Raw genomic sequence first — 115000 nt, forward strand, 5'->3', positions numbered from 1 at the left:
GAGCTGTAGTTGCTGAGGCGAACACATATTTCTTTTGCTCGTTTGACATTGTGACATCAATACAGCATATTTGACCAGTTCTTTTGTGGATGACATTCCGAAACGGTTGGTCGAGAATCCCAGCATCTTTCAGCTCTTCGTTTTTCTTTTTAAGTCTAGCTCGAGTTTCGTTGAACGCTTCTTGCTGAGCCGGAGTTCTGTCTTCTCGTGCGAAAACTTCGTTAAATTGTTGTAGTTGATGGCGATTGCAAAGATTTAAAACAGCGGTTTGTTCCATTTCGTTTGCAAGAGAGACTTGAATAATATTAGAGTTTTGAACAGTTTGTTTTTTACTTGAGTTTAGGCGTCGTGCTTGTTTGATTGTAAAGTCATCAAGACCACAAGCCTTGATGAACTCCGTGACGCTTGTCTTGTCGTCTTTGTTCTCGGTTTTGGGTAGACCAACCACAATGACATTCATGGAACGATCCTGCCTGTCTTTGTTTTCGGCAGCGACAATATTTATTATTTCGTTTCTGTGTTTGACTGTTTCAGGTGCGTTTCCTTTGAGTTTCGAGGCGTAGGTAATAGATTTCTTGTCTTCGAGTTTCTTGTTGAGATCGTAAATTTGGGCAGTTAGTTTTGCCTCGGTTTCTTTATTCAATTTAATTATCGGTGTGAGCGCAGAGATTAATGCCACCTTGAGCATTTCGGCGACGCGGTTTTTGTAGTTTTCGTTGAATGTTTTGTTTGTGAATGTTGTTGCCATGGTATCTCTTATCGCTGCGTCGACTATTGATACGCAAGTTGTGTCGAGAGCTGCCGCAGCAGCCACTATTGATGTCATTTGATAATTGTCAATTTTAATAATTTAAAATTATTAAAATAATAATAATAAAAATTTTAATAATAATGATAATAATAATAAAGATATTAAAATAATATTAATAATAATAATATATTTCAAGTTTTAACAAACTTTAAACAAACTTAATTGCTGATTAGAACAGAACTTAGTGTTTATAGCACAATCAATATATATTACGTCGTTTAGCAAATAATGTAATTTAATGGCCTATACAAAATTATACCAAAGGAATTACGTCAATTAGCAAGCTAGAAAAATGTAAATATACTAAGAAATTTATTTTAGTTTAGAACAAAATTAACAATTAATAAAATAAAATAAAAGTTAGGAAGATTTTTCACAAATCACAATATAGTAGATAAACAAAATAAAACCAAAAATATTCAAATATATTATAGCAGTCAAATATAATATAGCAGTCAAGATAATATAGCAGTCAAAAATATGTACAATTCCGAATAATTATAAACAAGGAAAAATTGAAGCAATATATATATATATATTGCTTCATTTTTACTTTGAATTCGTAAAGAGTTTCAAGACTTATAATTTCATTAGATAGAATTTTATTTCATTCCACTAGTCCTCTAATAGATATTAAAAACTCAGATAAGGCAAAAAAACATTTGAGCCTAATATGATGTTGTTTAAGTATCTGGTTAAGTATCTGTGCTTGTTTATTATGAATAACGAATTAATGTTAAGTGTTATTTTTGTATTAACTTTAAACATAAAAATTAAAAGATGATTAATGCTTCGTTGGTAGACTTTGAGTATATTCAGCTCTATAAATAGTTCTTTTGAGTGTGTAAAACGGCCTACTTTAGATAATATTCTAACTGCATGTTTTTGTTTATTAAAGTGTTATTTAATTTTGCTTTGATGTGCGCTACACCAAGCTATGTTTGCATAGTTTAGATAACAATTAATAGAATAGAAATATAGCAATTTTAAACAGCTTTGTTTTAATAAAGGTCTCGCTTTATAAAGTAGGTCGATATATCTTGAGATTTTACCTTCAAAGTAATGTATATGATCTGTTTAAGTTACGTTTTCGTCAAAGAGTACGCATAGAAATACTAATAAAAATAACTTCTAGTAAATTACAAGATTTGCGTAAACAATTAATATAATTTAAAAATAAGAGTGGTTCTAAAATTGACTCTTAGGGAACCTCGCAGTGTTTATTCATACCATTAGTTTCTCCGTAGCTAAAAGCAATATATTGTTTCCTATTTGACAAATAGCTTTAAAACTATTTAATATTCATATGTTTATTCCCGTAGTTTTCTAGGTTATTTAAGAGAATATAATAATCTACAGTGTCAAATGCTTTGCTAAGATCAATAAATAACGTATATTTATATTCTAACGTTTATTTATATTCATGAAATGCCTGAAAAATATTTTGACTAAGATGAACAATTGCTTGATATGTGGATTATTTTATTTTACGATAAATCATTTATCACTAGTCTCGCTGTAGTTTCATAGAGTATTTACTAAAACATTTAGAGTTTAACTTATAACCAGAGTAAGCTGATCTTAGAGTTTTCTTTAACCTGACAATTAAATCTACATTTACTTTTGTGTGTTTTCCTTAACTTAACTCAAAATTATATAATATAATAAAAATACAGATATTTATCTAAGCCCTAAAAAAAGATTTATTATAAATATTTATGCTAGCCTTCCCCTAAAGACACTTAAAGTAATCCGTTTTGGTCATGTTTGGGTCCTTTTTTTCCGGAACATGTGGTTTGAGGGCAAGGAAAAAGTGGTTCAATGGCGCTGAAATTTTTTATGAGTAAGTTTAAACATCAATGCTTCAAATCTAGACGGTTTGGTTTTTCAAAATCTAAAATTTTTTTTTTCTAAACACCCCTTGTGCCCATTATAGAAATGTGACGATGTGATAATGGTTGGAGGTTGGCTGCAAGAGCAAGTTTAACTAAGTTTACAATTTGTTTTTGCACCTTGTCTAAAAGAGAAAGGGCATCATTAGAAGATCCGCCCCAGATATGGCAACAGTATTCCATACAAGGCCGGATTTGAGATTTATAGAGATAGAGAATCCGAAGTAAGAAAGTGTCGAGCTCGATAAAGAGATGCAACCTTAGCAGATGCTAATTTTGCAACAGATTCGATATATGGTTTCCAAAAAAGATTGAAAGTAAGAGTTAATCCTAGAAGATGAAGAGTAGATGAATTATCGAGTACATCACCGTTCATAAATATAGGAAGATCTAAATTATTACGATAACAATTGGCTGAAAAAAATTGAGTTTTATCTGTGTTGAAGTTCACCAGCTAATGTGAGCCCCATGCTGTAGCAGAAGTGAGATCCTTTTCAAGCTCAAATGCCCCCTCCAAGCAATCAGAGAGTGCTGGCTTCTTATCACGACAAGAGTAAATGGTAGTATCATCAGCAAACAATGCCACCTTAGATGTCAGAATATCTGGAAGATCGTTATTGTAAATTAAAAAGAGTATAGGGCCAAGGATAGAACCTTGAGGAACCCCTGATGTTACTGAATAAGAAGAAGAATGCTGTCCATGGAGGACAACTTTTACACTACGATTTGAAAGGAAGGATTCAATAATCTTAAGGATGTTGCTAGATACACCGTAAGAAGAAAGCTTATGGAGAAGACCAGAATGCCAAACTTTATCAAAAGCTTTTGAAATGTCAAGAGCAATGGCCTTAACCTCTCCACCTTGATCTAATGCACAATAAAATCTATCAGTTATTACTGTTAGCAAATCAACTGTAGAATGAGAAGATCAAAATCCATATTGATGATCACAAAGTAAGGACAAGAAAGTAAGTTATTAGATTCAAGATGAGAAACTAAGTGTTTGTTAATTAAAGATTCAGAAACTTTGCTTACGATAGGAAGAAGACTAATAAAACGGTAGTTAGACGAATCAGATTGCTCTCCAGAATTTTTAAAAATAGGAATAACGGATGCCGCTTTCCAGCAGGCTGGAAAACAAGACTCAGATAAACACTTGTTGAATAGTTTTGAGAACTTCTCTCAGGCTATTACGGCTCAAAGTGTTCCAACCAGTACACGAACCCTGTTCGTGTACGAAATTATACAAAAAATTCTCGTTCCTCTTTTAGGGGAACTGCTTTTTCACTGAGCAACGACTTCTTCCTACACTAATCCTACGGCATTAAAGCTTTCCGACCAATTGTTACCTTATTGATCTATTTATTGATTTACATATATTATTATTACTATTATGTGTTCTGTCTTTGTTCGCTCTGCTTAACTTCTAGTTTCTTCCTTACTTTATTTGTCCTAGATATTTTACTTAGACATACTACTTTAGTTAGATTACTAGTGCACACTTGTTACTGGATGCACTAGTCTAGGTTGGACAGTTTTCAACTTACCGTGGTCTTTATTACAAATACGATTAGGCGCAAATTAAATATTAATCAAATTGAGAACTTTAGTAGAAACCTTTACACCTATTCCAAGCAACTAATCATATGGTAATAAGTTCTGGTTGGAGAATGAACAAATCCACGGAAAAATCCATGGAAAATTCATGGAAAATTAAGGGCAACGATAATCACTAGTTGGATTACCGCAACATTATAACACTTCATTAAAACTCAAAACTGATTACCCAGGAAAAAAAGTTCTATAGAATTTCTATAAACTTTTGGAACATATGGTCTGTAGAAATTCTATAGAATTCTATAAAATTTCTCTAGAATGTCTATTAATTTCTATAGAAATTGCTATAAAACTTTTTATAAAATAAAAAGTAGAAAAAAAAAATCTATTGGAATTTCTAAAGAAATTAACAGAGGTTCTATAGAAATTTTATAGAATTCTATAGATCATATGTTCCAAAAGTTTATAGAAGTTCTATAAAACTTTTTTTCCTGGGTAGATCTCGATACTTAGCAAGACATTATTTCACTTGATCATGTTTATATACTATACGGATGATTGTTTTCCATTCATGATGGTTGTTTGTTGATACCAGCATACATAGGAAAGCTCTTATGTATGTACACGCATGAGTATATATATATATGTGTATGTATGTGTATATATATATATATAGACACTGGTGTTATATAAAATTAGGGAAATGATAAGGAATTGGCTTTTCTAGTGGTGTAGATATAACTATCGCGATAGAACTAGCATGACGTAAATCATGGGTAGTAGTATTAAAAACGATGATATGTCTTTGACAATTGGCGTTATGCTTATGATACTACTGCTGCCCGAAAGGTCATCTGTGACTCATGCATGGTTCTGAGGAGGGCGTCACAGGTAATACCACTACTTAATTATGATTTAAATCTTAAACACCAGAGCCCTGACTCGCACAAACCACACCTCACTTGTGTATTTATAATTATTATAATTTTACTATTTTACGATAATTGTTTTATCATTTTAAGATATTTGTTTTATGATTGTATGATATGTATTTGTGTACTAGGTTTACACTAATTTTTCTCTTCCTCTACCATCTTACATAATATAATGTGATTATGATATATATATTTTAAAAGTTGAGCATCATCGCCAAGTTGTATAGCGCAAACGGTTAGCAATATGCATTCCCACCGACATATTTTTATAGTGCGGACTTCAACTCCCACCTACGACTAAGACATTTTTCTCTTTTTCCTCGTATTTTATAAAAAACGGCAAATTTCTAGGGATTGGAATTCTTAACGCAAAATGACGATTTTAAAAGTTATATTTATAAGTTAAAGTTATGGCGAGATAACTACGGAGAGGTCTTAAATAAAACGACAAATTCCAATAGGCTAGATTTCTTAACCCAGGATTATAATGTCAAGAGGGGTAGCGCTTGAATAAAACGACAAATTCCTACCGGTTAGACTTTTTTAACGCAAAATCGCAATCTCAAAAGAGAAATCTTTCAGGCTAGATCGCAATGGAATAACTATAAATAAAACGACACATTCCAATTGGGTAGATTTCTTAACCCATAATCACGGTGTTAAAAATAAAAATGATAATTTTTAGGCAAGGTTACCAAGGAGAAGTCTTAAATAAAACGACAAATTCCAGTGGACTAGATTCCTTCACCCAAGATTAGACTTTTTAACGCAAAATTACAATGTCAGAAATTAAATCTCTCAGGCCAGATCGCTATAGAATAACATGAACAAAACGACAAATTCCAACTGGCTGGATTTCTTAACCCAAGATCATGATGTCAAGTAGGGTGATTTTTGAATAGAACGACAAATTCCTACTGGTTAGACTTTTTAACGCAAATTCACAATGCTAAAAACTTAATCTCTCAGGCTAGATCGCAATAGAATAATTGTGAACAAAACGACAAATTCCAATTGGCTAGATTTCTTAACCCATTTATCATGATATAAAAGTGAAATCTCACAGGCGATATATCTACGGAGAAGTCTAAAATAAAGTGACAAATTCCTATTGGTTAGATTTTATAACATAAAATTATGATATCAAGAGTGGAACCGATTAGGCGAGATGACTATGAAGAAGTCGTAAATAAAACGACAAATTCTTATGGGATAGGTACTACTTTGATATACGTTTCAACTCCAATAGGTATCTCAACTTGCAACCCCACATACGGAATGATGATAACGACGACAACTGCAATGATATACCTTTCTAAACTTTATAGTCAACACTAGTTCTTTCATATAATAAATTATTACTTACTCGTGGGATTTTACTTTAGAAAGACTATTCTTTGACAGTTGTAGACAGATGTACAATAGAAAGTAATATGTGGACCTACTTCTTCTACGTAAGCTTTAATTTTTTACTGGACATCTGTCCAATTTTATTAATCTCATACTAATACTTAATCTTACTAGTTAAATCTTCCTTACTTCTCTAAGGCTATTACGGCTCAAAGTGTACAGTACACGAACCCTGTTCCTGTACAAAATTATACAAAAAACAGAATTAGAAATGTTTTATTATTCTCTAACTCGCTAAGAAAACAATCAACTGTTTTCCTGACAACTAAGTAAATTCTCTGATTTTTCCTGATCCAGTTAAAAAAGATTCTTTTTCCCTGACTTTCCTTAAAGGTATAAATCCTGATCATAACTTTATGTTTAGTATGGTTAAAACAGAGCACAAATTTAGCTCACCCAGTGTAACAACTAGTTAAAAACGAGAGCAAAAATAGAAATTTCAAGTAAATTTAAAGAATAACTTTAATTTATCATGAAACTTAATAACAAACAGCAAAAAATTAAATTTAAAAAATAAGAAGAAACTTTATCTACAGAATCTTTCTTTTTTAAATAACACTAAAATGAGACAAGATAACATAACACCAAAATGGTATAAGATATATAGCATATATATCTTATATCATATCTTATATCATTTTTGACATATTTTTTGTTGGGAACACTCTTTTCTATAAAAATGTTTACTTCACATACAGTAAATTAATAAGCTAGTAGTGTAAAAAAATGTATATCATTATTTAACATTGCAAACCTTCAATGCACTGTGTGCAACAATTCGTGGTCTTTTTTTTTCCATCTGCGTATGTGGCTACCCAACGGGCATTTTTTTTTAAAAGTTACGTTCTAAATGTCTTTTATGGTGAATTTCCACTCATCCGTTTTTTCATGTGGGCATGCGTATTTTAAGTTATAATTTGTGTGAAGTAAAACTACGCATGCTCACGTGATTATTTTTCCTTTTCCTATCCCATTCCCGTAGAAAAATGGATGAGTGGAAACTCACCTTTAAACACTTTTTAAACGTCTTTTAAACGTTCTTTACGTCAGAATGTTTAGAAGACGTTTAAAAGACATTTCAAATACATTTATGACGTAACTTTTAAAAACATATGTCCGCTGGATAAAATGTGCTTATTTTCTGTCGCATGAATTTTCATTACATTTATACAAATATAAAAATTTCATACAAAAAAACTAAAGTTTACTTTCGTTTTTTTGTATGAAATTTTTGTATAAAAAACTAAAGTTTTCTAAACTTGGTACCTGACAAAACCCTGACTAAACCTGACTAAACCCTGACAGTACATATTTGATTTAAAGAGATAATTGCATACAATTTTTAGTGACACTATTTTACAAATATAAATTTATTTCAAGAGCAATATTCTAAATTTGCATTATTTTACGATAAATTTCCTACATGAAACTTAACAAAACATTCTAAACTTGCTACACGTTTATAATACACTTTTGATTTAATAAAAAATAGAATTAAAAGAAATAAGTATATTCTTATTTTTTATTATCATTTATATTTAACAAAAAAAAAGTAAAGAAAAACTATTATACCTAATAAAAGCTTAAAATTAAATTCATTTAAATCTGAAGAATACTTCAAAACTTTTAGAGAACAAGCTCCATCATAGTATCTTTCTTTAATGGGTTGAAAAAAATACGAGTAGCTATACTGTAGCTCATGACCTACAGTATAGTTCCTCGTACTTTTTTCACAAATTTCTCTTAAAAGTATACCATATCGTAAAATATCTCCGGCTGTTGGAAGCTCAGATGCAGTTATATAGTTACAGATATATAGTTACTAACTGATATCAGTTAGTAACTGATATCAGTTGTACTTGGTCAATGGTTAAAGGCGAATGCACTTTTTGAATATCCAGTTGTAATCCATAAAAAAACAATTTTTAAAGAATTCAAATTTTTATAGAAATTAGCTTTTGATTTTAGTAATGGACGTGGAAAAAAGCTGAAAAAGCAAGATTTTCTTTAAAATTAGACAAACTTGTGGACATTTTACTTTGTAAATATAAATTAATTCTTTGTTTAGAGTACAAATGTACTTCAGAATGTATGAAAAAAATTCAAATAAAATAAAAATGTAAGAGAGAAGAGAAAATACCAATTGCAGAGCTTCAATTCATTCATTCTCTGAGAACTGAAATATGAAGCTTTAGAACTTTTTATATTGATGGTGTAGATAGGAAAGAATCCAAAAAAATTGAAAAAAAAACAACAACAAAAAGTAGCAATGATAAAAAAAAAAAAAAGGCAGCTGGTTAATTAGAAGGCTTCTACTACAATATAATATATACAAGCATTTATTATAATATATACATAAATAAAACGGCTCAAGAAAAATTAGCAAAAGAAAATTAGACAATCAGTTTGAGGTAGAATTAGAAAAAAAACAAATTTAAATGCCTTTTTTTGATGGGAGAGTAGATGCTACAAAAATGTTTATATAGGCCAATAAAAGAAATTTTCCTAGCCTTATTAAAGAACATTACTCTATTGTAAAAGACCCAGGGGGTGACTATCTTTTTCATTTCGTTCCAGATGTGACAGCTGATAAAAAAAGGCAGAATTTATTTAAGATCACTTGGTTAACTTGTTAAAAAGTAAGAACCAAATTCAAAATCTTATGACTGTTGGAGGAGATAGCACAAATGGGAATACAGGTTGGGCAGGTAGCATCATGCAATGGGTGAAAAAAATATAAACAGAAGGTTAGTTTGGATTGTTTGTGATCTACAAACTGGTGAGTTAGGGTTAAGGCATTTAATTGAAAATTTAGATGACGCAACACTTTCTTATAATAAATGGTCTAGACCACTTGGGAAAGTGCTTGACTCAGCAGCTGAAATTAAAATTTATTCAAACTTCACTTTAGTAAATTTAGGTCCTACTTTAAGTAGTCTCTCACTCAGGAGATTATTAAGGTTTTAAACACTGATCAAAGTTATGCCTATCAAATTTGCCAAACAATAAAGACTGAAATTCTGCTTAGCAGGTTAGCAATGCTGGAAATTGGACCAGTCTGTTTCAGTAAATGGCTAACAACAGCACTTCGATTTTACAGAGTTTGGGTGTCAAATCATGGGCTTACTGGTAAAAATCTAGAAAATTTACGAATGATTGTAAATTTTATTGTTAGTGTTTACATATCTAACTAAACATTAAAGTGAAATCAAATTGGATAGAGGGACCTAGACATGTTTTGCATCAACTAGAGCTACTTAGAACACAGAATAAAAATGTTTTAGATATTGTTATGCCAACAATAAGTCGATCAACGTGGTATGCACATTCTGAAGCCATTTTACAAGCCATGTTTTGCAGCAAAAATAAAAAAGAAAGAAAAGAAGCTATAACTAAGATTCTTAAGATTCGAGGAGAAGGAGATAATGTAACTCAAGTCGAAGATAGTAGTATCAGAGTAAGAAAACACCAGAAATAAATCCTAATACTGATCAGCTTTGAGACCTTATAACATGGGATTTTAGTGTAACTGAGCCACTATTTACCTGCACTATTACATCTGCCACCATCAAAGAATTTATAAACTATCCTATGGAAGTTCCTTCTTGGAATTCTCATACACAGTCAGTTAAAAGATGCGTCAAAATGGTAACTGAAGCTGCAGGTTATGTTTACACAAACGAGAGACAAGAATCTTATATACGTGCTCAGCTTGCTAGTAGACATTTAATATCAAGAAATAGAAGCAAAAAGGATATGACAACCTTGTTAAAAGGCAGGTCGAGTAGCTAAAGACTAAAAAGCGATGTCTTAGTTAAAAACTTGTATCTTTAATACTTTCAATAGTTGGAACTGTTGACAAGGTTAATTTTTTGTATTCTATTCGAGGGCAAGAAGAACAAGAGCAATGAAAAACGCTTACATTGTAAAGAAAAATACCTTATTTGAAATAACTTTAGAAAATATTTACTTTTGAAATAGCGACGCTTTCTCGAGAAAAGTCTTCATTAACAAACATATTCGTGCCTTTTAATCGATACGATTCCTTCAATATTCTTACTTTTTCTTTATATTTCTGAAGATTTAGTATTGTAGTCCTTGATTATCCATCGTTTTTTCGTCCTGTGCGGTGAGCTCTCTCAAGGATATATCCTATATAGGACATAAGTATGCTATATAGGTTCTATAGGATTCATAAATGTAACAAATAAATTCTATAGGATTCCAATAGGACTAATATGATACCTATAGGAACGCAATTGCAATACTATAAGTCCTTTAGGGATCAAATAGAAAGAACAAAACTGCTATAGGGTTAATAGTATAATCCTACATAAATAACATAATTCCCACAAGATTCATAGAACTCATATAAGTATTAACAAATTTCCTAACAATTTGTCTATTATAAATTCTATTAGGTTATATAGGTTTTTTAAATGTAAAAAACAGCTTTCTCACTGTAAATTTATCGTCAACTAACATTACAACGAGCATTTGTCCAGACAATTTCAAAGCAAATTAAAACCTATTGCAGCATAATTTATTCCATAAGGTTTTAATTTGCTTAAAATTATTTTGCGTTTGATAATAGAACTTTTAATTAATTACGCACATTTTTTTTTGTTAATAGCCTACATTTTTAATGATGAGGTGGCGTTGCAGTTTAGTTCGATCCTAAATTTAAATGTTTTAAAATAGCCCTTTGATAATCTTAGTCTATTTATGGTTTTAAAAATTGTTAATGGTTAAATTAATTAATTTTGGGACTTTTTAAAATAATATTGCTTTCGCAAAGTATACATAAGATTTAATTATTCAGTTGAAATCAGAGGCACGACATCTGGGGGGAGCCGGGGGAGCTCACCATTTTTTTTTAGAGGACTTTTTATATGTTTTTGTAAGAAAATTCTAGATACAAAGGAATTTTTTAAAAGTTTGATGATTGTGCCCCACCACTTCGAAATTCATTTAGACAGAATCTAAATATATATATATATATATATATATATATATATATATATATATATATATATATATATATATATATATATATATATATATATATATATAAATATATATAACAGGTGATGCGGAAGTTATCGGACAAAATAAAAACGTCAATAACTTATTTATAAATAAAAAAACAAACTACTATTATATTTTTTTTAAATATAGCATTTATCTTTTAATAAAAATATATTATTTTTTATATGAAAAAACACCACCATCTGCAATTGATCTCAATTTTGCTCTGACGTCTTTCATATGCGACTGTAAAAAGTTTAAATCAATTTCTTGTAGTTTTAGTTTAATGCGATCAATCAAAGCTTGCTCTGTTGAAGCTTGCCAATCTCCCTCGTAAACCTTCTGTGCCAAATGTCCCCAACAATTTTCAATTGGTTGTGCTTGAGGCACATTTGGGGGATTGGATTCTTTATCAACGTAATAGACATATTGGTCCATCCAATTTAGAGAATCTTTAGAATAATGAGAACTTGCTAAATCTGGCCAAAATAAATAGTTAAAATCTCCATGATACTTGTGAATAAATGGAAGAAGTCGCTTTTCTAAACATTCATTAATATAGATTGATGAATTGATAGCTACAGCCTTGGAAGTGCGAAGCAATGGCTCGGACATACCACGGTCAGATATGGCTATCCACATTATTAATTTTTTTAGAAATTTCTCTTTTCCTTTAAAACGAACACTTTCTGGGCATGTCTTTTTGTTGTTTGTGTAGTATCCAGAATTTCCAGGCATGTTGTCCCCTGCAAAACAAAAGTATTTTTCGTCATCAATGACTAGAAGCGATTTTGTGTTATAGAGTTGGTTAACTAGTTTCCTGCTTCTTTTTTTTGCTTTTATTTGTTGTTCTATAGTGTATTTTGGAGTCTTTTCACGTTTTCTATATTTAATATTCAATTTTTTTAACTGACGACCAATTGTCGATTGATTTACACCGAATTTAATACCTATTTTTCTCTGACCGACCCCTTTTCGATTGTTGACAAGTCTCGTTAATTCCGCTTTCTTTTCTCTAGTCCAGGATGTCGGACGACCAGGGTGCTTTCTATCAGAAAACGATTGAACAGTTTCAAGTCTTTTTAGGTTATCATATATTGTACTTCGAGCAAATCCTTCTTTTTCAAAATGATTTACGATTTTTTTTTTTTTTATATTAGGTTTATTTACAAAAAACATTTTTAGTCGCTTTCGAAAAGATTCTCGTTACGCTGCATTTAACCTCATTTTAAATAATTGTGTTTCAAATAATAAAGTTTATATTTTATAGAACGTTTATACCTACGTATAAAACCACAAAAACTAATTATTATGCTCAAATAATGAAATTAGGATTTGTCCGATAACTTCCGCATCATCCGTTATATATATATATATATATATATATATATATATATATATATATATATATATATATATATATATATATATATATATATATATATACAGAATCTAAATATATATATGTATATATATATATATATATAGACAGAATCTAAATATATATATATATATATATATATATATATATATATATATATACATATATATATATATATATATATATATATATATATATATATATATAAAAGACAGAGTCTAAATAAAGTTATTAACTCTGTATGTTGCAATTTTTCTTTCACTAGATCAGCATATATACGCAAGGTTGAAAAATTGATTGGAGTAAATTATTTAGCAATAAGAAGTACGATAAATCTACAGAAGAAATAAAGGTAACACAAGGGATTATAGATTTAAGTAAAGATGTAAGTATAAGAGATAAAAGTATCATTGTTTTTGGTATACAAAATTCAACTGATTCGGATGCTGGAAATAGAAAAAAATTTGATGAAAATATTCTTAAAATTTTTTTTTCTGAAATTAAATCTTGACAAAATAAAAAGAATCCAAAAATACAAATGGAAATAACACAAAAATCGAAACAAGTGTTGGTCGAATTACCTGGTAGTTCAGATAAATTTGCAATATTAAAAGCTGCCAAGCAACTAAAAGATTCTGAAAGTTTTTAAAAAGTATCTGTTCATTCAGATCAGAATGAATTAGAAAGAAAATTTACAAAGAGCTTGATCTTAAAAAGAAATAAACTAAATGAAGAGCTAAATTCGAAAGGTCAGTTAAATAATCCCTTTCGATTTGGAATCAGAAATAATGAAGATAAAAAGATCAGATCAAATTAGTCAAAAAATAAACCAAAACAGTTAAGACAAATTTAAATCAATGTATGAATGATAATATTTCTGTTTGCAAACCACTTGGTTCACTGAACATTAATACAATGCTGGTTGATTCAAATATTAATAGTAAAAAAGTACATCTGAGTAGTCATTTTTTAAACTGTTTTTATACAAACGACACATTACTGAATAACAAATTTGATGAGTTAATTTACGAAACAGCTTGTAATCAGATGCAAATTATTATGCTTTATGAAACCTGGTGAACTGATAAATCAGCAACAAATATTGAAGGTTTTAACTCATAGAAAAGATCGTGGACATATTAGAGGAGGAGGAGCTTGTATATACATAAAAAGTACAATAAAATCTTATCCTGTGACTGAAATCTGTTTAGTTGATTATGCCATCGAACGATTATGGTGTTCAGTTGAGATTGTTCTGGAAAATATCTAATGTGGATGTATATATAGAACAGGTGCTAGCGATATATTAAGTCGCCAGAAAATAACTAAATCTATTCGACATGCTTATAAAGCTTTGAAAAATGGTAAATACACTGGGATTCTAATCTGTGGAGATTTTTTTATTAGACTTGGTCCTCACAGAAAATAGAAATTGGTTTTTTTTTGAATCACTTACCTCCCTTAGGTGGAATTAAAAATGGACACCATATATTGAATTTCAAATATTTTTATAAAAACAACAATATGGATCAAAAAGCAAAAATAAAAACAAAATTATTATATATTAATGGAAGTTATAAAGAACTTTCAAAATATTTTACAAGTTTTGATTGGGAAAATGAGTTTAAAGATTTAAATGCTAGTCAAGTTTATAAAAAATGGCTAAATATATATCCTACTGAATGTGGTAAATTTATTCCAATTATAAGTTACAATACCAGTAAAAAATATGCTCCATTGATGACTAAAGAACTTCGAAAAATGGTTAAGTTAAAGAAAAGGTTATGGTATATTATTACAAATGCAGGCATTCAAGATTTTAACAAACTGACATGGTAAATAGCTATAAAACATTGAATAAAAATGTAAAAAAAGTCAATAAAGATATAAGAGCTTTTGAATTAAATCTGGCTAAAAACTCAAAGAACAACCCTAAAAGTGTTTATGCATATTTAAATAGTAAAATAGTTATAAAAGATTTAACTAAAGCACTCAAAACCTTTGATAGTTCAATTATAACAAATGAATTCTCTTTATCTATCAAATTGTTTAAATGAGTAATTGTTTGAACCAGTATTTTTTAAAAATGAGGTATTAGACCATGTAACTTTTCCTTCAAAATGTAATCTTTATTGTAGCGATTCAAGTTTTAATGACACTGATGTTAAATATCAGTTAGTAAACCTTAATGTTAATAAAGCAATCGATGTTGACAAAGTTCATCCTCGTGTTCTCCAAAAATGTTCAAAATCACTTTCTCATCCATTATCACTGATCTTTAAAGAGTACTTTTATAGTGGTTTTATACCAAACGAATGGTTGACTGCAAACATAACTCCACTATTCAAGAAAGGAGATAAGTTAGATCTTTCAAACTATCGACCAATATCAATAACATCAATAGTATGCAAGGTTATGGAGAAAATTATTCACAATGTTATGATGAACCATTTGGCTTTAGATAAGTTATTAGCAAGTGAACAGCATGGATTTGTTAATGGTAAAAATTTTTGTTCCAATTTATTAGAAACTTTAGATTTTATAACAAACAAAATTGAAACTTGTAATAATATTGGTATAATATTTTTGGACTTTGCAAAAGCCTTTGTTTATCGAAATTATGCTGCAAGCTTTATGGTTATGGTTTTCAATCCTATATCCTACAATGGTGTAAATCATTTCTCAGTAATAGAAAACAACGAGTAGTTCTGGGTGAGTTTGTTTCAGATTGGCAGAAAGTCACAAGTGGAGTTCCCCAAGGTTCTGTCCTCGGTCCACTCCTGTTTATCATATTTATAAATGACTTCAAAGTAAACATACTAAATAAATTAGAATTAAATTTGCAGATGATACAAAAATAATGTCAGTAAATAATAATGAAAGTAACAACAATGCTCAAGACTTGAATAAGTTGTTAGACTGGTCAAATAAATGATCTATTAAATTCAACGGAGAAAAGTGTAAAACAATGCACATTGGTAACTTGAATCCTTAATTTAGTTACAAATTAGAAGATCACATTTTGCAAAAAATAGAAGTTGAAAGAGATTTAGGTGTGATAATATCAAATGACCTCAAATGGGAAAAGCATGTTATCAGTGTAACAAATAAGGCAAATCAAACACTGGGTTTTTTAAAACACGGATTTAAATATGTTGATGTTTCCATATTAAAGTTGTTATACAAGTCAACAATTAGGCCACACCTTGAATATGCAGCATCTGTATGGAGCCAATTTTGTGCTAAAGATTTTAAGAGACTTAAAAATGTACAGCGGAGATCGATAAGGATCAAGAAAGATAAGAACCACTGAAAGGTATCTGTTATGAAGAAAGGAGGAAAATATTAGGTTTACAAACTTTACAAGAAAGGAGAAGAAGAGGCGACTTAATAGAAATGTTTAAAATATTAAATTTAACTGAATATATTAAATTTGAAGAGCCTATGAGTTTTTATAACAGTATGTCCAGATATCGTCATTATAAAAGACTTCATCGACAATATACCAAGAAATTATGCAAGTATCATTATTTAACAAACGGAGTGGTCGACGATTTGAATTTACTGTCACAGAATGCAATCGATTCTGCAAACAAAAACACGTTCAAAAATAGAATAGACAAAATTTTGAACTTTTGATACCAAACTCTATTAACGAATTTTTTTAAATTTTATTTACGAAGTTTTACATATAACGGCTAGTACAGTCAAAACTCTATGTAGTTTTGACTCACCAAACTTAAATAGTTTGTTCAGCAGTTTTTATTTCAAATTATATTATATTATACATATATATATATATATATATATATATATATATATATATATATATATATATATATATATATATATATATATATATATATATATATATTATATATATATATATATATACAACAGCAATATATATATATATATATATATATATATATATATATATATATATATATATATATTGCTGTTGTATGGTTTAGTATTAAAAATACTAAACTCTTGATTGTTGTAAAGTGCTCAATATTTAAGAAAATATATATTTTTTCAAAAGCAGAGCGTTTTATAATTAAATTTTAGAAAAAACAACTTTTAATGGAACTTAAAGGTACTTTTTGGTTGATGATTGCCGATAGGCATGAAACTTTAAGTTCCATTAAAAGTTGCTTTTTCTAAAATTTAATTTTATATATATATATATATATATATATATATATATATATATATATATATATATATATATATATATATATATATGTATATATATATATATATATATATATATATATATATATATATATATATATATATATGTATACATATATATATATGTATACATATATATATATATATATGTATACATATATATACATTTATATATATATATATATATATATATATATATATATATATATATATATATATATATATATAATATATATATATATATATATATATATATATATATATATATATATATATATATATATATTAGGGTGGAGCGATTTTCATAGCAAAAAAAACAGAGTTTAAAAACTAATATTACTGAGACACGAATCAATGTCTATTAATTATAAGATAAAAGTAAAAAAATATTTTTTGATTTTGATGGGATCTTGAGGGTCCTTTTGAGGGTTTAAATTCTTGACAGGTCCTAATATTTTTGAATTTTTTTTTTCCAAACCATATCAACCTTGGACTCAAAAAAAGCAGAAAAAAATGCTTGTTTCATAAATAATAACTTTATTAAAAAAACATTTTAGTGAAAAAAATACTTGCAAAAATATACCTTAAAACCCCCGTTTTGTTGAGGACGGGGGTTTTTAATGAAAAAAACAACTCTACTTTTTTAATTTTAATTTTTTAATAAAAACAAATATTATTTTCAAAATCAGCATATTATTTTGCTTCTTTTAAGTATCAAGTTGATATAGTTTAGAAAAAGAAAATTTAAACAATATTAGGACCCATCAAAAATTTAGAATCCAAAGAGGAACCTCAAGAACTCATCTAAACTAAAAATAAAAAGAGTAAGGTTCTTTTTTCACCAAAAGATATTGATTTGCTGCTCAGGCAAATCAAATTTCAAAAATTTTCAAAATCGCTCCACCCAAATATATATATATATATATATATATATATATATATATATATATATATATATATATATATATATATATATATATATATATATATATATATATATATATATATCCGTTGTAAAACACCCCTGCAAATACATTATTGAATAGATAAAGTCTATCTTTTTTTTCATTTTTTTTTTCAAGTATATCATGATTGCCTTTTCCAATATTGTTTAGTATATCAAGATTTGTTGAATTTTTAATTACAAGATTTTTATTGTCGTGTGATGAATATTTGTAAAACTTCTTCTTTGACCCACGTGCAGCAACTTTGAAACAATCTCAGCCGTTTTAGGCAAGTAGGATAGTTTTGAAGGTCATACTAGTCACTTACGTGTATGTACATACATAACATCATATGTGCATATAGAACATTTGTATTTGCGCGGAGTGTTGCTACATCGACAATCTTTTAGCCTGACTCGCAACAAAGTGCTGCTACATTGACTGACAAATAGCCTGACTCGCAACGGAGTGCTGCTACATCGACTGAGGGTTTGGTTGGGGCAGGCAGTCTATCAATAAATAAATAAAAAATTCCGGTCTTGCGTTTTAATTTTTACTTTTTGTCAACAAAATACTGAAAAACTTTCTGACAATCAGTTAGAGTTCTATATAGATATATATATATATATATATATATATATATATATATATATATATATATATATATATATATATATATATATATATATATATATATATATATATATATATATGTATATATATATATATATTAGGGTGGTCCGTATTTTCGAAAGTTCTTGTTTTTTCAAAATTATTTGTAATTTTGTTCAGTTACACCAAAACATTAAAAATACAAAATTTCAGCTCAATCCGATAATATTAACACGTGTCGCATTGGCCTTAAAATGTCATGCATCTGACTGTCTAACATGCTATGACGATGCTATGCGCAACTAACCACCAAGTGCATTCTGAATTCGCTTCAAGCGCAACTACAAGTCTCTACAAGTCAATTTTGTTTTTACATATTATTTGTTCAATGCTGCATTCGTTTTAGTTTCGTACATGAAGTGCATAAGAAAAGACGTGCTATATAAGTAATTGATAAAAGTGCTAAAATGTCCACTTTTCGGATAAATATTTATCTAGTTGGAGTGATGAAAAATCAAATCTGCGGTAGTAAATTACCATGTAAACGAGATGTTTTGAGTGTACTTTTTTATAACATGAGAGTGGTAAATTTAAATCTTAATGACAGCTGTGCTTTAGTTATTGATGAAGTGGTCGTTTTTTGGAAAAAAGCAAGAATCCCAGTTCAAAACCGTTCAAACTGTATTTCGAAATTAAAATGTACGATAATGTCAGAAATTTAGAAAAATCTAAAAATAGAGATACTGAACGGCAGAGAGAAAAAGAAAATGATTTTAAAGAAGATTTAGACAACCTTTTCGATATTGCCACCTTAAATGCATTAAATGAGATTAAAATCGCCGAAGATAGAGAATTTTTAATTAAGCAAAGGGAAAAAGGTAGAGTAGGTTGTATGTTGGGAGTAGATATCAACTTATTACGTAAGGAAAAGCGGAAAGAAGAACGCACAGCTGCAGAGTTGAAAAGAAAAGAAGATTTGTTGGAAAATTCTAGTTGTTCGATTGCATATTTTGAAATGGAAGATAAGGAAAACGAAGATTCACAGAAAAAAGTGATAAATCAAGACGACAGTGAAGATGACACATATTTAATATCGGAATCTGAACAGGGTCCATCTTCAAACAAGAGAGGACGAAAGACGTTAATGATACCTCGCCTGGCCGTTGCCTTGGACAAATGTAAAGTGAGTGACAGGGATGCAATGCATATTATTTCTGCCGTCCTAGAAGCTCTTAATATAGATATCACCGAGTTTGTTCTCAATAGATCGTCTATCAAAAGAAATAGAGAGATTTTGTGGAAAATAAAATATTCATCAATAAAATCGGTAGGAAATGATGCAAATTTTATTGAAGTGCATTGGGATTCCAAATTATTGCCTGATATCACAAAAAATGAGAAAATTGATCGGCTTCCTGCGATCGCGGTTGGTTTAGATTTTGAACAATTATTAGGAGTACCTGGAGTTGCATCATCAGGAGGATCGGAAGTTTGCTCTGCTGTGTTCCATATCACTGATGAATGGAATTTAACCGAAAAAATTCAAGCCTTTTGTTTTGATACTACAGCATCAAACACTGGACGTATAAAAGGAGCTGCAGTTCTGCTTCAACAAAGGTTAGGGCGAGATATTTTGTGGCTTCCATGCCGACACCATATATTTGAGGTCGTTTTGGCTGGTGTATTCACGAGGACAAAAGCAATTGTAGCATCCGGCCCTGAAATTGCTCAATTCAAAGCACTGCAAGAAAGCTGGAAGAATATTGATAAAATGAAATTTTTAGATTATACCAGCGATGAAGCCGTTTATAATGCACTGAAAGATGTAGCGCCCGAAATTATTTATTTTGTGAAACAGAAACTTGCAGAAGAGCAACCACGTGATGACTACAAAGAGTTTTTGCAACTGACGCTCATTTTTTTGGGAGATAAATCAAATGTGAGTTTTAGGGCCCCCGGTGCATATGTATAATGTCTTATATAAGGGTACATTCTGGCAAATAATTTCAAAACAATTCGAAAAAAAAATTTTTTCCTTATAAATAAGGCCTACCCTAGTGGTCATGTACCCATAACATTCTACCATGTTAAAAACATGTGGATTTTTTAAAGTTTTTTTCCAAAAGTTTTACATATTTTTTTACATCAAAACTCAGATATTGAATAATTAACCTGATTTAAACCTCATCTGAACGTTGATAAATGATCAAATACTGTTTTTAATTTTATGACTAATACTCCACCTGTTCTCCACATTAAATTTAGGTTATTATATTTATACTAATACTTAAACATTGCTTGAACATTTTTTATCATTATTCAACTAGTTATTAACGTTAACTTAAGACGTTAACGTGTTGTGCTAGATATTGTTTGTAGGGTCAGATCTAGAGTGTAACTTAAGTTTGAGTAGGAGATAAATGAAATGGCAAACCATCTATAGCAAAGGACATATTTCATATTGTCATATTTTTAAAAAATCTAAACAAAACCCCGATAATTTGTTTACATTTTATCTATTAAGATAAAATAGATCTTTTTTTATTTATTAACAATATAATCTTAAGTTAAAACTAAAATTTACCATGTGAGAACCTGTAGCAGGTGTAGAAAAAAAATTGTTTTTTTGGATAAAGAGACAATTTAATTTTATATGCTATATTTTACTAAGATTAATGGCGAATACAACTGTTATACATAGGGGATATAATATACAAATTTAAATTGTATGCAAGATTTTGCAATGTTTTATGTTGGATAAGATTCTTATATATATATATATATATATATATATATATATATATATATATATATATATATATATATATATATATATATATTAAAATACTTAATAACATTGCTTAGTTTCAAAATAACTTAACAAATAGAAAACAATATTAATCATATAATGAAGGAAAACCAAAGTTGTGACAATCATATGCAGTGTTTCTCAAAAATCAATACTCAAACAATACTTCTTTCACTTTTATAAAAACAATTTACACAAGCAGCGATGCAGAGTCCCAAACGGACTCCGGCTTTATATCTCTATTTTTTTCAGGTCTGCAGTGTCTAAAAGCTCTAAACATGTTTTTTCCTATTATAAGTTCATAAACTTTTTTATATTTTTAGAGCTTCTGGATACCAAAAATAGGAAGAAGTAATCTTTTTGTGACTAACAAATCCGTAATGCTTTTTGGGACTCTGCATCCCTGCTTTTTATATACTTTTTTAATGATGCTCATAGTGTGTATCAAGGTATTATGTCATGGGTACCTTAAAACAAACTTCTAATTTTACTTTAAATAATCTTACAAGTTTTCTAATATTTTAACTTCAATTTTATTCGATGATGACACAAACTTATTTTACTCTAATAGTAACATCGACCTCTTATTTAAAATAGTCAACGAGGAACTTGTAAATTTAACTGAATAGTTTAAGTTGAAAAAACCATCCTTAAATATAAGTAAAACCAAATGCACACTTTTTAACAAACTAAACAAAAAAAAAATTATTCCATTAAAATTTTTTATTGTATGTATTGATAATTCTAATATAAAAAGAGAGTGCATTTTTAGGTGTATTTCTTGACAAAAATCTTTTCGGGTCATAAGTATAATAAAATATCAAAAAATTGGCATTTTCTATAAAGCTAAACTAAAACAAAACTGTTTAAAAAACATATAATTTTCCTTCATTCACTGCTACTCTTAAGTCTTTAATAAAAAGAAAGGGTGGGTGGAGGGGGATGTTTATTAATTTTTGTAAAATTTTACCACCCACCCCAACCTTATTAAGGCCCTCCCATTTATTAATTTTTACTTGTTATTGACAACAACAAAAAACCAATAAAAATTGGCCTTAAAAATAATTTTTTTGGGCTAAGGATTTCATTTGTTTTTGTTAAAAGTTTTTGTACAACTTTAGCCCTCTTTTTGGGTGATTTTGGTAGTGCTGACTCGGCTCTCCTAACAGCTTTTCCAAGAGTGCTCACAGATTTGTTTGGGGGTGATGTAACAGCTACAGATTTTGATTCTGGTATTTTTTGTCTGCTCTTTCTCTATCATTGCCTTTCTTTTTCTTGCTGAGCCTCCAATTTAGCAAGTCTTCTTTCTTTTCTCCTTTTTGATTTTTTTTCTTTAACTACTTTTTCGCCAAATTTTTCTAACTGACTTTCACAATATTTCTTTTAACGTTCAGCATGAGTAAGAGGCATGTTAAACCCTTGAAAGATTAAAAAAAAGCAACACAGTAGTTATGGAGATGCACATATTACATCTAAGGCTCAATGGATTTACAACTACCCCTTAGAGGCTCTATGTATCCTAAAAGAGAGCCTCAAGGATAGCTGAGCATTCATCCTCCAAATGTTGGCTTTACAAAACATACCTATATCTCGTAGTCTTTGTAGAAAACGTCAAAGAAAGTTGGTCACACGATAATCTCGGTCATTGAAGTTGATAAAAACTCAATTGTGGTTTCAGTTTAGCAAATTTAAATTTTGTTTTAAATTTTGTTTAAAAATTGTCACTCTGTGACAATTTTTTAAAAAAATTCAAAAAATAACTTGAGCTAATTATTTATTAAACATAATTATTATAAAGTATTAAAATATTTATTTAGATGTACTAGATAGAGTTCTTATTGCGCTGGAATTTTGAAATCCTTTTTAATATAAATAAGTTTTACTGGTTGTCTTAGAAATAAAACTATTGGTACCCTAATTGTCACAGCGTGACAATAGTGGTAATAACATTTGATTAAAATAAATGGTTTTCTGAATTTGTCTGGCAATAAATATGTTTTTATCATAAGTAGCAATGATTAGTGCAGCTAAAAACCTGATTGCAATTAGCAAGACAGTTTTTGAATTTTTTATAGGTTCAATTGAACTTTAGCGATTAAAAATGAATTAAATTACTGCAAAAACGCCTATTTTTACCTACTGTTTCAGCCTATATTTTTTTTATGATAGCGGCATACTATAACAAGCTATATATTTTCTGAAAGAGGAGAAGTAGCGCTTTCTACTGATATATAGTGTTATGGATATGGGCTTGGTTTAATTTTTTCATTTTCTGTGAGATGGTTGTGGAATTGCTCCATACATAAATCGAAAGGGGAAAGTAGAAAGACTACTGATGTTTCAGAAAGCCTAATCTTGATGATGAGCTTTTGAAAATCATCCTATATAATCATTATTTAGATTTACCACAAGATGTTTGAGGCTATTTAATAAGTAAAGCACTTATTAAATAGTTTAGAGGGAATAGAAGAGAGTTCTGCAGATTACTTTTGTAAGAATATGACTGAAATGTTATCTGAACCGCATGCTGTTGAAGATTTTCCAAAAGTCTCTAGAGCCTAACTTCGAAGATAAAACACAAGATTTAGTAAACTGGGGAAAATAGAGCTTAACATCAGACAGCACCTTTTAACATTGATTTCTTTCAACAATAAAAAAAAATCCCAGTCAACTTTAGGGTAGTAGTAAGTAGTACAATGATAGGGTGAGTCCAAAGAAAAAATACAAGATGAAAGATTTATAGAGATCATTGCATGGTCGGAACCACCTAAAGGAGAATAAGGAGAAACTAAACATGAGGTAGGGTCAAAGACAAGACACAAATCAAGGAGTAAAGGTAAGTGACTAGGGTTGTTTAGAAAATGTGTCACAACTCTCTGAGTAAGAGATTAAGAAATGCAGAACTTATGGGCTTTAGTGCCAGCAGGGTCAGTGGTGTTAGAGCCAAGCCAGGGACTATTCTAGCAAAAAAATATAGGCGGTAATACCCCTTGTCCTGGAGAAATTTAGCGTAAATATTGCCAATATTTGGTAATTTTTCACAAAAAAAAACAACAATATTTGCCATAAAAAACATTAAAAAAGGTCCTCATTTTGAATTTGAGCAGCGCTAAAATCAGCACCTAAATATGGTTGACGCTGTTGAAAACGGTCTTGAATAGCCCTTGCAAGCTATTCTAGACCATTTTTGATGGTCTAGAATAGCTTGCAGGGGTAATAGGTTGAAGGGGTAAAAAGAAAAGGACATGACCAATTTGATCAGAACAACATTTAAAAGAGTGCAGTCTTGAGAAAGAAAACAATAAAGAACAAAGAGAAAGATGATAGAGTGAAGAGAGTGCTGAGCGGAAGCTTATATAAGAATAGACAAAAAATTCTAACCTGATTACTTAACAAATAAATGAATTGATGTGTAAGTATACCTTAAGCCAAGCATGTGACTAATTTATTTAATGCCGGCAGTAAATAATATTTCATGCATGTCAACAACTCCAATAAATCTTAGTAGGTATGTTTATGAACATATTCATACAAAAAATTCATTTAGAAGAACTCTGCTTTATATTTCTAATAAACTAATTTACAAATCTAGAAATAATTTACTTACATATAAACCCCAGTTCTTAGAGTCTGTTTGTTAAAATCATTTTTCCTAAAAAATTTAATATCATATATAATACACAGTCTACTATAGTAGGTTGTGTTTATCGCCATCCTAACATGGATATTAATGAATTTGATGTTTCACATCTAGCTATTCTATTTGAAAAACTTTCTGTTGAAAAGAGTAAAACTATCTTTATAGTTTGGTAGTTTTGATAAATACTTTGTAAAAACAAACTCAGATAATTCAATCTTGGAGTATTTAAGCATCATTGCTTCAAACAACTTTCTCTTTTTTATATCCTTACTGACAAGTATTACAAATCACTCAAGTACTTCAATTAGTAATATATTTTCTAACTCAATTTCTAAAGACATTTTCTAAGACAATCCAGCAATTATAACATCAAATGATTTGCTGAATGGAAGGGTATTTTATAGTCTTTAAAATACACGTTTGAAAGATATCTCATACCTATCTTGTGTATCTTCTAATAACATCATTATATGTGTTCTAATTAAAATCTCGGAAATTTTGAACTTGTTTATTATATCAATCCCCGAGGAACTGCAAAAAAATAATTATTCCACCCATTTTCAGCAACAAAGGACTGAGCAAGTATTGAGGAAAACACCTAAACTTCTACCAGGCAAGATTTTCAGCAGTCTTGGTGGTCTTTGCAAAGAATTTTGCATGAGATACACATTTTCCAATATAAGATTCAATTGGTTCACGAGTTAAAACCAAATGATGCTCAAATACGCATTCAATTTAGTCAACAATTTCAAGAATTGTGCTTAAAAAACAACGAGTTTTTTTTTTTTTTTTTTTTTTTTTAAACATCTTCGCTTCCAACAAGGCTGCAAGCAGCCACTAATTAAAGTTGGAAGTTACTGAAAAAGAAAAGATGAAGATTGTAGAACAAGATAACAATTGACAGAAGACTTAAAAGATTGCAAATTATATGAGTCAGGAAAGCAAGATGAAGGAAGCGAATTCCAAAGAGCTGATGTTCGAGGAATAAAACTAGATGAATAAGCGTTTTTGGAGCACTAATGAACAGTCACAGAAAAAGGATGACACTTAATTGAATGACGAGTAACACGCGAATGAATTATAGTAGATGGCACAAGAGACGCTAGCTCTTTAGAGCAGTGCCCATTATAGTATTTGTAGAAAAGAGAAAGAGAAGCAACTTTACGACAATGTGATAATGGTTGGAGGTTGGCTGCAAGAGCAGGTCCAACTATGTTTACAACGTGTTTTTGCACCTTGTCTAAAAGAGAAAGGGCATCATTAGAGGATCCGCCCCAGGTATGGCAACAATATTCCATACAAGGCCGGATTTGAGATTTATAGAGATAGAGAATAGAATCCGAAGTAAGAAAGTGACGAGCTCGATAAAGAGATGCAACCTTAGCAGATGCTAATTTTGCAACTGATTTGATATATGGTTTCCAAGCAAGATTGGAAGTAAGAGTTAATCCTAGAAGATGAAGAGTAGGTGACTCATCGAGTACATCACCGTTCATAAATATAGGAAGATCTAAATTATTGCGATAACGATTGGCTGAAAAAAATTGAGTTTTATCTGAATTAAAGTTCACCAGCCACTGTGAGCCCCATGCTGTAGCAGAAGTGAGATCCTTTTCAAGCTCAAATGCCCTCTCCAAGCAACCAGAGGGTGTTGGTTTTTTATCACGACAAGAATAAATGGTAGTGTCATCAGCAAACAATGCCACCTTAGATGAGAGAATATCTGGAAGATCGTTGATGTAAATTAAAAAGAGTATAGGGCCAAGGATAGAACCTTGAGGAACCACTGAAGTTACAGAATAAGAAGAAGAGTGCTGTCCATCAAGGACAACTTTTATACTACGATTGAAAAGGAAGGATTCAATAATCCTAAAGATGTTGCCGGATACACCATAAGAAGAAAGCTTATGGAGAAGACCAGCATGCCAAACTTTATCAAAGTTTGGCATGCTGGTTTTCTTAACCTCTCCACAGAGCCTTCAGGCCTTAACCTCTCCACCTTTATCTAATGCACGATAAAACCTGTCAGTTATTACTGTTAACAAATCAGTTGTAGAACGAGAAGATCGAAATCCGTATTGATGGTCGGAAAGTAAGTGATTAGATTCAAGATGAGAAATTAAGTGTTTGTTAATTAAAAATTCAAAAACCTTGCTTATGATAGGAAGAAGACTTATGGGACGGTAGTTAGACGAATTCGATCGCTCTCCAGAATTTTTGAAGATAGGGATAACAGATGCCGCTTTCCAGCAGGCTGGAAAGCAAGACTCTAATAAGCAATTGTTGAATAAATTCGAGAGTATAGACAACAGTTCCGGAGAACACTTCTGCAAGACAATAACAGGTATGTTGTCCGGGCCACAAGCTGTAGAAGAGTCTAGACAGGAAATCACTTTAGATACAGATGCTGGAGTGATATGAATGTCAAGCAATGGATCAACCTGTTTGTTGGCAATATCAGGTAGAAAGCAACTAGTGGAATCAAGAGATGATATTGATGAAAAGTTTTTAGCAAACAATTCAGCTTTGTCTTGGTGAGGTGACAAAGTCTGAACCATACAAGAGAGGTGGAATTATTGATTTGCCCTTATTATTGATATTATTAAAGATTCTCCAGAAGTCACGAGAGCCTAATTTTTGAGATGAGATACGAGATTTCATGACCTGAGAATATCGGGTTTTGGCATTAGACAAAACCTTTTTACAATTGTTTCTAACAGTAATAAACAGACGTCTGTTTTCTGGAGAATTGTTTTGCTGATAAATATGGAAGTAACGGTTTCGATTGGCAATCGCAGCAGCACAGTGTGAAGAAAACCATGGAGGAGAGTGAGGCTTGACCTGGAATCGTCGAGAGGGAATAAAAGAATCCATGCCAGCCAGAATCCACGAAGTTATGTAAGAAGCACATTTGTCGACAGAAAGACGAAAGATTTCTACCCAAGGGCCATCACCAAGAAAATCACGGAAAGAATCCCAGTCAGCTTTACTGTAGTTGTAAGAGGTTCGATAATAGGGGTATTCAGGTGATAAAGAAGAATGAGATATTAGTTTTAGAGAGATCAAACTGTGATCAGAAGCACCTAAGGGTGAATGTGGAGAAACTGAGCACTGACTAGGATCAGAAACAAGACATATGTCGAGTAGTGAAGCTAAATGATTCGGGTTGTCTGGAAAGCGAGTTGGAAAGTTGACTATTTGAGTTAGGGATTGAGAAAGGCAAAAGTTGTGGGCTTTAATGCCTGCCGAATCACTGATACTAGAGCCAAGCCATTCAGAGTGGTGAGCATATAAGTCACCAACAACAACTATATTAGCAGATGGATAAAGAGAGAGGGCTTGGTCAATATGATCAGAAATAACGTCAAAAAGTGTGCAGTCTTGAGATGAAGGAGAGCGATATAGAACAAAGAGAAAGGCAATAGAGTGAAGTGGTGCTAAACGAAAGCACATAAAAGAATAGTGTGTGGATTTAAACCTAGTTTCACAACAAATGGGTGAATTCTTACAGATGTAAATGCCCAGGCCAAGCATGTGACTATTGGAGTCTTAACGAATTAGAGGAAGATAACTATCAACACTAAGATCACAAGATGAGACAGCTGAACTCAAATTAGTCTCACAAAGAGCAAGTAGGTCTGGTGAACTTTGCAAGAGATAAGGCTCAACAGAAGAAAAGTTACTTCGAAGACCATGAATATTAGTGAATGATAGGTTTAGAGAATTTGGTGATGATGATGATGGTTTTTTGTGTTTTATAGTTTTTGGTACTTTATTCATTTTTAAATTAGATTGAAGAACTTGATTCAAAGTATAGATAGTACTCAGAACACTGTTTAATAGCCCAAGCAATTGTCTCATTACTACTAATAAACTCTAAGCCGTAACAAAGGGCTCCAAATGTGGCCTCCGCAATGCACACCAAAAGTACAAACAGGGACACCATCCCTGCCCAACATGGCACTGTTAATACTTTGATATTTTACAGCTGTTGATGGAATCAGCCTCTCTGAGAGCTACCACAGAGTTCGGGAAACCTGACTACCAGCCGGCCTCAGAACCATAAAACTGAGTTTTAGAGCTGTACCCTCATTAGGAGATAATAGAATGAGTTGCCTAGTCATAAAAACAGAGACACAAGCAAAAACCATGCATTGAGTTTATTCACAAACTCATAATGAGCGATGAAGCCCATTTTCAGCTCAATGGCAACATCAATAAACAGAATTGCAGAATATGGGGCACCCAAAATCCAAGAATAATTATTGAACATCAAATGCACTCAGTTAGATGCACAGTATGGTGTGGAATAAATTCAGAAAGGATTATTAGACCATATTTTTTCGAAAACAACGAACAAGTTGCAGTTAATGTTAATGACATTCACTATCAGGCAATGATTGAAAATTGTTAAGGCAAGAGGTAGAGAACAATCCAGAATTGTGGTTCCAACAAGATGGAGCCACAGCTCACACAGCTCGACTATGGCTCCACTGCGTGAAATCTTTGGCAATCAAATAATATCGCATTTTTCTGATTTTAACTGGCCCCTATGTTTACCCGAATTAATGGCTTTATTTCTTTGGGGCTACCTAAAAGGTAAGGTGTATGGCAATAAGCTAAGCACCATTCAACAGCTTAAGGCCAATAACCAAAAAGAAGTGAGGGCGCTGGGACATTAAATTCTAAGAAAAGTTATGGAAAATGCTCTAGAAAAAGCACATCAGGTCAAAGCAAACAACAGACACCCTTTGAAAGATATTATCTTGAAAACATAATGTGAACATATTTCCAAACAGAAAACTAAATTTTTAAAAATTCCATTATTAAATAAAATCAGATCAAATATTAAAACATGAATTTTTGCCAACTGTATTTACTGAAAAAAAAAATTAATGTCATCAATCTATATACAAAGAGAATCGGCCTCTGGTATTATTGCTAAAAGAAATGATTTAATGATCTCAAATAGTGATCCCTATGACATTTTAAAGTTACGCTACGTCTCAACATGTTACAATTGGTAACAAGGTTACATTTTCTAATTTTCAATTAAATATTAAGTAAATAAACTTGAAAACGCAGTAAATATTTGTTTATCTTTGTCAAATTACTAATTATCATCTTTCATTTTAATTTCATTGTAAAATAGCGTCGTCTCAATTGGTTACTTTTAAAATTAAAGTTTCAATTCACAACCTTATGTCTAAATTGTTTTTTTATTTTCATTTTTCAAAGTGTAACCATTTGAGATGAGACGTAATCTAAAATAATCTCGATTAGAGATGAAACTAAAATATGTCAATAACTAAAAAAAGAGAGATTTATAATCCTAGTTCTTGATGTAATAAAAATTCAGGAAAACCTTATTTAAGACAAACATTTTGGAAAATTCATTAGTTATGGTGATTTGGGTATTCTTAGTATTTTAGAAAGCTGTGAGTATTTTAGAAATCTCTGTTGAGTATCAACAAATAAAAACTTTTTTAAAATACATTTTTACTTGACTGATAAAAAAAATCTTACTGGCAATGTTGATGTGACTTACCGTGCTGATAAATTATTTACTGATGTCATCATCAGCAAATAAATTATCAGTATGGTGTGTCACATAATGATAAAAGGATAATGGACTTTATTTCTGATGTTCCTCATTTAATCACTACAGCAAGGAACAACCTCAATTCTGGAGCTGGTTAAAGCAACTGCTATATGTGGAACCATGGTCAACATATTTCATTTTCTCATATTACTGTTTTGTTTTACGAAGATTTAAAATCTCAGTTGCATGCATGTCTGAAGCAAACTGTTGAGCACATCATACAACCCATTTCAATTCTGAATGTTCATTCAATTGCATAAGTTTTAAGTAATTCATGTAATACTTCATTAAAAATATGCAGATATTGCAAGGACAGCACTTTTTTATGAACCCTTAAATGATTTTTTTAATTGCCTATAAATTTGGAATAAAAATGATTATATATCAAAACACGACTCTTTTTTAAAACCCATTTTTCTGGTTGGCTTTTTTCTATTGTATCAAGACCTTCAAAAACAGTAATGTGTTTTTTACTTGGCCATGAAATTTTAATGATCTCAGTTAAGTTTGTTGTTGAACTCAACTAACTTTAAATTAATAACAACATAAGTTATTAACTGAAAGGTGATTTGACGATCCTTTACAAAATTAACATCAGTCACCAAAAAGATAATCCTTGTTTGATTTTCGTTTCAATTATAAAAACATTCGAAATCAATATCTCAAAAAATCTAATTGCAGACTGTCTGAAAGTCAATCATTCAAACAAAATGTTAAAGGGAAAGTACAACACATATACCACATAGAAGATGGACCAACTCTAAAAAATCAATTGATAAAAAAAGTTTTCTTTTTAAGTGATTTGATATAAAAATTATTTTGTGATTTCTCTTTTCCTGTTGAGGACAACTAAAACAACTTGAAAAAAAAACAGTTATTTTCATGTCCACTAATCTTGTTAAGAATATTATATGACATTAAACATTTTATTAGTTATAACAGATGTTTTATTTATTTATAATAGAAAAAGCTTATTATGTACATTTACTAGTGTTACTATATAAACCAGGGAAGGATCCAAATCAACTAATAAGCGGAATGGCAATTTTTATTTTAGCTATTAACTATTAATTTATAATTTACTAATTAAAACTCTTTTATTACCAACTTAGATATTTAATATTAGATATTAATAATATTATACTTATATTAAAACTAATATGCTTGTAAAGTCACTAAAAAATCACTAAAATATACCTGTACATTGTACAGATATATTTGTAGGTGTAACTTAAGAGATATAATTTTACAAATATGTTGTACACTTTTCCTAAAAAATTTTACTATATAAAAATTTAAATTTATCAAGTCATCAAACATCGTAGGCAATGAAAAAGCCATTTTAAACTGATAGTAACTGTTATAACAGATAGCTTGTACAAAGCTGCCTAGACAAACAGCTTGTGTAATTCACCATGCCAGAGGCAAAATCAATTTCCAGGTATGTAATGCCACAATAGCCTTATCCTTATTTATTTGTTTAGTTATTTTTAGTTTATTCTTTTATATCAATAAGTTTTTTTATTCCTATTATCCTTTAATTTTTAACTAGTCAAAAACAAATTAAATTTTCTCAAAAGAAAAAATCAACTTTAAAATCATTCAATAAAATCTGATAAAATACTTTAAAAAGACTGCATCAAACTTGGAATATTTATTAATTTTTATATTAAGGTTAATAAATCTAACTAATTTATATCTAAAACAGCTCATTTTAAAATCTTATTATTTATTATATCAATATATTATATTATCATATATTAAATAAGATGTGCATATATAAATATATTCTGATAATAAAAAATAAACTTACATTGAGTTTTTTTCTGTAGAAATCCTAAAATATTTATTCTTCTTATACATATTAAAATCTATTTCAGCTCCACGATCCAAAAACTCTTTACACTCATCATTTATATAGAAATAGCTATTTAATTTGGTCCATAGTTGGTCATTTTTATTGCTTACTTTAATTCTCATTGTTTGAACTAAGTTTTCTGACCAAGTATTTAATACATTAATATTATTAATAATTGTAGAAGAACCTAAAACCACAACTGTTAGAGAAAAATTAGATCTTGTCATGGCATCCAAAAAAGTTTGAAAATCAATCTCCTCTGGCCTCAGAAAAAAAACTACAGATTCAGATTCTAATCCAGAAAATCCCTTGGTATCAGTTACAAGAATATTAAAGTTATTTTTAATCGCTTCTGTAACTCCAATTTTTTCTTCTACGAGCGGTGAGTATTTCTGCAAATATGGCGAGTAGTGTACAGCTTTAAAGTTTCCCATAACATCTATTGCATATGCAACTGATTTTACTTCTTCCATGTTGTTACATAAAACAACAGTTTTTCTTTTTATGTCAAAACAAAACATCTCTAAAACAAATGATAAGACTTTTGCAGATTGTATTCCTGACAGATTGTGGAAAGGGAGATAAATCACCTTAGGCTTTTCTGATTTTTCATCTGCAATAATGTTGGGAACATATAAAAAAGTTTTGGATTCAATTAGGATTTCTTGTGCAGAATCTATAAATAGTTTAAGATAATTTGTTCCTCGAATTACATAATTTAGACTTATGGTTTCCATGTCAATTACTTTTTGAGAAAACAATGTATCTAAATAATTTGTTTTACCAGATGGTTTTGTGATCATTACAACTTTACTTTCTTTTAACTCGGAAGAAAATAACTTCTTCAAATGTTTTGCATCTTTTTCATTGACACATTCATCAGAAAGTTCTTCAAGTACAAAACAAATTTTATTATTTTGGATGCTAGCTAAATACTCCAATAATTTAGGAAGAGAAATATTTGTTTCAGCAATATTTTTGTCTTCACACATCTTTTTCCGTAACTTATATAAATTATCACAAACAACAGTAACACTAGGAGGTTTCTCAACTTTGTCAGCAAACTCTTTCATCTCACATTCAAACAAGGAGAAATGGTTGCAACATATATAATATAAGGTCAAGGGATTTTCTGACATATTACTCATAAGACTTTCAACTAACTTTTTTCCAACAACAGATTTTCCTGAACCATATATTCCAGTAATAATTTTTATACGCATATTATTATTTATTGCATTTATTTGTTCACTGTTAAGAGCCCAAGATTTGATCTGCATTTGCGGACTAGGTTCTGAGACCGAGGTTAAGAATAAGCTAGCATCATTAGCATCCAATTTACCCATAAAAAACATAGCTAAACCAAAGTTTTTTAAAAAGGAATTCATTGCATACAGGAAATTTATTTCTCTTGTAGTGAAAATATGCAATAGTTAACCTCCACCAGTTTTCAAATTCCTGCATATCATTTAGTTCATCTTGACATAAAAACAAAATTCTGTCTAAATTAAAATTCTCAGAAAACTGAAAAAACATCTCTTCTAATTAATCTCTTCACTCAACAGGCAAAACAACAGTTCCTAACATATATAACTCTTTGTTTTCAATAAGAGACTTGTTTATATTTTAAAATGATATAATATCATTTAAACAGTTTGCACATTCAGCTTTAATCTGCTCTAATGAAGAAGCAATTCGCACAATAATAAGGCTATATTTCGAAATGAAAACTGATAATTTATTATCATCCCCAAAAATCTTAAATGCTTCGAATTTTCAAGAAAACTTTGTGAAAAACTATATGAATAATAGTTCATTCATTGATCAATACAGCACGAGTATATTCAATCTCATGTAAAATTTGAACAAATCTGTGAAAAACAATAGAAAGGTTGTCTTTTTTACCAAACTGATCATAAGAAAGAATCACATCATTGTTAGGATAATATTTGCTTCCGGCAATGATATAATTAACTGATTATAATTTGTCTCATAGTCCCATATACCCAAAGAAACATAAAATAACAGCAAATAATATATATATATATATATATATATATATATATATATATAAATATATATACACACATATATATATATATATATATATATATATATATATATATATATATATATATATATATATATATATATATATATATATATATATACGTATATGTATATATACATACATATTTTATGAAGAAAAAACACCTTTTTCTATGGTACTTTAAGTTTCATGCCTATATGGCAATCATCAGCCATTGATTACAAAATCAATAAAAAAAAACCCCGCAAAATAATCAATATTTGCGGTATGAAAAAAATAAAATAAAAGCCTCACTTTCTGAACTTGGGCAATTCATTGGCGGAAAAAGAAAAAGTAGCCAAATTTTATTCTCTTTTTTGTCAAATTTTAGCAAATGAATATTAATATAGACACATGAAAGTTTATTTAAAATATACCTCTAGTACTAAAATTAATTTATTTAAGTCAATTTTATGGTTCCGAAAGTTCTTGTAAAATGTGAAAAACGTTATTTTAACCATGAATTTATTTGCATAATCGGATTTAATTTAGCGTGAAAATGGAGCTAACATGTTTAAATTGTTGTTGGTCAGATGCTATACTTTATAAAATATATATACTTTAAGAAAATAACTGAAGAACTTTTGCAATTTTTCTGTAATGTATGCTAACAAAATCATGATAAAGTTTTGTTTTTTCTAAAATTTAGTTAAAAAAGTTTTTTAATAGTATATGCAAACGAATATTAAATATCACATTTTTACATTTAAAGTTTTAAATAACGATGCTTAGTTATAGCCCATTTTTATTTTAAACTTGTGTAACTAAAAACTACATGCATTTACTAAAGTTCTGGTGCTTTTTCATTCAGTTTATGTTTACAAAATGAATTACATCATTATGTTATTCTTATTTCATCATATTGACAAGGATATAACAAAGATTTAACTGAAACTTTTTATATTAGGAGAATTTAGAAAAAAAAAATTTCGATTTTTTTTTTCTAAATTCACAGTATATGTTTAATTTAAATTATTTATATTACTGCTTTTTTATTTGTTTATGTATTCTTATTTTGGTTGACATAAATATAAATATTTTTATTTAGACATTAAAAAAAAAGAAAAAAAGAACTACTTGCTATTCTCCTAATAAAAAAAAATCATTATATTTTAAGCTTTATAATGTCTTCTTTTTTAAACAGTTGGTTTTATGTTGTTATGTAACGTTTTTTTCATTACCTGATGACGCTGACCACAATAGGTCAATGACATATTGTAAATATATTATTATATCTAAAATATATTTAAAAAAATAGTTATACGCTGCCTTTTTTATTAAAATTAATTTATATATATATATATATATATATATATATATATATATATATATATATATATATATATATACATACATTTATCAAACCTTCCCGGTAAGCGTGTGCGGTTGCACGCCTTGTTTGCCCACGATAAAAGTAACTTTTTTAGACTAACTGACCACCGCAAATTGCATCTTTTAACTTATAAAGCATTTCAATAATTCACGGCAAAAAGCTAAATTTATCTACTTACAAAAAAAAAAAAAAAACCTTCAAAAAGGAAACAAAATTGTAACAAAACATTTAATTAAATAAACTAGAAAAGTTTTATACAACTTTTGTATTTTTTTTTTTAGAGTCATTGTTGAAAATAACATTATCTTTAATAATGATTTAACATCAATTGAAAGTTTTGATATGCAATTTATTCACGATTTTTATCAGTCCATATAATTAAAAAACTAATTTGCTATGTACGCTGGAACTATAAGAAATTTTGTTAATTTTTTTCTTACATTTATTTGTTTGTTACGTTTATTCGTTTTAACATCTTTTTGCTTTTAAAAAAGTTTTTGCTATATTTGACGTTTTTTCTCAATACATATTATATAATAGGAAAATAAGAAAATAAATTGTTTTTTATTTGTACAAACTATTATTTGATTAATAAATTTTGTTAACAACAAAATAAGTTAAATAAAGAATAACAGTTTATTTAATAAATGTATTTACCGCATTTGATGCATGTCTGAAAATGTTTCTTTTATATTGCCCAATTTCCAATGTTAATACAAATTACTAGAGATAATGAACATAACGATTGTTCTGCTTAAAAAAATGTATTTAAAATCTTAAAAAGATGTTTTAAATAGGTTCCTAAAAACTTCATTGCGAAAGTTCAGTAAATTAGCAATGCACTAGCTCACTAAATTTTGCAGCATCTTTTTATTTTTTCACATCAAAAAACTTGTTTCAAAAAAAAAAAAATTTCAAATAAATAGCAATTAGTTTTTTTGCTTTCCTACGCATCGATAAAAACAGTAAAGCTTAGCAAAAACATTTGAAAAACGAATATTATAATTGTCCGTGTTTCTCGCGCAATTTATTAAGTATTTCCTTTATATACTGACTGAAAAAATTGTATATCAAATAATATTTTTATTTTCATTATTTTCTTATCTACTTTTTCCTTGACTTGTATCAATTGTGAAAATAAAAATAATAAATGATCTAATAATAAGAAAATAAAAACAAATATTTAGGTATATTATTTTTTTGACAATAAATTTCTTTATTTAATGTTAAATTTTTTTTAGCTTAATTTATTTAGATTTTCTATTTCGTATATTCTTCGCTTCTTTTCTTCGAGTATTGCTGATTTATTCTCTAGTTTTGTTATAGCTTTATTTTGCCGCAAATTCTTAAAACGCTTACTATATAAAAACATGGTCAAATTGTCTAAAAAATTACTTTATGCGTGCGAACGCACGTGCTTCCTGCAAAGGCTTTATATATATATATATATATATATATATATATATATATATATATATATATATATATATATATATATATATATATATATATATATATATATATATATATATATATATATATAAGGGTGTCACAAAAAACAACATTTTTGAAAAATATATGCAGAGACCCCCTTAATGTGTTCTACCTAATACAAAAACACTAGATTTAAAATTTTTTTGAATAAAAAATATTTTAAAGGGTCCCTCAAGACCCTCGAATATTTAATGGGTCCCTAATATTTTCAAAAAAAAAATTTTCAAAAATATGTCAACCTGGTACTCAATTGAAGCGAAATTATATAAAAATTTCAAAAATAATATAGATTTCAAATATAGAATTGTTATTTTTGTTTTTATTACATGAAAAATTACGTTTTTTAACAAAAAACAAAAAAAATGCATTTTTTATGTATTTTTATGACAATTTTGATAATTAAGTTAAAATTTTTCCAAATTAAATATTATTTTTGAAATTTTTATATAATTTTGCTTCATTTGAGTACCAGGTTGACTTTTAAAAAACTTTTTTTGGAAAATATTAGGGACTCATTAAATATTCGAGGGTCTTGAGGGACCCCTTAAAATATTTTTTATTCAAAAAAATTTTAAATCTAGTGTTTTTGTATTAGATAGAACACATTAAGGGGGTCTCTGCATATATATATATATAGTAATTCGGCTGTTTTGCCGGGTACCCAGAATCAGCAATTTTGTTGCAGTACCTGGCACCGGGTATCTTAATAGAAATTTTTAATAAACATGAACCTTATTTGTTGTCACTATTTGTTTTATTCGTACTTAAATTGTGTCAAAATATTAGTAACAGGATTGCTTTTAGTTTAAACTTCAATCAATAAACTTCTTGATAAGTCTTGTTATGAGTGTTATGGAGTCGATAACCACAAAGTCCTATTTACTCAATATATACATGTCGCATTTAAAATACTTTTAATATATATTTTCACAAAATAATCAGAATATAATGCAAAAAGGAAAATTTATTTGGATAAAAAATCAGTGACTCAAAACTAAATAAGAATACAAAAGAAAAAAAAGGGAAAAAAGTATTTATATAGCTTCTTTTTGTGTGAGAGAATTTTTCCACAAGAGAATTTTTCGTAATTACTAATAGTAATACTAATTGTCATAGTGTGTTAATACCACACTCACTGGCTCACACCAGTTACAGCATTTACTAATACTAATACTAATTAAACTTTGAATTAATGAGTTTGATACTTTTCTAATTGAGTTAATATTGCAATAAAATTAAAATTCACTTTTAAACACTGTTTTCGATTAAAATAACTTAATAACTTTAATAACATTTACAATAGCTTAAAGTAAACAACTGTTTAGAATAAACATGTACGATTACTAATAATAAATATACTTACTGTATAAATATATCCAGGCCCAGCACTAGACATTTCAAAGATAGGTGAAAAAAATATTTTGTTGCCTTAACAAAATTAACTTTAAGTTTTGAAATGTGTTTTAATGCAATTTCTTTGAAAGGTTATAAATAGTTTATCTTGAAAATAGTACTTTTCAAAAGCAATACTTCTAAACAATGTCAATGATTGGTTAGCGGAAAAATGCACATGCATAATCAGGGCCAGCGAGAGCTTTTCATGACACCCAGAGCATAGTAGCAATTAGACGCCCCAAAAAGCATGCATATTTGAAAAATAAAATCATGAACAATTACACAAGTTAATGACTGTGTTTTTATTTAAAGTAATGTTAACTTACACCCACATTTTACCTTACATTCATATCTAATCTAGATTGAATAACAAAGATTCTTTGAAATTAATATTGAAAATCCTTTCCTTTTGCTTTTTTTCTAGCTTTTCTAAATATTGTTTTGTCATCTTTCTTATTTCTAAATATTGCTATTATTATTATGTCATCTTATGACAGAGTTGTATCCAATTTCTTTTCAATATTACATATTTTCAATATGTCCAATAGACATTCTTAAATCTTTTTTTTCGTAGTGGCCCAAAACTCATTTTTTAAATCAATTTTGGTTTACTTAAAAGTTGTACACCTTCTGCGACAGGTACTGGCATAGTGTTATAAAAGGTCACAACAATGCTTTGTTAAGCAAAAAAGAAATCCTAAATGAAAAAACTACAGAAAATTGCAATTGCAAACAAAAAAACAATTGTCCAATGAGTGGAAGTTGTTTATAAAAAAAAGTGGTATATAAATGTATTGTTTCCTCTAAGAATGTACTTGATAAACAATATATTGGCTTAACAGAGGGTGAATGGAAAAAATATTTTGCCAACCATAAACAATCCTTTAAATATAAAAAGTATTCAAAAGGCACCATGCTGTCAAAATACATATGGGAATTGAAAAATAAAAATACTGATGATTTTATATTGAATTGGCCCAACCTTAAAACAATACCTGCATATAATTTTATTTCCAAAAAATGCATACTATGCCTACAAGAAAAAATTTAAAACAATTACATATGTGAACCAAGAATGTTTATTAAACAAAAATCTAAATGAAGGCACAAAAATAAATTTTTCCTAAGAAACTACAAAAATATGTGAGCTCAATAAATATTATAATTATATTATAATATTTAATTTGAAAAAAAATTTGTTAAAAATAGCAATATTTAAAAAAAGTATCAGCATATTTCACAAGTGTGAAAATTTACAGTCACTAAGACATTGATGACTTTTTGAAATTTTTTTTTTGATTTAAATTGAAGTTTTATTAATTTGAACATTCATTTCTGATGAGTCTTAATTGATGAAACACAGTGGAAAATGAAAAAAGTTTGACAACTGATTTTTTACAAATTTATATATATTTATATATATATACAGACCCTTTCAGAGACTGAGTGAGGCCCGGGCCATTTACAAATTTTGAGGCCCTTACCATAAAATAACTGCCATTGCATAATAAATAAAAAAACAGCAAATTAGTAATAATTTTTATTTTAAAAAAGCTTTTCTTGCTTTTGCTTTTGCAAATGCACTGACAACTGTTGAAAAATCGAGTTTTCTTGCAATATCACAGTTAATATTCAACATTGCAAGTCCATTCAAGCATTCTTGTCCCATGGTTGAACGGTGATAGTTCTTTACTTGTTTCAACACATTGAAAGACCTTTCTCCTGAAGCCACTGAGACAGGCAAACTGATAAAAATTCGCAAAGCAATTGATATGTTAGGAAAAACACCAGACAGTCCAAGTTCTAATATTTCTTGAAACAATTCTTTTGGTTTGCAATCTGATGTAAAGTTTGTGGAGTAAATTTGTTTCAGAAAGATTATCTCATCAGAAATATCAGACAGTATTTCCTTGTGGTACTTTTTTTGAAAGTTTGTTGTGGCACTGAGTAGTTCTTCATTGCTCATCTTGTTGAAGTGCCAAAGAAATCCAAAAATACTACAAATTTGTTGTTGTGACTCAAATCGACGTTTAAGACCTGCTAGAATAGAGCCAATTATTACAAAAAATACATTGATTTTATAGTGCTGTTCTGAATCAAATTGTGTTTTCAACTTTCGAGTGGTAGAAAATTCTGGTGAAATGTCAATATTCATTGCAATTAATTTTGACTCACTCAGAACAACATCCCATTTTTTACGAATCTGTTGAATGCTGTCCATGAGATTTTTAATGTTTTCCATTTCAACATCTAGAGTTGCATTTCTTGCCTCAATTATAAGATTGGTTTGGTGAATCATTGTGAGGAGCTTCATCCATAAAGATGACATTACAATGCATTCAAATTTTGACAAATACTTTTGAATTGACTGAAGTTCTGACTGAGCTGATACTGTGAGATTGAGAGATTGCAGCTCTTTTAAAGCTGTTCTCAGTGAATTCAAGTGACGGGCAACTGGTTTTACTGCTTCAATCCTTGCTGACCATCGGGTCTTGGAAATACCATGTAGTGAAGCAGGTACATGTTGCTTGAGAATTTTCCACCTTTGTGGACTACTGCTGAAGAAATTGTACATTTGCTGCACAATTCCAAAGTAAAGAATTGCTTCTTTGCATGATTCAGCACAGTCAACACCAACAAGGTTTAAAGTGTGATTTCCACAGCTGGCAAACATACAGTTTGGGTTTTCTTCTAGCAAAACTGCTTGCACACCTTTGTATTTTCCAGCCATGTTTGGACCATTGTCGTATGCCTGACCAGTACACAGTTTAAAATCTATGTTCAACAAAGTTAGAACGTGAAGAATCCTTGCTGCAATTTCTTTTCCAGTTTTTTTTGAGTAATCGTCAAAATAGAGAAACCGTTCTTCAATGGAAAATTTAGATCCATCAATTTTTATATAACAGATAATGAAAGTTGTTTGCTCCTTGTGAGAGCAGTCTGGTGTTGCATCAACAACAATTGAAAAATATTTGGTGTTTTGAATCTCTTCAATAATTTTGGTTTGAACAAAAGATCCACAGAGTTCAATTAATTCATTTTGAATCCGGGTGGACAGATAATGAACTTGTAAGCGCTTTTTGTTCAGTTGAGATTCATGGACCTTTTTCACATGCTCTGATAAAATTGGATCATATTTGCTGAGGAGCTCAATTATTCCGAGAAAGTTTCCATTGTCAGGGTCATAAATGTGTTGACTGGAACCAAATAAAGCAAAGCCCACGTTCAGAAAGAAAAAGAATGACGTTCAAAAGGCGCTCAAGAAGTTTTGTCCAATTACTGGTTTCAGTTGACAATTCTGTTATTAGTAAATTATCAATAGACCTTTTTCTGATGGCTGCTCTACTAGCTGATTTCCATTTGACATTTGTTTGTGTAATACAGACATTTCATGTGCTGGTATTCGGTCTTTCAACTTTCTCCAACCCCGGGTGATATTCCAACCTAACTGTTCTGAAAAGGTGGATACCTTGGAATCACTTTTGTTCAAAAGAAAGCAGGGTCCACAATAGAATGACTGTTGCACATCACTCCAGCAATACCAATCTCTTGTGCATATCTCACCATTGGGAAGAATTTTTGATCTCAGACGAGTAGGAAAGGCGTGATTATAAGAATCTCGTGGAATATTGTTTGGAATTAAAAAGTTTGTTTGGAAACTTTCTTGCATTTGAGTAATATTTCGTTTGTCAACAGTGCCAATGTCAGACACAATCAATTTTGATATATTAGAACAATCTGATTCACATTTTTGGTCCAAATTTTCTGAATAAGAAATTTCAGAATCAGAGATGCAATTATCATTTGAGATGGCTTGCAAATTTGTTTCCCTCTGCTGACTGTTGCTTTGGTGAATCAATGAATTTTCACAATTTGATTCCAAGCTTTCTAAATCTGTAATTCCAGATTCAGAGACACAAGTTGTATTTGAGATGTCTTGCACATTTGTATCTATCTGGGGATTTTTGTTTTGTTGTAACATTGATTTTTCAGAAGATGTAGTTCCGGATATTTCAATATCTGATTTACCGTGTGTTGGGTTGGCTTGATTTTCCAGTGGTCTTAGAAATGATGTTATTGACTTTAGGCTCTTTGTTTCTTCTTCAATTTTTTGTCTTTTTCGCCTTTTGGATGCACCACTTTCAAATTTTCTCTTCATGTTTAAATTTAGCAATGACATTAGTTTTAAAAGTTTTCGATCTTGCTGCAAACAACAATTATTAATGACTGAATTAAAATAAATATCAGAACAAACTTAATACAACACAAATAATTTAATTAAAATAATAATGTGTATTAAAAATCAACTAATTAAGTATATTAAAATATTGTCTCAACATTGATTAAAATTTTATGTAATTGCTCATGTTATCACAATTTAATAAAAATATATTAAATTTCCGAAAAAATTTGGAGGCCCCTATTTAGGTCGAGGCCTAGGCCAAATGGCCCGTGTGGCCCCCCCTCTGATAGGGCCTGTATATATATATATATATATATATATATATATATATATATATATATATATATATATATATATATATATATATGTAGACCTCAGTGGAAAAACCTGCGTTGTCACATTTAAAAAGTATTGAGAAAGTATTTGCTGCTCATTAATAAATGTCTTTATTTAAAGCAAAGAAAAAAAAATTATTGTATAAAAAATTACAAAATGTTTTGTTTTTGAATAAATTTTAAATAAAATAATTATAATATAAATTTTTTTAAATTGCTTACTTTCATTTGCTTTAAATAAAGACTTTTATTAATGATCAATAAATACTTTCTCAATACTTTTTAAATGTGACAACGCCGGTTTTTCCACTGAGGTCTTCATATATATATATATATATATATATATATATATATATATATATATATATATATATATATATATATATATATATATATATATATATATATATATATATATATATATATATATATATATATATATATATATTAATATAACTTGAATGATTAATGTTTTCTTCGGAATTTTAATTTACATTACACATTTTATTTTTATTTAATTGGTTATTTCAAAAGCAATTGGGAATGTCTTTGATTTACCATTTTCATATAAAAATTGTATTTATTTTGAGATCAACAATATAAAAACTGTTTAAAAAACAATTTATCTAGAACTCAGAATATATTCATTTGAAATAATACTAATATATATTTTATTGCATATTTGTAATTAAATAGTTATTTACTTTGTAGAGTAAAATTTTTGATTTTTTTTTCAATTATATTTGATAATAACTTGTTATTTTATTATAACTGATATTAAAATGTTTCCACGGATGATGAATCAAAGTTTCGTTTGACACCTGAACTATTTGATTAATTATTTAAAGCGCGTAAAAATAATTCATTTTTATTATTATAGTTAACTGCTAATGTGTTTTAATTATGAAAACAGGAAATCAGAGAATCAGTGACCTGGGTTATTATATATTATACAATTAGGGGCTGTTTATTTTTTCAGTCAGCCTGGCTAAGTGGGCCCAGCCCACTTAGCCAGGCTGACTGAAAAAATAACTTGGAAATTTCATGTTTACATTGCAATTTTAATTTATATTGGAATTATGGATATTTATTTTTATTTAATTAGTTGTTTTAAAAACAATTGGGAATATTTTTGATTGGATAAAAAAATCAGTGTAATTTATTTTATCTAATCAGCTAAATTCATGAGTAGGGCTGGCTCACTTGTTTGTGTTTATATGGAAAAAAATTTTTATAGGTAAAAATTAAAAATGACAAGGTCTTATTTAAGTGAGCCTGCCCAGCTAACTGGGCTATTGCGACTCATATAAATAGCCTCTTAGTACTACATAATCAGGCATTAACAATTTTAAAAGAAAAGAAAAAAAAAGATTATTAATCATTATGTTTTTGCAAGTGCCTGTAAGGTAAAAAACTTCGTTATTTACTTCATGATCATTATAAGAATTTCATTAAAATCCTGTAAATAAAAAACAACAACAAAAAGCTACATAACATTAATAATTTTTAAGAACTATTTCCACTTTATTATTTAAAATTTTTAGTTTTATATTTTAAATTAAAAACTTTTTAAAAATAAAATAAATAAATAATTCTAAATACAAAAGAACATTTTATTGCACAGTATTTTTATAGTTGCGTTTTTAACTATTGTAAAATATAACTTGAAGCAAAATAAAACAGTAATAAAAATTTGTTTGCTTAAATTAAATAGCATGAAAACAATTTTAAAAGTTTCAAACTAACTCATAAAAGTTTTAATTACAAAAGCCTTATAATCACTTACTCTCTAGCTTGGAGCTATTTCAGAACAATTTTTCAAACTTAACAAATTAGAAAAAAAAATTTGATGAAGAAAAGTAACAAATAAACTTTTGTGTATATAATGAGTAAACGCAAAATTATGCTTATAAAATAATCATTTTAATAAAATAAAGCAAGCTAAATATATACCAAAATAAAGTTTAAAATATCCTTTAAAGTTTATGTGGAGAAAATCAAAGAACAATTTTTTTCACTGACAAAATTAAAAGATTTCAAAATTTGCATAACAGGGTACCTTGATGTGTATGCTATCTTTACATATAAATGGTCTTCTTGGGTCAGCTAGATTGTCATTTGAGGATCCATGATAACCAGGGTTGGCAAAAAACTCAACCCAAAAAAACCTAAAAAAACCCCAATAAAATTCAAATATAATTGGGTTTTTTTAGGTTATTTTAAAAAAGTTTTTTTTTAACTTTACAATTGATTTTAGTTGCTATAATTTCTTTATATTACCAAATACGATTTTTTTACTGCAAATATACTTGCATATACTGCATATATATACAAAATGGTTTTTAAATGTAATTACAATGAAATAATCTTAGTTAGAACTACTTTCAAAACAATCTAGAATCCAATCAATTATTTTTTGTAGCAAGTTGGTAATTTATTAATTTTTAATTCAGATAGCAAGTTGGAAAAATATTACTGTACTAAATATTAAAATGTTAGCGCAAATTAGTTAAATGTTTATAAAAAAAATAAAATTCATTTCATTAACAAAATTTCAAAATACAAGAGATAACTAGTTGATAAATATTTTTCCTCTGCTCTCAAATGTCTGAAAAAGCATTTTAGATATACCATTTGATATTTTAGTATTTGATCTTTATTTCATTATTTCATAATATGCTTACAAAAAACTTCAGTTGCTTTAAATATAATATATAAAAGTTAATTTTTAATTGCACAAAAAATTTTCCTTTTTCAGCTTTTCTCTACCGCATATAAACAGCAAGTTATGTAGCTTGGGTAGTTAAGTGACTTATCAAGCTACATTTCAAGAACCACATATCAAAACATCATAAAAGTTGCTACACATCAAACTAAGATACCTATTGTTCTAATAAAGTAAAAATTATAGGTATAGCTTGTCTGTATCTAATTATTTGCTTATTTAAAATGGCATTTTATTACCAAGAACTTAATTTTTTTCTGCAAAATTTAGGAAATATGTCTCAAAATTAAAAAAGAAGGGATAACAGCCGATGTTATAAAACAAGTACCACTTAAGAAGAACTAGAAGCAGCTATAAGTAAAGTGAAAAAATATGAGTTTATCATAAGGAAGGCTTCTAAAACATTCCATTAGGAACACTACATAAAAAAAATTAAAACTAGGAGATCACAGCATGGTGCACAAACCAGACTTGATAGTTAAACAGAAAGTTAATTTTTCAAACAATTACTTATATGATCACCTGGAGGAACAAAACAGGGGTGATGCCTTCCAGGAAAAATTAATCAAGGCTTAGGTACAAATCCACTTGCAAAAGAAATCTAAAAAATAAAAACATTATGTAGAGTTTAATATCACCCAAAATCAGTTGTTCATTCTTATCTCATTTTAAAATGCAAATATGCTCATATGAAATTAGAAAATTAATTATGCATTTACCGCATAGTGTTGTTTTGGCCAAGGATTTTTCAGGAAGCTGGACAGTATATTGTTCTGTTAGAAAAATTGTAGCAATTAGGCTAACAGTTTTTTTCTATTATGCAAACATGTAGATTACAAGTTGTAAACTTGTGCAAACTAATTTTTGTAACATGGTGAACATTAGTTACATTAGAACATTAGGTTAGTACAAAAACTAGTTTTGCAACATTTATATTGTCTTAACATCTTTGAATAACTCAGTTACCATAATAATTTTTATCAAGATTTCTCTTAGTCAAAAATATTTTGAAATTTAATGCAATTAGATAACACCATTTATGTTTGAAGAAGTCCCTTTGTGCACATTATTACATTATATATAATATTACACTTTGTGTTTAATATAATGTGGTAATAGACTAGTGATAAAACATTTAACTCACAATCAAGAGGTTGAGGTTCAAATCCACGCTGTGCCCTCACTGTGATGATCCCTTGACTGTAATGGACACAAGAGCAATGGGAAGGTGAAGTTATAAAATTAAAAAAAAAAATTACAATATACATACAATAATTAAAATTTGGATTTATGATCAGTTTTTAAAAAAATCCATAATACCTTAAAAATCCCATTTGGGTTAGTTTTTTTTTAAAAACTCTGGGTGTTTCCTAACCCTGACGATAACTGTGTCTATGTAGATTTTCATTATTTTTTACAACTGTATTTTTAAAACAAGCTTAATGCCTATACCAAAGTCCATAGAGAAAATACAAAACAAATTCCAACCTTCACAATTTAAACAAATTCAAGAACGGCTCACACCTATACAATGTCAAAATGATAAAAAAGCACTATTAATAAGAAGAAAGATAATATTAAAAAAGAAAATATTAACAAGTTTTACTCTTTTGTCAAGCAAAAGTCCAAGTGTTATTTACATGATGCACCACTTGTAAATTCCTTTTGTTTAGATGATTATCAAAAAAAAATTTATATTTTAAACAGTTTTTTTGCATCTGTCTTTGTCACAGATAACTGTGTTAGTCTGCTGTTAGATATTCCACTCTGTCAAAACTCTATGAGTAACATATTATTTCCCTATGAACTATGTTGTTTTATTGCTACAAAAACTCAATAGCGACTACTATTGCTATTCCTCATTCAATTTTATTCGAAAAATCAATGACCACAAATGATATACCAAAAATCAGCCATAATTTATCTAAATTTAAAGAAACCCTTCTCTACCAACCAACTTTTGAACTGCATCGTTGACCTGTATACATGACCTGTATCATTTGCAATGTTATGGAATTGATAAAAGCATAAAAAACTATCTATTAGAAAATAACCAATTCATAATTTCATAACATTAATTTTTTTTTTTGAATTACAGATCCACATGCACTAAAATGTTTGCAAAAATTTAATTAGTTTAAAAATAAAAATTTTAAATCCAAATTAAACAGTATTTAATACCAACATGATATGATACTAACTGTAATACGTACATGATTTAATATCAACATGATATAATAAATGATATTAAATGCTAACTGTTTAATTGGATAAAAAATCTTGTAACTTATTACTCTCAATGTGTGTGTTGGTATCTCATACTCCAAACATTCAAAAAAAGCAAAAAGAGTGGAAAACCACAGGGAACTGTACATTGTAAATTGTTCTTAGTTTTTATTAAATATATAATTTATTGCATTGATGGAGATTGTGGCATTAAGCTGTTTGCAGATGATATCAAGTTATACCAATCAAAACCAACAAATGTTTTGGTTTTTACCTTTTCATTCCTATTTATCAAGTTCCAATACCAATATAAAAATTATTCATTTCAGGATATTAAAATCACCTTCTGATACAAAGTTTTCTAATCATTGTTCTGATATCTTAAATACATTTAAAACTATTCATCGTTAACAACTTTCAAATTTTATTAAATTCCTGCAGTTTTTGTGCAGTCTGAACTAGAATCTTCTACTCCAGTTTGGAGCACTCACCTATTGAAAGATATAAGTAGGATACAAAAAGTCCAAAATTATTTTACAAATATTGTCTGCAATAGATTCCATATTGCATATACTGATAAGCTATCAAGACTTGTTTTCCAACTTGAATCTCTTGAGTATAGCAGAGTTAAATTTGAATTTTTTATGATTTAAAAAATGTGCGCAATCTTGTTGATTTACTCTTTTCTAATTTTTTTTTTTTACTTTTTCTAACTGAAAATGTTTTACAAGAAGTCATTCACAACAATTTACTCTGCCTAATAAAAACATTGATAATACAAGAAGTTTGTTTAACAGCAAAGTAACTATCAAAGTATTGAACTCACTTCCTGACCACATAGTGAATTCACCTGGATTCAAATCAAATTGATCTACAATGCCATTATACAGTTCTTCAATTTGTTCTATTAAAAACAAATTTTTATTGACTTGTTTTCTTTACACTTACTCTTATTAAAAATTTTGCAATTACCTGTCTGACCTTTTTGTATTTGTACATTTTTTAAATGCAAATGAACAAAATGCTTGTGGTAGATACAAATGACATAAGTCAAAATAGCAAATGATAAAAAACACATTTAGTAATTTGATTATAATGTATGTATATGTCAAAAAAAGAGTCAAGTTTTTATTTGCAGAAAAGTTTACATTTTATAGATTTTTAAAACACTTCAAAAAGGTTCAAACCCATATCTTTGCTTTCTTTATTACATATTGTTTATTTTAGTTTCATTTATCATGTTTTTTCATATTAAATGAGTTTTATATTGATTCTAAGTATTGTTTAATCACTTAATATAATATTTTAATAAAACAAAAATACAAACTTTATATAGACAGTTAATCTAATATATATATAAAATGTATTCATTAATCATGCAATATGCTAATTTATAACTTTTTAAATGAGATATATAAAATAAAACACATAGATAAAAATGCTCCTTAATGATGTCAATAAAGAAAGAATTATAGCAATAAAGAAGTATAACGAAACAAGAAAAACAGATATTGATCAGGAAGAAAAAAGAAAAACTATAAAAAGATAAATGCATTGTCCTAGCTGCCCTTTAAAATTACCAAATTTCAACAGATAAAAAAAAAGTAGAAATTGAACTACCAACAAATCTGGGAAAACTATAATTCATTGTTTATATGAGTGCAAAATTTTAGATAATCACTGGGCAGTCAGAAAGTCTTTTCTATCAAAGTTCAATATTGTGTAAAGGCTTAAGTCCAATTTAAAACTACACACAATGGCTAAACAGCCTACACGGAAATGTGCAACTGCCAGTCTTTATGTGCAGTGCAAAAAGACCAGAATTGCCTAATGAAGGTGGATTGTTTGATCAAATAAATCTCCATTTAGCTTTCATTACACTTGAAGATTCCATGATTGGAGGAGTAGTTGTGGAATCCATATGATAAGTAAAAGAAACATATATAAATATAACAAGTAATACACATCATAATAAAAATTCTAACAAACATTTAACTTTATTGAACTGTTAATCAGAGTGTAAAGACGAATTTAAATTAATAAAGTAATTTTAAAAATACCTGTAATAACAACAGAAGTGCATTCTACTTGAAAAATACTTTCGGTTGACCTTTGAAATGTAAATTTGAAACAAATTTTGGAATTAACAAGCATGAAATTTTCTGTTTTGACAAACAATTAAGTATTCTTTCTTCTAACAACAACCTAAATTTGATATGCATTTTTTTTCCATATTAATATTTATCCGATTTTGTTTATTTAACTTGTATTCAACTTTAGCACATTTTTCGCCATTGGGTAAAATAAATACAACAATCAAACCATGTAAGATTCTGTATATGACAGTACTATAAGATGAGAAAAAAAATATGGTAACTTCTAAATTTTATAAAGTTCATTATATAAAATTCAATTCTTTAATACTGCCATTCACTCTCAATATTTAATTTTGTTGATGCCTGGTTTCATAAACTTAGCCATGTTTGTTACTAACCGTTTAAGTAAAATATCTTTAATTGAAAAGAAAACAATTATCTTAAAACTTTTGAAACATAATTCAATATGGAATGACAATTGGATGAATAAAGTTTAAAATGGTCTAACTAACCATTATGTAACCATTTTGATTTAAACATGGAATGTGGTCTTGGTTATTATCAAGAAATATTTTATCAAAAATATAAAATAATTCATTTATAGAATTAATAAATAAAAAAATGTTTGAATAGAAGTCCCAAAAATCTCAAATTCAAAGAAGCAAAAAATTCAAAAAACTTCCAACACAAAAAACCGTTATTCCACCTCTGCATAATCTCCTCTGCACTTATCTTTAAAAACAAAATAACAAAAACAGTTTAAATGTATTGAATAAATTCAAACTATCAATTTTTTAAAATTACTATGATGTCATTTTTATGAATTTACATCTATCAAATTATAATTAATTCATGATGTTTGCTGTATTTTCCAGAGTGATCAACAGCTAACAATAAAACTTTAATTATTTTTTACAACTAATTTATTTTAACTAAATTAAATTTCTAGCAGAATTGGCAACACCTGATAAGAAATGCTGTACCATTGATATCTCAAAACACAATGAAAGGTTTATAGCAAGTTTAAACAGACATTAAAATATATTATATAAAATTTTTTGATTTCTCCTGTAATTATAATATACTTTTTTTATTCGATTTACCAATTTAAACATCTTTTTTTTAAGAAAAAGTAGTAATTAAAAAATGACTACTTTAAACATTCAAAATTTATACATATTCAACAAACATGGAATGACGCATAGAGATATTTTAAGTACAATTGGATTCAGAAAAAGTTACCATTACTCGTTTCATTACTCATTTTATGAAAAAGTAAAAGTATGATAAGTTATAACACATCATCAAATTCATTTTCTACAAACTTCTATGTAAAAAAATAATAGAACTTATTATTATGTTTTAAAATTAAATTTAAATAATTCATTTCCTTTCTAACATTCATATTCTAATAAGAGTAAACTTCAGATTTAAAATAAATCTAAAAATTCAATTGGTTAGTAGAGATTTTACACTTTTCTAAAGATCAAGGTAAGTTTTAACCAATTTAAAATAAAGATGAAAACCACAAAAATTTAAATGTAAATGACTTTTTATTAAAATATGGTAAAAAAAAGAAACTCTAAAGTTGAAAAAATTTTTTTTTCAACTCAAGATAAAAATTATTTTAATTATTTTAAAATTATTTTAATTATTTTAAAATTATTTTAACAATTTATTTCTATTCATGACTAAAACATTCTTTTTTGTAACAATTATTTTAAAGCTTGTTTTTTATATATAACATTATTCTATTTAAATTAGATGGCAGATTTTCATTAACTAATAAAACCTTAATAAAGAAGACAAGACTAGCCAGATCAAAATAAGTCAATTTTTATTTAAAATAAAGACCAATGAAACTTTATAGCGTATACTTAATTCTCCCGTAAAGATATATAAAGTTTTATACTTACGTCAAAAAAATTTTATTTTTTTATTTTCATTTAAAAATTCAAGTTTTTAAAAAAACAATGTCTTCTTTATTTTTATATTTACTTCAAATAAATGTGTAAGTTTAGATTTATTTTACTTGGTTTGCAATATCTAAATGCTAATCTATCACATCTTACTTTGAAGAAATCTTTAAATCTTAAAGGAGTCCTTTATATTTTTTTAAATGTCCAAGTTATTTGATGTAACAACTAAACCATTTACAACCAAAAACACTAAAATTTTCTGTAAAAAGACAATTATATGGACCAACTACAGTTTTTGCAATTGCAATTAATTTTACAATGTTAGCTATTAATGGTTTGTGAGAAATACTAAACCTACTTTCAGCAATATCAATTTTCAACTAACACTTAAGCCCAATAAAGTTTATCGGTTAAATTGTTTTTTATACTACATTATTTCAACCTAAATACATCATCTGCAAAAAAAAAACGTAAAAAAAATAAAATTTTATAGAAATTATGAACTATTTCTGAATTTTCTGGAATTTTTAATTCTCAAAAATCTTAATTGTTGTAATTTATAAAGTTCTATTCATATGTAATTTATGAAGTTCTAAGTCAGCCACTATCAACTGTCATCTACTATTATTTATCAAAACAAGATGGTACTTAGCATCAGAGATAGCTATCGATACTAGAGTATTTGTCATTTTATAGATAAAATAGCATGATCCTGATCAAGCTGGAGCAAACATATGAAAACACTTTTCATTTATAGCACCAATAAATCTAAAAAGTGCTGAGTAATTTCAAATTCATGTGCAATTTTTTTCCAACTAATTTGGTGCTTTTAAATACTCTTGTGACAAGTTTTTTAAAATAGTAGTACAAGTTTCATAAACAATATATTTCATAAACCAATTAAGGTAAAATAATAATTAATAATTTTTTAATTAAAACTAGTCATTATCAAATTTATTGAATTACTTATTTTATTTATTGAATCTTGATACTCAACTAAAACCAATATATTACATTAAAATAGTTATGTAATAGTATGATATAAATACTTAAAAAAACAAAAATAGTTACACTTACCATATAAACATTCAGCAAGATCTATTTTTCCAATTAAAAAAAGTTGTTCTTTAAACTTACTTAAACTATTAAACCCAACAAAACTGTACTGTTTCAAAGAATTAATTAATTCCAAAGATGATGTAACATTTTCCAGACCATCAATATGTCAGTTTAAATATTTTATATTTTCAACATCATCTTCAACCAATAGATTTGAAATTGTTGTCATATTATGCCAATATTCATCTTTATTAAACCACTTTGGAGAATCATCCATTTTTAACGCTAGTTGATTGAAATTTTGTTTTTTTACTCTAATAAAACTAAGCTAAACTAAAGAATCATAATTATAAAAAAAAAAGTTACTTAAACAAAAACTTTAAAATTGTTTTAGTGAAGGTAAAAGAAACTTTAAATTTTTTTTATTTATTTTGATTTTATTTTAGTGCCAGCATAAAATGATTTATGATTAATTTTAGAAAAACCCTTATTTCACATTGAGTGAACATAAAAACCATTCCGTCTAGCTACATTAAGTAATCTCAAGCACAAAATTAACATGAATATATTATACTTATATTATTGTTAATTATATTTCTTAAATGATTGATTTTACTCCACATATTGTGTGGATTTCATTTTATAACAACAAAGTGATAGAGTAAAACCGGGTCAAACCGCACACCATATCATTCCGCACACTGATCCAAATTACCAAATAAAAACTAAACAGATATGACTATGAAAAAAACTAAAATAGATTCAAATACAGAACTCTAGTCGAATTGATAAAATTATATACCAATTCAACTCCACTTTTTTCTTTTTATATGCACTTTAACAGGGAGTCAAAACTTTTTGCATAATTTTTATTGTTGCAAACAAAATAGCGCTTGAACCGAAACTGATATAAAAATAGTTTTAGCACTACCTTGTTGGAAATTTAATTTTATTTTTGATAGTATAATTTTTATGCAGCTAGAACAAAAAGTTAAATTAAAAATCAAAAAAGTAAAAAAAACTCTTTTTACTGATAAAACCGCACACTTGATTAATTACTTAGTTTAGTTTTTAGAAAGTGACTAAGCGCCAACCTTTATCTAATTAAGTTAGTGTTAATTCCGGTTTAATCAAAAATGAACTATAATGTTATTTGTTAATATAACGATCTCTTACTCATTAAAAACCAATTATTATATTATTTCTCAATATAATCATCACTCACTCAATTCAATTTACCTCACTCACTTTAACATGTCAACTAAAAAAACAAAAGCATACAAGAAAGATGATATACTAGCCGCATTAACTGATATGAAAAAAAATAAAGCATCACTGAAAAAAACTGAATTCAAACATGGCGTTCCAGTCTCAATGCTCAAAGATCTCAAAAATAACAACAACAAAGACTTCCATGGCTCAGGTACAACAACGGTAATCTTGAATGAAACAGAAAGATTGATGGTACATGCGTTCCAATTACTTAGTGATTGGGGTTATGGTTTAACCCGAAATGAAATCCTAAAATTTGCACGTGGCTACCTTAAACACAAAGATCAATTGCACTTATTCAAAAATGGCAAGCCTGGTATTGACTGGTTTAAAGCCTTTATGAAGAGATGGTCAAAAGAAATTTCAACAAGAAAAGTGGATAACTTAGCATCTAAAAGAGCAGCTTCTTGTACGCCAAAAATAATTGATCAATATATTAAATACGTTGCCAAGCAATATTAACAGACTGATATAACTATTGGGTCGCATATTTGGAGTTGTGATAAAAAAGTTTTTTTGGGTGATCAAAGCAAAGCAACCGTATTGTGTCAAAAAGGGACAAGAAGTGTATTTAAACTTACTGGTAACAATGAAAAAATTCATTATACTGTAAGCAATCGCTGCAACGCTGATGGGCATTTTGCACCACCATTTGCGATATACAAAGCTAAAAGAAACTTTTGTCCTGACTGGGCAAGAGGTCGTCCAGTTGGCACCAAATATCAAATTTCAAAATCAGATTGGTTGGAGCACGATACATATATTGAATGGCTGAAATAAGTATTTATACCCGAAACTGAGCAAATTGGTGGTATTCATATTTTAGTATTAGATGGGCATACAACTCACATATCTTTGGAAGCGGTATTGATGTGCAAAAAACACACAATAATCTTGATTTGTCTACCAGAGCATTCTTTACATATTCTACAACCATTGGATAGAGGTGTCTATTGTCATGCCAAACAAGCATGGAAAGAAATTCTTACAAAGTAATACAAAGACTCAAAATGTAAGAACTTAGATACACAAACTTTTCCACCGTTGCTCAAACTGCTGTACGAGAGTGGTAAATGTTTTACACGCTTGCATGCAATCGCTGGTTTCCAGTACACTGGCTTAGTTCCACTTAACAAAAGCAACATAAATCATAAGGCATTAGCAATCACATAAATGTTTAATCTACCTTCATCAACTTTAGCAACCTCCACAGCACATACATTATCTTGCTCAGACACAGCTTTATCACCTTCAACAGCTGCTGCAGCACCTACTCCACAGTTGTGCAAAGAAACATGTTTACCAAAGAAATATGTAGTTAGAGCCAAATTTTTTTGTTGCAAAAAATGTAAAAACTTAAATATAGTTTTCTAAATATAAGTTGTGTTAAAAAAAATAATAAAAAAAAGTTAAAATTTAAAAAATTCAATGTTTTCTCAAGTGTGCAGTTTTATCAGAATGTCAACTAAAGCCACACAATTTTTTTTTCTTTACATATAATATTTTCGATAATTTTATTATCATTTTTTTAACATATATTAACCTAATCTTATGTTGTCTTTTAATACCTATCTAATAAAAAAAAAACGAAAAAAAAAAAAAAAATTAAAAGAAAAAAAAAAAACATTTAATTTTTATTGTGCAGTTTTACCCGGTTTTACTCTATAACTTGTTAAAATATAAAAAAAAAACTATTTTTTAATATTTAATTTTGTATTTACACTTTTTAACTGTATTTTAATAAATGTATTTATACTTTCTAAACAAGATAAACAAGTTGAACCAATAATAAATAAATTGAACTACTTTGACATATGCTTTCAGATAACAAATATAAATCCATGTTTAAGTATTAATTTATAAACCCATGCATAAGTGTTTAATCCATCATGGTTTTCTGGAGATATGACTGGGCTGGATTGGTGTAGCTAGGAGATAAATCTTTTATGCTGGTTACTAACAACAAGACTCTACTAAATGACAAACAGCACAGACTTACACATTACACCTATACACCCTCATGCACATACAGCCTGTTTACATCGTTTGCATGCTTTTTGTTATTTTTTTAGATACTCTATCTTTGTTTGAACTCATTCTTATTTAGATGATATTTTCTTTTAATAGATAGTGTATGGTTATAATGTAGATATAGATTTGTATGTCATGTATATGAGGTTATCATGTGTGATATATAAATATATATATATATATATATATATATATACACATATATATATATATATATATATATATATATATATATATATATATATATATATATATATATATATATATATATATATACAATAGCGATTGTTTTTAACTAGCGGCTTACGACATGTTTTGTTGATGGACATCTTTTCATTGTTGTTTTGTTATTGCCTCGAAATTATGTTTACTTCGGATCGTACAGATAGCTTTACTTTTTGGAAATTTTGATTTAGATATGGTCTCAAAGTTACTCTCAATTCGGACCATAGAGAAAGCTTTACTTCTAAACTATATTTTTTTCTGCTTCGTACATCATTTTTATATCACGACTTACATTATTGTTATATCACCCGAAAATAATTTTTTAATCACTTATTTGGCTAAAATTTATCTGGTCTTATTTTAGTATTTAGTTAATCTTATTACAATATTTTTTAATATATTATTTATCCGCTGATTTTAATATTATTACCATTATCATGGAACCTTTACGCTATACTATCTTACATTCATTACTCAGCTTTGTTTTAATTTTCACATGCACATATTTTGTCTTTTATTAATAACCAGAGAATTTCTTATATCTTTCACTACATTTTTAAATCTTTACATTTTTGCAGGCGATGTATATATTTTTTCTACTTTTTCATATATTACTTGATTTTTAGTTATGATTTTAAGTTGCGCAGGTTGTTTCATTTTCTTAAACTTTAGATTGGTTAACAAAATTCGAATGAAGTATCTATGACAGCGTTAGAGTTTTTTGAAGACTCTATTGTGTTTTATTCAATTTTAAAAGGGTTTTTAATAAGGTATATTGCCATTTGATTGTTTTTGGTTTATTTGTGCTGGAAGTATCTATGTGGTTTAAATGGTCTTAGGGGAAAATTTATTAGTATTTTCTGTTTGCACACTTTAGTTGTTTTAGTTTTGTTTCTGGCGTTTTTATTTGAATTTTAATTTATTGTGCTTAGTTTTTTCTACCGGTGGTTTAAGTGATTTATTTAATTATTTATATTGTGCAGTAGATCAACACTTTTCTTATCATATCATCAAAAAAATATTAGTGTTTTACAAATTTGGGTGTGGTTGGGTTTTGGCTATTTGTAGTGAATCCTTTTTTACTGCAGTATGGAATAGGCGTAAGTCGCGGGGTAAAGCATAAGTGGCGATGACGTTTGTCTGACGGGATAAACTAGTTATAAATGCTGATCCTCATTGAAATGCAAGTAATAATAGACGTGACTCTGAGGAGATGTTTATTACTTAATCACTACACAAATTATGTTTACACATTGGCATTAATGTTTTTTTTTTCCATTCTGAGGCCTTTCATTGCTGTATGCTTATTTTTTATTTTTGTAATCAATTTTTTGTTTTATTTATTGTTTGTTTGGTGACATATTTTTTGTATATCTTCGTTAATATTAGTGTTCGTAAAACAATTTATTGTTTATTATTATTGTTAGTACTGTTTAGGTGCATTGTCTGTCTTTCACTCATCATTCCTCTGTTAATCTTTATTTTTTGTCTTGACAACTGTCAAAATGTGCTTTGTTCAAAAAAAAATCCTCCTTTATTTTAATGTACTTCATTTCTTCCCTTAGTCTAATGTACTTCATTTCTTCCCTTAGCCGAATGGTCACACACTGCTCGTGTGTGACCATTAGGCTAATTTTATATATGCCAGAATTATATATATGCCAAAGTTTTTAAATAATAAGTTGAACCAATAATAAATAAATTGAACTACTTTGACATATGCTTTCAGATAACAAAAGCATAATAGCAAATAACAAAAATGTCAAAGTAAGTTTTCTTGTTTTGATTTTTGAACATTTGATTTAAAAGACTTCTTAAACAATATTATATATAAAGTATTTCAAAAAAATATTTTTTCTAAACAACTTGCTGACACAGCTCAATAGTTTAAAAACAAAACACTCAGAAGAATTTTGTTTTAACTTATAAAACAAAGCAAAAACTATATTTGTCAAAAACAACAACAACAAACATAAATTAAACCTTGATAGTTTTATATCAGCAAAAACTATTTACACTTTATTTAATTTTTGAAAGTATTTTATTAATCTATTTCTAAATCTTTTATTTTCCTCACTTATCTATCCTCATTTTATAACAATTATACTTGACTTGATCCAGTATAAATTTTTCAATTTCATCATTAATTTTTCATGTTTATACACAATCTTCAGATGGTATGATGAATAAATAGAGATTATAAATAATATTCAATTCTATTTCTATGAAATTATTTATCAAAAAAATATTATTAATCAAAAATACAAATTTAAAAAAGTCTTTAAATGTTTGTAAGTTCAGTCTGACAAATCCAAAACATTATTTTTCAAAAATAAAATGCAAAAATTAAAAGTAAAGTTATAAGAAATAAACTTTGTTTAAATTTCTATATTTGTTAAAATTGTGGTTACTTACTTTGTTTAAACTTCTATATTTGTTAAAATTACTGGTTACTGGTTAAATTATTTGAAACATATAAATTTATTTTAAAACATATTTTAAAATAAACTGGACACATGATGATAACCATGTGATTAGCAAGATGTTAACAATCATTAGGATATAAAATATTTTTTAAAAAAATATGATGATATCAAAACACCATAAATAAATACATAAATAAAAAGATAATTATTTTATTATTGTTAAATTAATCTTAAAATTGTCCTATGATAGTTCTAAGATTAATTTAACAATATAACTTAAAAAAAATATCTGTTATACTCACGAGAAAAAATTTAGAAATAATAACCTAACCCTATCAAGAAATTTTGTTCATTAAAAAATTCAGATTTATTATTTATATATGAAACTAAACAGACATAAAAAAATTATATGAGCAAATAATCAGAATAATTTAGGCTTACAAAAAAATTTAAAAAAAAGTTTTTATAAACTACATAAATTTTATATAAATATATACTGTTAGACAGATTGGGATGTTTTAAAAGAGTATTATATATAAAATGTATATGCTAAAAACTCAATAAAATCATGGTAATTCTGTAAAAAAAAAAAAAGAGGAGTCATTATCAGCAAATTGTTTAAAGTGAATGAGCACTTATCATCAACAATAAAAAACAGAACTTTTATAATACAGTTACTGTAAACATATTAAATAACCCATAATTTGCTGAATGGGTGTTCAGATCGAACTTTCAGAAGGATTCAGATGCTTGATACTCTCTGCAAACCTATTTCCAGATTACTAATTTAAGTCTTACGTTACAGATATACTTCAAAATAACCTTCAAACTACTTTATCAGATAAAGGTGTGCACTGTCTAGTATATTTTGCCCACATTGAACTTTAAAATGCTGCATTTTTTATTAAGTGTGTTTAATTTAAAACATCTTTTAACCTAAAACCATAAAAATTGTAAACCATAAAAAAACTAAACAATACCAATCATTCATATCAAAAAATTATTTATATTAATTCACTCATTATATCAAGTTCATTTTATTTCAAAATTAGTTAAAAAATCTTTAGTCTTTCAATGCCTAATTTACATGTAAAAAAAAAAATTCCGAAAAAATTTTTTTTATATGATAACACCTTTTCTGTAAAAATTTAGGGTTAAAGTTCAATTTAATGAATTATTAATCATTATATATTTTTTATTCACAAATTTTAACTAATCAAATGATTATTAACCTCTATAACATTTTTAAATTACGTTACATATTGTAATGTAAATGTGATTTGTGACGTACAAAATATTTGTTATTTTTTTGTAACCAAGATGTAACATAATACATACTGACAAGTAAAATTTTGACCTAATGAGGCGTAACATTGTCACCTGTGGTATCTTTTAATTTTGCAACATTTTTTAATTGGTAGCTAATTTATATATGACGTTAGATGTGTATTTGGAAATATCCGTGCGTATTTTTACATTTTAAACATTCAATATCTTTGTGGCATAATATTTATGCTAAAAGGATAAACAATGTCTTGAATATGAAAGATAAAGAAATGCATAGGTGATGGTTTCAAAGAACACTAAACCTTAAATAATATTAAGTCCTTGAAAATACTGAAGAGTTACTTACCTTGATACAATTAACTAATCCATTATCATTGAGAATGTCTCTAAAAAACTTGACACTATATGTAGATTTTTACTCATGGGCATGATATATATATGAATGGTGTAAAGGCCAAGTGGACTAACTTTTCAATTTTCGGTTTTTTTTATTATTGTGTTTCTGCATTAATAAGACTATGTTCAACTTATAACCAAGTGGACTAACCCATCAACAACATAGATTCTATGTTGTTGATTGATATTATCATATATTAACAATGTTGTAAATGCATTAATATGTTAATGCATTAATATGTCAAGATTATTGTAATTAAAATAGTCTTTTTTAAAAACACTAACCCACAAGCAATCTATTTATTTGTTTTATAACCCTTTTTAGGTAATCAATCAAAACATTTTGTCACAAATATAATTTTTTTTTTATGTTACTTTGAGTCTTTTTTTTTCTTTAAATTACCTATTAAAATCCTTAAAGTCCTAAAATGGTTTTTCTGTAAAAACTCAAGATTAAAGTTCAATTTAAATATTTATTAGTTATTTATATTTATTAATAAACTTTAACTTTTAGATTTATTAGTTTATTAATAAATTTTATTTTATTATTAAACTTTAACTAATCAGCAAATTCATTAACTCAAAAAGCAATAAAAAAATACTTTATCTATTTTTTAAATATATATTTATTATTTTTCTAAAAGATTATTAAATGCTATTAGTCTTTCAATACAAATCAAAGTCTCCTTTGTATACTTTTTTGCTGTTTTGCATTTCACAAAAACTTGTGAAATGCTTTTAGTTTGCTGATTAGCAAACAGCGCTGTTTAACCATTTAACCTTAAATGGTTACACTTCTTGTAGATTTGGAGGATTTCCTATTTTTTACAAATAGTTTTTTTTTTTTTTTTGGAATTCAAGTATGCTATGACTTGATAACATGTTATAAGTATGCAAGATTAAGCAAAAACTTTGATCATTTTAATATTTTTTTATTTAAAAAATAAGTAAGCGCATACCTAAAAAAAAAATACTTAAAAAAAAGAATGGCTAAGAATAGAAAGTGCATTTATTAAAGAATGCACTTTCTATTCTTCACTTATTAGTCTTTTATAATTTATCTAATGAAAAAATAGGTTTAAAAAAACATTTTTAATGAGATCCAAAGTTATAAACTTAAACTAAAAAGATTTTAAATAGTATGAAATATTATACAATAAACTTTGTTTGAATTTTTACAGATTAGATGTTATTATGTGGTAGGCTATTGAAACAATTCAATTCTTTTTTAAAAATCAAAATTTATTTTATTAAAAACTGAATTTCAATATTTAGTAATTTTAAATCCAAATATTTTTAAAGTAACACAAAATATAATCAAACCAATAAAAAAATTTTCATTGTTTCACTGTGTAAAACTCAGACTAATGTAGATTCAATTGGGTTATTCCATATGAAGTCGCCTAGTTTTTCAAAAGTGCCCCAGGGTACCACCTCAAATTCATTTCAAATTTTGACCACCCATAGCTTTTATGAAAAAAACACAATCCTTAAAATTTCAACTTGATTGACTAAACGGTTTAAAAGTTATAATTGAATCAATATTGACCAAAATCGGCAAAATTTGAGTATCTGGAGCTTACATTAGATTTTTAACAGATCGTAACTTTTTAAATAAAATAGACGATAACCTGAAGTTTTTTACCGTAATAGTTTTTCACCCAAATTATCTATTTTTTTAAGTGTTTTTGACTGATTTTAAACCATTTTTGAGATATTGTACCTCAAAGTGCTAAATAGCGCAAAATTAGAAAAAATTTTGGATGTTCTATTTTAATGTTCTACAGTTCAATACAAACAGACAAGCTGTGCCAATTTTTTGTTACTTTTGTGTACTTAGAGTAAACCCCTTGTAAAAAAAAAAAATTATGTGTTAAAAGTTATTTTAGCACTTGAAGCAGCCTGTTAAAATATCACTTTTTCAAAAAAATACAATAAATTACATTCACTTTGGAGGCATAAAAAGTAGTGTAGACAGTTAAAATAAATTATGAAACTTTTTACTGGCAAAGTTCTATATATAGACCATCACCAAAAAAATTTAAAGACATATACTCTATATTATGACATGATTGTAGCACTATGACTTTATTGTATATTTTTAATTTTTCTATGAATAAATATAATCAGTTTTCCCAAAAATAGCATTATCAGTGCCTTAACTTAATTCATTTGATATGACTTTATAATATGTATTTGTTTAATTTTATGCATATAATATAATTATAATGATATAACTTTCACATGGTTATAATTTGAGTGTAAAATACTTAAATTGCTTTAAGAGTTTTTATTAAAATCTAAATCTGCACAGTATTTTCTGGATTTTATTATTTTAGTTTTTAATATTGCAAGAACCAAAAACTAAAAAATTTTGTGTATGCAGAAATAGTTATATCTATAAATAGTTTATTGGTTGTATTTTGGACAATTTTAATCACATTTGTACTTAAGATTTTACTTTTACTGATATTATTACTGGAAAAATATAAAAAAGTTTTTCTTTTGAATTATAATGTTACGTGTTTAACCCTCGATTTTAATATTTTTAGATTAGTAAAAAATGTCAGAAAAATTTTGTTTGGGAAAAATTTTAAATGAAAATTGTGATAAAATGTCATATTGTAGAATGGTAGAAAGAATAAGACTTAAAGATACTGATATTGAAGTTTTAATTTAAAGGATAGGATACACTTTCGAACCAAATGAGGAGATATGTTTTCATCATGAAAAAGCCTGTATTTCTAGATATGAAATACTTCAAAAATACCATTGTGATCCATTTAAAGTCCACAAGAAAAAAATTATCAAGGGATTGTGTAAAGTCAACATTCAATAGCAAATCAACTTTAGATCAAACCTGGTCAAAAAGTTTGTGCTGACTGTATAAATGAATTCAAACCTGAAAAAACTACAGAAGTTAGTCAAAATGAAGCTGCTGAAGAAGATTTTAGTTGTTCAGACCTTGATAAGATAGTTCTTAATAAGAGTGTGTCTTTGGAATATTATATTGGAATATTGGAGTATTGGAAATATCTCCACTCAAAAATGTAAGTAGGTGCGACAAATTAGGATATGGAAAGCAAAAAGTTAAAAAAATTGCAACAAGTATGGAAAACCTAGTATCGTCAGCATTGGATATAGACCTAAAAGATATAGAGTCGGAAAAAGAGCAAAAATGTATAAACTGTAATGATTTAAACAAACTGTTAGATGCAATAAAAAATAAAATGAAAATAAGTTTGAAGAAAGAAAAAGTTCAACTACTAACACTAACTCCTGATAGTCAATTGCATTTTTTTCCTTTTATTTTTTTTTTTCAGATTTGGTCAATTGCAAAAAAATTGCAAAATATTTTCAGTTTCAGAACACCTTAATAAGAAAGCTTGAAAGTTGAAAAATGAAAAAGGAATACTTGCTAAACCTAAGGCTAAAAATAGGACAGCCTTTGAAAGATATTGTTAAACAAAAAGTCATTGAAATTTATGAATCCAAGTAGTTCACAAGACAATTTCCCAGAAAAAAAAGAGTTTGTTTCTGTGCGTATAAATAATGTAAAAGTTCATAAACAAAAATATTATTTCAATTAAAGTAACTTTATCTTGAGTTTAAGAAGTTATACCCTACACACAATGTTGGATTCAGCAAGTTCTGTGAACTAAGGCTAAAGTGGTGCATTGCAGTTGACAGTAGTGGAAGTCACTCAGCTTGCATATGTTATTATCATCAAAATGCTAGGTTGATGTGCGCTGCTTTACCTAAGGGCCATTTAATATATTACAAAGATTTGATGAAAGTATGTATATGTAATATAGACAGTCAAAGCTGCATGTTCCATCTATGTTCCAATTGCCCCAGTAAAGTAAATTTGAAGACTAACTTGGAAATGTGCTTGAAAATAATGATCTTGATTTTGATGATCAGATCACATACAAACAATAGGTGTCAACTGACTGAACAACACTTGTCACAGTACGAACAAGCATTACTGAGTTTATTGAAACTCTAAGTGAAACTTTGTATGACCTTGTCGCCACCACATTTACATCCATTTGCTGTTTATTACAAAGATTAAAAAAATCAACTCAAATCTAAATGCTATTGAACAATATCTAAACATCTTTGCCATGACCAAACAACAGTTCATTGTTTTCTCACAAAGTTACTCCTTACGATCAAAATCAAACTACCCACAATCAATAAAGTAAAATACTTCAGTGATGATGCTGTGTCACAGTACAAAAAATACATAAGTCTGTTAAACTTAATGTACCATCTTGAAGATCACAATATAAATGCTGAGCCTCACTCCTTTGCAGCATCCAAAGGCAAAAATGATGATCGAATAGGAGGAGCTATAAAAAGAGAAGGAGCAAAAGCGAGTCTACAAGCAGCAAATGCAAACCAGATTCTTACACCAAATGAACTGTTTACATGGGCTGAAAAAACATTAAAGGTGTTAACATAATTTACATTTCAAGTGACAACATCATTAACCATGAAACTTATTTTAACCTAAAGAAACGATATGGAGAGAGAGATAAGCACAGTCCCAGGCATAAGAAGCTATCACAGTTTTGTACCAGGTAGAGAGAAATTATTTTTACAGAGAATCTCTAGCAATATTGTCTATGATTTGCTGAATAATATTAACTTTTTCCCATTTGCTGAATAATATTAACTTGGCAAAAAAAGATCCTTCAAACTTTCAACCTGGTAAATACATTGCATGTTTTTACGATGATGAATGGTACATAGGTCTTGTGATTGAGATTTGTAATGAAAACCGAGATGTTAATGTAAAATTCATGCATAGAAACAAATTAAATTTAAAATGGACTAATGATTCACAATCAAGTCAGCGTTGGGTTCCATTTGACAAAGTAATATGTCAAATAAGTGCTCTATCCATTAAGGGTAGAAGTGCTCATGACTACAAACTTGCTAATAATGATTATGACAGTATTATGAGTTATGTAAATCAGAGATAAAGAAATTAGTACACTTGTGTTTCATGTGTTGCTAAATTGCATTATTTGGGTTAAAAACTATTAACATACAAAGTTTCAGGTGATCACTTTTTTGATTTAAAAAGTTATGTTCTGTCAAAAATCAAAAAAATCTACTGTAAGCTCAAGGTACATAAATTTTTCTGATTTTTGTTAATATTAAATCAATCATAACTTTTGATCAGTTTGGCTAATCAAACTAAAATTTTGATGTTTTTATTTTTTTCACAAATACTGTGGGTGGTCAAAATTTGAAGTAAAGTTTAGGTGGTACCCTGAGGACTATTAGATGATTTGATATGGAATGACCCAATTAGAAATGAAAAAAATTCAAAATATGAAAATTACCTCGTGAAACTGATGAAGTGACATCTTGCTATAATAAAGATAAAAACTGCTTTTCTTCATTATTATAAATAGAAGGAAAATGTTTATCGGTATGAGCCATAAACAACATTGCTGAACCAATAAGTTTTTTAAAAAGTTGTTCATTGCAAATTAAATTTTTATTTTTACTCAAACAATATGTCTTGATTAAACTATACCAACTTTCAAATTTCTCTAGACTATTCAGATCATCTTTACATAAAAAAAAAATTTTGTGTAAACGAAAATCATGAGGGAATTGAAAATAAAATTCTTCTTCTAATTGACTTCGTTCAACTGGTAAAACAACTATCCCTACCATAATCAACTTCTTATTTTTAATAACCGATTTGTTCACATTTAAAAATAATAAGAAATCTTTCTGGCAGTTGGCACACTCATTTTTCATCTGTTCCATTGAAGAAGCAATTCGAAAAAACATGACAAGACAAAGACTTGATAAAAAAACAATTAGTCTACCTGCATCATCATTAATGTTTTTATCACCACATTTTAAAATAGATGCAAGAAAACTCAAACGATAACAGGGTAATACAGCACAAACATAGTTTTCATTATTTAAAATATCTTTAAAAAATGAAACAATGATATTTTTCAAATCAATTTCAAAAGGATCAGACAGCACCATAATCAACTTATTAGATGTAAAAACATGATAGTTATATGTTTCATTTTTATTGCTAAAATAAGTGTCTATGTAGTCAAGAAAACAAAACTCAATGTCTTCATTTTGGAATTCAGGTTGTTTGATAGGTAATGCTTTCCTCCAATCTATAGAATTTGATGCTTCTGTAAAATCACAAAACATTTTATTTGAAATTGGTTCAGGGAGGGCCATTATCAATTGATCATAATTGAACTCATAGTCAAACAGCTCTAAAGAAAACAATATATATACATGTGTATGCGCATATATATATATATATATATATATATATATATATATATATATATATATATATATATATATATATATATATATATATATATATCACGGCTGTTTCACTCAATATAAAAACGAGCGTGACATCATGAGTTTATCAAAAAAAAAAGTATTTCCGCATAAAAAGTATAAAAATTCACAAACTTTAAATTAATAGTCACTTTTTTATATAAACGCTTTCATCTTGCAATTAAAAAAATATAAAAGATCTATCTTTCCTTGTTAAATAAATATTTATATTAATTGGTATAAAAATAAATATTGCCAAAATATTTTTAATAATTTAGAACCACTTTTCTAATTTTCGCATATTTTCCGGAAAACATGAGTTGGGCCAACTAAGATTTCATAACATAGCTTTGTGCTTGATATTTCAAATTTGGAACACTTAACCCTAAATGTCCATTCTATCAGATTCCTGCGTCATCCTAGAGAATTTTTTACAAAAAGACTGTTTTTAAAGCATTTATATTTTTTAATTGATCGTTTTTAAATGCAAAACGTAATTTTTTTGATGGATGACGTAAGTTAACGAAATTTCAACCTTTTATGCAAATGAAAATAAAAAAATTATTTTACGTGCCTTCAGCTATGTTATGAAATATGTTTTCAAAAATGTCATGTTTTACAACTAATCTTGTTAGTTTTAGGCGTACATTTGTGTTGACGTTTTTTTGCGATGACATAATCTTTATGCGTTACGTCCCAAACTATTTATTAACGAATATTCTCCAAACAACTGTTTCGGCGAGTCAATTTTTGAAGTATAAAAGTAAACAAAGTTATGCGAATTTTTCTCTTTGGATTATCAAACTAATATCAGATAAGTTGTTAAATCCACTTTTATCTAGTGCATATATTTGTTAATTAATATTATTTTATTTGTTTTTATTATATTTATTAATAAGTCAATATTATTTTGATAACAATGTATTCAACTGAGAGGGAAATTCTAAAACAACATATTGGATGGAAAAATGGTTGGGAAGATAGGTGTAACTTTCCTTTTGTTAAGCAATTAATTAGGACAGATAAGATCAGTAACAATGTCATTTCCATTTTAATGACAGTCTTTAAAATAAGAGGTGATTTATTTAGTTTTATGAGCTTTTGCCAATTGATTTTGATATGCCTAGTAATGACGAGTTTGATAAAATGTGCCTAAAGTTAACACGCCAAAAAAAGAAATATAAAAAAAATTTTAAAGCTATAAAAAACGAAGAATTTTTTAAAATGCAACTGTGCAAACTCCACCCAAAAAAAAAAAAAATCAGCAGATGCAGATGACTTTTTCACTTTAAATAACAGTCAGGAGCTACTGAATCAAATTGATCAATTAACTCCTGAAAATAAAACAAATATGGAGCAAATAGAAAAATTTAAAATGCAAGTATTTAAGTTGGAAGCTGAAATTACAGATTTAAATTCTAAAAATAGACAAGGTCTTTGTCTTGTTTGTGGTCATCAAATTTAGTTAAAATATTTAAAAAATAAAAAACAACAACAACAAAAAAAACTATTTACAAGTAAGATAAATTATATGAGATCTTTAATTTATATATAAGATAATTTTATTCTGTTCTAATATTTGTGTAATGTTAGTTTAAAATATTATTTTTTAATATATTGATTTTATATATTAGGTAGGTGCCCATTCTGTTCCTATCTTCAGAAGTTAATGATACCTATGCAATACCTTCGCTCAGGTTAAAGAATGGAATACTAGTCTTGCATCAAATGTATGTAAAAATCTAGCTTTTATATATTAACTTGTGATCAGAGCAACTGGTATGTTGGTTGGGTATGATCTTGTATGTCTGTGTATTTAATTTAAAAAATGTATTGTCCTTCATTATATGTAACATTTTTTTATAGATATATTACATATCCATTCGATGTTTATCACCACGAGTTAGTTCTACCTTTGCAGTACCTCTGCTCTACATACCTCCTCGCTGGTTAAAGAATGGAATATAAATCTCAAATCAAGTTGGTGTAAAAATTTAGTTCAATAAATTAAGAATTTGTAAACGTTATCAAAATATTGAGTGGAGCAATTGTTTTTCTGGTTTAGCATAAGTATGAATCTGATATCAATTGGATGTACAAAGATGGTTTACTACTTAAAGAACCTATCAGTAAACCAACTGATTATAAAACAGTTTTTAATGGGAATAAAAACAAATTTTCAAAAGATTTCAATTAGCTATTTGTATATTCAAACACTTTATTTACTGAGAGAAGAGACTATAGATTCAAGTGCTATAAAATAATTCTACTACCAAAAGCGAGGTTAATTCAAAAACTTAAACTCAAATTTGGTCATGAATTATTTTATTAGACTTGGTGAGTGTTTATTTATTAACAACTTAACACCATATTATTAGAACTGTATGCACAGAAAAAAATAAATGCTTAAGCTTTAAATGTTTTGACTAAATATTCCAAAATCGAAATCTGGCTTTATTTTGCAATGCAATGAATTTATTGGCCTAGGAAAATAAGTTTCTAAAACAAGAACTCCTAGGTTTAAAAATGTAGTCTTTTAACAGCTAATCCCCCTTTTAACTACATTTTTCATAACTTTGCGAAAAGTGCGGTTTGCTTTCAGACCTCAATAAAGTCTGTTTTAGCTATCCTTAAACAATTAAGTAAGGTTTTTTTGTTTTTATAATGGTCAAACAATGGGTATATTTGAGAATAACTATCAGAAATAAATTTTTCTGATTTTTTTTTGATAAAAAGTAACATCAAATTACTTGAATTCAGCCAACTTTATCATTTGTCGTGTTTTTTTTAAACTTAAAGAAGTTTTTTTAAAATGCATTAAATGTCGTAAGATGAAACATTTTATTGGTGTTTTTATTCTTTTTACAAAACAAAATTATCTTTAATATTTTAAAAGTTATAGAAGTTTTAGTAACACCCCTTAAGTCAATATTTTCAAAAAATAACAAGAAGCCGTTAAGCTCAGTTTGAAACAGCCATGATATATATATATACATATATATATATATATACATATATATATATATATATACATATATATATATATATATATACATATATATATATATATATATACATATATATATATATATATATATATATATATATATATATATATATATATATATATATATATATATATATATATATATATATATATATATATAAATATATATATATATATACATACATATCAGCGCTTGTTTTAAAGCGTTAAGTTGCCGGCAATTTACGTACGAATTATGTACGCCTAAAGCGATTTACATGAAGCAACTTTGATATTTTTTTAACTTTTAAATTACTCTATTAAGCGGTAAGATAAAAGAAGTAATTAATTTTACAAAAAACCACTTTGACGATTATGTAAAAAAGTTTGAATGACAATTATGTTGGATATATGCGCTATTTACTAATGAAAAAACTTAAGCTTTTTTTTATCAAAATATATAGTATACTATATATTTTGTTAAATAATGACAAATTTTATAAAAAATCAATAATAAAATTGTTTATTGTTATTAGTAACAAAAAACAAGTTTATTCAATTTTTGCTTTGTATACAAAGTTACTAAATGAAACTTAAAAGAAAACCATAAAAGAAATATTTATAATTAAATGTTGCGATAAATTTTTTTATGTATCATTTTTTTATTTAGCAAGCCCAAGTATATTTATTTATACAAGTTTTTATAGCAATAAAAAGAAATTCCTTAAACCTCTATTGAACATTAAAAACAAGTGAATAACAAAAAACAAAAAAATTATATTTTATATTATCGCTGTTTATGTTATTTTTATTTTTATTTTGTTTTATGGTAACGATCGATTGTTTTGCTTGAAAAGCAAATATTGAACGCAAACACGCTTGAAGCAAACCAATACAAAATACAAATACAAATCACTGGTAAAGTAAGTAAAATGTTAATTTTTTAATTTTTTACTCCCTAACTTTTTAAAAATAAAAAATTGTTTTTTAGTAGCAAAGCAGAAATTAAAAACTAAGATATAATAATAAAAAAAAAATCATATTTTAAATAATAAATTAATTTTTTAATGCATACATTAATGTTGAGAAAAAAAAAAGTTTGTTAAACATTAAAAAAAATTTAATATTTCATTTAACTATTTAATAATAATTTAAAAAATTTTAAAAAAGTAAACATTCCAATAAAACATTTCTTTATTGTTTTTTGTTAATTGAGTTATTTTTTTTTATGGTCACATTTTGCGGAAATTTATTATATTGCGGTAGTTCTGATGTCTTTAAAAAATAAAAAGATAAAGAGAATTTTATGACGTTAAACTCACATTAAGCAAATGCATTAAGCATTCGTTATTTAAAACAAGGCCTGATATATATATATATATATATATATATATATATATATATATATATATATATATATATATATATATATATATATATATATATATATATATAACAATAATAAGATGTCAGCAACAAAAAATAAAAAGTACAGCTTAAGGCTTGGCAGTGACCTTGGCTTACTAATTACCAATAAATATATCATGATATATTATATCACAAATATATCAAAATAAAGTATATTATGCATGTCCTGGCAAAAAATTGATAAACACAATTCTTTACTTGTTGGATTTCAAAATAGTGTTGTTAAAAAATTTGATTGTTAAACATGGTGTTATGCATCAACACTGAGTATCCATAAATTACCAATTAGTGGTATTATTGGTACAAAAGATGGTTCAACTGTTTCATGTGTTGAAAGTGGTAAGTTACAACATTGGAAAGACGGAGCTAAGATTTTTGAAGAAGATCTTGGTCTAGATATTAAATGTATGGTACCAAGTAATACACCTGAGATACATGCTACGTGATGAGCAAAGGCCTGCTATGACAACTGATTGCCATGAACACCCTATTTCAGCTATAGCTCTAAAGTCTGATAATGTATCTTTAATAGTTGGTAATAGTGCAGGTTATATGGGTGAAGTGGATTTACAGAGTAATAAACAAGATGGTGCTTTTAAAGGAAATGCTAATAGCATTTGTAAAGTTATTTATCATCCATCTCAACCACTTTTGCAGCTTGCGGTTTGATTAGATTTTTAAAAATATATGTAGTATCATATATTTTAAAAAATCTATTTATTATTTAAGAAAACTTTAAAAAAATAGACACAAAATCAGCTTTTAACTTCATGGTTATAATTTCATCACAAATACAAGTAAGAGTTTGTATTGTCTTTTTAATTTATTTAAAGCTTTTGTTTATCTTTTACTCTTTTATTGATATTCTGAAGTTTTCACTTAGAGCTATTTTTAATTGTTAATCATATTATATTATAATCGTATTTTATTATTGTCAACCATATTATATTATCGTCAAGTCAGATGCATGGTCTTCATGATCACACTGCTACTGGTAACATGTAACCTAGTGCAACTTATTCCATGTCCTGATGCATTGTGAGATTCACTTTCTAAGCAAAGACTGGAAGGAGTGCACTTCCTGTCATCAATACTATTTAATATCGATCATGCCTTTATTATTATTATTTTTTTAGTTTATTTATTTTATTTGTGTTTTTTATATAGTTGGAGGTGCCTTAGTTACTGTGTTAGCTTATCTGTAATTTACTTTATATGTATGTTTGTGTTCTGTCTAAACCTTTGGGGCAGTGTTCATTTACCCGTAAGTTACTTTATGTATGTTTGTGTTAAGTCTAAACCTCTGGCGCAGTGTTGGTTTATCCATAAGTTACTTTATATATGTATTTTTGTGTTCTGTCAAAGCCACTGATGCAGTGTTTACTCACTGGTAAGTTACTTTATTTGTCTTCTGTTTAAATCTTTGATTCAAATGAACTCAGTAACTAACTACTTACTCTAACTATAAAACCTAAGCTCATCTTAGTCTCTGGCATTTTGTTAGATGTAATGTTTTTGCTGCCTATTAGAGTGTACCTTTCAAGGCAAAAGTTAGGAGAAACAAACTCTGACTAAAAAATTCCCTGCATTGGGGCTTTTGGTTAATTAAAGGCTAGAAATGATGTCTCATTAAAATACCCACCTTGGGCAGATGTTAACTGCATCCAGCTACAGTCTTACAGAGGTTTCCTAGGCAAAGACTTTAGGGGTAGGCAGAAAAATTCTGCTAACCAGCCTCGAATTACTTCATCTAATAGGCTGGCATAGATGTAAACCTGTGTTACATTGTTTCTTGCCGATGATGATGAATACTGGATCTTCTTGACTCTACTCATAGGTTTTTGCTTGTGCCTCTGCGACTATATAACTCTTCCTATTATCTCCTAATGAAGGTACAGCTCTAAAACTTAGTTTAATGATTCTGAGACTGGCTAGTAGTAAGGTTTCTCAAACTCTAAGTTAGCTCTCTGAAAGGCTGATTCCATCAACAATTGTAAAGTATTAACAGCGCCATTTTGCGCAAGGATGGTGCCCCTGTTAATGCTTTTGATGCGTGTCATCAAGGCCATATAAGGAGCCCTATGTTATGACTTAGGATTAATTAAGAGGACTGAGACAACTGCATAGCTCATTGCTAAGGAAACCATGCTCTATGAATGAGTTCTCTTTAAACTTGAAACATGGCAAAAGTAACCTAAAATTTTAAACAAAAAACCATCCCCACCACCTAACTGTTTTAATATATCTAAATATTTTAATAATCTAAATACTTGTGGTCTGCGAAGCAACCTTCCATCAGTTATATCTACCCTCTTGCTAAATTCACCAGACTTGCTTGCTCTAAGTTAGACTAAATTAAATTCTGCCATTCCTTCTTCAGATCTCATTGTTAATGGGTACTATTCTTTGATTCGCAAAGAATCCAACAAGCATATGTTTGGCTTGGGAACAATGTATTACAAATACATCTACACAAGCCATACACATACATCAGGGATGCAGAGTCCCAAAAAGGACTCCGGATTTAAAAGTCACAAAAAGATTACTTCATTCTATTTTTGGGTATCCAGGAGCTCTAAAAATATAAATAAGTGGACTACTGATAGGACATACATACATACATACATACATACATACATACATACATACATACATACATAAATACATACATACATACACACATACATACATGCATACATGCATACATGCATACATGCATACATGCATACATGCATACATACATACATACATACATATATACATACATACATACATACAACCCTGACAGGCCTCAGCAGGAAGTGAGAACTTTAGCTCTCCCTCTTGCCCATACTCCCCTAAATTGAGTTACAAGAGCCATTATAGTTCATGCAAAAGAATAGTTTTTTTTCTTAAAAGTATAATTATCATTGTAACTAAAATAAAAAACACAAAGTAATTTTTATATTAAAAAAAAAATTGCATTATAAACTGCATTATTTTTTAAAAGGCACGGTTTTTGCAAAAAAAAAAAAAAAAAAAAGAAAATTAAAAAAGAGCATCGATGCAAATATTTTTGATTAGATTGGATTAACTAAAAAATATAAAATTATTACACTCTAAATTATTGCAAAATAACTTTTATTTTATGCAATGAATTATATATTTTATATATTAGTTACTTTATCATATTATTCACTTTTATTGTGGAATTTTTGATTGTTGTAATAATTTTTAAAATGCCTGCATCCTATTACAATAGACAAAATATAAAAGAATTTTTATAAGCAGTAAAATTTTTTATAGCTCTTTGTCAAATATTTTTATCAAATAAGTAATGTTGTTAATAAATAAATGAATAGCTTGTGTAAAACCCCGAAGACAACGCTCACCTAAAAAATTTTTTCACGGCACAATAAATGATGCTTGTTATGTATATGTTCTTATGACATTAACATTACAAACATCTGCTTGTAACAAGTATAAAACTAAATTTGTAATTAATAAAGAATTTTTTTAATGAATAAACAGATAACTCATGCAAAAACTAAAAGGTCTCGTAAGAAGCTGTTTATAGGAGCGGCTCACATGGCTCGCCATGATCGTTTAAGGAGAGCTTTTCTCTGCTCTCGTGCTCATTTATACATACATACATACATTTATATATATATATATATATATATATATACACACATATATATATATATATATACATATATATATATATATATATACATATATATATATATATATATATATATATATATATATATATATATATATTTATATATATATATATATATATACACACACACACACACACACACATATATATATACATATCCCCTATATATTCCCTATAACATTTTAAATTTATGTTATGTCTCAATGGGGTACAATTGGTAACAAGGTAACAATCTCTAATTTTTAATTAAATATTAGTAAATAAACTTGATAATGCAGAAATGTTTGTTTATTATGGCAGTATTGCTAATTATCAGATGTTTAGGAAAAGACTTAAGGGGTTAATAGATTCCATTTGTTGACCAGCTTTGCACCCTTTCCTCATCAATTAGACTGGTGCAGATGACTCTATAATATATTGTTTCCAGTTTAGGATGTTGTTATGAAATCAGGTTCCAATCCTTTGACCATTCGTTTATGTGCTTCCACTTAGCACCTCTTCACTCTATCACTTTTCTCTATGTTCTTCATCTTTCTCCTTATTCCCAAGACTGTCCTCTTTTAGATATAATTTCTTATCAAATTAAAAATGCCCTCTTTCTTTCCTCTGCCAATATGTTGTTATTATTGACATTAATGCCCATCACACATGAATGGCTTGGCTCTAACATCACTGACCTTCCTGGGACTAAAGTCTATAACTTCTGCATTTCTCAATCTTTTACTCAGATAGTTAACTTTGTGACTTGTTTACCTGACAACCCAAATCATTTATCTTCACTTCTTAATTTATGTTTTTTCACTGACTCTAGCTGACCCAATGTAAAAAGGTGTTTGATGCTAAGCTAAACTATTCTTAGTTCACTAAATCTCGTATCTTATCTAAGAAGTTAGGCTCTAGAAACTTTTGGAAAATCTTTAACAGCATCATTAACAAGTTAACAAGGGAAGGTCTAACATTCCATCTCTCATTTTTGGGACAGATCTTTTTACCTCTCCCAAAGGATAAGGCTGAACTATTTGCAAAGAACTTTTCTTCTAATTTGACTCTTGAACCACAAAACCATACTCTTCTTTCCATTCTAATTAAACATGTTAACCCATTGTTAGACATTTAAATCACTCCAGCTTCCATTTCTTAAGTCAAATATCAATTAAACTCTTTTAGGGCTTGAGGTCCAGACAACATTCCTGTCATAGTCTTACAAAAGTGTTCTCCTGAACTCTTTTCAATTCTCTCTAAACTAATAATTAAGTGCTAGATTGAATTTGTTTTCCTGTCTTCTGGAAAATGGCATCTGTGGTTCCAATTTTTTAATGAATCCAGTGAACATTCTGGCCTTTCTAATTATTGTCCGATTTGTCTTCTTTCTGTTATTAGCAAGGTCTTTGAGTCTTTGGTCAACAAATTTCTCACATCCCATTTTGAGTCAAATAACTTAATGTCCGTCAATCAATAGGGTTTTCGAACCTCTTGCTCTACAACTGATTTGTTAACTACTGTGACTGAAAGATTTTATTGTGCATTAGATGGAAACAGAGAGGCTAGGGCTATTGCTCTTGACATATCTAAAGCATATCATTTTTTTTTTTTTTTCAACATCTTAACTTCCAACAAGGCTGCAAGCAACCATTATTAGAGTTATAAGTTACTGGATGAGAAAAGATAAAGTTTATAGAGCAAGATAATAATTGACACATGAAAGATTGCAAATAATATGAATCAAGAAAATAAGATAAAGGAAACGAATTCTAAAGCACTGATGTTCAAGAAAAAAAACTAGACCAATAAGAATTTTTAGAGCACTTAGAAACAGTCACAGTAAAAGGATGAAACATAATTGAATGACGAGTAACAAGAGAATGAATTTTAGTACATGACATAAGAGACGCTAGCTCTTTAGAGCAGTACCAATTTTAGTTTATATAGAAAAGAGAAAAAGAAGTAACATTATGACCATGTGATAATGGTTGGAGATTGACTACAAGAGCGAGTCCAACTACATTAACAATGTGTTTATGCACCTAGTCTAAAAGAGAAAGAGCATCATTGGAAGATCCGCCCCAGATATGGAAACGGTATTCCATATGAGTAGGGATTTGAGATTTATAGAGATAAAGAATAGAATCCTGAGTAAGAAAGTAGCAAATACAATAAAGAGATGCAACCTTAGCAGTTGCTAGTTTTGCAATCGATTTGATATACGGTTTCCAAGAAAGATCAAAAGTAAGAGTTAATCCTAAAAGATGACTCATAGATAATCCTGGTGAACAGTACTCATTGAGTACATTATTGAGTACAAATGTGAACAGTACTCATTGAGTACATTACCATTCATAAATATACGAAGGTCTAGACTATTGAGATAAAGATTAGCTGAAAATTTTTTTAGAGTTTTATCTGAGTTAAAGTTCACCAACCACCGAGAGTCCCAGGCTGTAGCAAAAGTGAGATCTTTTTCAAGCTTATATGCTCACTTTAAGCAATCAGAAAGTGTTGGCTTCTTATCAAGACAAGCATAAATGGTAGAATCATCAGCAAACAATGCCACCTTAGATGTAAGGATATCTGGAAGATTGTTTATGTAAATTAAAAAGAGTATAGGGCCAAGGATAGAACCCTGAGAAACCCATGAAATGACAGGATATGAAGAAGAGCGCTGTTCATTGAGGAAAACTTTATTACTATGATTGGTAAGGAAGGATTCAACAATCTTAAAGATGTTACCTGATACACTGTAAAAAAAAAAGTTTATGGCAAAAACCAGCATGCTAAACTTTATCAAAAGCTTTAAAAATGTCAATAGCAATAACCTTAACCTCTCCACATCCATCTAATGTATAATAAAATTCTTTAGTCAGTACTGTTAGCAAATCAGCTGTAGAGCGAGAAGATCAAAATCCATATTGATGATCAGAAAGTAAGTTATTAGATTCAAGATAAAAGATTAAGTGTTAGTTAGTTAATTAAAGATTCAAAAACATTGCTTATGATAGGATGAAGACTAATGGGATGGTAGTTAAACGAGTCAGATCACTCTTCAGAGTTTTTGAAAATAGGGATAACAGATGCCGCTTTCCAGCAGGCTGGAAAACAAGACTGTAATAAGCACTTGTTAAATAGTTTGAAAGTATAGACGACAGCTCTGGCGAACACTTCTGCAAGACTATAACAGGTATGTTGTCCGGACCACAAGCTGTAGAAGAGTCTAAGCAGGAAATCACTTTAGATACAGAAGCTTGAGTGATACAAATGTCAAGCAATGGATAAAACTGTTTTTCAGCTAAATCAGATAGAAGCAAATTAATCTAAATTTATATATATTTATATATATATATATATATATATATATATATATATATATATACATATTTATAAATACATATATGTATATATCAGGCTTGGACAGAAATGGCATGCAATTGAGAGCTATTGCTGACCACACAAATGATTTCATTTTTTGACAACTTCACCATGACTGTTTAGATGTTTAGATGATTTTTAAACATTTTAGAAATGTGCTGAAAAAAGAAACGGTAGCTAAATTTAAACTAGTAAGAAAAGAAAAAAATGAAAAAAGAAAACAACTTCTTAAGAAAAAGAAAATGTATAAGCAATAAAATAAAACTCAAAAAACTCAAACTAGAAGCAAAAATTAATTTTGTTAAATAAATTACTTTGAAGCTTATCATATGAAACGTTTTATTAAACTTACGCAAAAAACGTTTACAAATTACTTCTAATGATGGTTTAATGAGTGAACATTTAAACTATTTAAAAGTCTTATATATATTATTTTTAAATTGTATATCTTATTGGTAACTGATAGAATCTATCTAAAATGGTTTATAATCTTTACTTAAAATAATGCATTAAATACATTAAAATTAAAATAAATAAATAACTTGTGATAAACAAACAAAAGATTATGTAAAGTAAAGATTGTTTTAAGAAATAAATTATAAGGAAATATAATCTTTTTCAAATACCAAATTTAGATTCAAATTATAACTTTTGTTAAGTTGGTTTAAATAATTTTTATCGAGATTTAAAATTGAATTTAATTACAATGCGATACTTTAAATTACTTTCTAAATATCAATAGTTTTTAAGCTTCTGTAACAAATAATAATTTTATTTGTTACAGAATTCTGTAGCAAATAAAATTATTATATATATAATAATTTTATTTTTTACAGAATATTATTATATAATTACTATAATATTATTATTTGTTAAAATAATAATATCCTAATGATTACAACACATTAAACGCAAAGGGTTTTTAAGTGTTTTTTTTTTTATATGTCAATACTTTGTTGTTATAAATAAGTGCTCAACTCAAGAGGAAAACCTAATGGCATGTATATCGGCATGTGTTTTATCTGCAAGTAGAAAAGTGAATGTTATCAATAGTTGACAATATTATTTTTATTTACGCAAATTATTTCTGGTCTACACTTGAATTGTTGAAAATTTTCTACTTGAATCTAAATTTGGTATTTGAAAAAGATTATATTTCCTTACAATTTATTTCTTAAAACAATCTTTACTTTACATAATCTTTTGTTTGTTTATCACAATTTATTTATAGCCCTATAATGTAAGATGACTAGAATATGCTAGAAATCGGCTGAATGAGAAAATTTTATCAAAATAGCAACAGCCAATTCAAAAAGTTGGCGGGCAACCAAAATTAAAAAAATGTGTGCTTTCAGTTGCCTTCCTGGCGACCTACCAAAAATCCGAGTGTACACCCCTGATATATATCATATATAGATATCTAATTAAGTAAAATAAATCAATTAAATCAAATGACGGACATTTAGCAAGGAAAATTAGGTCACAATCTTTTAGACTGACAAATAGTCTGAGCTAAACTCGTAGTGGTAGTGGTAAAGTGGTAGTGGTAGAGCACTCGCTTCATAAGTAGTTCAATCCCTACCATGTCCATGTACAGCGCTCAATATGTTTCTACACGCAGCAACCTTGTTTGCCAAGGTTCATATTTTGAAGATATAGAGTTGAGAGAGGGCTATGACCACAATTAAGTAGCTTCCTCATCAGTAGTGGCCTTCAATGCCTTGAGGAGGTTAACTAACAAAAAAAACTCTGTATGAGCTGAATAACAACTTTATTAAGGCATTAATTTAAAAAAGAAATTAAACAAATCATCCTAAAATATTGTTTAGTTTAAAAATTTGAAGTTTTTTAAAAGAAAATATTTTAGCTGTACTGTATAATACTGAATTAATAATAACATACAATTGTGATTACATGGATATATGGCTAAGCAAGAACTAAATTTGAAATTTAAAAAAATACCTTCAAATTCCACATCATAACATTCAAAAAACATATTTTTATTAGAGTCTTCAAACCATAATCGAAACTTGACAACACCAAGATGAAAAAACTTTTCAACTTTGACAGATAACTCTTTTTTTGCCTCGGATTTAAAAAATTTATAAAAACCATAATCAGAATAATGAGGATTCTCACAATTTACTGCAATCTCTACTTCTTTTATCGTTTCTACTTTGTGTATATTCAAATAAAAAATACACCCAGTTTTAATTATTTTAATCCTAAAAATAGTTTAATTTCCTCATAAATAATAAAGCTTTGTAAATTTTGTGATAAGTAGTTTCAAAATAATATATATATATATATATATATATATATATATATATATATATATATATATACATATATATATACATATATATACACATATATATATGTACATATATATACATATATATATATATACATATATATACATATATATATATATATATATATATATATATATATATATATATATATATATATATATATATATATATATATATATATATATATATATATATATATAACCATGTAAGCAAGTATTTTGTACCTACATTAAACATACCTAATAACATCTGATCAAAAAAGAATTTTTTTTACTCCATGTGATGTTGATGTTGATTATTCTTGTGCATTTCAGTTTTTTCAAGAATATCAATGGCTTTTAGGTCGGACAACTTCCAAATACATTTGCATGACATAAACAATGTTTTGTAGTAATTATAATATTTAAATCAATAGCTAAAAAATGAGGTTCTTCAAGTCTATAGTTTATCACAAGTTTTTAATTCTGACTATATGTTGTTTTGTGTGGTCTTTCTGATTGCTTTCGAACCTTTGTAGATAAAGTAGTAAGTTCATATTTCTTCATAATTTGTCTATCAGCAGACTTACCAGCTCCATAAAACTATGCAAGTCTCCATTTGAACTGATCTCGCTACCAACATTTTTAGTGGATTTTATACATTTCCTATACCCTATGACCTCAATCACTTATAAATAAAGCTTTTTTATTATTTTCACAAAATATTTGTTTACAACATCAATAAATTAGCAATTTTTGGGGGGAAATGTGGAAAATCAGTATCTCTTCAAACTTTTGAGCTTATCAAAAACCCTTAATTTTAAAATCAATTAAAGTATGTTAATTAAATAATCAATCTTTGTTCAAAATATAACAGTAAATATAAAAATTTGTTAATTGGCATATAATATGCTTTTAGAATATGGACTTAGTCAAGTAAATGCTAAAATATTTATAAAATTTAATTTTATTTAGCCTGTCTGCATATTTTTGAATGCTACTGTATATATGTATGTATGTATGTATGTATATATGTATGTATGTATGTATGTATGTATGTATGTATGTATGTATGTATGTATGTATATATATATATATATATATATTAAGTTAAGTTATACATTAAGTCAAGTTAGTGTATTCTACAAATATAAGATAAACACTTATATGAATATCTTCAACAGTCTATTTTCCCTTCAGCAGGTTCATCAGGAATCTCCATGACGGTTGTGATGTATAAATATAGTTTTTTAAGGTCCATTATAATGTAAAAATAGTTTTGTGACATCAGCTGTGATCAGGGTGTTAGCCAGCCTGATGGTGCCGCGTATAACGCGGTTTCCTAATTGGTTTAAAATTCCCAAAAGTTTTTAAGATCATGGTAAAAAAAAAATGGAATCAGTCTCAGATTTAAATTGTTGCGCTAGACTAGTAAAAAACGCAATTAGTACGCGCGACAAGGAAATGAATTAAGTTAATCAATTAAGAATTAAAATCGATTTTTTAATGTGAAAAAAAAGTGTCGTCATTAACAAGCAAGATCATTCATTTAAAAGTTGAAAAAAAAATGTTTTTAATTATTAATTGATGTCAGTTATTCTCCAGTTAAAATTGTTCAATACGTTTAATAAATTATTTTATTAGTTTATTTTTGTTATTCAAAAACTCTTTATTTACATTCTTGCTTTTTATCTTAAGTTAGGAAAGTTACAAATAAAATTTGCATATTAATAAATATTATAATATAAAATAAGTTAATAACGTTTTTATATTAAAAGTTTTATTAATAATTTCGGTAAAATAAGTTAGCTGGTAAAGTAAACCGAAAATAACAACAACAAAAAAATAAAAAATAAAACTTGCAATGAAACGTATTGTATATGTTATATTTACGTAAAACATAAAAGAAGATAATTAAATAATATTATAATATTATTAATTATTAACCAATGTTTACAATAATTACAATAATTAATTTTTTTTTAATTTACAAATTCAAAATTTATGTAGATATTTAATGTATATTTGTTAATTGAAAAAAATTGATCTGCCCTTAAAATGTCTTTGTTACTTACTCGATGTAGTTAAGGCAATTTTAAAATACTATAGCGTCTGTATGATATTTTGTTGACTACTACTTGTTTCTGTTAAATGATCAGGTCTGTGAATCATGAAAAGACGGAAAAAATAAAATGATAAATTTTTCAGTATCATAAAATATAAATATTTGAAGCGAAAAAACCCAGACCGTAGATTTTTTTTTTTTCAAATCTTCTTAAAATCCTAATTCGCTTGTCCAAATTCGTATAAGATTTTGAATAAATACGATTTTTAGGTAAAATGAACATCATAGATTAAAAACTTATAACGTTTATTCACGCTTTTTCTTGATTGCAAGTTCTTTTTTGGTCGGAACTCTTGTATTTTTTATAAAACTTGATAGAAATATTGTATTTTGACAACTATATAAAGCTAATAGGCCAGAAACGATAGGAACTAGGATCTATAATAAATTAAGGCACTTTTTCAAAAGATTTTAACTAAATTCATGTTAACGCCGATGAGCGAAAGTGATCTAAAGGCTCCAAAATGGTATTCTTTGTAATCACAATTAGGGGTAGTAAAAAGGATTAGAAAATTATATAAAAAAGAGAAAAATTTTTCATATATTAAAAAAACCTGAAGCGAAAAAATATATAACATCTAAAGCTTTTGTTTGGACATAATACGCCTATAAAATCATGCCAATTTCAAATAAATAAATTCGAATAATTTGTAAATCACCTTAACTACACCGAGTATTTAAATAAAAGTAGCATTATAATTGACGGAAATTAGCGAGCCAACCAATTTTTCAATAAATGGTTATTAAAAATTCGGAAACTTTAACTTTACTTTCATTTAAAAGCTATCGATTTAAATAAGTTTTTTACTATTTTAATTTATCTTATGATAAAAATTGTAATATAAAATATGATGAACAATAATACAATTACCTATGTGAGAAAGTCAAAAAACTTTTTTATCTATTTTAAAATTTTTCGATTTAAAATACTAAGTATTTTAAATCTGAAATATTCGAAATCTTTCCATATAATTAGGGTTGTCAAACGTCTGGATTTTACAAAAATTACAATTTTACGGATTTTACAAACCTATAATAATTTTTTTTTACTGTTTTCCTTCGTAAAAGCCGTAAAATTCTGACATTCCTAAGTATAATGTATAGTTTTTTTTATCGACTGTCGTTAAAAAGTTGTTTTAGCAAGTTAAAAAGTTACAAGAGGATCTTGGAAATCGTTAAAAATGTTTTGTTAAAAATTAAACACTATTTAGCATTTTTTTTACATTTATGATTTAAAAATGAAAATAAAAATAAAAGAAGACAATATATGTAACTAATTGTTTAAACCTTTTAAAACTGTATTTAAAAGCAATTTTTGCAATTAAAATAGATCAAAGTTTCAATAAATAAATATATTAATTCATTCATTAAAACTGCAAACAATTGTCTTTTGTTCTAGTTTCTCAACAATATTTAACAAAGGAGAGAAGCAATTTAAAAATGAAAACTGACGAAAATTGCTCAAAATGAAACAAGTTGAATAATTGTCAGATCAGGTTATCCTGCTACTGGTAACATGTAACCCAGTACAATCTGCTTCATGTCCTGCTGCCTTGTAGGATACGCCTTTTTAGGCAAAGGCTAGGAGATGCCAACTCCGATTTAAAACACCCCCTGCCTTGGGGCTCTTGGTTGAGTAAAGGCTAGAGATGGTGTCTCGATAAAAATACTCATCTTGGGCAGATGGTAAATGCACCCAGCTACTGTCTTGTAGAAGGCCTCCTAGGCAAAGACTTAAGGGGTAAACAGATTCTATCTGTTGACCAGCCTCGCACCCCTTCTTCATCTATTAGGCTGGCGCAGATGTATTTTTAATACATTGTTTCCAGTTTAGGATGTTGAATGCTGGATCTTCTTGACTCAATGCATGGGTTTGCTTGTGTCACTGTTTTTATGACTAGGCAACTCATTCTATTATCTCCTTATGAGGGTACAGCTCTAAAACTCAGTTTTATGGTTCTGAGGCCGGCTGGTAGTCAGGTTTCCCGAACTCTGTGGTAGCTCTCAGAGAGGCTGATTCCATCAACAGCTGAAAAATATCAAAGTATTAACAGTGCCATGTTGCGCATGGATGGTGTCCCTGTTTGTACTTTTGGTGTGCATTGCGGAGGCCACATTTGGAGCCCTTTGTTACGGCTTAGGGTTTATTAGTAGTAATGAGGCAATTGCTTGGGCTATTAAACGGTGTTCTGAGTACTATCTATGCTTTGAGTCAAGTTCTTCAATCTAATTTTAAAAATGAATAAAGTACCAAAAACTATAAAACACAAAAAACCATCATCATCACCAAGTTCTCTAAACCTATCATTCACTAATATTCGTGGTCTTCGAAGTAACTTTTCTTCTGTTGAGTCTTATCTCTTGCAAAGTCGCCAGACCTACTTGCTCTTTGTGAGACTAATTTGAGTTCGGCTGTCTCATCTTGTGATCTTAGTGTTGATGGTTATCTTCCTCTGATTCGTAAAGACTCCAATAGCCACATGCTTGGCCTGGGCATTTACATTCGTAAGAATTCACATGTTTGTTGTGAAACTAGGTTTGAATCCACAGACTATTCTTTCATGTGCTTTTGTTTAGCACCACTTCACGCTATTGCCTTTCTCTTTGTTCTATATCGATCTCCTTCATCTCAAGACTGTACACTTTTTGATGTTATTTCTGATCATATTGACCAAGCCCTCTCTCTTTATCCATCAGCTAATATAGTTGTTGTCGGTGACTTTAATGCTCACCACTCTGAATGGCTTGGCTCTAGTGTCAGTGACTCTGCAGGCATTAAAGCCCACAACTTTTGCCTTTCTCAATCCCTAACTCAAATAGTCAACTTTCCAACTCGCTTTCCTGACAACCCTAATCATTTACCTTCTCTACTCGACTTATGTCTTGTTTCTGATCCTAGTCAGTGCTCAGTTTCTCCACATTCACCCTTAGGTGCTTCTGATCACAGTTTGATCTCTTTAAAACTAATATCTCATTCTTCTTCATCACCTGAATACCCCTACTATCGAACCTCTTACAACTACAGTAAAGCTGACTGGGATTCTTTCCGTGATTTTCTTCGTGATGGCCCTTGGCTAGAAATCTTTCAACTTCCTGTCGACAAATGTGCTTCTTATATAACTTCGTGGATTCTGGCTGGCATGGAATCTTTTATTCCCTCTCGACGATTCCAGGTCAAGCCTCACTCTCCTCCATGGTTTTCCTCACACTGTGCTGCTGCGATTGCCAATCGAAACCGTTACTTCCATATTTATCAGCAAAACAATTCTCCAGAAAACAGACGTCTTTTCATTACTGCTAGAAACAACTGTAAAAAGGTTTTGTCTAACGCCAAAACCCGCTATTCTCAGGTCATGAAATCTCGTATCTCATCTCAAAAATTAGGCTCTCGTGACTTCTGGAGAATCTTTAATAATATCAATAATAAGGGCAAATCTATAATTCCACCTCTCTTGTATGGTTCAGACTTTGTCACCTCACCTAAAGACAAAGCCGAACTGTTTGCTAAAAACTTTTCATCAATATCATCTCTTGATTCCACTAATTGCGTTCTACCTGATATTGCCAACAAACAGGTTGATTCATTGCTTGACATTCATATCACTTCAGCATCTGTATCTAAAGCGATTTCCTGTCTAGACTCTTCTACAGCTTGTGGCCCAGACAACATACCTGTTATTGTCTTGCAGAAGTGTTCTCCAGAGCTGTCGTCTATACTCTCAAAACTATTCAACCAGTGCTTATCAGAGTCTTGTTTTCCAGCCTGCTGGAAAGCCGCATCTGTTATCCCTATCTTCAAAAATTCTGGGGAGCGATCTGATTCGTCTAACTACTGTCCCATAAGTCTTCTTCCTATCATAAGCAAGGTTTTTGAATCTTTAATTAACAAACACTTAATTTCTCATCTTGAATCTAATAACTTACTTTCTGACCATCAATATGGATTTCGATCTTCTCGTTCTACAGCTGATTTGCTAACAGTAATAACTGACAGGTTTTATCGTGCATTAGATGAAGGTGGAGAGGTTAAGGCCATCGCTCTTGACATTTCAAAAGCGTTTGATAAAGTTTGGCATGCTGGTCTTCTCCATAAGCTTTCTTCTTATGGTGTATCCGGCAACATCTTTAAGATCATTGAATCCTTCCTTTCCAATCGTAGCATAAAAGTTGTCCTCGATGGACAACACTCTTCTTCTTATTCTGTAACTTCAGGGGTTCCTCAAGGTTCTATCCTTGGCCCTATACTCTTTTTAATTTACATTAACGATCTTCCAGATATTCTCACATCTAAGGTGGCATTGTTTGCTGATGATACTACCATTTATTCTTGTCGTGATAAGAAACCAACACCCTCTGATTGCCTGGAGGGGGCATTTGAGCTTGAAAAGGATCTCACTTCTGCTACAGCATGGGGCTCACAGTGGCTGGTGAACTTTAATTCAGAAAAAACTCAATTTTTTTCAGCCAATCGTTATCGCAATAATTTAGATCTTCCTATATTTATGAACGGTGATGTACTCGATGAGTCACCTACTCTTCATCTTCTAGGATTAACTCTTACTTCCAATCTTTCTTGGAAACCATATATCAAACGGTTGCAAAATTAGCATCTGCTAAGGTTGCATCTCTTTATCGAGCTCGCCACTTTCTTACTCTGGATTCTATTCTCTATCTCTATAAATCTCAAATCCGGCCTTGTATGGAATACTGTTGCCATATCTGGGGCGGATCTTCTAATGATGCCCTTTCTCTTTTAGACAAGGTGCAAAAACGCATTGTAAACATAGTTGGACCTGCTCTTGCAGCCAACCTCCAACCATTATCACATTGTCGTAAAGTTGCTTCTCTTTCTCTTTTCTACAAATACTATAATGGGCACTGCTCGAAAGAGCTAGCGTCTCTTGTGCCATCTACTAAAATTCATTCTCGTGTTACTCGTCATTCAATTAAGTGTCATCCTTTTTCTGTGACTGTTCCTAAGTGCTCCAAAAACGCTTATTCGTCTAGTTTTTTTCCTCGAACATCAGCTCTTTGGAATTCGCTTTCTTCATCTTGCTTTCCTGATTCATATAATTTGCAATCTTTTAAATCGTCCGTCAATTGTTATCTTGCTCTACAATCTTCATCTTTTCTCTGACAGTAACTTCCAACTTTAATTAGTGGCTGCTTGCAGCCTTGTTGGAAGCGAAGATGTTTAAAAAAAAAAAAAAAAAAAAAAAATTATAATTAAACATTTATAAAGTATAAAAATATTCCTGAAAAATAAAACAGAAAAATATTCCTATGAATAACCCAGCAACAATAGAAAATTTTTATTGAAACTTAATTGTATCTAAAAAATTGTATCTACTTTTTTAAACGTCATAATGTAATGACCTTTTTTTTTTTTTAGCCGCACCTAAATTCCCAATTTGGCTAAAACGCTGTATGAATTTTTTTTCTGGCTAACACCCCGGTAATGTATAAATATAGTTTTGTAACATTAGTTATGAGGCATAAATATATTGTTTTGAAGTGCCATAAAAAAAAAAAAAATTTTAATTTTAGATCAAACAATTATTGATTCTTATTTAGCAATTCAGTTTCTTAGAAGCATTATGTAACTACCTAAAAACGGTGCTGCAATCCTCTGACTAGTTTGAAAAAGATATTCTAGTTAACAAGTTTTAAATTTTTAATTAACAACTTTTTAATACAGTTTAGTAAAAATGTTCATTTTTTATATATTTATTTTATACTAAGTTTAGTTTAACTTATGCAGTTTGATCCAATTTTAACTAAAATGAATCAAACTTACTGATAGACTTTAATAGCAATTGCTGTTTCTGGGACGAGAAATTTCCAACATTTTGTACATTTTTTTCCCTCAACAATAAAGATGAAAAGGGTATCTGATGGTGATGATTTTGCTCTAACATTTGACTTCCTCAATAAATAAAAAAATGAAACTATTTTTGTTTATTGAAGAAGTATATATACAAAAGAAGATGCAACTCTATTTGAACAGCTTTTATCTTTTCAGTGAAAGTTTAAACTTTGCAAGTGAAATGTTAGTAAATTTACTAATATATAAATATAATAATAATAAATAATAATAAAGGTTGCTTGATTTTTGTTGTGAAATAAAAGGTCCTCAAAAAGTTTAAGCCTTTAAAAGAAAAAAAAATTTGACTGACGATATTTTAAAATTAAAAAACTGTTATCAAATAATTATGACTGTGTTGTTTTCTTCTTATCATTGAATTTAGCACCTTCAAGTAAGTTCAGGTGGCGATTTTCAGTCATGTTGAATATTTATTAAAACTTCTGTTGGAGGAATATGATATTCCTCTAATAGAAGTTCTAGTAATTGTATTCAAGTTTTAGTAGTTTAAACTTCAAAACGACATGTCTTTATTATGCTTCAAGAGACCAGATCCATCTTTTTACTAAGATAGCCAAAGATCTCCTTAGACTATTTTATTTGGAAAAAAATTTGAATCCATGAGACTTGGGCAACTCTGGGAGATAGTGAAGGTGCAACCTATGGTAACCAGTGGTTAAAGCGAAAAGTTTTAAAGCGAAAAGACGTTAAAGCGAACTTTCTTTTTGTTCCTTTTTATTTAAATAATATTTTAGATAATATAGCCTGGTTTTTATGTTAACTTATAAAACGTTGTAGTTAAATAACCTTTTATCAATAAATATATTTTTTGTCAACAATTTTATATTATTAATTTTACTACTTTAGGTATCTTAAAATATATAAAAAATTCATTATTATCATAAAATTTTTCTATTAGTTTTTTTGCTAATAGAAACCAGTAACTTTTTTGCTTAAACATTTTTTGCTTTAATGACCCTGAACCAATATACTGTATAAACTTTTGAAACTTATATAAACTTATATATTGGACAAAAAATGAAGCCACTTTTTTTATCTATCAATATAGCCAAGAGCAAAAGCTGAAGCTGATGTGTGGAATAAAAGTTAAATATGCAAGTTTAGAGCATCAAAAGTTCCCAATAAGTTGAAGATAGTTCAAAAAAACACTTTAATAATTATAAAATACTTATAAAAGTTTTTTTGATAAACCTTGGTTTATTAAAAAGTATTATAATTCATAAAAATGCTTCAAAAGGGTCTGTCGTTTTACTTTTCTATTCAAAACTTTAATTCTAATCGGAAATGAATTTAGGAAATATAAGTTATTACTTTACGAGTATACTAATTTCCTCCTAACACTTTTACATAAATAGTATTTACATTTAAAATATATTTACTTTATTTAACATGGCCGATGACACAGGTTCCAAAGTGGGGGAGCACAATCGTAAATTTCTAAAAAAAGTCCTTCATATCTATAATTTTATTTAAAAAAAAAAAATCCTTTTAAAAAAAACTTTCTAACTCCCCTGGTGTCGTCGGCCCTGTTTAAGGAAAGAAAAGTTAGATAATTGTTTACAAATTTAAATTGCCATTTGTAAAAACGGCACAAGCTGCTTCACTTTTCGGACATCTAGTTTATATAATTGTTATATCATTGTATTATATTTTTAATTATTTTAATTAATATGTCATCGATGGAAACAGAACATAAAAGTTGACTGATCATTTTATAATCTAAAAATTACCATTTTTTTTTTGATGTTTTAGATATATCATACTGTCCTTTTCATCCCCCCTTGACCTTACTCCCCTCTAACCTTGAAAGGGGAGGCAAAAGGGACAGTTTGGTGACACCCACCCACCCCCACCCATGAGGCACAGCACTTATAACATCCTACAACTCAGCTTAAGAACAGTTTTTCATTCGATTGGTTGATCTTCACTGAAAGGAATTTCCAGTAGCCTCAAAGTCTGCCCTGAATAAGATGATTGTTGATGATAGAAAAATAATTTTTGATTGCCTAGTGCATAGTAGTAGTATGTAGTACACGAAAAATATTGTACTGAAGATTTATTAAGCGCAGTATTATTTATAAATATAAAAACTATATAAAATTTAGCAGATTTATTGTTTTGTAACAATCAACATCGGCTGTGCCAATATATATACATATATATATATACATATATATACATATATATACACATATATATACATATATATATATATATATATATATATATATATGTGTGTATATATATATATGTGTGTATATATATATATATATATATATATATATATATATATATATATATATATATATATATATATATTGCGTCTCCGCAAAATACTAAAGTTGTTAATTAAAAAGAAATAAAAATGCATCTTTTTAGTGAAATAAAAACTAATTTATTTCAGGAACTGAGGAGATGCAAAAAATTCCCTGCTGTTTTTAACCTTGTTAATAGTATGAAGATTTCAACATTAAAACTTTTAAGATAAAAAATTGTTCAAAATAAACCTGTTTAATTTTACTGCAAAAATCTTTTTCGGTTATTGTTCCATTTAAACTAATTATTCTTTTTTATAATTACTATTTATTACTAACCTTTTTAAATCATTTTTTATTCACGATTTAAAAAAATGCTAATCAATATTTTAAAGCTTGTTTACCGATACAAAAAACAGTGTGTTTATTAAACATACTAAAAAAACCATATAAAAAAAAAATATATATATTTTCATGCACGGATGTTAAGTTCCTTTCAATTACGAGTAACAAATTTCAATTATGTAAATAAGAAAAAAATGACACAACTTACTCTCTTTTTTTGACGAAAGGCAAATCATCAGAATCTACAAATTGGTTAAAATTACATTAGAAATAGTAGAGGAAGAATATTAGAAAAAATGAAATAACAAATAATGAAAAAAAGTAAATAATAGCAACAGTAAAGGAAAAAGTTTTACAAAAAAGAAATTTAAAAAGTAAAAAATGATTTTTTTCTTAACAATAAAAACAAGTAAAAACTGGAGGTCTAAATCTCAATAAAAAATATTTCAATAGTTAATTAATGAAGTTTTATATAAACTCACCAATAACAGCTTATAAAAGTATAATTAAATTCTAAATTCAATTATTTATCTATCTTTTTTTTTTAAATCCTTAGAAAAATAAAAATTGAATACTTTACACTTTAGTATAAGTATAAAGGTGTAAATATATTCATGGTGTTTTTAACTTTGTACAACCATTTTGTAAGATAATAACACCATCTTTTATTTAAACTTATGAAAAAAGCTTTTATAATATAATAAGCTTTTATAATATAATAAGCTTTTATAATATCATTTTATAATTTTATATATACAGCGTTTTGTTTTTTAAGAAAATAAAAACGATAAAAATTTAAATATTAACAGGAATGTAATAATAGGAAAGAAAGAACTTTTTTCCTCTGCACTATTAGTCTATTAAATTTTTTTTTTCTCCTTATTCTTTCCATTTTTTGACTTGCTTGTTTTACTTATTTATTAACTTTAGCTTGATCAACTTTGCTTATATCTATATATCACACGGATTTAAGAGTAGTACTCTACATTATCTTCTCAAAAGATTGTCTTATATCTCGAGAGAGAAGAATACACATGTGCTTTTTGGTAATTTTATGCAGTTTAAAATACTTCTTGTCAAACTCTGTTTGACTTGCTTCAAAGTAAGCGGAGATGACTTTAATCAAGCTCTTGCTAATTGACAATTGTGGCTAGATAGCTCAATTGGGTAGAGTGTCAAACAAAAGGTTAATACCCAAACTGGTGTGCGATACGAGTTCAAATCCTGCCACCGCACCGTTAGACGAAATCCCGATTTCATGGCCAAAAGTCAAATTTTTGAGTTTTATACTTTCATCTTTTTATGTTCAGATCTTGTTTACAGATAGTCCTAGAACAAAATTCCAAACAGGGCAGGTATATACCTGCTCTAGGATGGCCTGTACATCAGGTCACATTTAGCCTCCGTTCGTACACACTAAACAAGTGGACACATCGAAAAATTCTTGCCTGTTTTAATGTGCTGTTAAACTGAAGAAACTTTTTCATTTGGAATTCGGCAAAATGGAATCACTTTCTGGAGGTATGTAGAATATATGGTTATGCACGGTTATTGCTAATTTTAATTTTTTTAATATTTAAATCGAGCGACAAGTAAACATAAAAAGTTGTACATTTTTTATCTAAAATCGATTTTCTAATGTAGTTTTAAAAATTTAACCGCGGTTATCCACCTTCTTTCGACAAGGAATTGATAGTGTATAGTGTTGAATATAAAATATTAAAAAACTGGCTGTCATTGAGTGCCATGTTAATAGTGAGACTAGTTTTTATGGAGGAATGCGTGGTGCAACATTAATCTATTAACATACAATAATACCTTATAATGGTGATGGAAATAAGTGAACTAACATTATTTAATGGCACTAATTACATTAATACAATAATTAAAAATAAATTAAAAAAATTAATACAATAATTTATTATTTTAAATATATGCTTTACAAGTTACTTCTCCCTCCGTTTTATGATCATCTTAAAATTTTATAAAATAGTCCTCAAAGAACTCTTAGCAGTTATAACAGTATTTTTTTTAGAAATCTTCAAATGTGGAATAGTCAAGAAAAGATATATTCTTTATGGTGAAAGACAGTTTAAAAAATGAATATAAATTCATCGTTGATGTTTTGACAGATGCAATTTTCAAAAAAACGGAACATATGATACAAGTAGGCGAGGATGAAATGTCATTACCACGCTTATTTGCAAATTTTCGATCGAGATGAAGAGCAGTAGGAAGACGGGAAGAATTTTTTCTGAAAAAAAATGAAGAACGATTGAAGGACACTGTACAATTTTCAAAATTATCCAATACTGAATGCACAACACCTGAGAAGATTGTGAAGAATGATAATAAAAAAAGGAACATGTGAGCGACCTTCGCAATCCTTTGCTTCATCCAGTGATAGATCAAAGAGGCGAAAGACTCAAGAAATACGTTCTACTTTTTCTACAGAAGAATTGGCATATCCTGCTCAAATGAGTTTAAGGACTTCTGGTCAAGTACATGCTGCTCAAGTTGTTAAAGATGTCACGTTAACAACCCCAACAAGAGCCTCAAAATATATATCCGCTGTTCATTCACAAAATGAAGTACCTTTAACCCCAGACAAAGCACTTTCTTTAATGATTGAGAAAGGAGAATCAAAGCACTCTTATAAACTATCAAGAAATGTAGCTAGAGCACATAAATGCAAATTATACCCATCATACCTTGAAGTAGAAAAAGCAAAAAAACATCCATCAGTTGTGTACACAACTGTTAGTGAGTCATGCGCACAAAATGAACTACAGGCTTTACTTGATCATACTACATCTAGAATTATACAACTTCAGGTTGATGTCATTGATACTCTAAATCTAGAAATTCTGCAAAAATTAGTACTTCACTGTAAATGGGGATGTGATGGAAGCAGCTGTCAAAGTATTTATAAACAAAAATTTACTGAGACTGGAAAATCTGATGAAAGCATTTCTTATACACAACAATCACGAGACAGGTGAAGTAACTATTGTGTGGAAAAATCCAAGACCATCATCTCCGCGATTCTGCAGACCAATACAATTGCAGTTTGTACATGAAGATGTACAGTCAACATTGAAAGAAGTTACCAACATTGAACTGCAGATTGAGGGTCTTGCACCATATGCTAATGAACAAAATGGAAAATCCATTTCAGTAACTTATTGTATGTCTTTTACGATGATAGACGGTAAAGTCTGTAATGCAGTAACTGGTACCACTTCTACACAACACTGCTTCCTGTGCAAAGCTTCCTCTAAAGAATTTAATGACATCAACATCATTATAAAAATGGACATTACAACAGATAATTTAAGATTTGGCATATCTACATTGCATGCATGGATTCGCTTTTTCGAGTGCTGTTTGCATGTGTCGTATAAGCTAACAACTGAAAAGTGGCAAGCTCGTCGAGAGGAAGATAAAACGAATGTGAAAATACGTAAGGAAGAAATACAGACTTAATTTAGGATAAAACTGGGACTTATCGTTGATCAACCAAAGCCAGGATATGGAAGCTCTAACAATGGAAATACAGCGCGCCGCTTTTTTCAAAATGCTGCTATATCTGCTGAAATAACAGGAGTCTATGAAAATTTAATTCACCAATTTCATGTAATTTTGCAGGTAATTTTGAGCGGGTTTGATACAGATGATGAAAAAATCAAAATTGCCCCAGAGACCGGCAAAATCTCTACATCAAGAAGCTATAGAATTGTTAAAACAACCTGAAGTCACCAGACAAGAGACAAGGAACGATTCCCATTTAGATACAAGTGGTTCAACATCAGATTCTGAATTGAATGATTTGAACATTGATGAATATGACATACGTGATTTTTGTTACTAAGATTAAATAAACGATTTTTTTACATATATGTGACTCTATCTTTTACCAATTTAAAAAAAATAATAAAATTAAAATAACAAATTTTTGTTTTTTTATTAATAGTGTAAATTTAGAAATAATTTTACAATGCTTTTGCTCTAATTTAACTCCTAAATCATAAGCAATGACCTTGAAAACCAAACTACATAAGATTTCATATTTTCAACGAATGAACAGTTATGGCCGCCATATTGGAGCCGCCATTTTGAATTTTTTAAATCTGACCTCAGATTCGTAATCAGCGACCTCGAAAACCCTCATGTAGGTAATTTGGGACTTTTGGCCACAAAATCAGGATTTCGTCCCACTGTGCACCGCTAACTCAGCGGTGTTGGTCAAAATTGGACACTACTTTGGATTAGCCTTAATGACTATTAGAGGTTGTTCTTATGCTAAGCCAATATCTTTGGATATAAGAGCATTGTATAGAAAAATATAGCATGAAAATTCAAACAAATAAAACAAATAAATAAAAAATTAACAAAATATAGATGCCGTTGATAAACATGGTTCTTGCTGGAAGGTGAGCATTATTACAATACAACTAATTTGAAGAATTAAAATTTTTTATTTAATCATTTGCATATATCTAGAAATGTGAATTACAGAGGTATTAAAGTTTTTGTTTTTGAAAAAGTTTTAAATATAATTTGACACTTGATTTTGACTGGTTTTGCTTTTTTTTTTCCTTGCTTTTTAACGCTACTCTTTATTTTATAGTAACTCATATACTTTATACCTTTATAGTGGATGCTGGCAGTTTGGTTGGCAGTGAATAAGTTTAAGAAAAAAAAGTCAAAAATTAAATTATTTTAGGTCGCTTAACTTTAGCATTATACTTTACCATTTTAAAGTATTGGATACAGTACGTAGCATTATGCTTTAGAGAAACATATATGAAAAAAAATTTATATTATTAAAACTGTTTGGCTTTCTTTTATATTTGAGACAAGAATAATTCATTAAGATATACAGAAAATTTTTTACGTGTAAATATAAAAGCACAATTAAAGATTGTTAAAACAATTAAAAGTTGAGTTTTTTTTTTAATGAACAAAAATAAACCCTTACGCCCCTCAGTGTTTCCAACAATGTTTTACTTTTTCCACTAATCAAAAGCGATACGAAAACAAGTCCAGCAACTCAAAATTGCACAAATTAATTTTGCAAACGTATCAACTTTCAAAAAAAAAAAATTGTACTTAGATACTAGAAAAGCTAATTTAAAAAATTCATTCTACAAGATGCTAGAAATAATCAACTTAACATTATTATGTATTACACAATTAAACATTGAATATATATTGTCAATGTAACTAACTTTTTATGTTTACAATTGTATATACATATTCGACAATAATTTTTATCATTAAATGTGACACATTTATTGTTTTTATTTAAATGACTCATGAATGCACTGTGAAATTTATAAAAGTTTAGTAAAAGGTAAACAAACATAGTTGGTATTTTTAAACTTAAGTCCAAATTGAAAAAAGATTTTCTTTAACCATTTGTAAAAACTATTTTATAGTTTGTATTTTACTATGTAATGTTATTTAAACAGTAATTATTGTATATTTAATATTAGTAGTTATTGTTCTAAATTTATAGACACTTTAAACAATTGTAGTGAGCAATCAATACTTATTTTAAATGATTTAAATATTAATATAGGAGAAAGCCGAAAAAATTTGAACCTGAAACCAACCACCTCCCTCAACTCATCAACTTAAATTAAAACTCATATTGTCAGCTTTTTATTATGCATAAATAAGTATTTTTCAGAACAAAAACAAAAATCTCTTGTTTTTCTTGTTTTTTTTTAATAAAGACTATAATATAACCATTGTGGTAGTTTTGTTAAAAAGCTGATGTGAAAAGTGAATCAACCACAACCAAAATAATACACATCTTATTGTTATTTGAAATTTCAACTGTTTGTTTGACTACACAAGATGCAAGAAGGACTTTAAGAAAAAAAGATGATTTTAAAGGATGCTAGAAATGGCTAAATATTTTTATATCACTGGTTATTGATTTGACCTTTATATATTTTTAATCTAAATATTTATCAACTATTATTTTTCTGATTTTGTAAAATTAAATTTTGTAAAAATAAATTATTAAAAAATTATTTTAAAACTAAAATTACTTGTTTGCAGTTATCTTTGTAATTCTTAAATATTGTAAACAAACAACCCCGAACAGAACTTTCAAAATGAAGAGACACAATGAAAAGGATATTTTAAATCAGATTTCAAGCCCCAGTGGGTTTGCATGTTGTAAACTTACATAGCAAATAGTACAAATAGTAAGAAAAAAAAATCCAAAATGGAATTAAACAGTTTAAAACAAACTATTACTTGGTATTATTAGTTTTACAAACTATTTATAAGTTTTAAATTCGAAAATAAGTTCAAAAATTTCTGTCAGACATTAAAAAGAAAAAACATTTAAACTGGAAAATAAAATAGAGTTTAATAAATGATCTATAAAAAAAACATTTTTGGTATATTTGGCATCTGTCGAGCCATAAAAAGAACTAGTCAGAGTAGCGGAATAAGCCCAACAGCATCTAGAAGCACTGGCCAAAGCAGCATTTAAAGCACTGAAAGTTGATAACTTTCTACAATAATAAAAAGACTATTAACTAAACAGCTTTGTTACTTTCAAAATTAACTGTTGATAAGTAAACAAAATATGATTTAAAAAAATTATCAAAAATCCTTTTTTGTTGCCCAGTGACGCTTCAAAATGGAAAAGAGTCCGAGTTGCATTGTACAAATAAAGAGAAGTTAAAGTCCCAAATTTTAAACCTCTAACGTTTAATGATTTAAGCAGAAACTCATAAAGTTAGCTATAAGATTAATTTTACTATGTTTGATTTGAAGATAATGAATGTTATTAGTTGAGATATTATGAAAAAAAGATAGCGAGTAGCTGTGGTGCAGTGGTATTGTTATACTTGCAAAAAAAGGAGGCGTGAAATTCTTAATTAAATACTTATCCGCAATGCTTTGTGACAAGAATGTTAGATCTCCTTGGAGCATCTTAATAATTAGATGAAAAATAAAATGTTCTCACAGATAAGAATTCCACTTAATCCTATATTGTTTGTGAAACAAAGCCTTCCCAAATGAAAAATGCTGATAGAATAAGACTTGTGGAAAGGAACGAAAGACATTATTCATGGAAATAAGTTCATTGGTGAATTAGTAATTTTGAATATCTTCTACATTTGAGATTCAAAATAAACATTTATAGGTTTCGAAAAGAACAAATAATGAAAAAACAAACGTAGGAAGTATAAAAAAAGTAGACTAGCCGAGGATATTGGGTAACACAAATAATAGAAATAATGCAAAACAAGTACTTTAATATACTTAGAAATTTTCGCTAACATTATTGTCGTTAATAAAGAAATTGAAAAGAGATATGAACTATTACTTTCCGATTATGATACTGACTCTGAAAGATTTTAGAATTAGTGCTTACTACTTAAAAAGACATCAATAATTTAACACTTTCTCTTAATTACTTTTTATAACCACCAGCATTTTATGTTTTGTGTTTACAAATTACGAGAGTTCAACTCTTCAAATTCTCTAAATTCTCGTTAGACTATTTTAGAAGAAGGTTAAATAAAAGTTATCCGTAATGCCAGGTTAAAATATTCTTTTAAGTTTTTTAGGTTAAATATTAAAAAGAACCGAATGACCCATTTAATCATTCAAACTGATGTCTATTTTATTTTTAGTACACTTCTAACCATTTTATTAAGGTATAATTTTTCTTTAATTATATTTATTGATTATATAATTTAAAATTAATAATGAACGGCTTCATACTTTGAGAGTTATCAAATATTTTGATGTATTGATTGACTGCAATCATTCATAGAAATCTCGAGATAATGGTATGCTTTTAATAATTCGTCATTATGTCAATAAATTTACACTAAAGACTAAATTTATTGACCAAATTATTTTTAAAAAATTCTGAAAAACATTTTATTTTAACTTTTAGGCATTAGAATCCTTACTATTAAAATATTCTTTTAATTTTCTTTTCGTTATTACTATAATTATCATTAGCATTTTTTGTTTGTGTAGTGTTAACGGTCAATGTGTTTTAATATATGTCTTTACTTACTATTACTTATAGTATTAAAAAATGGTGTCATTCCCTTGATCAGATTTCTGTATGAGTGATACCATCCTAATAAATCATTAACTTATTATTATAAATAGTGTTATGCCTATAACTACCATTATAATATTTATTATTATTATTATTATTGTTATTGTTATTGTTATTATTATTATTATTACTATTATTATTATTTTCATAGTAACAATTGTAAACATACTTATTATTACTATTACAATAGTTTGCATTAATTTTGTTATCTTTTATTATTATTTTATATTATTGTTATGACAACTATTATTATTGTTATTTATATTATTATTAATAATATATTGCAAAAATGATTTAAGGAAAATAAATAGCTTGTTGTTGTTGGTGTTTTATAAATAAATTTTATTATTATAAATTTTAAATTTTTACGACACAATTTATCATTATAACTATTTTGAAAAGTTAATATAAATATGTATAGAATTTTGATCGTTATAAAATTTAAACCGCCATATATAAATTTGCACAAGTTACTTAATATTATTAGTGAGCATTCAACTTTTTTTTAAATAAAATTAATATACAACCAAAAAAAAAAGTAAAACAATTATAAAAAAGTAAAACGAGTAAAAAAGAATGAAATATTTGTTCTTTTGCTCTTCATTAATTATTGAATAAATCTTTCTTAAATATTTTTCAATTATGTATTAAAGAATCTTTTTCTGAATGAGATGATATAAAATGTTAAATAAAAATAAGTTTTTTTATGTAAATTGTGAAAATTTTGACATCGCACTAATTAATTTTCATTTTTTAAAAAAATGGGCATCAAACTCTTGGTAATTAAAACGCAAGACTGTATAACTTTTTTACACCAGTAAGGAAGCGATACACTATGGGGTTAAATGAAATGCCCTTATTGTTAAATTGTTAATATTATTATTTAGTAATGTGTAAACTAAACAATGAATATTATTGTAGTTGTTTGATTGTATTTTATTTTAATCATAAATAGACACTTGACACATTCCATAAACGTGCTAATCACTTCAACAGTTTTATGCAGACACAAAGTTTAGCGATTTGACAAAAGTATGCTTTCATCTGCAACCAAAGCTTATCAGCTTTGGTGAAGTATTTACTTGCAAGCAAGTAGTAAAAGGATTTTAAAATATCTGTTTTCTACACTCTACATCAAAGCTTCTTAAACTATGGGTCGCAACCGCTAATAGGGTTGCTTAACAAAATATTGGGGTCGCTAGGTTTTAATGTAAAGTAATTAAATGCATGAACTTCTATAATTGTTTATGTTTTTGTATCCATAGGGCAAAATGGGAACACCTTGTTATAACCAATAAAAAGTCAGTAAAAAATTACCAATCAATTTAGTAATTTCTAGTAATCGTATTTCTTTAAAATATAATGACACATGTTTACAAAAAAGTAACATTTTTTGTCATAGCCATTTTTAGTTTTGCAGCAGTTTAAAGTGTAACTGCCAAGCGAGATAATGTTATTTTTGGAGTTGATGGTTCCAATTTTCATTGAGCGAATTAATGTAGTGTAGTCGCTTTTCTAGAGTAGTTCATTGTCTCAATTCTTTTCATACAATTTTTAGTTTCCAGTTTCATATTTTTGTGTTTCTAAACAAATTATAGAACTAAATTTTTTTATATGAACGTATATTGTTGCCAAATCAGTAAAAGATCAAAATATTTAATATTTTTGTTTTATATTTATCTTGAGTCAGCAATAAGTCTATATAATATTTGAAATGTTATATATAATAATTTACAAGCTGATACATTAATTATTAATCAAAAGTTACCCGTTATTTACTTGTTTCATTGTTATCAAAAAAATTACAAAATGTTTTGGCCAAACCTTTTAAAGAAAATTCACTTCTAGGATTATTGACATATGGAAGCAAATACATTTGATGGCAACTTAACAGATTCCAAAACTCTCAGCAAAACCGAGTTTTTGCACGCTAACACAAGGTATTTGTTAATAGTGAGAGTTCGTAAAATTAGATTGTAATGTACTGGCATCAAATTTAGCTGGTTTTTATGAATTTGGCTAGTTCTTTAACTTTGCTAACCAAATTTACAAGAAAATATAGATTATTAGTTCCTTCCAATAACACTGGAAATTCAAGAAGAGAACTTTTAAATTTAATATATAAAACTATTCTGCAAATTTCATTCTCTGAGAAAAAAAGTTCTTCAAATTTATAAAAGAATTTATTTAAATGGTTTTTGTTTTCCAAATCATTAGGAAAAAAAAAAAGCTCACCAGATTTTAGAATATCAGCAAGTAAAGGTTTTCTTATTGTTCTAAGTTGCTGGGCAAATTTATTCAAATTATTGGACCCAACAACACCACGCTGTTCTAAAATTTTTATTAACTGCATAGGCGATGTAACATCATTTGGATTGACAGCGTTTAAATATAAAAGTTTTTCAACATCATCTTCTGTCAAATAATTAATAATTGTTATAATATTACAACGATAGACATAATCTCCATAGTTTTTAGCCATGTTCTGTTTACAACACCATTTTATTTATTTTATACAACCAAACTAAAAAAAAAAGGAACTTTCAAATATGACATAAGACAATACTGACCTTATTTCTAATTTAAATTTTACATTTTATATTTTCAAATAAATGTAAAAATATTTCAATTATAGCAACAGAATATAACAAAAACAAAAAACTAACAATGATAATTTAAAAAAAAAAATTGGTTTACAATTAAAACTAAAAAATTTTATCAAAATAACTTTAGGGATCTTCCATAAATTTCGTATGCAGGTATTGGAGGAGGGGGTTACTTAAAAATGTTCTCTTATCTTAAATGTATCTATTGTTATCTATCTCTCCTAAAACTGGATTTCTCTTTTTTTTTTTCTTCATCAAATGCATTGAATTCCAGAAGTTTAAATTATTATTGTGTTACGTAACAGAGAAATGTCAAAGTAACTAAAAGTTTTTTTGTACTTAATGTTTTGAAAAGTTATATACTTTGTAAAAAATTATGCGTATGTACGTATGCAAAGAGAAAGGGGATTGTTTAAAGCATATAGGCGTACAAGGGAAAGAGGCTTCTAAACCAGTGGTTCTACTTCGTGCGTATTTTATGGATGTCCCCTCAGCATGATTAATGAAAATCAAATAAATAGGTAGTTTATTTTGATCATACTTCTAGTTACACCTTTTGATGAAAGGATAAATGAAAAACATTACTTAATATAAAATTAATACAAATTTCAATACTTAACAGTGATTTGTGAACCATTTTAGAAATTTGGATGTACAATTAAATTAGATTTGTCACATTTTTATATATTTTTAAACTAGTTTCTAATAAAACAAACTGATAACTTTAATTTTAAAAAAAAAACTCCATAAATAAATTATATTTAATTAAAAAATTGTGACTATAATTTAAAAAAATATAAAGCAAAAGAAAGGGATTGAGGGAAAATAATTATTCTTTCCCTCAATCCTCAATTTCCCACCATTATTTTGTTTTTAGTAAAGAATGAAATAAACTGAATAAAAATTAATAACATCAAGTGAAATTTTTCTAATGTATAAACATAAACCATAAGAAACTTTAAAAGCTAAGCCTGTAGTTGTTTATAATCAAAAAATTTTACGTTAGGTGCGAAAAAATTGTGAAACAAATGCGAACATTATATACTCTTCGTGCTTTTTTTTTTGTTGACAAAATATCAGGAACGTTTTATGTGGTACAAGTTTATAATATAGGTCTTCTGATTGTGGTAGTAAAAAATTCTTCAATTATAACAAATTTGTGTGTAGCCTGAAGGTTTGCATCTTTTTAAGGTTTAATTGGTACAAAACAAAGTTTTTCTAATATTTCAATATGTCTTTTTATATACATATGTCGTGGAAGTGGTAGAGAATATTTTCTTTGAAAAAAAAATTTTTAATTTATCTAATAGATCAAATTATTTTTTATCTATTATTTTTGATTGATATTCATTAGATACTTATTATTGCCTTAAAAAAAAATTTTATATTTATTCATTAGATTTTTATATTAGGTTGCAGGATCTAAACAAAAAAACTCAAAAAAAAAAATTAGATTAATTCAACAGAGCACCTTAAAAGAATAATCAAAAAAAAGTTCCTGCCGTCAGTGTGACCATTATGCCTCAGGTGCATTATTTAATATTTTATTTTTTATTCTTTTTTTATTAACTCTGTTTCAATAATTAGTTTGCTCAGTTTCATTGTTGTTAGTGATGATTAGTTGAATCTTTTAAATTAATTCTTATATAAGTGATTGAAGCTATAGATGATTGTAGATTGTTTGCTTTTTCATTGATTTATATATGAATTATTATTATTATTATTATTATTATTATTATTATTATTATTATTATATATGCATATGTATATATATATATATATATATATATATATATATATATATATATACATATATATATATATATATATATATATATATATATATATATATATACACACACACATATACACATATACACACACACACACACACACACACACACACACACACACACACACACACACACACACACAGACATATATGGGTAAATTTTTGAATTGAATGCGAACCATAATGGGATATGATAGAGTATTAGTAGTATGTACATCTATACTTGAGATATTTTTTACTACAATCTAATATTCTACGGCGTTATTCATAGTATTTGTATTCAAGGAGATATTTCTGAGAAAAACATGTGTGAAATGTATAATTAGAGCTCGTGGTCACTTTGTATAGAAACTTGTCCTCCATAAGAATTGTGATTAAATTACTCTCATAAAAAAACTTATTAAAAGTATAATTTTCCTTATATTGTTAGACTGCGAAATGCTGATAGATAACTTTCTTGAACTATATATATTTATCTGACATGTTGTAGGTTAAAAATTTTTGTTTTGAACTAGATTAATTTGCAATAAGTAGGTTGGTATAATTTTCCGTGTCATTAAAATTTAGTTTGATTGTGTATTATGCAGCATCAGATCAGCATGATATCCCAAATGTGTCCATAAAATGATGTATAGCTCTTATAATGATTTTTTTAATTGGATATATTAGCAACAGTCTGCCATGTTTAAACAGTAAAAAGTTTTTAACAACAATGTTTACAAAATGTATGCTTCCCTCTGGTGCAATTTTGTATTTTCTTAATTCAAACTTATTGAGTTTCTTACTCCTGTTCTGTTATGGCCATTTTATGTATCTAAAATGTAAATTTAAACTTTTCTTTGATAACAGCAGTCTTTTAAAGTCTTTTAAAGTGTTTCAATATATATAATTTTTGGACTTGGTTTTGATTTAAAAGTTAACTACTTTACTTTTACAAATTTTTATAGCTTTTTATAATGAGAAACTACAATTTCTTATTCTGTTATATTAATTATTTCAAAAGTTCTTATTTTATTATTTGGAAATGCTTATTCTATTACAATTTACTTTTAAAAGTTACAAACATCTTCACCATAGATAAAATTACATTATTAATTCATTTTTTGGAAAAGAAACGTATCAAACGTTCAATATCTTTTTAAAATTGCACATTCTTTCTATTTTTTATTGGCTTCAGATCCATTTTTATTAAGATCATCTGTTTGTTTGTTTTTTTGCTTTTGTCTCTGTTTATCTTTTAAACTCATTAGATTGAATGACTTAAGTTTTTCAATTTGATAGTCAACCATCTATTTTATTCAGATAATACAAGTAACGCATATATGTAGGTATGTAAAGTTGTGACAGATTTTCTCAATAAAAAATAAACAAAAATAAATACTAACCACTAACATCTAAAATTTATTTAACTATTATAATATAAGCAAATTTATATAGATATAATAGTATTATATCTATATAAATTTGCTGCCTTTATTTATTGCATTTGTATTTATATAACAATGTTATATAATACTGAGTATTAATGCGTAATATAAACAGATGTAATTAAAAGCTCAAATAAATTAATAATACAAAAAAAAAAACATTTAAAATCAACAATTAAAACCAAGAAAAAGAGCAATTAAAAGTTTTAGATAAGTTTAAAAATGTATAACTTGAGTTAACAAGGTATTACTCGATTAAAGTTTGATTTTTTATTTAACATGCAAATTAGTTAATTAATATCCAAAAAATGCGTTGAACGGATCTTATTACTTTGTACACACACAAGGTTAGCAGACTTTAACATCCCTCAGAATTAGGTCGTATTTTTCGGTTACCGGATTATTTTTTATTCTATATATTGTCGCAAAACATTAGCGGACCATACGTCCCTAAGTCCTAGAGATGTTAAAATTTTTATTTATCTAATTTAAGTTGCAAGTACTAATAACATTTTTTTTAATAAAGCGAGTACCATCACTTTCTCCATTTTTATTTTATATTGAATTTAATATTTTTAACTCTATTTTAAACTGACTCATAGTCAATTCATTAACTCAATTTAACTATTAGAAGTTTATATTAAATAAATTTATTAAATAATATATAAAATTATTGGGGTATTTATTGGAATTTATTGTTTGTGTAGATATCTACCAAAAAAACCTTTTTTTTTGGTAGATATCTACACAAACAATTGAAAAATCTAGATTGAAATATAATATATTCAATCTAGATTTTTCATTTTTTTTTTGTAGTTATCTACCAAAAAAAATGGTTTTCTCCAATAAATCCCACAATAATTTCTATAGTAATATAGACTATATTATAGTGTAATAATTTTTATATTAAAATATTTAAGGTAAAGCATAGCTCCACTTTTATAAGTGGTACCCATGTTGCTTCTGGATTTAAATAATAATTGAAGTCCAGAAGCAATAAGGACCTTATCCTTCCAGTTTATTAAGTAAAGGTTTTTTCGATTTAATATCATTGTAACTGATGTGAAGATCTTCAATAAATGTATTTCAATCAAAGCATTGTATTTCAATGAAATGTATTGGTCAATCCAAGTCACAACTAAAGAGGTTTTATGTAATACAGTTGCAATGTGTACAAATAATTTGTCACAAACCTAGGATCACCCTTTTTGCTTCCCTTTTAAAAATAAAACTCAACACCTTACATAAGAGAAAAAATGTTTATGCAATAAAAGTTGTCAAATCTGCGTTATCAGGAATATACCATCCATCTATAGCATGTTTACAAAAAATAAAGATTTAAAGCTTATAGTTAAAAAGCAATAAACTGTCAAGGAAGCTTAAAACTCCAAAATTTCCTGTTGCGCATAAGGTAATTTTTAATTTTTCCAATGACATGTGTTATTTTTGAACAAATGCAAAAAGTTTCTACACTTTAAGAGTTCAAGTGAAAAAAGTGTTCAAACATTAATAAATGTATGCACTTTTATTAACTCATAGTTCTGCTATAATTTAAAATATTAATCTTTAATACAGCTGTATTTATTTTCAAGTTTTTAATTATTTCATTATATATTCATTGTTTTTGTGTTTCTCTTTGATAAATTCAATTTATGAAATAAATGTTAACTTTGTTTAACAATTAACTTTCTTATTTTAATATTTGTAATATTTGTAATATTTTTATTTCTTTTTTATTTTAATATTTGTGCTTTTTTTTAGTCTGATTGCAAAGAATATTTTTATTTTATCTGATGTTGTTTACTGATGTATCATAATTTATTATCTTAGTTTATGATTTGTTTTGGTGACTTTTATTATAATTATCATGACAGTTTATCTTTTCAAAACATTTGATTTAAATAATCTCTAAATATTTTATTGAAACATTAAAAAGCATAAAAAGCAGGCAACATTTTTGTTTAATTTGTTATTATTGGCATTTAAGTTTTAAGTATAAAGTTGGAAAAATCTTGCAAAGTTTATTTTTTGGTTAGGTAATATTTGTTAACAACTGTTAATTTTTTTTAAAAAAAAGGAAAAAGAAAACTGAAGAAAAAACTGCAGAAGTGGATTTGGACACTCATCTTATGAATGCATACATTCTGCGTGAATTGACTTTTATCCATTATAATTTGACTAATCTTGAATAATGATAATTTAAGATTATAGGCACGTGTTTGTTGTGATCCTGTTGATTGGAATGTGTTATCATCATCATAACTGCAGCAAAGAATTTTTTTTACCTCTTTGCTGCGATTATGATAATGTGTACACTCCGATTATGTGAGTATAACCATGTGTTTGATTGCCAAGAGGAACACCTTTTGGCAAAAGATTACAATATGAATGAGATAAAACATTTATAAATGAAGCTTGAAGGAGGGATATCTATGTTCATGTTTCTCAGGTCTTAAAAAATTTCTGGCACTTGAACTGCAGCAAAATATCAACAGGACTGGAAGTCGCGGCAAACAAGCTTTAACCTGGAAAAACTGCTCAAAAATGTTAATTTCTGATCTACTCTGATTAGATCTAAGTTTAATTCAGATCTACTCTAAACATTTTTGTATAAATAGGAGTCGGTCAAACTGTCTGCTCATACTCAGAATTTGATTTAACAACAATAACAAAAATTTTGATTTTAAGGCAAAAACAATAAGTAACAAAAAAAATTATACTTCCAAAATATTCAAAATATATATAGATGTTAACAATTTTTTTTTACTTATTGTAACAGTTACTTCTTTAATCTTTGCTTCCAACAAGGCTGCAAGCAACCACTACTAGAGTTGGAAGTTACTGGAAGAGCCAAGATGAAGTTTATGAAGAAAGATAACGACTCACAGATGATTTGATTGACAGATGGCAAATTATATGAACCAAGAAAAACAAGATGGAGAGAGAAAATTCCAAAGAACATATGTTCAAGAAAAAAACTAGGCAAATAAGAATTTTTAGAGCACTTAGGAATAGTCGCAGTTAAAGGATAAGACTAAATTGAATGATGAGTAATAAAAGAATAAATTTAAGTAGATTGCATAAGAGACGCTCTTTAGAGCTGCACCTATTATAGTATATTTAGAAAAGTGAAAGAGAAGCAACATTACAACAGTGTGATAATGGTTGGAGGCTGGCTGCAACCTTTACTTGTTTACTTATATTATAAGTTATTAATATGCAGATATTTATATGATTCTATAAAGCTCTTACTTATTATAAGATTGTTTGTTCATCATAAGTTGAACTTTCTTACTTATTATAAGGTTGTTTACTCATTATAAGTTGAACTTTCTTATTATAAGACTGTTTGTTCAGTATAAGTTGAATTTTCTTACTTATTATATGATTGTTTACTCATTATAAGTTGAATTTTCTTACTTAATTTATGTGTGAACTCATCTAATAACTATAGTTTTTGAACATAATTATAGGTTTGAATAAATTAATGTTAAGTGATCATTTTATTATATTTAGTGTCAACTTTTTCCTGGATCAACGATGCGACAAAAGAAATTGAATCGAAAGTGGCTCCATGTTTTAACAAGGCAAGAGATCGCTATGATGGTCAAATGTGGTGAGGTATGTAAATGATTGATGTTTCAATCGATGAGAAAAATAACAATCGATGAGAAAAATAACAATAGTTAGAAGGGGAGTGAAGAGGATGGTGAAAAAGATCCTCAACAAAAAATCGGCAGATTTTTTTAAATAAATTTAAATATCATGTTTTAAATAAATATTTATATGAATACTTTAAATATAAATTTCAATAAATAATAACATTTAAATGATGTTTATTAAATTATTTAAATGATGTTTTTAAAATTTTATTAATAAAAAAATTTTCAAAAAGTGCCACGCTATCATCTTTTGATTAGTAGCGTGTGGTGTTTTTTTGTTGTCGCAATAGGACCATCCCTTAATGAACCCTTATATTTGGTGCAGACATTGTTATCAGGTTCCCTAAAGTATTTTTAAGGCGGATGGTGGTGCCGAATCCAACTTTTTTTCTTTTTCTTTTTTTTTTAAATTTTGATTCACTCCCAATAAGGCTGCAAGCAACCACTACTAAGTTGAGGTTTACTTTGCTGTTTGATGGACAACGCGTGATGTTGGTATGACTTATCTGGGTTTATATGTTTCAGTGAAATAACATTTTTTAAATGAGCCATGGGTCTAAACTTTAGTTAGGGGCATATGGATTCTTTTTTAGCTTGATACAATGTTTATCACGTAAATAAACTATAATCACGTAAATATATCTCTTTCGCTAAGATGTTTTGTTTGGTTAAAGAAAACTTATTTTATTGCATAGTATAGGTTTAAGTTTATGCATAAAAATGTTTGCAACACAATAACTTCATTAAATGGTTTTCATGCACTTTTGAGATTCCCAAAAATAATGGAAATGCGCCAAAAAAAATCTGTATTTTGAAGTAACTTCTTATCTTTTTTTTAAATCTGAGCCTCCATATGCTTACAAGTGTTATGCTTATGCAAAAAAAAAACATGAATTTTCTACAAAAAATATTCTTTTTATTGCAAACCTTTATATTACGTTGTATTTCCTGTAGATACCAGATTTAGAAGTGTATGTGCATTTTTTTTTTGAACTAAAGTAAGCTTTCCACGTCCACTAATTTGTATAGTATAGTTTTTATTGAAAACCAGAGGAGTTTTTAGTAATTTCGAAATTACATATAATGTATATATACATTTTTTTTGTCTTACAAATTGCTCTAAACACCTCTGATTTGCTTTATACAACACAAATTAACGGGTGATGCGGAAGTTATCGGACAAAATAAAAACGTCAATAACTTATTTATAAATAAAAAAACAAACTACTATTATATTTTTTTTAAATAAAGCATTTATCTTTTAATGAAAATATATTATTTTTTATATGAAAAAACACCACCATTTGCAACTAATCTCAATTTTCCTCAGACGCCTTTCATATGCGACTGTAAAAAGTTTAAATCATATTTTTGTAGTTTTAGTTTAATGCGATCAATCAAAACTTGCTATGTTGAAGCTTGCCAATCTCCCTCGTAAACCTTCTGTGCCAAATGTCCCCAAAAATTTTCAATTGGTCGTGCTTGAGGCACATTTGGGGGATTGGATTCTTTATCAACGTGATAGACATATTGGTCCATCCAATTTAGAGAATCTTTAGAATAATGAGAACTTGCTAAATCTGGCCAAAATAAATAGTTAAAGTCTCCATGATACTTGTGAATAAATGGAAGAAGTCGTTTTTCTAAACATTCATTAATATAGATTGATGAATTGATTGCTACAGCCTTGGAAGTGCGAAACAATGGCTTGGACATACCACGGCCAGATATGGCTATCCACATTAATAATTTTTTGGAAATTTCTCTTTTCCTATAAAACGAACACTTTCTGGGCATGTCTTTTTGTTGTTTGTGTAGTATCCAGAATTTCCAGGCATGTTGTCCCCTGCAAAACAAAAGTATTTTTCGTCATTGATGACTAGAAGCGATTTTGTGTTATAGAGTTGGTTAACTAGTTTCCTTCTTCTTTTCTTTGCCTTTATTTGTCGTTCTATAATGTATTTTGGAGTCTTTTCACGTTTCCTATATTTAATATTCATTTTTTTTAACTGACGACCAATTGTCGATTGATTTACACCGAATTTAATACCTATTTTTCTCTGATTGACCCCTTTTCGATTGTTGACAAGTCTCGTTAATTCGGCTTTCTTTTCTCTAGTCCAGGATGCCGGACGACCAGGGTGCTTTCTATCAGAAAACGATTGAACAGTTTCAAGTCTTTTTAGGTTATCATATATTGTACTTCGAGCAAATCCTTCCTTTTCAAAATGATTTACGATTTTTTTTTTTATATTAGGTTTATTTACAAAAAAGATTTTTAGTTGCTTTCGAAAAGATTCTCGTTCAGCTGCATTTAACCTCATTTTAAATAATTGTGTTTCAAATAATAAAGTTTAGATTTTATAGAACGTTTATGCCTACGCATAAAACCACAAAAACTAATTATTATGCACAAATAATGAAATTAGGATTTGTCCGATAACTTCCGCATCACCCGTTAGTGGACGCGGATAACCTACTTTAGTTCCAAAAATATTTACATGCACTTCTAAATCTGGTATTTACAGAAGATTAAACGTAATATAAAGGTTTGCCATGAGAAGAATATTTATTTTAGGAAATACATGTTTTTTTTTGTAATGTGAGTTAAATTAATATACCAGCATATTGATAATATCAATATGCTAGTATATTGATTTGATTCACATTAATAAGCTACAAGCATTGCATCTGGTCTCACCGCAATATAGATAGATTAAGTTAATTTGAAGTTTTAAATTCCATGTTCGGTTTTATCTTTCTTTTTTTTTTTTTAATTTTCATTTTTATTTATTTTGTTTTTTTGCCCCCATAAGGCACCATTCACAGAGCACTGCGAAAAAGCATTTAGCAAGAAGTTCACGCGAACCATGGTCCCTATATTTAAATTGCGGAAGGTTTAAAGTTATATCGATTTAAAAGATATTTCTAAACAGTACTTTAAATCACAAAAAATAAATCGTTTTATAATAAAATTATGGAGTATTTAAAATGTCAGTCATTTTTATGTAAGAAAGAGAGAAAAGGTCATCAATAGAGACATTTTTAAATTGAAAAAAAAAAGTAGTTATTGGCGGGTTCGGACGGCATCAAAGCCTATATTGGATTAAAAGGAGAAGGGTTGAATTTTAGCCCTACGTATTTAGATTTTTACAGAAACATAAAGAAATTACTTAAAATCACATTCAACTTGAACGAATCACATTCAACTTGAACTTTTTAGACAAAGAAATAATAGCTCACTTGAATTTCAAGTGAGCTATTATTTCTTTGTCTAAAAAGTTACTTTCCCCTGCATTTTTAAGGTAAGAAACTTTATAAAATATTTTTCTTTTTACTCTGAAAGCTTGATTAATATTCTATTAATTGATTGGTGTACAATAGTTAAAACTGGTTTGTGATACAAGATAAAAGTTAAAATTTATCGTATTTTTGCTAAAAGATTATTTTTTTTAATGGCAACTTTGAACAGCTGCGGGGAAGCGTAAAGTGTTTTAACCTTTTTTTTTTAAAGAAAATGAAAATGTGGTCCGTTTGCAACAATCTTGCCCTAATTTTTCATATTAGATTTTTACAAAAATGGAATTCATGCCATTTTTTGATTATTTCCAATAACAGTGAAACGGAGATCTCTGTTAAATAAACGGAGTATTAATTCGACGGATTGTATCCATTAGGGTAAAGTGTCCTGATTCCGGCCATATCTTTACAATTTCGTTTCTAAAAAAAATGCCACATTTTTGCAATTTTTTTTCCTAAAAATATGTTAACAAATGGGTCTTCAAGACAATCATACACTGTTAGAAAGATATACCTTTCAGCACTCGGGTCTTAATTTTTTTTTATAATAAAAACTGCGTAGACAAACAAAGATAACAAAGGCAAAAGAATTCGACCAAATTACAGCAAATTTGACAAAATATCAGCCTGGCTTTGAATTTTTTTCGATTCTATTTCAAATCAAATAATGCAATTCTTAAATATATTAATTAATTCAAAATATTAAATAATTCTAAATATTATAAAGCGAAAAATGTTTTTAAACTTTTTGTTTTAAATATTCAGCTTTTACCATGCAAGTAACATAAACAATTTATATTAAATGATGTAACCTTATTAACATAAATATCTTACTTGCCACAGGTATTACATTTCAAGAAATTAAATTTAAAATGGAACTTGGTAATTGACTTGAATTCGGTCGATTTACCCTACACGATTGAAACATACCGTAAGTTTAGCGGATACAAAGTTGAAGTCACAGGATCCTTCGTAGCATTGAAATAAAAAACTATTTCGGTTATCCTGACCTAATTGCCATGATGTTTAACAATTGCCCGTAATTTTTTTGTAACAAAATAAACATAACCAAAACATTTTGTAGTGTTTATTTTAAAAGGAACAAATTATTTACACCGATTGGTATTAGAATCAGTCGGGTCTTGAACGAGGTCAAAAGAAATAAATCTTTAGATTGAGTCAAGAGAAATAAACCTTTAGTAAAATAAAAAATAACACTTTGTAACAAAAATCGTAAATCTTCATGTATAACACGTTAACTAAGTGATACACTAAATATAAACTAAACTTTTAGTTGTATTTAACGAGTGTTAATCTCTGCTCAACGACTCCGTAGTCAATTTATCGTACTGTAAGGCATGAACATCTTGCATAAACTGCCAAAATATGATTGTTGACAGATTGATAACCAATATATTCTACTTTATTATTGGGACTGAAACGGGTTTTAATGTCCTCCATACAGTCTAAACATTTAAGTAATTTCTCTTTAAATTTTAATAAATATAAATTTGAATCATGTTGAACAATGTGTCAATAAATACGACGCTGAATTTTATGAAACATGAACAAACAATTATTATATAATACACAGAAATCTATAGAAACAAAAATAAAAATTTCTACACGCGTCAACTCCGTGAACTTATCAAAAGTATTCCGATAATTAGTAGCAAAAGGAGTAATCCATTGTTCTATTCTCTCATTTCTTAATTTAATCCATATCTGTTACGAAGTTACTGTAAACTGTAATACTGGAGATACTCCGTTAACATTTTTAACAGATTTTTTAAAGTGTATTAGCATTGGAAAAAGAATCAAGCGTAAGGAAATAAAATAATTGTGACATTGCCTTGAAAATATAGTGCAATGACTTTACTGCTTTGTCATTATAAAAGATAAATTTGGAAAAATCTAAACAGGTAACAATATCACTGACAATATTACAAATATACAATAAAAAAATATAACCTTATCAAACACTTATCTTATCACAACATTCTTTTTGACTTCTTAAGACTATCAATCTATTTGCTGTGTGCAAAGGTAGACAAGCATCTAAAGAAAATATATTATTTAATATACATGTAAGCATCATATAATGATGAATTAAATGTATCTCATTATAAACTAATAAAAAAAATTTAACTTAATTTCTTTAATCTTACTATCCTTAGGCTCTCTTATATATTAACAGACGTTCAGCTGCTATAATGTTTTTATAGCCGTTTTTTGAAGTAGCATC

General features: G+C 27.8%; 3 protein-coding genes and 2 long non-coding RNA genes across 5 annotated transcripts in view; 1 reads left to right on the forward strand and 4 right to left on the reverse strand.

Annotated features, from left to right (window-relative positions):
• Nucleotides 1-11807: 11807 nt before the first annotated feature.
• LOC136089933 (uncharacterized) lies at nt 11808-12812 on the reverse strand. Its single transcript, XM_065816033.1, has one exon. It carries the CDS (start codon nt 12810-12812, stop codon nt 11808-11810), a length of 1005 nt encoding a protein of 334 aa, XP_065672105.1.
• A 27715-nt stretch (nt 12813-40527) lies between these two features.
• Nucleotides 40528-53807, reverse strand: LOC136089934 (zinc finger MYM-type protein 1-like). The gene is made up of 5 exons (XM_065816034.1): nt 53724-53807; nt 53549-53636; nt 49283-49360; nt 42530-43214; nt 40528-42184 (listed from the first exon to the last, which is right to left on the reverse strand). The coding sequence occupies exons 1-5, from the start codon at nt 53805-53807 to the stop codon at nt 40528-40530; spliced, it is 2592 nt and encodes an 863-aa protein (XP_065672106.1).
• A 6094-nt stretch (nt 53808-59901) lies between these two features.
• LOC136090102 (uncharacterized) lies at nt 59902-102487 on the reverse strand. Its single transcript, XM_065816205.1, has 5 exons — nt 102204-102487; nt 92067-92100; nt 80919-81181; nt 66525-67439; nt 59902-60420 (listed from the first exon to the last, which is right to left on the reverse strand). The coding sequence occupies exons 1-4, from the start codon at nt 102448-102450 to the stop codon at nt 66553-66555; spliced, it is 1431 nt and encodes a 476-aa protein (XP_065672277.1). The 5' UTR covers nt 102451-102487; the 3' UTR covers nt 59902-60420; nt 66525-66552.
• A 4075-nt stretch (nt 102488-106562) lies between these two features.
• Nucleotides 106563-109623, forward strand: LOC136090100 (uncharacterized). Its single transcript, XR_010643162.1, has 2 exons — nt 106563-107204; nt 109310-109623. It is a non-coding gene; the product is annotated as an uncharacterized LOC136090100 (long non-coding RNA).
• A 5296-nt stretch (nt 109624-114919) lies between these two features.
• Nucleotides 114920-115000, reverse strand: part of LOC136090101 (uncharacterized) — a 908-nt gene continuing 827 nt past the window's right edge. Inside the window, exon 3 of the long non-coding RNA XR_010643163.1 lies at nt 114920-115000. This exon is cut by the window's right edge and continues 59 nt beyond it. This is a non-coding gene — a long non-coding RNA (uncharacterized LOC136090101).

This window comes from Hydra vulgaris, chromosome 13 (genome assembly GCF_038396675.1).
Source record: "Hydra vulgaris chromosome 13, alternate assembly HydraT2T_AEP".
Classification (NCBI taxonomy): Eukaryota; Metazoa; Cnidaria; class Hydrozoa; order Anthoathecata; family Hydridae; genus Hydra; species Hydra vulgaris.

What these genes read in the sequence shown, in the direction of transcription:
- LOC136089933 (XM_065816033.1), bottom strand. Translation starts at nt 12,812, where the DNA reads ATGTTTTTTGTAAATAAACCTAATATAAAAAAAAAAAAAATCGTAAAT.
- LOC136089934 (XM_065816034.1), bottom strand. Translation starts at nt 53,807, where the DNA reads ATGGATGATTCTCCAAAGTGGTTTAATAAAGATGAATATTGGCATAAT. An exon ending in ATCTATTGGTTGAAGATGAT is followed by an intron (nt 53,637 to 53,723) that starts GTTGAAAATATA and finishes TCTTTGAAACAG; the next exon opens with TACAGTTTTGTTGGGTTTAA. An exon ending in ATTCACTATGTGGTCAGGAA is followed by an intron (nt 43,215 to 49,282) that starts GTGAGTTCAATA and finishes ATTTTAATTCAG; the next exon opens with TCATTAATAATTGTTGTTTG.
- LOC136090102 (XM_065816205.1), bottom strand. Translation starts at nt 102,450, where the DNA reads ATGGCTAAAAACTATGGAGATTATGTCTATCGTTGTAATATTATAACA. An exon ending in TGCTGATATTCTAAAATCTG is followed by an intron (nt 92,101 to 102,203) that starts GTGAGCTTTTTT and finishes ACCAATTTGTAG; the next exon opens with ATTCTGATGATTTGCCTTTC. An exon ending in TTATGATGTGGAATTTGAAG is followed by an intron (nt 67,440 to 80,918) that starts GTATTTTTTTAA and finishes TGTTTTCTTTAG; the next exon opens with AGCTGTTTGACTATGAGTTC.